General features: G+C 40.9%; 4 protein-coding genes, 10 non-coding genes and 1 pseudogene across 20 annotated transcripts in view; 2 read left to right on the plus strand and 13 right to left on the minus strand.

The window, feature by feature from the left end:
• The window catches only part of sgms2a (sphingomyelin synthase 2a), a 246777-nt gene extending 242174 nt beyond the window's left edge, over positions 1-4603 (minus strand). For all 6 annotated transcript variants that reach the window (XM_061880316.1, XM_061880313.1, XM_061880314.1 and 3 more), the window contains exons 1-3: positions 4044-4603; positions 3660-3755; positions 536-699 (exon numbers count right to left, since the gene is read on the minus strand). The gene's annotated coding sequence lies outside the window, so the exon portion shown is untranslated. The remainder of the gene's footprint in view (positions 1-535; positions 700-3659; positions 3756-4043) is intronic.
• Positions 4480-4551, minus strand: trnae-cuc (transfer RNA glutamic acid (anticodon CUC)). Its single transcript has one exon. It is a non-coding gene; the product is annotated as a tRNA-Glu (tRNA).
• Positions 4604-16043: 11440 nt separating the features above from the next.
• On the minus strand, positions 16044-32232 carry LOC133538643 (aminoacyl tRNA synthase complex-interacting multifunctional protein 1-like). Its single transcript, XM_061880324.1, has 7 exons — positions 32077-32232; positions 27555-27685; positions 24771-24884; positions 24229-24384; positions 23287-23483; positions 18456-18624; positions 16044-16285 (listed from the first exon to the last, which is right to left on the minus strand). Coding segments are annotated over exons 1-7 (936 nt in total). The 5' UTR covers positions 32079-32232; the 3' UTR covers positions 16044-16118.
• A 177-nt stretch (positions 32233-32409) lies between these two features.
• Positions 32410-77485, plus strand: tbck (TBC1 domain containing kinase). Of its 2 annotated transcripts, none has more exons than XM_061880322.1 (26): positions 32410-32575; positions 33896-34089; positions 34184-34256; positions 36280-36394; positions 36461-36534; positions 36773-36914; positions 36994-37054; positions 37164-37225; positions 39832-39893; positions 41175-41323; positions 43097-43235; positions 45395-45494; positions 46047-46096; positions 46195-46324; positions 46496-46594; positions 46662-46724; positions 46789-46915; positions 48540-48590; positions 48675-48758; positions 52879-52964; positions 58140-58176; positions 59400-59561; positions 62531-62691; positions 66610-66770; positions 75688-75847; positions 76937-77485. In XM_061880322.1, the coding sequence occupies exons 2-26, from the start codon at positions 33897-33899 to the stop codon at positions 77045-77047; spliced, it is 2652 nt and encodes an 883-aa protein (XP_061736306.1). In that variant the 5' UTR covers positions 32410-32575; position 33896; the 3' UTR covers positions 77048-77485. The 2 variants fall into 2 exon arrangements, with proteins under 2 accessions (XP_061736306.1, XP_061736307.1); XM_061880323.1 differs by having other exon boundaries at positions 32415-32575; positions 33859-34089.
• Positions 77486-79275: 1790 nt separating this feature from the next.
• Positions 79276-79394, minus strand: LOC133539373 (5S ribosomal RNA). The gene has a single exon (XR_009803328.1). It is a non-coding gene; the product is annotated as a 5S ribosomal RNA (ribosomal RNA).
• Positions 79395-81932: 2538 nt separating this feature from the next.
• On the minus strand, positions 81933-82051 carry LOC133539415 (5S ribosomal RNA). Its single transcript, XR_009803367.1, has one exon. It is a non-coding gene; the product is annotated as a 5S ribosomal RNA (ribosomal RNA).
• A 6764-nt stretch (positions 82052-88815) lies between these two features.
• LOC133539416 (5S ribosomal RNA) lies at positions 88816-88934 on the minus strand. Its single transcript, XR_009803368.1, has one exon. It is a non-coding gene; the product is annotated as a 5S ribosomal RNA (ribosomal RNA).
• A 2488-nt stretch (positions 88935-91422) lies between these two features.
• On the minus strand, positions 91423-91541 carry LOC133539421 (5S ribosomal RNA). Its single transcript, XR_009803373.1, has one exon. It is a non-coding gene; the product is annotated as a 5S ribosomal RNA (ribosomal RNA).
• A 6846-nt stretch (positions 91542-98387) lies between these two features.
• LOC133539260 (5S ribosomal RNA) lies at positions 98388-98506 on the minus strand. The gene has a single exon (XR_009803229.1). It is a non-coding gene; the product is annotated as a 5S ribosomal RNA (ribosomal RNA).
• Positions 98507-101001: 2495 nt separating this feature from the next.
• On the minus strand, positions 101002-101120 carry LOC133539343 (5S ribosomal RNA). Its single transcript, XR_009803301.1, has one exon. It is a non-coding gene; the product is annotated as a 5S ribosomal RNA (ribosomal RNA).
• Positions 101121-108006: 6886 nt separating this feature from the next.
• Positions 108007-108125, minus strand: LOC133539272 (5S ribosomal RNA). Its single transcript, XR_009803240.1, has one exon. It is a non-coding gene; the product is annotated as a 5S ribosomal RNA (ribosomal RNA).
• A 3986-nt stretch (positions 108126-112111) lies between these two features.
• On the minus strand, positions 112112-112230 carry LOC133539285 (5S ribosomal RNA). Its single transcript, XR_009803251.1, has one exon. It is a non-coding gene; the product is annotated as a 5S ribosomal RNA (ribosomal RNA).
• A 2539-nt stretch (positions 112231-114769) lies between these two features.
• Positions 114770-114889, minus strand: LOC133539355 (5S ribosomal RNA). Its single transcript, XR_009803312.1, has one exon. It is a non-coding gene; the product is annotated as a 5S ribosomal RNA (ribosomal RNA).
• Positions 114890-116610: 1721 nt separating this feature from the next.
• LOC133539366 (5S ribosomal RNA) lies at positions 116611-116718 on the minus strand (annotated as a pseudogene).
• An 8555-nt stretch (positions 116719-125273) lies between these two features.
• The window catches only part of LOC133538621 (mucin-2-like), a 9606-nt gene continuing 1114 nt past the window's right edge, over positions 125274-133765 (plus strand). The window contains exons 1-8 of the mRNA XM_061880269.1: positions 125274-125328; positions 127392-127601; positions 128410-128658; positions 128849-129145; positions 130351-132534; positions 132693-132794; positions 133163-133286; positions 133403-133765. The exon at positions 133403-133765 is cut by the window's right edge and continues 1114 nt beyond it. Coding sequence (XP_061736253.1) covers positions 125274-125328; positions 127392-127601; positions 128410-128658; positions 128849-129145; positions 130351-132534; positions 132693-132794; positions 133163-133266 — 3201 coding nt within the window. The 3' untranslated portion in view covers positions 133267-133286; positions 133403-133765. The remainder of the gene's footprint in view (positions 125329-127391; positions 127602-128409; positions 128659-128848; positions 129146-130350; positions 132535-132692; positions 132795-133162; positions 133287-133402) is intronic.

The raw sequence follows: 133765 nt of genomic DNA on the forward strand, positions 1-133765 counted from the left end.
CATTAGACAAAGTCGCAAAGTCGCACAAAATTCACAGGATTTTGTTCAATTTGTGTACATTTTTGTTGGGATTATATTGTGGGAGCCGGTGACCAATATTTGGAGAACGAATGGTGACAGGAAATGTTGTCACAAAGGAAGGCAGGGGTTTGTGGGGCGGCATGGCGTAGTGGGTAGAGCGGCCGTGCTAGAAACCTGAGGGTTGCAGGTTCGCTTCCCACCTATTGACATCAAAGTCGCTGCCGTTGTGTCCTTGGGCAGGACACTTCACCCTTTGCCCCCGGTGCCGCTCACACTGGTGAATGAATGATGAATGAATAATTGGTGGTGGTCGGAGGGGCCGTAGGCACAAACTGGCAGCCACGCTTCCGTCAGTCTACCCCAGGGCAGCTGTGGCTAAAGATGTAGCTTACCACCACCAGGTGTGAATGAATGATGGGTTCCCACTTCTCTGTGAGCGCTTTGAGTATATAACAATAGAAAAGCGCGATATAAATCTAATCCATTATTATTATTATTATTACTATTTTTTTACTTCCTGGGGTGAGGGTAATCCATCCATCCATCTTCTTCCGCTTATCCGAGGTTGGGGAAACCCAGACTTCCCTCTCCCCAGCCACTTCGTCCAGCTCCTACCGGGGGGATCACGAGGCGTTCACATGCCAGCCGGGAGATAGTCGTCAAAAAAAAAAAAATGTCCTGAAACAAAAGTGAGAAAAATCTTGACGAGCCTTTTTTGCATTTTCAGGCAGGGGTATTGTGTGTAGAATTTTGAGGACAAAAATCAATTCATTTAATTTTTGCCTGAAACATAACATGTGAAAAAAGTGAAGCGCTGTGAATACTTTCCGGATGCACTGTGAAATTGTAGTAGGTTTTTTTGGCTGGCTAAAGTTTCTGCTTTGATTGTGTGCACACTGAATGTGGTTATTTAGTGATTCAGCGGACAGGATGTCAAAACGCTTCCTCTCCTGCCCACGAACAGGGGATTTTTACCTCACCAAACTCTCTGAGCAAATAAACCCAATCAGCACGCATTACTACAGGAACCTTATATCTTATATTGTGGCGACAACAACACGGGACAATGCAGAGCGCGCTGGTTTATAGCAGAAACAGCTGCTCCGTATGTTATTCAAGACACGGCAAGATTACATGCTGCCTGATATCACATGTGGTCCTTGACTGCATCTGCTTTGTGCAAACCCTCAGAAAGGTAAACTGATCTCATTATTCTATGAATAATACGAGACAAAAAAAAACAAGCTGGAAATCAGAGCTCCTTACTTAACTCATTTTGCTCATGATTAATTTGTAACTAGCGTTGGCTGTCGTCTGCAGGCAAACCCACTGGTCACATCGTCTTTAGTCTTCAAGAAGGAAGGATGTCTTTTAAAACTATAAAAGGGGGCCAAGATTGTCAAAATAAGGCAATTTTTTTATTTGTCGAAAAATGTTACTTACAGTAGGTTATCTGCAATTGGTACCTCAACTTAAGAGTGTTTTGAGATAAGAGCTGTCTCTCAGCCAATTGTTACTCAAGCAAAACGTTAACTTTCAAGCATCCCCGCCGTTAGTTGGTGCAGCAAATGTCCCAGTGAACCCATGGATGATCCGCCAAAAACATCCTATATTACTTGCTAGCATTGGCTAAAGATTGATGAAACTTTGTTTTCAAGCATGGGAAAGAAGACAGTAAGCGCAAAGGAGACGTTAATTTAACTTACAAGTGTTTTGAGTTAAGAGCCGTGTCACAGAACCAATACTGTATTTGGATGTAGATTATTTTTGGAGGGAAAATACATATTGAAAGTCACAAACATAGAAAAGAGAAATGTGTCCAATTAAAGATTTGACATAAAGTGAGACGTCCAAAGTCAAACGGTCTCGTCATTTACAAAAATCTGATTTTAACCAACATTTTTAAGTGAAACTTTTATCAAGAAAGGTTTGCAAATTTTTGCTTAGGGCAGCATCTAAAGCAGTGGTGTACAAATTATTTCCACTGAGGGCCGCACTCTGAAAAATCTAAGCATTTGGGGGCTCTTTTGTCATTTTAAATGTTCTAAACCAATCCTCACATACATACATATACATGTAGGTATACATATACACACACACATATATATATATATATATATATATATATATATATATACACATATATATATATATATATATATATATATACACATATACATATATATATATATATATACACATATACATATATATATATATATATATATATATATATATATATATATATATATATTATAGTAGAATATTTGATGTAAAGTCCATAATAACATTGCTTTTGATTCATTTTTACTTTCTGAGCAATGACAGTTAAAAAAATAACAACAACAACACTTAAATGCTTGGGGATCCAAAAATTCCCCACTCATAAAAGTGGTATGATGAAGTCATATATTTTTATTTTATTTGTTTGTACTTTCAACCCTTACTCCAATTTATTCATGTTTTTGTTTTATGCTCTTTTTTGTCTTGGAAAACTTTGTTTTATTTATGTCAAACAAACAAAAAATATGCCTTATTTCCCCCAAAATTTTAAAGTGGAAGTGAAGTAATTCGGTCATAAATACATAACATTGATTTTTATTCATTTATAATTTTTGGGCAATGACAGCTGTAACGTAAAAAAAAAACTTGCATGGCAGCTTTGTTTTACTAGAGCCAACAGTGCAAATTTTTCTCATTACGTTTCTCTTTTATTGCAATGTGTTTAGTGAATTTTTTCAATAGTATATTTAGAATGTGCAGTGGGCCGTTAAAAAAATTAGCTGAGGGCCCGAAATAGCCCCCAGGCCACAAGGATACCCTTGATCTACAGGATGAATAATAAAAGTAATAGATTAGTTTTATATAGGGCTTTCTAGGCACTCAAAGCGCTTTACAGAGAGAACTGAGAACCCATCATTCATTCATTTTACTTTCACACACTGATAGTGGTAAACTACGTTTAATAATAAAAAAAAAAATAATAATGATAATAAACACATTGATGTTGGTATTATTTTTTGCTGTTGTGTTTTACTTTGTAGCTGTATGTAGAAATGGTGCTGCTGCAGTGGCAGCTGGTTGTGTCAGCTCTGTTCTCTTCTAAAGTCATTTATTTTTACCTATTTTTGGGGGGGACTTTTTGTATCAGCAATGCAACCACATCATTACCCCATTATGGGGTGAATAAAGTCTGTCCTATCCTATCCTAAGCTACATTTGTAGCCTCAGTTGCTATTCGGGAGACTGATGGAAACATGGCTGGCAATTTGCGACACCTTTATGACCACCCCCATAACATTTATACACCATTGTGAGAGCCACTGGGAGCAAGGTGGGTGAAGTGTCTTGCCCAAGGAAACAAGGGCAGTTATTAGGATGGCGGAAGCTGGATTCTTACCAGAAAAAAATCAAGTTTCTAGATGACTGCTCTACCATGTAAACCACGCCGTCTGCCAAGTTAACTCTTATCTGCGTGTTCTTATTTTATTTGTGATGCTTAATACAACATTGTACAATACTAGTTAAGTTGAAGTACCAATGATTGTCAGGGTTAGAGTGTCCGCCCTGAGATCGGTAGGTCGTGAGTTCAAACCCGGCCGAGTCATACCAAAGACTACAAAAATGGGACCCATTACCTCCCTGCTTGGCACTCAGCATCAAGGGTTGGAATTGGGGGTTAAATCACCAAAAATGATTCCAAGAGGCGGCCACCGCTGCTGCTCACTGCTCCCCTGAGTAATGACAGCAATGAAACTGTAAACACAATTTTAATTTTCACGTACACACAACATGTTTCCAGAACACAATATTCAGGTGGTATTTTTATGTTTAAAAATGGAATCTAACTGCAACACAGGAAATCAGTCTCTGTCCTGGCTGCTCTGTACAATAAGTCTAAAGTCACAATAATAACAGAAAAACTTAATTTTTAAATGTCTGTTATTTGGCTGACAAAATGCATTGTTTTTAGGTTTTGAATACATAAATAAATTAAAGATGACGGTTTGAAAGAAACATACCTGTAATACATCATCATCATCGGCGGTCACTCGAAGCGAGTATGACGATCCTCCTTGTAGGGGTGTATCCCTTCATGCGTGACTTAGTTTAACATGGGGTGACTGGTGCACAGACGGTCACCACACGATCCTTGACGGAATCGGGTCAGGGTCCAGTGGCATGGAGTCCAAGACGACTGCGGACCCTTTTCTGCTGCAGTCTTCTTCCGCCATCGCAGCCGTTGTGGTAGTTCTTAAATCTACTGTCTTCCGCCTGTTCCACCGTTGAAGTCTTCACCGTATCCCTGGCTAGGGGGCAGTCAGGTACTAGGCCTTTGCCAAGGGCCACCTGGGGTAACAGTGGTAAAGGGGTTAACCTCCTAGTGCCCCAAGACCCCTTAGATGAGCCTCCACTGCCGGATGCACTTTAATGTCATGCCCAGGACACAAAAGGCCGTTCCCTGACCGGGAATTGAACCCGGGCCGCGGCGGTGAGAGCGCCGAATCCTAACCACTAGACCACCAGGGACATCTGTAATACATACTGTACAGGCTTGATGGTGCCCCTGTTTGATTCTAATAATGTCCCCATAGAATGTTTTCAAACACTAATCAATCTCTCTCAAGTACCAAGAGATAAACTCTTACTGTCTCCAAGAGAAGATGAGCCACTCATTTATGTACTACACCCGAAGTCTATGTCCAAGGTCAATCCTAAGACCCAAGTCCTGAGTCTGACACATCCTTTGAAGTACCAGTCAGGCTGCATCCTAAAACCCATGCCTCAGCTGCCCTTTTTTTAAACATCCAACAAACCAAATCCCCATTGGACTGATGATTATGATCCACATTTCTAATTCCAGTCCAGTTTTGCATCACTCAGCACGTTGATTAAAAAAAAAAAAAAATGACTGCCCAGTATGCCTCTTTAATGAAAGGGTCAGATAAGCGCAAACAAAGCCAAGGGGTATTTATATAGTCATACAATACTTCCTTCATCCCAGCATCCTCTTACACACACCACAAATGACGAGAACCATTCCCCCAACTGCTTCAGATCAGCTCCAATGTCAGGTGGAGAGAAGACGTAAAAGCAGGGTAAAAAGGTCAACTCAAGTCTGCCACCTTTGCCTTTCTTAATGAGGGGAACAATGCCTTCCTATACAGGAGTTGTAAGGATGGCCACTTCTGCCCCCTGCTGGATGCACTTGACTGTGTCAGGATGTTTTTGGAGGTTCAATGCAATGGACTATTAACCGGACTCTCGCCAGATCCTTGTAGTTTGCAGAGCCCCACACTTGGATCTGGGACTTCTCAATAGGAGATGTATTTACGAAGGCGGGGCCTTGTGAAAAAAATAAAATCATTGTATGTGATTGGATAAACCACTTGTCAGTTATCTTGAATGAGGTGCTACCTCAACCACTCACATCCTAATCAACCTGTGACGCTGATGAGAGCGACGCTGGGAAATCCAAAACAGAACTACCGACATATTGGATAACGACAGAGCGAAAAGTTATATCAAATATATTATATTAAATATTCCATAGATTCGACAAAACAGTTGCAATAGCAGAATCAATGTCAGCACAGGATCAAACAGTCAGTTCAGCGCTACGTCACATCTATGAAATCCCGCCCGGGGATCCTATTTGGTTCATTATTATTTGCTATATTGAAGGAGTTTGCAATGCCCTCGAGCCCAGATCCTTGTGTGGAGCTCAGTGAACCACAAGGACCTGGCAAGAGTCACGTTAATGGACTATGGCCAAAATAACAATCATGATTATTTTCATAAATATTGAAATCACCAATAATCACGATAATTCGTTATGTTAGGTAAACCAGTGTTGACACAGGTCGGCAACCTACTTCTAGTAATGGGCAGTGTGAATGTGAATGCCCATCTTTTGTAATTAAATTGTCGTTCATGAACGAGTCCAAACTCTTGGAAGTGAAAGACAAGAATCGATTCATAGTAATGACTGATTTAAATGGGTTTGATTTATTCAGTGCTTTTCTCGCCTCCCTGCTCAGTGGCCTTATGGTTAGAGTGTCCGCCCTGGGATCGGGAGGTTGTGAGTTTCAACCCCGGCCGAGTCATACCAAAGACTATAAAAATTGGACCCATTACCTCCCTGCTTGGAACTCAGCATCAAGGGTTGGAATTGGGGTTAATTCACCAAAAATGATTGCCGAACATGGCCACCGCTGCTGCTCACTGCTCCCCTCACCTGCCAGGAGGTGAAAAAGGGGATGGGTAAAATGCAGAGGACAAATTTTGCCACACCTAGTGTGTGTGTGACAATCATTGGTACTTTAACTAACTTAAAGCGCTTTACAGAGAAGTGAGAATCCACCATTAATTTACTCCACATTCCCACATTGATGGTGGTAAGCTACATTTGTGGCCACAACTGCCCTGGGGTAGACTGACGTGAGTGTGGCTGTCAATTTGCGCTGACAGCCCCTCTGGCCACCACCAAACATTCATACACATCGGTACACCAGTGTGAGCGGCACTGGGAGAAAGGTGGATGAGGTTTCTGGCCCAAGAACACAACGGCTGTGAATAGGATAGCGGAAGTTGAAATCGAACCTGGAACCCTGAAGTTTCTGGCACGGCCGCTCTGCCATCTGAGCTGCGCTGTCCTACGCCGCCATCGCCCCTGCCATAGTTGCGAACCTTTCGTTTGGAGGACGTTTTTAATTGCATTTACCACGCTGCCTTCATACAGTATGCACAACACATGACTGGTCTGGAGACACAAAGACTGGAAAACATTTTCAAATAAAACATAGCAACATTTGGATGCACTTAGGGGTTAACACTCCAGGTAGGGAGTACAATTTTGCATTCACTTTTACAGATAAATATACAAACCCCGTTTCCATATGAGTTGGGAAATTGTGTTAGATGTAAATATAAACAGAATACAATGATTTGCTAATCCTTTTCAACCCATATTCAGTTGAATATGCTACAAAGACAAGATATTTGATGTTCAAACTCATAAACTTTGTTTTTTTTTGCAAATAAAAAATTCACTTAGAATTTAAAGTAGTTGGGAAAGGGCATGTTTACCACTGTGTTACATCACCTTTTCTTTTAACACTCAATAAACGTTTGGGAACTGAGGAAACTAATTGTTGAAGCTTTGAAAGTGGAATTCTTTCTCATTTTTGTTTTATGTAGAGCTTCAGTCGTTCAACAGTCCGGGGTCTCCGCTGTCGTATTTTACGCTTCATAATGCGCCACACATTACGCTTCATAATGCGCCACACATTTTGGATTTTCGATGGGAGACAGGTCTGGACTGCAGGCGGGCCAGGAAAGTACCCACACTCTTTTACTACGAAACCACGCTGTTCTAACACGTGGCTTGGCATTGTCTTGCTGAAATAAGCAGGGGCGTCCATGATAACATATGTTGCTCCAAAACCTGTATGGACCATTCAGCATTAATGGTGCCTTCACAGATGTGTAAGTTACCCATGCCTTGGGCACTAATACACCCCCATACCGTCACACATGCTGGCCTTTTAACCTCGCGCCTATAACAATCCGAGTGGTTATTTTCCTCTTTGTTCCGGAGGACACCACGTCCAGTTTCCAAATATAATTTGAAATGTGGACTCGTCAGACCACAGAACACTTTTCCACTTTACATCAGTCCATCTTAGATGAGCTCGGGCCCAGCGAAGCCAGCGGTGTTCCTTGGTGTTGTTGATAAATGGGTTTTGCTTTGCATAACAGAGTTTTAACTTGCACTTACAGATGTAGCAACCAACTGTAGTTACTGACAGTGGTTTTATGAAGTGTTCTTGAGCCCATGTGGTGATATGCTTTACACGCTGATGTCGATTTTTGATGCAGTACCGCCTGAGGGGTCAAAGGTCCGTAATACCATCGCTTACGTGCAGTGATTTCTCCAGATTCTCTGAACCTTTTGATGATTTTACAATAGCAATAGCTCGTTGAGAAATGTTGTTCTAAAACTGTTCAACAATTTGCTTACAAAGTGGTGACCCTCGCCCCATCCTTGTTTGTAAATTACTTAGCATTTCATTGAAGCTGCATTTATACCCAATCATGGCACCCACCTGTTCCCAATTAGCCTGCACACTTGGGGGATGTTCCAAATAAGTGTTTGATGAGCATTTCTCAACTTTATCAGTATTTATTGCCACCTTTCCCAACTTCTTTGTTACGTGTTGCTGGCATCAAATTCTAAAGTTAATGATTATTTGCCAAAAAAAAAATGTTTATCAGTTTGAACATCAAATATGTTGTCTTTGTAGCATATTCAACTGAATATGAGTTGAAAATTATTTGCAAATCCTAGTATTCCATTTATATTTACATCTAACATAATTTCCCAACTCATATGGAAACGGGGTTTGTATATTGTGCTTGATTTTATTAAGATCTATTTTGTATAGACTGGGTATAATAGATCAGTGATTCTCAAACTTTTTTCACCAAGTACCACCTCAGAAAACACTTAACTCTCCATGTACCATCATAATGACTAACATTAAAATACAGTAGCGTAGTTGGTGTAAGTATTCATTAAAACAAGGCAGAGGTTTCATTTGACAAGTATATTTCATATTGGGGCCACTATAACAATACACACAGTTTGAACAACAACACTGTCTTTAAATATAGGAAAATAAAACACTGTATTTTAATCAAGAGATTTGGTGTACCACTAAATGAAGTGCACGTACCAGTTTTGAGAATCACTGTTTTAGATTATTTATTTGTAGACTCTAGGGCAGGGGTAGGGAACTTATGGCTCTAGAGCCAGATGTGGCTCTTTTGATGACTGCATCTGGCTCTCAGATAAATCTTGCTGACGTTGCTTAACACGATAAGTGGTAATCACAGTGTTAAAAATAACGTTTAAAATATAAAACGTTCTCATGCATTTGAATCCATCCATCCGTTTCTATCGCACCTGTTCAAGAAGTTGCATAAATAGTCAAAAGTATTTTATCTATTATTGGTTAGCTTCAGAATAGAATAACAATGTTATTAAAAAGAATAATAGATGCACGCATTTGTTTGTTGTAATCAGGGAAAGTCCAAATAAAAGGTGTAGAATTCTCTTGTTTCTCCTCATTGAGCTAAATTGAATCCTGTCTCTGTTTAATTCCTTGCTTCTTGTCTGTTTAATAGATGTCATCAGTGTTTGAACCTGACAGTTGTATTCAGTGTTAAAAACATTAAATGGCTCTCACGGAAATACATTTTAAAATATTTGGCTTTAATGGCTCTCTCAGTCAAAAAGGTTCCCGACCCCTGTATTGTTAAAACGCTCAATTGTGGAACAATTTTATAGGAAAAGTTGATTTGCATCAAGGTTATTGGTAGCGTCTGGAGTTTTTATCGCGGCCCAATGTTTCTTAGGCATGAGAGAAAATTCTAAATAATCTCACTTTCAAAGCATGAGGATAGGGTTATGGAATAAACTACTCAGATGAAATTATAATTACTATATAATATTTCCCACAAAATGAGTATGCATTGGTGAATTATCTTATAACTGCTAGCAGTGATTACCTCAGGGGTGTCAAACGTACAACCCGAAGGTCGGATCAGGCCACCAAACAGGTATTATCCGGCCCGCGGGATGAGTTTGCCAATTATAAAAATTAACCTTTTTTTATGAAAGAAACAGCTGTTCTAAATGTGTCAACTTGATGTCACAATAGCAATTATTTGTATCTTTGTAGATGATGCTAAATATGTGCAAATTAAACCACATGATTTTAGTGCATCAGCCTAAAAAATGATCAATCTACATAAATAACACACTGTAATTTGAATTTGATAGAATTTTTTTTTCTTATCTTGACAGATTGAAAATTAACACCAATGAGTTGACTGATGAACATTATCACATAATTTATTTAGAAAATATAAATAACGCCAAATAAAGAGAGAATACTATTAACCGCAACATCCATCCATCCATTTTCTACCGCTTATTCCCTTTTGGGGGCGCTGGCGCCTATCTCAGCAACAATCGGGCAGAAGGCGGCGTACACCCTGGACAAATCGCAACATGTAAGTGTAAAAAAAAACCCCAATATCATTATCCATCCATCCCTTTTCTACCGCTTATTCCCTTTCGGGGTCGCGGGGGCGCTGGCGCCTATCTCAGCTACAATCGGGCGGAAGGCGGGGTACACCCTGGACAAGTCGCCACCTCATCGCAGGGCCAACACAGACAGACAGACAACATTCACACACCCAACAACATTATAATTTGTACAATTTCAGAATGTGCTTGTTCTATTTTTTAAACAAAGAAAACAATCGGAAGTTGTCTTTATTTTCAAGTTACCCTGCCGAGATTTTACCAGTCTGGCCTACTTGGGAGTAGATTTTTCTCCATGTGGCCCCCGATCTAAAATGTGTTTGACACCCCTGGATTATCTCCTTGATGAAAACGACTAACTTAAAAATATTTTTTTTAAAACAGATGCATAACGAGCCAGTCCGAAAGCAATAAATGTTATCTCTACTTGTCTAATAAAACGGCTACTTTGTTTTTTATCCATATTCGTTAAGGAAAATTTGTTATTATTTTTATTAACATTTCATCCGTTTGTCATTAAAACCCTTATAGCTCTATTTATAGTGTTAATTAGTGTAACGATTCTACTCATGTGAGAGTTCTTCAATTACATTTCCGCAGTCCATGAATTCATACGCTTCCTTACATGCGGACGTTGCATGAATTCTAAAGAGGAGCACTTCTCGCCACGTTTGGCACTCAATTGAAAAGTGTTTTTAGACTATTTAGCACAATGGCTATCTGTTAGTGGGACTCCAGGGAAACGAGAAAATCAGAGTGTTGTGCAGGCGCCCACACGTGTGTTGTGTACTAAAAGGGGTGCGGTCATTACTGCATGCCGTGGACTTTACCGGAGTGAAATGAGGCAACCGGCTGCATGAACTTGGGAAATGTTTGCTGATGCCAGCTGGTCAGGTGGTTAGTGTGGTAATGGAACTTTGTGCCTATACACAATGGCCACCGGTTTGGGCTGGTGCCGCTTAACGGGGCTTCAAGACGAACTGATGATGCTTTTCTGCGCAGTCTCTGTGAAAAGGCTTGATTGGTTAATACGCTTGAGTTGAGTGTGACAGCCAAAATCGTGATTAAAATGCGGTTAATTCAATCAATCAATCAATCAATGTTTACTTATATAGCCCTAAATCACTAGTGTCTCAAAGGGCTGCACAAACCACTACGACATCCTCAGCAGGCCCACATAAGGGCAAGGAAAACTCACACCCAGTGGGACATCGGTGACAATAATGACCCAGTGGGACGTCGGTGACAATGATGACTATGAGAACATGATACTGTGATACTGATGATACTGATGACTATGAGAACATATGAGAACATGATACTGTGAAAGATCAATCCATAATGGATCCAACACAGTCACGAGAGTCCAGTCCAAAGCGGATCCAACACAGCAGCGAGAGTCCCGTTCACAGCGGAGCCAGTAGGAAACCATCCCAAGCGGAGGCTGATCAGCAGCGCAGAGATGTCCCCAGCCGATACACAGGCGAGCAGTACATGGCCACCGGATCGGACCGGACTCCCTCCACAAAGGAGAGTGGGACATAGAAGAAAAAGAAGAGAAACGGCAGATCAACTGGTCTAAAAAGGGAGTCTATTTAAAGGCTAGAGTATACAAATGAGTTTTAAGGTGAGACTTAAATGCTTCTACTGAGGTGGCATCTCGAACTGTTACCGGGAGGGCATTCCAGAGTACTGGAGCCCGAAATGAAAAAGCTCTACAGCCCGCAGACTTTTTTGGGGCTTTGGGAATCACTAATAAGCCGGAGTCCTTTGAACGCAGATTTCTTGCCGGGACATATGGTACAATACAATCGTCAAGATAGGATGGAGCTAGACCGTGTAGTATTTTATACGTAAGTAGTGGCTGCGCCCGGACGGGCTGCGACACTGCGGTGCTCTTGCTAAAGATGGAACATTTGGCGGAAATGCCGGACGGTTCTGCAGACTTCATGGCTGGCTCGCATCGTGGTCACTCCGTGATCACGTACGACCGCCAGACACTTCTGGATGTGGACATATCGGGCCGTTTTGGACTGATAGACGCGTGCGTGCTAAACATGCTAACTAGCATGGGAATACGTCGGCGGCTACATCCAGCGGCCTGTGAAGCAGGGGAGTCTAGTAGCAGCGGGGGCCGTCTACGGAGCAGACGCCAGCGGTGTGATCGGAAACGCGGATGCTGAGCGGGGCTTAAAACAAAGCAGAAGGCTAATCCCCACAGAACACCACTTCCCTCCATCCTGAAGACGGATTTAGATGAAAGATGCGAGACTACTGGTCTGGGTAAGGAGTCTGTTAAATTAGAACAAGTTTTTTCTGCTTTAACAAGGGAGCTGTGTGTGAAGAGCCATGTTTGGTTTCTTGGACACTGCTAAATAGAAGTCTTGTAAGTAGAAATTCCCTGAGACAGACTCCAGTCCGTAAGACTCAAAAGGATAAGTATCGTCAAATTGTCTCTGTCTGTTCAACTGACAATTCAGCAAGGTTTTCAGATGTCCCACAGCGTTCGTCATAGATGTCCAACACTTTAAAGGCCTGGAACGTATTGGTCATTGCAAAGTGCGGCGAAGCAGCACAAAGCCACACACAGAGGAGCTTCTCTTTCAACTGCAGCCAGATAGAGTCCATGGAGGTTTGTCTTTCCGTCAGTACTCTCCCCTCCCAAAATATCTTCTTGCCCATCTTGAGATGTTTTTCCAAACAATGCTGTTGACCATTTGCCTTTTTTTTATTGTTTGTTTTTTGACATTACAAATTCTGACCGGTTGCGTGTAGAAGGGTTTTTCCATGGTGAAATATGTGATAAGGCCCAGGATTTGGAGATTATTATTCATCTTTGACAGGATTTATTAGGGCTGTTCATCAAACCTTGGGGCTTTTAACAAATGCAATCATGTTTGGATACAGTTCAGAATGAGTAGGGTGACAGCTGTAACGAAAATACACTTTGACTATAACCACCTGTCTTTTTACGTCACAACTTCAAAACGTAAACATTGAATATATACTGTACAACGGACAAGTCCTTAAAACAATCACATGCTGATTTAGCCTTAAGGTTCAACTACCTCGGCCATCTTTGGCCAGCTACCATTCAAAATAAGATCGTCTGGCTGAGTTACAAGTTTAAAAAGTTGGAAAGTTTGAACAAGCTGAGTTTGAGTTTCAACACTAAAAAAACAGATTAGTTGGCTTCAGATACTCGTTTCGTGATTGTTTGGAATTTAGAATGCTAATTTTTAGGGGGAAAAGAAATCAATTTGTCTGGTTGTCATAGTTCCAAAAGCACCAAATTCATTAAAATCAGTTCTGAAGAGATGTTTGGGTTTTTTTCCCCCTCCTCTCAAATTATTTCTTCTCATTTCCAGTGTGGTGGCCAGAAGAAAGAAAATATTGATGATAGTTGCAGCTGGATCTAGCGAGGCTAGGTGGATTGGACCTCCAGACCACAGTGGACCACCCTCCAGTCGACGCCTATTTTTGATTATTGTAGCCGTACGTGGAGAATGTAGACATCTATCATCTCAAAAGTACTGCATGTAATTATCGATTAGTTGAGCGTGCTATGTTTTTTTTTAATTGCTGCAAATAATGGTCAAATGTGTTCATTTACTGGTAAGTAGCAGGTTTTCTTTATTACGGTCGTCCCTCACCATATCGCTCTTTGAGGTTTGAAGCTTCAATGTCTCTCGTATTTTCTTTAATCATATACTATGTATTTTTGGTCTAAATCAGGGGTGACCAAAAGTTTTGCCTCCAAGAGCTAAAGTGAAAATGTGCCAATAGTCTGAGGGCCAAACAGAAATGTTTACCATGCAAAAGCACCACGAGTGAGTAAATTATCCTCATACTGGCAATATTGATTATAAGGTGGTAGACTGTCACACAGCCGTGTGCCTAATTTAGTTAGCATGCATCAATTTTGTGTACATTCTTACCTCAAAACAGTCAAAAAGGTAAATTTGGGCAGATTTTTGTTATTTCCAGGTGTTGTTTTTTAAACTGTTTCCTAGATATTTCATCCGATCACTTTCAAACTTTACCCAGACAGATTCGACAAATGGAGGATGCTAAATTTTGAAGCGTTTCCATTATAAGACGTGGGTTTTCATGGCAACAAGATTATCCCTCTTCATAGAGCGTCAAAAAGTCACAACATTACCGTAGGGCACGGGTCTCAAATTAAAACACAACTAATTAGACAGAGAAAAAAAAAAATCAAAATTTTATGGTAATTTTATGTTTTGTTTTTACTATATTAGTGAAAAACTGTATCAGTGTTTCTTTTGTTTTGTTGAAATTATCGTGACCGAGCTGCCATTTTTTTTTTTACTTTAAAATCAGAGGCCATTTTTTCAGAGCGCATTACTTTGAATTGAAATACAATAGCAGTTATTTTACAACTAAATTCTGGTGACTTGAGTTGCTTTTTTTTTTTTTTTTTTAAATCGACAATACTTGTTTTGACAGTGCATTACTGTAAATGGAAAAATGGTACCACTGTTTATTTTACGGTAAATTTATGGCAACCGAGCTGCTACTATTTTATAGTAAAATCAGATTTTTTACAGAGTAGCTTTGCGGACATGCCAACAATAATTGTGCAGCTTGAAAGACTTGGTAGCCACCGGCAGGCAATACAAAATTGCACAGCAGGCCAAATTTGGCCCGCAGGCCCAACTTTGGACATTCCTGGTCTAAATTAATATATAAAACATAAAATAGTGGATTAGCCACTTGAGGAGACCAAACCAAACGGATTGTGCTGTTCAGTATTGTGGCCACTGATTGGCTGAGCCTCAGGCTTACTATATTGGATGAAGTGAGTGTAAAGGTGACCATGTGGGAATTGGTTCATGTCTAGACGGCTCTCATAATGTTATAAACCATATTTAGAAGGTCATAAAAAGTTATTTTAAGATCTATGAAATTTGGATTTATATTTTTTAATTAATTCAACACAATCAGACCCAGAACCACTTCACAGTAATAAACCAAGTTTTACTGTACAGGTAAGGTGTTTCTTTGTAACTATTGCATCCTGTTGTTTTTCCTCCTGAAATTGTAACATGGTAAATAACGAGTAACAATTATCTAATTTAAAAGAGTGCAATATTACTGGATTATAATTAACAATATTCATTCGAATTGTGACTACGAATGGAACAGTAACTACATCGACTTTTAGTCTGATTTGGTACTAAATAGAAGCTCCTTAAAAACCTGCTTGCATTTAATGTTTATAACTGAGTTAATCAATGGTGTGGAGAAATAAAGTGCAAACCACAACTGTCCCTAGTGGACAACTTGACAGTGATGTGTGCTAGACGCGTGCTGGCTTCTGGAAAAGTGCCTATTCGGCAAAAAAAGGCAGTTAATCTGGACATCAGCGTCAGCGTGATAAAGGCTGCTTTGTTAGATTCTATTTTGAGTACACAGTACTCACTTGAGGTTCGCGAGATTTACAAATTCTCTCTCACGCCTTTTAAACTAAACACTCACATGCTGCTGAATGTTACGGCGGAGCGGCTTGTTTTTAAATCATCGGCTGGTTTCGTCATCCATCACGCTAAACGGAGCGTGGACAAATGTGCGGTGTGATGTGGTCTACTTGTGGCAGAGACACAGTTGCTGACCCGTGACAAAATGTTTTTACAGTGTGGAAAGTTAACAGAACGCCTGAAGACTCTGGTTAAAACCCTCAGCGGTTTGGTACCTCTTGACTTGGATCTGTTCTTCCACAGGGGGCGATAAAGCAAAGAGCATGACAGAGGCGGACGTTGACAGTATAGCTGGGGAGTGCCGCAGAAAAGCTTCTGCAAAATAGGTTAGGGGATTTGTTGCACAGCATTGAAAGTTTACCTCTCACCTTCTCATATGGACACAATTTACAGGATTAGGACTCACATTAGGGAGATGAAAACACTTTATTGAAGCCCTTCAAAAAAGGTATCTACTTCAATTTGTCAGCAGCTTGCCTTCTTTATTTGATGCCGCTGTTGCTCATGGTCTGGGCTCGGCATACTCCTTTGCCCGCCACTTCGAACGCAGCCCCTTTGTAGGTTGCCACACACTCGCCATCTGTGCGCAGGTCCGGCTGAATCTGTTCCCACACTTTCTTCTTGGGGTTCAGCTCTTTGTCGGGTTCACCTGCAAACAGTGAAGCGTATTTTAATACTCATGCATGCATACACATGTCAAAAAAGTACATCTTTCCCATTTCAGGAGGCATTTTTTTTATACAGTTCATGTGCTTAAGGCAGTGGTTCTCAAATGGGGGTACGCGTACCCCTGGGGGTACTTGAAGGTATGCCAAGGGGTACGTGAGATTTTTTTAAAACATTCTAAAAATAGCAACAATTCAAAAATCCTTTATAAATATATTTATTGAATAATACTTAAAAAAAATATGAATGTAAGTTCATAAACTGTAAAAAAAAAAATGCAACAATGCAATATTCAGTGTTGACAGCTAGATTTTTTGTGGACATGTTCCATAAATATTGATGTTAAATTGTGCGGACGCTATCCTTCTTTGTGGGGATATCGTTGATTGTCATGTTATTTACGGATGCACTTTGTAGACGCCGACTGCTCCACACGCTGTTAAGTCTTTGCTGTCGTCCAGCATTCTGTTTTTGTTTCATTTGCAGCCAGTTCAGTTTTAGTTTCATTTTGCAATCCATCCCTAAGCTTCAATGCCTTTTCTTGGCGACACTTAATGGCACTCGCCTTTTGTTTATTTTTGGTTTAAGTGTTAGATACCTTCTTACCTACACGCTGCCTCTCACATATTGTGATCATGGCAAACCATTTTCCCGACATCTACAAAGCAATTAGCTACCTGCTGCCACCTACTGATATGGAAGAGTATTACACGGATACTCTGCTGAGCTCTAGACAGCACAGACACCCAACAACTGCACATTTGTGGATTATAATAACTGGTTTGCAAAATTTGTTTTCAACCCAATTAGGTGAAATTACATAATATCCCACGGCACACTAGTGTGTCGCAGCACAGTGGTTGAAAAACATTGGCATAGGATGCTGAAGGTGATGAAGTGTCCAAGTATGTCTGCTCCACAGTTGAACCCAGATGAACACCTGACAAAAGGTGTCAAATAGGGGCGTGAACCTTTGGGTACCCAACGATTCGATCCCATTCTGATTTTTGGAGTCACGATTCAATTAACAATTGATGCTTGACTCAAACAGATTTTTGTAATGTATTTTTAGGCCTAATAATTATAATGCAACTTTCTCAAAACAGGTAACAGATTAAAAAAGCTACTTCTTGGTTGCATGGAGACGGCCTAACAATGTTTTAGGAAAAAAGATTATTTTTAAAAAGAAAACAAAAATATAAGACTTGAATTTTTTTTTCATCGATTTTTGAAAATCACAATCAATTTAGAATCGGGATGAATAAGAATCCCGACTCGAATGTGCATTTTGCGCATCCCTAGTGTCTAACATTCATCAGCCCTGTGATGTCATCATTGAGCAATGGAAGATGGTTCCAGTGACAACCTGTGCAAATGTGTGTAGAGTGGATAGTACATATATTTTTAGTGGTATACTTTCATTCCTATAGTTGTGACCCTTAAGAAGGGATAATAAAATCTTTATGAAAACGTGATGGGTGTACTCACGTTTGCGAGATACTGTACATATACATACATAATGAGCATGACTCCCATTTCTGTTGCTCCGGGAGCAACTACCACATTTGAATGCCAGTGTGTCTGATGATTGACATGCTCACATTTGTAAAACTTGGCTAAACAAACGCAGACATAAGGATTCAATGGAAATGAAAGGACTTACTAAGAGAAACAAAAGCCTTTGCATCAGACTATGTGAGTGCGTGTGTGTGTGTGTGTACACAATACTAAACAAACCCAACACAAACATGGACCACCATGAAAGGGAAGCAGCCTGCTCTTTAGTCCTAATGCTCATAAGAAAATGATGATTCTGGGATGAATGGAAAAAAACAAACATGTTTTATATGATGGAAGCAGCTGGGTATTGAACAACAGCCTCATACTGATCATAACTGAAGAAACTGTAAAGTGGAGCTGTATTGCAATTCATTATGTAAATGAATATTCATTCATAAAGTACAAAGAAAAGCAGGTTTCCTTTGTGGCATTAGCATTGATGGATTTGTCAAAGGCCTTTTATCTGCTAAACAAACAAGAGGATGAAAGCTTTACCCTAATTCAGGATTAAAATGAAAATTTGCAGTGTTGTTTTTGGCCTTTCTTCATTTAGGTCAGGACAACAGACAGACACATTCAGGATGTGGGGGTACCTGGGAAGCCATTGAAGGTGACTCGCTCTCCTGGTACGGCGCCGCCTGGCGGGTCAAGGATTTCCACCTTGTCAGGTGAGCTGGCGCACATGACCATGGCTTGGGAAATCACTCCTCTCATCTTGGCCGGCTTAAGGTTACACATCAGAACTGCCATGCGGTTTTGCATCTGTAGGAAAGCCCCAAAACGGTTCTTACAGTCCAGTTTCTACCATCAATTGGAACTCCGGATTACCTTTGAAGCTATCAATGGACAAAATTTACAGTCTCGACCTCATATTTTTCATAACTCCAATGGAGCAGGATTTTGAATATGAGTGGTCAGCATTCAGGGACTTGCATGTGTCAAAAAGAGCCATGTTTTTGTCTCTTATGCACTCCAAATAACTAAAGAGTAACTCCACTTATTGGGGGAATTGTGGTAATCGTTTACAATCTTTTTGTAAGACAAGAACACATACGTTTTTCTTTGTGGGGCGGCGTGGCTCGGTTGGTAGAGCGACCATGCCAGCAACTTGAGAGTTCCAGATTCGATCCCTGCTTTCATCATAGTCACTGCCGTTGTGTTCTTGGGCAAGATACTTTACCTACCTGCTCCCAGTGCCACCAACACTGATTCAAATGTAACTTAGTCATGGTCAAAAGTTTAAAGAACATAATATCATGGCTGTCTTGAGTTTCCAATAATTTCTACAACTTTTATTTTTTTGTGATAGAGTGATTGGAGCACATACTTGTTGGTCACAAAAAACATTCATGAAGTTTGGTTCTTTTTTGAATGTATTATGGGTCTACTGAAAATGTGACCAAACCTGCCGGGTCAAAAGTATACATACAGCAATGTTAATATTTGGTTACATGTCACTTTGCAAGTTTCGCTGCAATAAGGCACTTTTGGTAGACATTCACAAGCTTCTGGTTGAATTATTGACCACTCGACAAAATTGGTGCAGTTCAGCTAATTTTTTTGGTTTTCTGACATGGACCTGTTTCTTCAGCATTGTCCACACTTTTAAGTCCGGACTTTGGGAAGAACATTTAAAACCTCAACTCGAGCCTGATTTAGTCATTCCTTTAGCACTTTTGACATGTGTTTGGTGTCATTGTCCTGTTGGAAGACCCAACTGCACCCAAGACCCAACATCCGTACTGATGATTTTAGGTTGTCCTTAAGAATTTGGAGGTAATCCTCTGTTTTCATTGTTCCATTTAGTCTCTGTAAAGCACCAGTTCCATTGGCAGCAAAACAGGCCCAGAGCATAATGCTACCCCCACCATGGTTGGCTGTAGGATTGGTGTTCCTGGGATTAAAGGCCTCACCTTTTCTCCTCTAAACATATCGCTGGGTATTGTGGCCAAACAGCTCATTTTTTTCTTTCATCTGACATCTCATGGACAAAGAAAAGACCTTCTGGAAGAAAGGTGTCTGGTCAGATGAAACAAAATTTAGCTGTTTGGCCACAATACCCAACAATATGTTTGGAGGAGAAAAGGTGAGGCCTCTAATCCCAGGAACACCATGCCTAACTTTGAACTCTTTGAAGTATGCATTTTTGGGTCTTGAACACAGTAAGTGCAAGCTCCCTGCCATGAGTGCATCTGCAGCAGACAAAAAAAAGTGAGTTTCATTGTGGATGCACTGAACTGCTTGTAAAATGCCCATAAGAAGTGGTACGTATCTGCTGATTGTTTGATAGCAAAACGCCACAAGTAGGAGCAATAATGTTACTTGTCGGATCTGCACCACCTCCATTGTTTATTTCCGAGTTAAAATGCATTTATAAAAATAGATTAACATGTTCTTGTCCTAAATGATTGTTAAAGAGAGACAAAATTCCCAAAATAAATGCAGTTCCCCTTTAAAGTTAATATGTTCTTATAGCCTCACTAAACAAGGTGGAAACAAAAGCTGAGCTGTGGGAAATTTAACTGGTTGGTTGCAAGGAATCGTGGCTTAAAGGGGACCCATGTGGATTTTTCTTCTTTTCTGACTTGTGATTGTTGTTACATTGTTGACTACTGGTGTGAAATAATATTAAAGCGTCAAGTCATAGGGTTACATGCATTTGGGTGTGAGATTGCAGGCAGTTTAGGATGCCGCTGAATGCTGTGTTTTGCTGTCTTTTTTTAAATAGTAGGCCCCTCGTGAAGTCACAGCGTGCCTGGCCCCTCCTCTCTGCTTTGCATCAAACTGAGCTTTCCATGCCAATTATCCATCATCTCATGCTGTCCCGCCTGCTCTGCTATCTACAGAGATAAATACTTCCATGTTTGTCTACATTGAATTCGGGACTGTTTTGTTAGACGCAAAACTCAGACTAAAAAGACGGCGCCATTGTGACATTACTACATGGCATATTACTATCTAGTGCGAAATGCCGGCTCTGTCTAGTGGTACACCAAACAATCACTTTATTAAAGTACAGTGTTTTATTTTCCTGTATTCAAACAGGGACGGCGTGCCTCTGGTGGTAGAGCGCACATTCCAGCAACCAGAGGGTTCTTGGTTCGATCCCCGGCTTCTGCCATCCTAGTCACGTCCGTTGTGTCCTTGAGCAAAACACTTCAGCCTTTCTCCTGATGAGTCATGGTTAGAGCCTTGCACGGCAGCTCCCGCCATCAATGTGTGAATATGGGTGTGTGAACGGGTGAATATGGATATAGTGTCAAAGCGCTCTGAGTACCTTGAAGGTAGAAAAGCGATATACAAGTATAACCCATTTACTATTTACAGTTTTAGTGTTTAAATTGTCTCCAATTCCAGGGCATTCCAGTACAGTTCGAGATGCTACCTCAGTAGAAGCATTTAAGTCTCATCTTAAAAGTCATTTGTATACTCTAGCCTTTAAATAGACCCCCTTTTTAGACCATTTGATCTGCCGTTTCTTTTCTTTTTCTCCTCTGTACCCCTCTCCCTTGTGGAGGGGCGGCAGGGGGGACACAGGTCCGGTGGCCATGGATGAAGTACTGGCTGTCCAGAGTCGGGTCCCAGGATGGACTGCTCGCTTGTGTATCGGGCTGCTGATCCGCCTCCGCTCGGGATGGTTTCCAGCTGGCTCCACTATGGCCGGGACTCTCGCTACTATATATTTTTTCTTTGTTTGTTTTTCCAAGAAGGCGCTGCTGTAGTGGCTGCTGTAGGCAGGAGCTCTGTGCTCTTGTGTCATCCTTTTGTGTTTCCCTCTTTTTTTCATGTGTTATTATATTTTCTTGCCTTTTGGTCCGGGACCCTTTGGGACTGTGTGACAAGGGGTGGCACTTTCGTGACCTCTGTGGTGCTTTTTTTGTGGACTTCTGGATCTGCCTCCCGGGAGCCTTTTGGCCAGGGAGACCAGCTGCAGGGTCCCTGCCACACCGGAGTCGGTTTGGAGGGACTGGAGGAGATGCGGATGAGGGGACAGGGCTGCGGAGCTAGCACTGAGCGCTGGGACGGAGAGTCTTCGCGGTGTCTTGGCTGGGTGAGCAGGTGTCGGACACCTCAGTCACCTTGGACGTATCCTCGCTCATCCATGCGGACTGGACACTGGCCGAGAGTGGAGTGGGCTGTCTTGGTTGCTTTGTTGGGCCTGCTCCTGTCTCTGGCCATGCTCCCTCCACCCCAGCGGACGATGGCGTGGAACACAGCAGAGGCCACCACAGTGGATATGTTTATTTTACTTTTTATTCATAGCTGTGTGTAGAAGTGTCTGGTTGTATCCGCTGCTTTAATGTCCTCTGTGTTCTTTGATGTTTGCTGTTTCCCTCTTACACACATGTAAGAGGGATGTGTTCTATGGCTATGAGTTGTTTTTTTCCCTTGGCCTCAGTCTGCACCTCCTCTCCAGGGCCCAGGCTAAGACTGATTTTTTAAATTTTATTTTAATCTTCTATTTTTTTTTCTCCCATTCCCCCCTTGTTTACCTGTATCTCATCTTTTTTGTAAGGGGCGCTGGAAGCCGGCAGACCCGTCAGCGATCCTGTTCTGTCTCCCTGTAATGTTTGTCTGATCTTGAATGGGATTGTGCTGAAAATGTCAATTTTCCTGAAGGAACTCTCCTGACGGAATAAATAAAGTACTATCTAATCTAATATTGATCCACTTTGGACTGGACTCTCACCGTTATGTTAGATCCACTGTGGGGGGAGGGTGATGGGGGTGCCCACATATGCGGCCCTCTCCAAGGTTTCTCATAGTCATCATTTTCACTGTCGTCCCACTGGGTGTGAGTTTTTCCTTGCCCTTATTTGGGCTCTGTACCGAGGATGTCGTTGTGGTTTGTGCAGCCCTTTGAGACACTTGTGATTTAGGGCTATATAAATAAAGATTGATTGATTGTGTGTAATGTTACTGTGGCTAAAAATATAAAATATACCAAATAAGGGACGGCGTGGCGCAGTGGGGAGAGTGGCCGTGCGCAACCCGAGCGTCCCTGGTTCAATTCCCACCTAGTACCAACCTCGTCACGTCCGTTGTGTCCTGAGCAAGACACTTCACCCTTGCTCCTGATGGGTGCTGGTTGGCGCCATGCATGGCAGCTCCCTCCATCAGTGTGTGAATGTGTGTGTGAATGGGTAAATGTGGAAGTAGTGTCAAAGCGCTTTGAGTACCTTGAAGGTAGAAAAGCGCTATACAAGTACAACCCATTTATTTATTTATTTCTTTAAATAACACTTATAACTTGTTTTAATGAACACTTAGCCCTACTATGCTACAGAATTTCATATTTGGTCATTGTAAGTGTTTTCTGAAGTGGTACTTAGTGGAAGATGTGATCTAGACCACAAGTAAGTGTATTAAATGTACATTACAATCACCATATGTCCCCTTTCGAGTGTCTAAAAGTGAGTGTACCTGCTCCAGAGGAATGTGCTTGACCAGCCCGCTGACCACGGTCCTGGGTGAGGGCTCGCCAACATCCACCTGCTCCACATAGAGACTGTCTGCATCCGGGTGTTTCTCTGCCGTTAAAATGCGTCCCACGCGCAGGTCCAGGCGAGACACGTCCACCTTGATGTCCTCCAGACCAGCGGCTGGCTGCGGCTTCTTCTCTATGTTAGGCAACAGTCAGTATGAGAGTCTGTTTGTGCAGTCAAATGTGGACTTAAAGTATTTAACATGTTTTGGAACAAAAGCATCTGTGAGTGTTTTCATGCTGGTTTAGCAAATGTGCAATGTGAGGTTCTAGGAAATGTTTGTTTGAGAACCCTGCACCAACTGGCTAAAAATAAAGGAAGGAAGAGATGAAACAAAGACGGGCTTCTGCCTGGAATAAGATTTAATCTCCTCCAATAAAGTGGAGGCAGAGCGCCGCCGATGGCAGCCATCAGGCAAAACAAAACAACCTTTAGAAGTAAACGGCTGACCAAGAGGGCCTCTGAAGATTAACACACTTTATTTAATCGAACACAGATGCAGGTTTTGTTACGTCGACTTATTTAGACTTGACCACTTTAACACGTGAAATCCAATAAATTCACTGCGGTTTTATGATGAGCGGATGTTCCCCGCAGCACGACACAAGGCCTTTCTAGTTGGAGAAACCCATCAACACCTGATATGAGAAATGTTCTGAGATAAAATGAGCTTTTGAACAAAAGATTGCTGCATCTGGTGAACCGTTTTAAAAGAAGGCAAAAGGTCACTTTTAACGGTGTCAGCGTAGCTCAACAGACAATGGAACACATTGTGTTACTCGATGGACAGTAACAGTCAATTTGATGGCTTGTCATGACTTCAAAAGGATTAATAACAGGAAGAACGTTAATGTGCGGCAGATTGCGCTCCATATGTCACCTTTTTTCTCTGGCTTCTTTTTGTTGTCATCTTTAGGAGCAGGGCTCTGGACAGCGGCAGGGGTTGCAGAGGGTGTCGCAGTCGCAGGCGTGGGAGGAGCGGCGTGGGAAAGGCACTGAACGCCGCCTTCCACTGATGGCAAGGCTACATCGAGCACTGTGGCAAAGAAACAGAAAAAATCATCATAGGACTTTTGTCAATCAGAAACTTCACCACTTGAAGATGTAAAACGTGAGGCAAAGTGTACAAATGTATTTATTAGTGGCGGGAGTATGCAAAAGGAAGGCTTAATTAGACAGGGGTGGGTCAAAAGTAGTGTCAAGTCCAAAGGGATGTTTTTTTTTTCTAACATGACCTCCTGGAGCAAAAAAGGGGAGATACGGGAGTTTCCTCACGTTTGGCGCTCAAAAACAGGCTTTAGGGACAATATTTGAAACTCATTAGAATTTTTTTTTGGCACATCACTGCACTTTTAACAAGTGTCAATCAAAATTAAAAACATTGGGCCACATTTCTAAAAACTATTCCAAAGTCTACGTTACCTCCCCTACTCTTTTCTTTCTCCAGCAGCTGCTTTTTCAGTAGATCGATGTCTTGCTTCAGTTTGGCATTTTCCACTAGCAGTTTCTTCTCCTCTTTGACGCTGGCCTGGGCAACTGCAAGGAGGAAAACTTTCATTACTTTCCAGAAAAACTGTACTTTAGGAACTAATTCTCAACTAAAGCAAATATACTAAAGAGTGACCAGGCTTAAAATAAATCAAATAATATAACAATTAATTACAATTGATGAGATTTATTTGGGTGCATGAGGGTTCACTCTGTGCAACGCTCTCAGTACCCGAACAGGTTTATTCAATAGCAGAAATAAATGGACGCAGCAAATTCTCGTGTTAACCATCTATAATCTTTGTCTCTGTGGGCAGGGGACCGCTAGCTAACAAACACACACGATGTACAGACAGAGCTTTATTGGTCATTGCTCACTAGCGAGAGGCACCGCAAAGTAACAGAAATTAGGAGGAAAAAACATTATGTCCCTGTGTGGAAAAGTTCAGCTTCCAACCGAATGAGCCCATCAACACAAACGAACAAGCCAGTATGCCAAATTTGTTGGAAAGTGATATATAAAAAAATGTAAAATGTAAAACATTTAAAAAAAAGGCAAAGCAAACCATTTGACTTAGTTATTCCAATTAGGGAAAAAACTACACTTATTCACTGGTGAAAGGAGTGAACCGAATCCTCTAAGCCAGTGGTTCTCAACCTTTTTTCAGTGATGTACCCCCGGTGAACATTTTTTTAATTCAAGTACCCCCTAATCAGAGCAAAGCATTTTTGGTTGAAAAAAATAGATAAAGAGGGAAAATACAGCACTATGTCATCAGTTTCTGATTTATTAAATTGTATAACAGTGCAAAATATTGCTCATTTGTAGTGGTCTTTCTTGAACTATTTGGGGAAAAAAAGATATGAAAATAACTAAAAACTTGTTGAAAAATAACCAAGTGATTCAGTTATGAATAAAGATTTCTACACATAGAAGTAATCATCAACTTAAAGTGCCCTCTTTGGGGATTGTAATAGAGATCCATCTGGATTCATCAACTTAATTCTAAACATTTCTCCACAAAAAAGAAATCTTTAACATCAATATTTATGGAACATGTCCACAAAAAAATTTAGCTGTCATCACTGAATATTGCATTGTTGTATTTTTTTTACAGTTTATGAACTTACATTCATATTTTGTTAAAGTATTATTCAATGAATATATTTATAAAGGATTTTTGAATTGTTGCTATTTTTAGAATATTTTAAAAAAATATCACGTACCCCTTGGCATACCTTCAAGTACCCCCAGGGGTACGCGTACCCCCATTTGAGAACCACTGCTCTAAGCGGCCTTTTTTGGGTAGCAACTTGGTCATCTACCCTTAGCAAATCTAAAAAATAATCTTGTAGCATTTACTACTTTAATGGCTGGAAGACTCATTGTGTTAAATTGGAAGGCAACAGCGCCTCTGTGCCACACCCTCTGGATGAAACATGTCCTGTAGTTTCTCAAACTGGAGAAGATTACACTGACAATGAATGATTGTTCTGCAAAGTTTCAAACAACAGTGGGGTGCTTTTCTGAAATATGTAAAAGAAACTGATCTCAAAATGAATCCCGATTGAATCATTCCCGGGCTCGGGATCTTTCTGTGTGGAATTTGCATGATCTCTCCGTGACTGCGAGGGTTCCCTCTGGGTACTCCGGCTTCCTCCCACCTCCAAAGACATGCACCTGGGGATAGGTTGATTAGCAACTCTAAAACTGGCCCTAGTGTGTGAATGTGAGTGTGAATGTTGTCTGTCTGTCTGTGTTGGCCCTGCGATGAGATGGCGACTTGTCCAGAGTGTACGCCGCCTTCCGTCCGAATGCAGCCAAGACAGGCTCGCGACACCGAACTGGACAAGCGGTAGTAAATGGATGGATGGATGAATCAAAATTGAAATGTGTGTGATTGATGAGCCTTTCGTGTGCTCGTGGGTTGCTATACCTCTTTAAGGCCATTCAGGAATGTAGCTATCTGTGGTTTTATGTTGACATCTGTCTGCAGTTTCTTACTTTATTTGTTATTATTACTTTATTTGTCGGGGAAAGAACAGCAAATTTGATGTGTGTTTGACTATTTAATTAAATTTGAAAATCATTGGTGTAACTGAAGACGCCGGATCGGTGCGGCATCTTCGGTAATGCAGACGTCGTATCGATCCGTTGTAGTGAAGAAGGAGCTGAGCCGGAAGGCAAAGCTCTCAATTTACCGGTCGATCTACGTTCCCATCCTCACCTATGGTCATGAGCTTTGGGTCATGACCGAAAGGATAAGATCACGGGTACAAGCGGCCGAAATTAGTTTCCTCCGCCGTGTGGCGGGGCTCTCCCTTAGAGATAGGGTGAGAAGCTCTGCCATCCGGGAGGAACTCAAAGTAAAGCCGCTGCTCCTTCACATCGAGAGGAGTCAGATGAGGTGGTTCGGGCATCTGGTCAGGATGCCACCCGAACGCCTCCCTAGGGAGGTGTTTAGGGCACGTCCAACCGGTAGGAGGCCACGGGGAAGACCCAGGACACGTTGGGAAGACTATGTCTCCCGGCTGGCCTGGGAACGCCTCGGGATCCCCCGGGAAGAGCTAGACAAAGTGGCTGGGGAGAGGGAAGTCTGGGTTTCCCTGCTTAGGCTGTTGCCCCCGCGACCCGACCTCGGATAAGCGGAAGAAGATGGATGGATGGATGGATGGTGTAACAAAAGTGACAGCTATAGACTGTATATAAAAACTTACCAGCTTTTTCCTTCAAGAGCTGAACCTGTTGTTTAAGGTACTCGATGAGCCGGTCAGCCTCGTCTGCTCGCTGCTGCAGTCTCACCAAAGGGTTGGGACTCGACATCTTGACCAAGAAGCGAGAAACAAACCTTTGTAGGTGGAGGGGGAAAAAACACCACAAATGGAGATGTATTAATATGACGTGAATGGCTGTAGAAATGACATCGTTATCATTAAAACGGATACATAATGCTTAGTGTTTTACAAAAGCTGGATTTGTTTAGCACATACAGTAGGTCCTACTAAAAATGGCATATCATACTCCATATATTGAGGTTCTGATCATAATTTGTTGCAAAATAGTCATTGTCTTTCATGAAGTCTGCCATTAGTAGTAGCAGCAGTTATTATTGAAGGGAATAGTGAACGCTGTGATGCGTTTGTAAAATGAATGTACCGCCATATGCTTAAAAATGACCCAAACACATTAATATTACATGTTATTATAATTGTGCCTGTTACGACATTACATATACAGTGTATATATAAAGTTTTTTTATAGTTCTTTATTTACGCTTTAGAATGTATAAAAAAAGGTTAAAAAAAACATGTGTTCTTGTATTACATGGGGATTAGGAATGATAAGACACAATTCCAAAACAATTTCATAGTGCCAAAACGCGACCCAACCGTTTGAGGGAGAATATTTGAATGTGACAATTGTGTTTCATTTTGCTAACCTTCCTTACTTAAACTAATGTGAATGCAAAAGTGTAAAGATTTACAACACAGATTTAGTGTTTCAAAATGTGTACTTTACGACCATGCCTTACCGTTTGGATGGACGCCCAACGTGACAAAATAGTGACCTCTGTCCTTTGGAGTAGGAGGTGAAATAAACAAAACTGAAACTGTCCTGATATTTGAATGAAGTTGATTAGATTAGATTAGATTAGATAGTACTTTATTTATTCCTTCAGGAAAGTTCCTTCAGGAAATTAAGAGGTCTTTACAAAAATAAGCACAGATGTTCTACTGTAATTGCAACTTGAAAAAAAAAAATTGTCTTATTATAAATTGCTAGAAAACAACAGCTTGCTCAAGATTAAACAAATGTTGAGAGAGGAGGTGGGAATTAGAAATAGCTGGCGTTGACTTTAAAGAATTAGGATCAAAGTGTTGTTTTCTTCCAGTAAAGTCAAGTGATTAAAAGAGGACCAGCAGTGTACTAACAAGAAAGGATGATCTCATTGGGTCCATTTAGCAGCATATTTATTTTAACCTAATATACACACTGTTTCATTAGGAAATCATATGTAAACACAAAAGGGAATTACTGTATAATTTTTATGTATTTTTTTCCAATACGGCGCCGCTGTAGTGGCTGCTGTCGGCAGGAGCTCTGTGCTCTTGTGTCATCCTTTTGTGTTTCCCTCTTGTTTTCATGTCTTATTATATATACATATATATATGTATATATATATATATATATTTTTTTTTTTTTGGTGCCTTTTGGTCCGGGACCCTTTGGGACTGTGTGACAAGGGGTGGCACTTTTGTGACCTCTGCGGTGCTTTTTGTGGACTTCTGGATCTGCCTCCCGGGAGCCTTTTGGCCATGGAGACCAGCTGCTGGGTCTCTGCCACACCGGAGTCAGTTTGGAGAGACTGGAGGAGATGCGGATGAAGAGACAGGGCAGCGGAGCTGGCACTGAGCACCGGGATGGACAAGCTTCACAATGTCTTGGCTGAATGAGCAGGTATCAGACACCTCAGTCTTCTTGGACATATCCTCGCTCATCCATGCGGACTGGACACCGGCCGAGAGTTGGTTGGTGGCCGAGAGTGGAGTCGGCTCTCTTGATTGCTTTGTTGGGTCTGCTCCTGTCTCTGGCCATACTCTCTCCACCCCAGCCGACGATGGCGTGGAACACCGCAGACGCCACCACAGTGTATATGTTTCTTTTACTTTTTATTCATAGCTGTATGTAGAAGTGGCTGGTTGTATCAGCTCTGCTGCTTTAATGTCTTTCATGTCCTTTGTGTTCTTTGATGTTTCCCTCTTACATGTGTTCTATGGCTATGAGTTGTTGTTTTTTGTTTTTTTCTTCCCTTGGGCCCAGGCTTCGACCGATTTTTAAAATTGTATTTAATTTTAATCTTCTATTTTTTTCTCCCATTCCCCCCTACTTGTTTACCTGTATCTCATATTTTTCGTAAGGGCCGCTGGAAGCCGGCAGACCCGTCAGCAATCCTGTTCTGTCTCCCTGTAATGTTTGTCTGATCTTGAATGGGATTGTGCTGAAAATTTCAATTTTCCTGAAGGAACTCTCCTGAAGGAATAAATAAAGTACTATCTATCTATCTATCTATCTATCTATCTATCTATCATTTTGCCAACCTTCCTTACTTGAACTACCGGTAATATGAATGCAAAAGTGTAAAGGTTTACAATACAGATTTAGTGTTTTAAAATGTGTACTTTACGACCATGCCCTTCCTTTTGGATGGACGCCCAAGGTGACAAAATAGTGACCTCTGTCCCTTGGGGTAAGTGGTGAAATAAACAGTCAAACTGAAACTGTCCTGATATTTGAATGAAGTTGATTCAGAGGTCATCACAAAAATAGGCACAGATGTTCAACTGTAATTGCAACTTTGGGAAAAAACAAAAAAATGTCTCATTATCAATTGCTAGAAAACAACAGCTTGCTCTAGATTAAACAAATATTGAGGGAGAGGGAGAGGTGGGAATTAGAAATAGCTGGCGTTGACTTCAAAGGCCTACTGAAAGCCACTACTACCAATCACGCAGTCTGATAGTTTATATATCAATGATGAAATATTAACATTGCAACACATGCCAATACGGCCTTTTTAGTTTACTAAATTGCAATTTTAAATTTACCGGGAAGTGTCGCGTTGAAAACGTCACGGTATGATGACGTGTATGATGACGCGTGCGTTTGACGTCTCGGGTTATAGCGGACATTATTTTCCAACCCGATCCAAGCTATAAGTAGTCTGCTTTAATCGCATAATTACACAGTATTTTGGACATCTGTGTTGCTGAATCTTTTGCAATTTGTTCAATTGATAATGGAGAAGTCAAAGTAGAAAGATGGAGGTGGGAAGCTTTTAGCCTTTAGCCACACAAACACAGCCGGTGTTTCCTTGTTTAAAATTCCCGAAGGTGAAGCTTTACTATGGTTCAGAGCGGTCAAGCGAACATGGATCCCGACTACATGTCAACCGGCAGTTTTCGGTGAGAAAATTTGGGTAATAGGTCGCCTCTTACTGGAGACATCAGCAGAGCTTGCGTCCTGCTGCAGCTGCCGTGACTTCCCTCAAGAGACTCTGGCGTATATACACCCGTGGCCACAACCCTCCGACTTTCAGGTAATATTTATCTCACTAAAACACTAGTAACACAATAAGCAGATAAGGGATTTTCCAGAATTATCCTAGTAAATGAGTCTAATAACATATAAATCGCTCCCGCTGCAATCGCATTTTTTTTTTTTGTAACTTTTTGTTTTCTAGTCCTTCACTTTAAACTTCCTCATCCACAAATCTTTCATCCTCGCTCAAATTAATGGGGAAATTGTCGCTTTCTTTGTCTGAATAGCTCTAGCTGCTGCAGGCTATGATTGTAAACAATGTGAGGCTGTGAGGAGCCCTACAACCCATGACGTCACGCGCACATCGTCTGCTACTTCTGGTAAAGGCAAGGCTTTTTTGTTAGCAACCAAAAGTTGCGAACTTTATCGCCGATGTTCTCTACTAAATCCTTTCAGCAAAAATATGGCAATATCGCGAAATGATCAAGTATGACACATAGAATGGACCTGCTATCCCCGTTTAAATAAGAAAATCTCATTTCAGTAGGCCTTTAAAGCATTAGGATCAAAGTGTTGTTTTCTTCCAGTAAAGTCAAGTGATTAAAAGAGGACCAGCAGTGTACTAACAAGAAAGGATGATCTCATTGGGTCCATTTAGCAGTGTATTTATTTTAACCTAATATACACTCTGTTTCATTAGTAAATCACATGTAAACACAAAAGCCTCTTGTAAGTCACTATGGTGACTACAAACGTGCCGTAACAGCGCCACCTGTCAGTCTGAAAAGGAACTACACTCTTAAAATAGCAGCAGTCTACATTTCTTCCCCTAAAATGGTTAGTCGGTCTACACTTCAACAAAGTCATTTATTTTTTTTATTTTTTTTAAACGCACGTTTCAAATTGTATTATTTGGCAAAATGGGGAACACATAAAACAAATACTGTAATTTTGAGAAATATTAGTCCGTGTGTAAATTGGGTAAAATTAAAAGAATACAATGTAATATTACAACAGTTGACTACACTCTCATGTCGTGCTTTGTGTACCTTATTCCGATAAATGGTAAGCAAATAAAACTTGCTCGCTGTCACTAAATTCGAATGTGTCACTACAAAAATGACGGAGGAAAGGTTAACTTAATACTACTTTAACAGTCATTTAAAAACATTTTATTATTATAGCAGAGTCGAAACTTACATGGACTGCTGTCGTTCCCCCCAACACGTTCCCCCGCTGTCGGAAGTGGGCTTGGCGTTAGCTCGCCCGGCTAACACGACTTTATCAAACAGGCAAGCGCACGAATACCTAAATTAGGACCCCATATTGTAGATCTGTACACTACATGGATGTAGTAAAACCATGCCGCCACATAGTGTGTATGTCGCTGCTACCACTGAACGCGTCCAAGTCATTTGCATGTGTATAATTTGTCGAGTCTAAATACAAGTCATTGGAACAATAAAAAAGGAGGATTACATTCTTATAATTGTGTGTTTTATTTGAATCTTATAAACGTAATTATAAAAAAAATAGCATTTTGAGCGCATGATTATGACGTCACAGGTCACGTTCACCGCTTTCTCCAGAGTTAGGTGGAATTCAGATAAGAATATATCCAAATATCAACATTTTGTAAATGCTTATCGGATTGAAAGGTGTCTTTCCCGTCAAGTGGGAGTAGGGACACATTTTGCAGGTAATATGCGTATTTTACTCCTTGGTTTTGTACCCGAAAAGCCAACATTTCGGTGTTGTGTTTAAAGCCTACTGAAATGAGATTTTCTTATTTAAAAGAGGATAGCAGGTGCATTCTATGTGTCATACTTGATCATTTCGCGATATTGCCATATTTTTGCTGAAAGGATTTAGTAGAGAACATCGACGATAAAGTTCGCAACTTTTGGTCGCTAATAAAAAAGCCTTGCCTGTACCGGAAGTAGCAGACGATGTGCGCGTGACGTCACGGGTTGTAGGGCTCCTCACATCCTCACATTGTTTATAATCATAGCCACCAGCAGCAAGTGCAATTCAGACCGAGAAAGCGACGAGTTCCCCATTCATTTGAGCGAGGATGAAAGATTTGTGGATGAGGAAAGTTAGAGTGAAGCACAAAAAAAGAAAAGGCGACGGCTCCAGGCGACCGCAGTGTGAGCGATTCAGATGTTATTAGACACATTTACTAGGATAATTCTGGAAAATCCCTTATCTGCTTATTGTGTTAATAGTGTTTTAGTGAGATTATAAAGTCATACCTGAAAGTCGGAGGGCTGCAGTGAACGCCATAAGACAGAGCCAAGAACACAGCTGCCTTTTTGACAGCTATAGGAGGAGGTCGCATAATCCACTCAAGTCTCCAGTAAGAGCCGACTTAATATCACAAATTTCCCATCCAAAAACCGGCTGGTTTACGTAGAGAAACATGTTCGCTTGACCGCTCTGTGTTAAAGCTTCACAACAAACAAACAAACACCGGCTGTGTATTGGTTGCTAAAGGCAGCTGCAATCCACCGATTTCCACCAACAGCATTGTTTTTTATAGTCTCCATTATTAATTGAACAAATTGCAAAAAGATTCAGCAACAAAGATGTCCAAAATATTGTGTAATTGCGCGATGAAAAGAGATGACTTTTAGCCGTAAGTGGTGCTGGGCTAAAATGTCCCCTCCAACCAATAACGTCACAAACACGCTTCATCATTCCGCAACGTTTTCAGCAGGAAACTCCGCGGTAAATTTAAAATTTTAATTTAGTAAACTAAAACGGCCGTATTGGCATGTGTTGCAATGTTAATATTTCATCATTGATATATAAACTATCAGACTGCGTGGTCGGTAGCAGTGGCTTTCAGTAGGCCTTTCAGGGGCTTCGGCGTTGAACACAGCATCCCAGACAGAATGATTTACGTGCACTCCTGTAACATGTAAAACTGCAAATTAATGTATTTGTCACAGTCAGCGTTCGATTTTTTGTCATACCAAGGATCTTTGTATTTGACTTCAACACTGAAATAATCCAGGATGCAGCCCCTGAAGGATGCACAGCTGGGCGCTTTCACATTCTTTGCCTCGGCTCTCCCCCATGATGTCTGTGGGAGCAACGGCCTCCCCCTCACCCCTAACTCCATCAAAATTCTGGGACGGTTCCAAATCTTAAAGACCATCACCCATCCCAGACTGTGCCAGTATGTGGACATCTCCAGAGGAAAGCATGGTAGGATCATTGATAGATCATTGAATCAGTTGCCCACTTGTATGCTGAATACAAAGAGATTTTGCCATTGTGTTTTTAATGTTGACATCTGCAGAACGTCTCATTGTGGTCGCCGAACACTACGAGAGCGGTTTGAGTGATTTCCAAAAACAAGGACACAAAGTCAGGTAAGAATTTCATTAAAATAAGGGCAGGAATGCGGAATCCTTATATAGTGGTAGAGACGTGTACTTCATCAACTGCAGAGAGTACCAGGTATTCATAGGTGTAAGTCAGGGGTGCCCACACCTTTTCTGCAGGCGAGCTACTTTTCAATTGACCAACTCAAGGGGATCTACCTCATTTATATATATAATTTATATTTATTTATTTATGAAAGAGACATTTTTGTCAACAAGTTAAATGTGTTTAATGATAATACAAGCATGTGTAACACATATAGATGTCTTTCTTTCACAAAGACAAGAATATAAGTTGGTGTATTACCTGATTCTGATGACTTGCATTGATTGGAATCACACAGTAGTGATGATAACGTACACATTTTTGAATGGAGGAGAAAAAAAGTCCTCCTTTCCGTACAGTACCACATGAAAGTGGTTGGTTTTTGGCATCTTATTTATCCAGCTTCCATACACTTTACAAGAAAAACATTGGCGGCAAATTCCGTAGCTTGTTTGCTTGTGCACGCCAGCTTTCCGAGACTCTTATTTTGTTAGCGCAGGCGGCATGAAGCAGCGCTTTTATTGTGAAGATAGGAACTGTGCAGTCAGCTTTTAGAGTTTTGAACGGAAGGTATGGCGCGACAGTCGGTTGAAATAAAAAGTGTTTTTCGCCGTCCTGTCGATCATTTTTTCTTACTAATGATCTCGCAGCAGCCAGCGTCATCTCACAAGACCCTCGGGTGCTGTGAATGTCAATCAAGTGACGTCTTGGTGAAGATTGATGATCGCTAATTTTAGGTCTATTTTTTTTAAAGCCTGGCTGGCGATCGACTGACAAACCCTCCGCGATCGACGTAATGCGCACCCCTGGTGTAAGTCATTAAGAAGGGCACATTTATTTGTACAATAATAATATTAAACATTTAAAAAAAAAAAAATTCCACAAAAAGACTTGATAATCTTTAGCCCCTTTTCTTTCAACGCCAAAGTAAACTCCAGCTTTAAAGATGCAGAGATATTCAACTAAATTATTTTGAGGGCCACATTTACAGAAAGCTAAAGACCTGGGAGCCGGACATCTCCCTTCACTATCAGTCAGATTTAGAGTAATCGTTCTCTACAGTAAAATTTTAAAGGTTGTCTCGTTATTTTGTCAGAATTACAGGAGCGTTCTGCTGTTTTCAGGGACTTTCTGCAAAAAAGCTAGTCAAAAGATCTAGGACAACACTTCAGTGTTTTTAAGATCGTGCTGGAAAAAATTTGTTTCTCTCACCAGTTTTTGGAACTGGACATTTGTGGGCCACTAGTTGAAAAGCCCAGATGATGAAAAAGAGAGGACCTAAAATTGGACCTTGAGGAACAATACTAGTATAACTAAAGAAGTAGAACAAATGACTACTGACTGGATCTCAAGTAAACAAGCTACAACAACACCTTAGTTACATAAATCACATTACCAAAAAAAAGTGTAAATGCCAAAAACGAGAGGACTTATAGGGTTGTTCTGAGGAACGTCTCAGTTTGAACAACAATGTTGTAGGTTTACTAGCAGGATTAAAATGTCAGTGCAAGGATGTGCCAATGTCTTTATAGTGGCCCATGTTCCTCTATACATCTGGAGAACTCTACGGTTTTTAGGAATTTCCTGCAAAAATGTCTGAATTCCAAGTTTTAAACTGAACTCGGGGGCCGGTCTGGTGTCATTCTCAGTTAAATAGCCCTGCTGTACTGACGTCTTTTTGCGACAAATATGTACTTGTATCAGTCATAGTAACATTTCATTAAAACCACCTATTTCAGATGTTGTGTTTATTCAGTAGATTAAATAATATTTGAATAAATACCATATACTGATGCTATCTTATGATTCAAAAGTATTTCCCACATAACTGCAATCTATTTGTAGTTGTGGCGCTAAGTTGCATAAAGTAAGTAAAAATAGGAAAAGCAAAACAAATATTTTTTTGAAATAAAAATGTACCTTCTTCTGGTGCTTAATTTTTGTGTGTGTGTTTTTTGTCACAAGCCCAGAGAGGGTTTTGCAGCTTGCCTACGAGGTCCTTGAAGGTCTGGCATACATGAACAAACACGGTATGGTGCACAGAGCCCTAAGTGTCAACAATGTGCTCCTGGACCGCGAGGTAGCATCAACATGAAGCTTAGTTTGAGCTTGAATGGACTGTGTGAGCGGATGTTTTTGTTTGCAGGGGAACGTAAAGCTGGCCAAGTTCGGCCTCTATCACATGACTGATCACGGCGCTGATGTGGACTTTCCAATTGGGTATGATATTTCTTTTATACCAAAAGGTGTATTAAAGCTTTGGGAATTTAGGGATTTTATAAGCACTTTGAGTGTCTGTGTAGTAGTATTTTGCACTTGGAAAAGAGGAAGGATGTCTAAGCGTACATGACTCATGAAAACAATATCACTGTAAGATTTACAAAGTGTCATAAATCAGTTTCAATTGAGTTAACATAACTTATTTAACCAAATTAAAAGTTGTTTCTGGGATCCTCAGATACCCATCATACCTTGCCCCAGAGGTGATCGCTCAGGGTTCCTTCCACCCCAGTGACCCTTCCCACGATAAAGCGCCGCGAACCTCCGGACCCAAAACGGATGTGTGGTCCCTGGGAGTTCTGCTCTTTGAATTGTGTGTTGTAAGAACCAAAACAAAATTAATAAATCTCGCCACGTTTGTCAAGTGCGGACTCTTTCACCTGACTTCTTTTGTTTCAGGGTCGAAAGCTGCTGTACAACATTGACATAAGTGAGAAGCTGAAGTTCATTCTAACTCTGGGTGAGAGTCTTTAACTAGTTAAAAAAAAATATATAGTATTCTTCCAATTATTTTAAATCTTGCGAGCTTTGTGAGACGTCTGCTGTGATGTTGCATCTTCTTATAATAGGCTGTATGGACGACATTGTCACCGTCCTGGGTGAGGAGCACGGTTGCCTGGAAACCATCAAGGTAGTCTTTAAAACATATCATATCATGATTTTTTTTTCTACATTTAAAACACTTCCTTGTGGTCTACATAACATGTAATGGTGGTTCTTTGGTCAATATGTTACATAGATTATGTTTTACAGACCACCTTAATATCGCTTTCTGACTGTCTTGTCAGAATGCGCCGTCTTATTTACGTGCCTCCACTTCGACAGCATCTTCTCCTCCTGTAGTTTTTTTAGCGTTCTTTATGGAGTCAACTGACAGATACCGTATAGGTCCAAACTATACACCACTTTGTTTAAGAAATGGCAACAGCGTAGGATGCATGTAGATGCACGAGCCAGTCTGCCCCATAACAAGAGGATAAAGAAAACAGAGGGGTTTATTGACCGCAACGTCAAACTACAATGGCGTACCTTGCAAGTTGGACTGGCTCCAGCCTTCCCGCGACCACAAAAGGGACAAGCGGTGGAAAACTGATCCATTTTCTACCGCTTATTCCCTTTTAGGGTCGCGGGGGGGCGCTGGCGCCTATCTCAGCTACAATCGGGCGGTAGGCGGGTTACACCCTGGACAAGTCGCCACCCCATCACAGGGCCAACACAGATAGACAGACAACATTCACACTCACATTCACACACTAGGGACCATTTAGTGTTGCCAATCAACCTATCCCCAGGTGCATGTCTTTGGAAGCCGGAGTACCCGGAGGAAACCCACGCAGTCACGGGGAGAACATGCAAACTCCACACAGAAAGATCCCGAGCCTGGATTTGAACCCAGGACTGCAGGACCTTTGTATTGTGAGGCAGACGCACTAACCCCTCTGCCACCGTGAAGCCCTGGATGGATGATATGATTATCATTATGAGCAAAAACAAATGCCAGCCATTCCCTGCTTTTTTTTACACAAGAGACTGTGTTACCTCATGTTCTTTCCTCAAGCATCTTGAGGAAAACGTCCGTAGAAGAAGATGCAAAATAGAACACTAGCAAATTACCTTATTTTTCTCTTGTTTTTGAGCACTAAGCTGTTCTTATTTTTCCATTTTTTTCCTCCAAGTTATTTTTCCCGTCATCTTTCTGTGTGGAGTTTGTATGTCCTCCCCATGACTGCGTGGGTTGCCTCCGGGTACTCCGGCTTCCTCCCACCTCCAAAGACATGCACCTGGGGATAGGCTCCTCCCACCTCAAAGACATGCACCTGGGGATAGGTTGATTGGCAACAGTAAATGGGCCCTAGTGTGTGAATGTGAGTGTGAATGTTGTCTGTCTATCTGTGTTGGCCCTGCGATGAGGTGGGGACTTGTCCAGGGTGTACCCTGCCTTCCGCCCGATTGTAGCTAAGATAGGCACCAGCGACCCCAAAAGGAATAAGTGGTAGAAAATGAATGGATGGATGGATGGATGGATGGATGGGTGCTCATGGTTTCTGAGATTGCATTTGGCTTCAGCCTTTTTAATGTTGTTTTTTTTTTTTATCCAAATTCTAATTAAAACCCTTCTAGTTTGAAGTCTCTATCAATGAAATCAGTGGTTCTCAACCTTTTTTCAGTGATGTACCCCCTGTGAAAATGTTTTTAATTTAAGTACCCCCTAATCAGAGCAAAACATTTTTGGTTGAAAAAAAAGAGATACAGGAGTAAAATACAGCACTATGTCATCAGTTTCTGATTTATTACAGGTGCCCTCTTTGGGGATTGTAATAGAGATCCATCTGGATTCATGAACTTAATCCTAAACATTTCTTCACAAAAAAATAAATCTTTAACATCAATATTTATGGAACATGTCCACAAAAAATTCTAGCTGTCAACACTGAATATTGCATTGTTGCATTTCTTTTCACAGTTTATGAACTTACATTCATATTTTGTTGAAGTATTATTCAATAAATATATTTATAAAGGATTTTTGAATTATTGCTATTTTTAGAATATTTAAAAAAAATCTCATGTACCCCTTGGCATACCTTCAAGTACCCCCATTTATTTCAGTGGTTCTCAAATGGGGGTACACGTACCCTCATTTGAGAACCACTGAATTAAATGATGGCTGCAAATTTCACTCTTCCCGCTTGGTCCGTCACATTTTGCACCAGTCAATTTGACTAGAGTGGTCCATACTTTCCTCACATTGCCATCATTTGGTAATATATGCAGGCTGATCTCTTTTTTGGTTGTATTGCTACAACCTGCAACAATAGTGTTATTGCGGATGAAGATGGTAGCAAAACACATACTGCATACTATGAAATTGCCTCCAGTCTTCTGTAGGTCACATCAGCAGCCTGATGCAGGACCACTCACATTTTAAAGCTAAAAGTGGGCGTTCCAAAATATGCTGAGACTCGATAGAAAAAAAGACTAAAATTATGTGTTTTATCACTTGGGAAATTTTACTTGTCAATATTTTTTATATCTACAACTATGAAATTAAAGTAATGATGTTGTCAGCATTAGAATAGGATATGAGTATAGTGCTTTTCATTCAATAGTAGAGATTGGGCCTTTTGCCTAAAATATGCTCAACTCTTTACATTTTTGCGTTTTGTCCAACTCCAGCTTTTGGTACAACTGAACTATACATTTTAGAATGCTGTCTTTAAAAACATTTTTTTACAGGACCTGCCTGAGAATGTTCTGGAGTTACTACGAAAATGCTTGACCTTCCTTCCTTCCAAACGGTATGAGTAACACATGCTTTTTTTTTTAGTAAGCCGTATGAACATTATTAAGTGACATAATGTAGATCAGGGGTGCCCACACTTTTTCTGCAGGCGAGCTACTTTTCAATTGACCAACTCGAGGGGATCTACCTCATTTATATATATCATTTATATTTATTTATTTATGAAAGAGACATTTTTGTAAACAAGTTAAATGTGTTTAATGATAATACAAGCATGTGTAACACATATAGATGTCTTTCTTTCTCAAAGACAGGAATATAAGTTGGTGTATTACCTGATTCTGATGACTTGCATTGATTGGAATCAGACAGTAATGATGATAACGGCCACATTTTCAAATGGAGGGGTGTACCCCGCCTTCCGCCCGATTGTAGCTGAGATAGGCGCCAGCGCCTCCCGCGACCCCGAAAGGGAATAAGCGGTAGGAAATGAATGGATGGATGGAGAAAAAAAGTTGTCCTTTATGTACAATACCACATGAAAGTGGTTGGTTTTTGGCATCTAATTCATCCAGCTTCCATACACTTGACAAGAAAAACACTGGCGGCAAATTCCGTAGCTTGCTTGATTGACATTCACGGCACCCGAGGGTCTTGTGAGATGACGCTGGCTGCTGCCAGTTCATTATTATGAAAAAATGACCGAGAGGAAGGCGAGAAACACTTTTTATTTCAACAGACTTTCGCGCCGTCCCTTCCGTCAAAACTCTAAAGGCCGACTGCACATTTCCTATCTTCACAATAAAAGCCCTGCTTCATGCTGCCTGCGCTAACAAAATAAGAGTCTCGGAAAGCTGGCGTGCACAAGTGATGTGCACGCCAGCTTTCTGAGGGATCGCTTGTGCACGCCAGTTTTCCAAGACTCTGTATTTAGTTAGCGCAGGCAGCATGAAGCAGGGCTTTTATTGTGAAGGTAGGAAATGTGCAGTCGGCCTTTAGAGTTTTGACGGAAGGTACGGCGCAAGAGTCTGTTGAAATAAAAAGTGTTTCTCGCCTTCCTCTCGGTCATATTTTCATAATAATGATCTTGCAGCAGCCAGCGTCATCTCACAAGACCCTCCGGTACCGTGAATGTCATTTAAGTGACGTCTTGGTGAAGATTGATGATCACCAATTTTTAGGTCTATTTTTTTTAAAAGCCTGGCTGGAGATCGACTGACACACCCCCCGCGGTCGACTGGTAGCTCGCGATCGACGTAATGGGCACCCCTGGTATAGATTTACAGATTACAGGGTTTTTAACGTTTTTATTTAATTATTGTGTGGGACCTCACAGGCCGACCCCTGGCGAGCTCCTCGGAGATCCCGTGTTCGATGGCGTTTCTTGCCTCTACACGACATTCCAGAAGCCTGTGAGCCTCTTCTCATCCTCTCTACGATGTGCACATCTGGAGCTCCCGGAGGACATCGCCGACCTTTGCAAAGGTGTGCAACCAAATACATTAGCACGCTGACATTATTTTTTTATGTTATAATGTCCAATAATCTTGTTCTATTTGAATACTATTTGATTTCTTAGTTTTTTATTTTTAATACATTTGCTAAAATATCTAAAAAACACAAAAACGTTTTCATTGCATCATAATAAGGTATTGTGTGTAGAATTTTGAGGCCAAAAATGAATTTACTCCATTTTGGAATGAGCCTATAACATAAAAATTTTTTTTTTTAAGTGAAGCAGTGTGAATACCTTCGGGACGCCATGTAAATTAGAATGGAACTGTGGCGGATGCATCAAACCTCCACTCAACACTCACCTCATACACACCTGCTTTGTTAGAGAATAAAACGACGAAGAAAGGTATCTGTGGTGCTAGTTTTGCAACTTTGCTGCTATATTTAGCGAGTAGAAGCATGCATTAAATGTGAAAAAGAGGAATGTGTCTTGCATTGGGCATTTATTCGGTCATCAATACAAGCGAACACAAAACGCAAAGTATACCCCTGGCAAGCGGAGATCCACCTCTAAAAAGTCCAGAAAGTATGCAAACTGGGTCTATGTTGGAGACCAGAAAAAAAAAACAGACGCAATCCAACAGTTTATCACTTCCCTAAGTGTTATGAAGACACGTCTTAGATCAGGGGTGCCCATTATGTCGATCGCGAGCTACCAGTCGACCGCGGGGGGTGTGTCAGTCGATCTCGAGCCAGGCTTTTGAAAAAAATAGACCTAAAAATTAGTGATCATCAATCTTCACCAAGACGTCACTTAAATGACATTCACGGTACCGGAGGGTCTTGTGAGATGACGCTGGCTGCTGCAAGATCATTATTATGAAAAATGACGGAGAGGAAGGCGAGAAACACTTTTTATTTCAACAGACTCTCGCGCCGTACCTTCCGTCAAAACTCTAAAGGCCGACTGCACATTTCCTATCTTCACAATAAAAGCCCTGCTTCATGCTGCCTGCGCTAACTAAATACAGAGTCTCGGAAAACTGGCGTGCACAAGCGATCCCTCAGAAAGCTGGCGTGCACATCACTTGTGCACGCCAGCTTTCCGAGACTCTTATTTTGTTAGCGCAGGCAGCATGAAGCAGGGCTTTTATTGTGAAGATAGGAAATGTGCAGTCGGCCTTTAGAGTTTTGACGGAAGGGACGGCGCGAAAGTCTGTTGAAATAAAAAGTGTTTCTCGCCTCCCTCTCTGTCATTTTTTCATAATAATGATCTTGCAGCAGCCAGCGTCATCTCACAAGACCCTCGGGTGCCGTGAATGTCAATCAAGCAAGCTACGGAATTTGCCGGCAATGTTTTTCTTGTAAAGTGTATGGAAACTGGATGAATTAGATGCCAAAAACCAACCACTTTCATGTGGTATTGTACAGAAAGGACAACTTTTTTTCTCCTCCATTTGAAAATGAGGGCGTTATCATCATTACTGTCTGATTCCAATCAATGCAAGTCATCAGAATCAGGTAATACACCAACTTATATTCTTGTCTTCGTGAAAGAAAGACATCTATATGTGTTACACATGCTTGTATTATCATTAAACACATTTAACTTATTTACAAAAATGTATCTTTCATAAATAAATACATGTAAATGATATATATAAATGAGGTAGATCCCCTCGAGTTGGTCAATTGAAAAGTAGCCCGCCTGCAGAAAAAGTGTGGGCACCCCTGTCTTAGATTATTTACAATATTAAATACACAGGAATCTATTGTACTAAACCTTTTGCTTGTGACATTTAGATGACGACGATGACTACCTAGCCGAGCGGGCCATAAATGAGGTGTATCACCTGTGGTGCCTGGCAGGGGGCGACCTAGAGAAGGAGCTGACCAATAAGGAGATCATACAGTCCAAACCTCCCATTTGCACACTACCCAAGTACGTAAACTCCTAATACCGCATTGACCTGAATGTAAGCATATATACTATATACAGAGTTTATAGATATATACATTCTAACAAACAGGGTCTCCAAATGACTTTTCCCCAAGCTAGTCAGAGTTTTTCTTCCCGTGACTCACACATACAGGTGACCTGTAGCCCTGACGGCGACCCACTCTTGTCAAAATAATTATTTTAGCAAAAAAAGAAAACAACAGAAGATGAGTTATGTTAATTTGAAGATAATGCTGGACAATTGAAAACTGTGCAACAGCTATGAAATATGATTAGCATATCAAATTTCATAATCAGCTGTTTTACTGATCTTGAAAACATTAAAAACAAAAACAGTTATTTTGTTCTTAAAAATAATGTTCCAAGAAAAAGAGGGGTCGTCTTGTATTCAGGCCTGTACTGTGTATATATTAGTGCTGTCAGACGATTACATCTTTCTTTATTTTCATGACTGTTTACATTGTAGACTGTCACCGAATGCATCAAAACTATGAATGAACACATGCAGAGTTATGTACTTAACAAAAAAGGTGCAATAACTGAAAACGTGTTTTATATTTTAGTTTCTTCAAAATAGCCACCCTTTGCTGTGATTACTGTTTTGCACATTCTTGGCATTCTCTTGATGAGCTTCAAGAGGTAGTCACCTGAAAGGGTTTTCACTTTACAGGTGTCATAGTTTTGGTGCCTTCAGTGACAATATACAATATAAATAGTTATGAGAATACAGAAAACACATTGAAATGAGAAGGTGTGTCCAAACTTTTGGCTTGCTTGTACTGTACATATACACACTATCCATCCATCCATTTTCTACCGCTTATTCCCTTTCGGGGTCACGGGGGGCGCTGGCGCCTATCTCAGCTACAATCGGGCGGAAGGCAGGTATATATATATATATATATATATATATATATATATATATATATATATATATATATATATATATATATATATGAATGTGAATGTTGCCTGTCTATCTGTGTTGGCCCTGTGATGAGGTGGCGACTTGTCCAGAGTGTACACCGCCTTCCGCCTGATTGTAGCTGAGATAGGCGCCAGCGCCCCCCGTGACCCCAAAAGGGATTAAGCTGTAGAAAATGGATGGATGGATGGATATATATATATATGTTGGGGCTGTGAATCTTCGGGTGTCCCACGATTCGATTCAATATCGATTCTTGGGGTCACGATTCAATAATATATCGATTTTTTTCGATTCGATTCTCGATTCAAAAACGATATTTTTCCGACTCAAAACAATTCTGTATTCATTCAATACATAGATTTCAGCAGGATCTACCCCAGTCTGCTGACATGCTAGCAGAGTAGTTGATTTAAAAAAAAAAAGCTTTTATAATTGTAAAGGACAATGTTTTATCAACTGATTGCAAAAATGTAAACTTTTTTTAACTATTAAATAAACCAAAAATATTACTTATTTTATCTTTGTGAAAACATTGGACACACTGTGTTGTCCAGCTTATGAGATGCGATGCAAGTTTAAGCCACTGTGACACTATTGTTATTTTTTTTATAATTATAAATGTCTAATGATAATGTCAATGAGGGATTTTTAATCACTGCTATGCTGAAATTATAACTAATATTGATACTGTTGATAATATTCATTTTTGTTTCACTACTTTTGGTTTGTTTTGTGTCGTGTTTGTGTCTCCTTAATTGCTCTGTTTATTGCAGTTCAGAGTGTTGCTGGGGGATGTTTGGTTTTGGAATTGGATTAAATTGTTATGGTATTGCTGTGTATTGTTTTGTTGGATTGATGAAAAAATTCGATTCGATTCGTATTCAAATTGATTTTTTCCAACACCCCTAATATATATATATATATATATTTTATATGTGTGTATATATAAATGTTTATATGTATATATATATATATATTTATATGTACACACACACACACACACACACACACACACACACACACACACACAGTACAAGCCAAAAGTTTATTAATAATTAATATAATCATATATATATATATATATATATATATATATATATATATATATATATATATATATATATATATATATATATATACATATTGTATATATGTTATATATTGTATTAATTATGTGCATTCTGCTTCTACTTTCCCCCATATTATCACACAGTTTTGTCCTGGAGGATGGGGAGTCGTTTGGCCAGTGGAGGGATCGGAGTTTCTTACTTGACGACACAACAGTGACACTATCACTGTGCCAGCTGAGGAATGTAAGCGCACTAACTAAATCGTGTATGTAAAACGAAATGCTCATATCTGATGGACTTGGTCAAAGGGGTTAATCATTTCTAAGTAAATGTTTATTATGGGCACTGTACTTTGCATTACCACTCAGTGACTAAGTCAAAACTGAGCAATGATGCACAGTGCATCCGGAAAGTAGTCACAGTGCTTCACTTTTTCCACATTTTATGTTTTAGCTTTATTCCCAAGTGGAATAAGTTGATTTGTGTCCTCAAAATTCTACACACAATGTCCATAATGACAACGTGAACATTTTTTTAAAACATTTTTTTAGAATTTTTTGAAATTAGATTAACATGGAAAAAATAAGAAATTACACGTACATAAGTATTCGCAGCCTTTACTCAATATTTTTATAAATCATGTCACACTTTGAACTGGACATCAAATATGCACCGCGTTGGTGACCCCTGCTGTAACATAACAAAATGTGCAAAAAGTGAAGCTCTGTGAAAACTTTCCGGATGCACCGTATTTAACTCAATGTAATGTTATTAATGAGCTTCTTTCCCTTTCAGAGACTAAAGGACGTGGCAGGCGAAGCTTATTTCCCTCTGCTGGAGGACGAGTGAGCTAAGCTGTCTCAATATTATACCTCCATATTGCATTTGTACTTGAATAATGACACCGCACATACCTTCCTTCTTTTGCATCTCTTCGCCCCAGACGGTCAAGTGTGACGCATTCCAACAGCGCCAACGAGCTGTCGGCCACGGTCACCCTGCCGCTCATCATCCGCGAGAGAGACACAGAGTACCAGCTCCTCCGCATCATCCTCTTTGACAGGCTGCTTGAGGTCTCCTCCTCCTGTATACACACACAACCACACATACTTGAGCTTTGTTTCCACCAAGCGGGTTGGGTTCCGTTTTAAACGGTCATTAAGAGTTTTGGAAGGAGAATCACATCATGTTAAAAGGATTCAAACATACTGACGCTTGTGTATCGTCGTCACTTGTTCTGTCAGGCTTATCCCTACAAGAAGAAGCTGGTGTGCAAAGAGGCCAGGGTGGACATCCCGCCTCTTGTGCGTGGACTGGCGTGGGCTGCGCTGCTGGGCGTTGAGGTGTACAAGTCTACTTTATATTTCCTTGTCAACATGTGTATGACAATGGGTCTTTTCCTCCATACAGGGGGACATTCAGGCCAAATACGAAAGCATAGACAAGGACACGCCCATTCCAACCGACAGACAGGTCGTTGCTAGTTAAATGCTTAATTATTGAGGTGTTTTCTCAAGAGCAACATTTCACTCCACAGATCGAAGTGGACATCCCCAGATGCCACCAATACGACGAGCTGCTGTCGTCTCCGCATGGCCACGTTAAGTTCAGGAGGGTTTTGAAAGCCTGGGTGGTCTCCCATCCGGACCTGGTCTACTGGCAGGGTTAGTCTAAAGCGGATTTTTGCCTTATTGCCATTCAATTGCTCAGCTGTTCCAACCTTTTCACAGTTTGTCCATTATACATGGTTGGCCACAAAAGGGCAATTCTGCACTGCTTTGCACGTAATTAAAAGAAGAGCAAACATTTTAACTAGTGCTGTTAAATAATACAAAAAAATATTTACACTTGTGATTTTTGATTAATCACAGTAAATTACTTGTTTTCATATTTTAAATTAACGTTAAGAATAGACCCCAATCATTTTTACACAAAGCAATTATTGTCAGAATATTATACAGGAAACATTTTTTAATATGTTTACCATGAATGCACGTCTTTTTTATTTCAAAACTTGGTAACCGTTTTATCAAAAGTAGTGTTGGGTGTATTTTAAACTTAAATTTAGAAGCGAGTCAGTCTCCTTTGCAATGACGTATTGATGTAATCACATATGACAACCCACACTGCCTTTCAGTTAAGGTGAAATATAAAATACCTAGCATGATTAATCTGTGTTTATACATGAATAATGTGTTACCTTTTTGTGAGAAATTTCATTAATTAATGCGCTAAATCTGACAGCCCTAATTCTAACTTAATTTTTTACCTTAAGGTAGTTTTCATTGTCGTTGTTTGGCTCCGGTTTAAATACAGTCCAGTGATATGTTAAGTTTAATTTTGATTATTTTGATTGCAATACAGGAAACATATATACACAAAATAAAATATACACAAATATATATTCTATATAATATTAACAACTACAGACAAAATGAAATTCACAAAATGAAACATGTATAATAATATTGTCAGAATATTACACTGGAAACATTTTTTAATATGTTTAACATGAATGCACGTATTTTTTCTTTCAAAACTTGGTAATTGTTTTATCGAAAGTAATGTTTGGTGTATTTTAAAGTTAAATTGACCAACAAGTCAGTCTCCTTTGCACTGACGTATTGATCTGATCACATTTAACAACCTGCACTGCCTTTCAGGTAACCATCCACCGTTAAGGTAAAATATAAAATACATAGCATGATTAATCTGTGTTTATACATGATTAATGTGATACATTTTTGCGAGAAATTGCATTAATTAATGCGCTAAATCTGACAGCCCTAATTGTAACTTAATTTTTTACCTCAAGGTAGTTTTCATTGTCGTTCGTCTCCGGTTTTGACAGTCCAGTGATATGTTAAGTTTAATTGTGATTATTTTGATTGCAATACTGGAAACATGTATACACAAAATAAAATACATACAAATATATATTCTATATATTGTTATAAAATACAGACAAAATTAAATTCACAAAATGAAACACATAGAATAATTCCGAAGACAAGAATTAAGTCAAAATTTAAAAGGTAATTTTGTGAGCAAACTCATGATAATACAATCATTAAAAAGTAAAATGACAAGATATGGGCGTTGTACCATCAATGTTGAATTTGGGTGTAGAGGAATCTTGCCATTCACCTGTTAGTTGTTTTTAAATTAAATCAGAATTGATTCTTATCCAGCATGTGCAATTAGCAGTATTTGACAAATACTATTACATAGATAACTCACCATATTTTACATCGTAAAATGTGTTAATGCTTAGTTTTCTCCCTCCAGGTTTGGATTCACTTTGCGCCCCATTTCTTTACTTGAATTTTAACAATGAGGGTAAGATGAAAACTTGTTGCAAACTCCTGTGCAATATTTGTCTTTGTCTGATGTGTTTTTTTTTCATCACTCTACTCTTCACAGCTTTGGCTTACTCTTGTATGTCGGCCTTCATCCCCAAATACCTCTTCAACTTTTTTCTGAAGGACAACTCACACGTCATCCAAGGTGAGCTGGACAAAATGAACCATCCCTGTTCTTTTTTTTGTTGCTGTGATACTTGTTTTCTTGACTGATCCTTTTCCCTTTTCCGCCACCTCATTGTGTTGTTTAGTTGGCCCGCTCAAGCAAGTTTAGGGAAAACATTCTTTTGGTTCCGTGTTGTTACCGAAGCTGTGAAAATGATGAACATTTCTTAATGGATTCCGCAGCAGAGGCGAAATGAAAAAAAATTTAACCACAAAAAAAAAAAAATCCCAGACAGTTCCTTTAAGTTTGCTAAAAAGCTATGGCAAGCACCCTTTTCATCTTTCTGCACTCTTACATGGCCCGGACAGCCAGCTATTGTTTATTTGTCTTTGTTTTTCAAGCCAACAAGTACAGTACAGATTGGAGATGTCGATAATGGCTTTTTTGCTGATGTCCGATATTTTTCAACTCTTAATTACCAATTCCGATATCAACCGATACCGATATATACAGTCATGGAATTAACACATTATTATGCCTAATTTTGTGGTGAAGCCCCACTGGATACATTACACAATGTAACAAGGTTTTCCAAAATAAATTAACTCAAGTTATGGAAAAAAATGCCAGCATGGCACTGCCATATTTATTATTGAAGTCACAAAGTGCATTTTTTTTTTTTTTAACATGCCTCAAAACAGCAGCTTGGAATTTGGGACAGGCTCTCCCTGAGAGAGCATGAAGAGGTTGAGGTGGGTGGAGTGGGTGGGATAGCGGGGGTGTATATTGTAGCGCCCGGAAGAGTTAGTGCTACAAGGGATTCTGGGTATTTGTTCTGTTGTGTTTATGTTGTGTTACGGTGCGGATGTTCTCCCGAAATGTGTTTGTCATTCTTGTTTGGTGTGGGTTCACAGTGTGGCGCATATTTGTACCAGCGTTAAAGTTGTTTATACGGCCACCCTCAGTGTGACCTGTATGGCTGTTGACCAAGTATGTTTGCATTCACTTGTGTGTGTGAAAAGCCTTAGATATTATGTGATTGGGCCGGCACGCCCCCACTATTGTTGTCTGGGTGGAAATCGGGTGAAATTCGGCAGAATGATTGCCCCCGGTAGACTTTCGGGAGGGGCTCTGAAATTTGGGAGTCTCCTGGGAAAATTGGGATGGTTGGCCAGTATGACTGGGCCACACAACTGCTCTGTACTTCTCCCTACATCCGTGTACAACTCCATACAGCGGCGTTTTAAAAAGTCATACATTTTACTTTTTGAAACCGATACCGATAATTTCCGATATTACATTGTAAATCATTTATCGGCTGATAATATCGGCAGTCCGATATTATCGAACATCTCTAGTATAGATATCCACAAATAAAATGGCTGCTACATTTAAGCTTTTTATTTCCTGCTTGCTCACAGTTGCCACCTGCTTAATTGGAGGTCAACTGTATTGATGAACAGTGTAGAAATTAGTCTTGCTAAATATCTATTTGCACTAAATAAATATAGCATTTGGATACTTGGAACAGTGAGTAAAACATGTTTACTTCTATTCCTCAAGTATTATTGTCCCCATCATACAGTTTTTTTTCATTTATTTATTCAATAATCTTTAGAGGTGACCTGTGATGGTTTTTGTATTTTTTGTCTTGTTAAAATGTTAGCATAGAATTACGGGATGCCTCTGAACACTGTTATTTGTAGTCCGGCTATGTTGTGACGTCACAGTGAGGTGGAAGTCCTTATTTAGACATTAAGTCGAGCTGTAAGACAGAGGGGGGGAACCTCCTCTCCCCTGCTTCTAGCTGTGAGGAAACAGAAAAAAAGTAGGATATGATATTAGTTTCATGTAATCTTGCCCTGTGCATAATAACGACGATGTGGCACATGCAGCGAAAGAAATGTTGCTTAAAGCACTTTTTTTATGAAGCGCTGTATCGATCGGAGAGGGGCCTAGTTTACCTGATTTTGTGACTGGTTTAATTTATTTAATGTTTAGGAAGTTTATTTTTAAGTTTAAGTTTATTTGTCACCGATTCTGTTCATAACTTTTATGGACAGAATTTCTAGGCGCAGTCAAGGCGTTGAGGGGTTCCGGTTTGGTGACCGCAGGATTACGTCTCTGCTTTTTGCAGACGATGTGGTCCTGATGGCTTCATCTGGCCGGGATCTTCAGCTCTCACTGGATCGGTTCGCAGCCGAGTGTGAAGCGACCGGAATGAGAATCAGCGCCTCCAAGTCCGAGTCCATGGTTCTCGCCCGGAAAAGGGTGGAATGCCATCTCCGGGTTGGGGAGGAGACCCTGCCCCAAGTGGAGGAGTTCAAGTACCTAGGAGTCTTGTTCACGAGTGAGGGAAGAGTGGATCGTGAGATCAACAGGCGGATCGGTGCGGCGTCTTCAGTAATGCGGACGTTGTATCGATCCGTTGTGGTGAAGACGGAGCTGAGCCGGAAGGCAAAGCTCTCAATTTACCGGTCGATCTACGTTCCCATCCTCACCTATGGTCATGAGCTTTGGGTCATGACCGAAAGGATAAGATCACAGGTACAAGCGGCCCAAATGAGTTTCCTCCGCCGTGTGGCGGGTCTCTCCCTTAGAGATAGGGTGAGAAGCTCTGCCATCCGGGAGGAACTCAAAGTAAAGCCGCTGCTCCTTCACATCGAGAGGAGCCAGATGAGGTGGTTCGGGCATCTGGTCAGGATGCCACCCGAACGCCTCCCTAGGGAGGTGTTTAGGGCACGTCCAACCGGTAGGAGGCCACGGGGAAGACCCGGGACACGTTGGGAAGACTATGTCTCCCGGCTGGCCTGGGAACGCCTCGGGATCCCCCGGGAAGAGCTAGACGAAGTGTCTGGGGAGAGGGAAGTCTGGGTTTCCCTGCTTAGGCTGTTGCCCCCACGACCCGACCTCGGATAAGCGGAAGATGATGGATGGATGGATGGATGGATGGAAGTTTATTTTTGGCCGTGTCTGTAAAAATTAGTGGTGACGTTTGGTTTTAAAATATAAATTTATGTACATCATATATTTCTGAGGAGGGTGAGATTGGGTTTCATTTGCACTCTGGGAACGCCTCAGAATAAAACGTCTATCAGACAAACATAAAAAATGGGTTGTAAAAGTTAATGTGGAGCAAAATCTACACACAATTCACACAGAAACATATCCAATAGATATTCACTCACTTCAAGTAGATGTTTTAAATGCAGATTAAAATCTTCATCTGGTCACTTTAACCTCCTATCTTGCTTGTTTTATTAATATTTGATTATTATTTTTAATTTGTTTTTAAAACTTTCTTTCATATTAAAATTTTCATTATTTTTTAACGTTTAGATTAAGGCGGTATAGCTCGGTTGGTAGAGCGGCTATGCCAGCAACTTCAGGGTTGCAGGTTCGATCCCCACTTCCGCCATCCTATTCACTGCCGTTGTGTCCTTCGGCAAGACACTTTACCCCACTGGTCCCCAACCTTTTTATAGCTGAGGATCGGTCCACGCTTGATAATTTGTCCCTCCGCCCCCCAGGGGGGAGGGATTTTTTTTTTGTTTTTTTTGTTATGAAAAAGGGAGTTTTTTTGGGTTGGTGCACTAATAGTAAGTGTATCTTGTGTTTTTAATGTTGATTTAATAAAAAAAAAAAGTATTTAAAATAAAAACAATTCATAAAGAATTGTTCTGCGGCCCGGTACCAATTGGGGACCACTGCAAGTTTACCCACCTGCTCCCAGTGCCACCCACACTGGTTTAAAGAAAAAAAAACATATCTTAGATATTGGGTTTCACAATGTAAAGCACTTTGAGTCACTTGAGAAAAGCGCTATATAAATATAATTCACTTCATTTCAATCAATTTTTTATATATTTTTTTCATTTTCGTCAGTGCATAAGATACACTATTTATGGTCTATTCTTTTTTTCTCCCTATTAGGACAGGGTAACAGTTAAACACCGGAAGTGAACACGGCTGGGAATAGGATTAAATCAAATCTGCTTCTTCCTACTTGTTTTTCCAAAATTGCGCCTATGAACTTGTCTAAAAACAAAAACCTACATTATTTTCAAGTCCAAGCTTTCGAGCAGCCAACCAATGAATTGCAATGTATTGCTGCAGCGCAAAGGCAACATTAGATAATGCTCTCTTCTTCTTCCCCTAGAATACTTGACAGTCTTCTCCCAAATGATCGCCTTCCACGACCCAGAGCTGAGCAATCACCTCAACGAGATCGGCTTCATCCCTGATGTAAGTTTGCTTGGAAGCTAAGACTCTAAAGAGAACAGTCTGAAGCAAAATAAGCATTGATTGAGTGGTTGATTGAAACTTTTATTAGTAGATTGCACAGTACAGTACATATTCCGTACAATTGACCACTAAATGGGAACACCCCAATAAGTTTTTCAACTTGTTTAAGTCGGGGTCCTCGTTAATCAATTCATGGTAACAGGCATAACAGTATATTCTCTCACGCTCACAATAGTTCAACTATTCAACTATCACCCCATATTTGTTCCCACTACTGCACCTTAAGTTGGAGTCTTTAATCTCGTTATACTATTCAAATATAATGACGATATAGTCCATTCTATTCTATTCTTCTATTCTATTCTAACTAACAGGACGAAAGATGTCCAATGTCCCTTGTATGAGTTGCTTTGTGTGCCTTATTTCCGCTTATTTCCGTTAGTTTTCTGTGAGTATTTAAAAGCTAGTTTTAACTTAGAGGGGTTCGGGTTTATTTTGTCCTCCTTCACTTTTTGGGGGCATTTTGCCTATTGTTCACAATCCTTATGCGATAGAAGACAAAATGTTTTTGCATTCTAACATGTAAAAATCGGCTCGTTTTTAGGTGGCGAGCAATGCAGGTAATGGGAGAAATCCATTCTGCCTCTAAATCAGTTTAAACAATGCATCTAAAACCGCCAACAATACTTAATTTACGTTCCGTAACCTGTATAACAGGGGTGCCCACACTTTTTCTGCAGGCGAGCTACTTTTCAATTGACCAACTTGAGGGGATCTACCTCATTCATATATATCATTTATATTTATTTATTTATGAAAGAGACATTTTTGTAAACAAGTTAAAATGTGTTTAATGATAATACAAGCATGTGTAACACATATAGATGTCTTTCTTTCACAAAGACAAAAATATAAGTTGGTGTATTACCTGATTCTGATGACTTGCATTGATTGGAATCAGACAGTGGTGCTGATAACGTCCACATTTTTCATTGGAGGAGAAAACAGGTCCTCTTTTCTGTACAATACAGATGAAAGTGGTTGGTTTTTGGCATCTAATTCATCCAGCTTCCATACACTTTACAAGAAAAACATTGGCGGCAAATTCCGTAGCTTGCTCGATTGACATTCACGGCACCCGGAGGGTTTTGTGAGATGACGCTGGCTGCTGCCAGTTCATTATTATGAAAAAATGACCGTAAACTGGGTAACACATGGCATATTGACAAAGCATAACCCCTTGTTACTATATCAATCTACAAGATTAATATAGGTTGCCTCTCTCTCTTCCCTTTCATCTTTCGGTATTCCTTTTTTTTTTATTATTATCTTTCTAACTATCATAATGTATAAGTATTGTTGCATTTGAACAACTGTATTGTTGAAAATAGAGGTAAACTATTGGTATTGTTCGTGATCAATAGTGCTTTTTCTTATCCCCACAATTTCCCCCTCTGTCTTCCTTTTTTTCTCTTTCTATCCCCTCCTGCTCCGGCCCGGCTGCACCAAATGATAATATAAATACATTTAATAAAGTCAAATTCAAATAAGGCAACAAGAGAAGTATCCTACACTTCTCTTTTGCAAAGTAAATCTGAACAGCCGATATGGGCATCTACATCAACATATGATTTGCCTGACAAGCTGGACAGGACAAAAAAAACAAAAAAAAAATGACAGAGAAGAGGGTGAGGAACACTTTTTATTTCAACAGACTCTCGCGCCGTACCTTCCGTCAATACGCTAAAGACCGACTGCACAATAAAAGCGCTGCTTCATGCTGCCTGCGCTAACAAAATAAGAGTCTCGGAAAGATGGCCTGCACAGGGCTTTTATTGTGAAGATAGGAAATGTGCAGTCGGCCTTTAGAGTTTTGACGGAAGGTACGGCGCGAAAGTCTGTTGAAATAAAAAGTGATCCTCGCCTTCCTCTCGGTCATTTTTTCTTAATAATGATCTCGCAGCAGCCAGCGTCATCTCACAAGACCTTCGGGTGCTGTGAATGTCAATCAAGTGACGTCTTGGTGAAGATAGATGATCGCTAATTTTTAGGTCTATTTTTTTAAAAGCCTGGCTGGAGATCGACTGACACACCCCCCGCGGTCGACCGGTAGCTCGCGATCGACGTAATGGGCACCCCTGCTGTATAATAACCAAGCTGTATCGACAATAATATTTTAAGAGTGAACACGAACCCATCCTCATATTACTGCAAATATTACTTTGGGATTGCATTGAATTTATTTGGGCAAAAATAATATTTTTGAGAAATTTTTTGGGCCCATCTCATGTATTGTTACAAAAATAAATGTGAAATATTGTGATCTGTCAAAAAACAAATCCAAACTATTCCACAGAACTCTTGTGGCGTGCTTGGTGTCCTCAGACTAATAGCAGACCTGACAGCACGTCTCGGGGTTTCATTCCATTTGGCCACATTTCCCCTAGCAGTTTACACTCCTCCTAATCCAGGGGTGTCACACTCATTTTAGCTGAGGGGCCGCATGGAGGAAAATCTATTCCCAAGTGGCCCGGAAAAATAACCTAAAAATAAAGACAACTTCTTTGTTTAAAAATAGAACAAGTACATTCTAAAAATGTACAAATCATAATGTGTTTTTTACACTTACATGTTGCGGTTAATAGCATTCTAATGTTATTTGTCATTATTCATACTTTCTGAATAAATGGTGTGATAATGTTCATCAGTCAAATAGTTGGAATTGAGTCTGACAAAGTTTTAACATGCTCCCATTGATGTTAATTTATAGTCCATCAGAAGATGACATAAAAAATTGTTAGGGCTGTGAATCTTTGGCCACCAAATGATTCAATTCAAAATCAGTTATTGATTGAATTGCAATACTTTTTTTAATAACATTGTGTGCCTGTTATATGATCAACTACATTCCTCCATAAAATACATAAACAGCTCTGATCAATGAATATATTACTCAAAAGAAAACTGGTTTTGTTTGATAAAATTATACGCAAATATTTAATAAATACAAATACAAATAAGGAAACACGAGAAGTATCCTGCACTTCTTTTTAGTAAAGTAAATCTGTACAGAAATTATGGGCATCGACATCATCTATATGATTTGAGTGGCTGGATAGGACAGATTGGAAAAGAGTTAAATAATAAAAATAACTGTCCATTATTTTGAATCGATATAAAATTGTTACAAATAAGAATCGCAATTAATCTGAAAATCTAGTAATAATAATGGTATCAAAATCCAATTACAGGATGTTAATGTAATTTACTCATATTCCTCAACTCATGTACTAACATCATGTGGTTTATTCTGTACATACAGTACAGGCCAAAAGTTTGGACACTCCTTCTCATTCAATGAGTTTCCTTTTTTTTCAAGACTATTTACATTGTAGATCAGGGGTCTCCACACTACGTATACGGCCCGCCAGCGTCCATAATCCGGCCCGCGGGAAGTCCCAAGTAAAAAAAAATATATATATATTATTTTATTTTGTTTTTCATTTTTATTTTTTTAAATCTGTCCTTTCTACTCCATTTTACTGTTGTTACCTGTTGTGTCTCCTAGCCACTCAGTCAAATCATATTGTTGTCAAATGCATTTTTACATCAATCCAGTGACATCATCAGCGGCAAGTACGCGCTATTGCAGTCAATTAGTGCGCGAGGGAAAAAAAAAAAATATATATATATATATATATATATATATATATACTATAAAAACAGTACAGCTTTTTATATTTTCCTTTGTTTTTTTTATTGTAGCAACATGGTGTGCATATTCGAATCGATTTTTTTCCCACACCCCAAGTATATATATATATATATATATATATATATATATATATATATATACATATATATATATATATTTATATTTATATATTAACATGCACACCATTCATCCATCCATTTACCACCGCTTATTCGCTTTGGGTTGCGGAAGGCGCTGGAGCCTATCTCAGCTACAATCGGGCGGAAGGCGTTTTACACCCTGGACAAGTCACCACCTCATCACAATATATATATATATATATATATATATATATATATATATATATATATATATATATGTATATATATATATATGTATATATGTATATATGTATACACAGCCCGGCCATATTGTTCTAACCCAATGCGGCTTCCGAGTCAAAATGTTTGGGGACCCCTGTTGTAGATTGTCACTGAAGGCATCAAAACTATGAATGAACACATGTGGAGTTATATACTTAACAAAAAAAAGGTGATATAGGTAGGTAGGTAGGTAGGTCTTTATTGTCATTGCAACAAGTACAACGAAACTTTGTTTTCAGCACAAACCTGTTCAAGATTAGACAAACAGTGTACAGGGTTACAGAACAAGAACGCTGATGGGTCGCCATAAGGCGCCCCATAAAAGATGGGAAAAAGGTAAACGCTGGTGAAGGATGAGTAAAAAAATACAATCCAGACTGGGCTCCTGAGGGGGCCCAGTTCGGAGTGAGAAAAAACCTCCATAGCAAAGCACATATACATATTACAACATACATCTCCAGATATCTAGCAACAGAGGGAAGGTAGTTCAAATACAACTGAAAACATGTTTTATAATCCAATTCTTTCAAAATAGCCACCCTTTGCTCTGATTACTGCTGTGCACACTCTTGGCATTCTCTCGATGAGCTTCAAGCACACCTGTGAAGTGAAAACCATTTCAGGTGACTACCTCTTGAAGCTCATGGAGAGAATGCCAATAGTGCACAATGCACTAATCATAGCAAAGGGTGGCTATTTTGAAGAAACTAGAATATAAAACATGTTTTCAGTCATTTTACCATTTTTTGTTAATTACATAACTCCACATGTGTTCATTCATAGCTTTGATGCCTTCAGTGACAATCCCCCTAAGACAGCGATGGCCGCCCTTGGTACACTTGGCAGGTGTGTGGACTGCGCTTTAGTGTTTGCTCACATTCGCTAATTTAGCTGTTAAAGATGTCCTAAAGGTGATTGGGAGATCACAAATTGGCATGATGACATTATTTTGACACAGTCAACCCATTTGTTGTTGTCTCTGCCTGCAGGGCTCACAGCCAAGTGTTAAATCACTGATGAAGACTATATTTTGTGCTCATTTTGTGAAAATCAAATACTACCTTATCTCTAAAATTCTGTCTCCTTCCTCTCCTACAGCTTTACGCCATTCCCTGGTTCCTGACCATGTTCACACGTGAGTTCAAGCTCTCTCATGTCTCAGTGTGAATTTGATGTGTCAGCAATCACAGCCCATTACCAGCAGTGGACGCTGTCAGTCTGCCTCCATCAGAAGAGCAATACATGCATGAGACTTAAAAGTGGGGATACGTTAAGCTTCTTTATTTAATGATTTATTCATATTTTTCTGACCTTCAAGCTGTCAGAAGCATATTTTCATTAATCTCCTTTCAAATGTTTTGCTGCTCAGCTGGTGGTGTGAAACACATTACAACAGTGGTTCTGATACTGCTGTGTTGTGCGATATACTAAAAAATCCAAAACCCAAAAATTAAATACAGTGGAAGCTCAGTGTACAAAGCCCTCAATATACAAACTTTTTAATTTACAAACCAGACCCGATGCAAATAAGCTTTTGTGCTCTCATTTCTCCTGTCCACTATCATCTATTTCGTCTTGTTTGTGTTGAGGGTAAGGTTGTTGTCATCGCACCAGACTGTAGGCCGTTTCGTCCCCCTCCAATGATACGTCCTATCACTGCCGTGTCATCCGCAAACTTTAGGTTGATGTCTTTGTGGTCGGCAACACAGTCGTGGGTGAGCAGTGTGTAGAGCAGCATGTCAAACTTGTTTTTATTGAGAGGCACATCGCAATTATGGTTACTCAGCCGAGGTCTAGACAGCACCGACACTCAACAACAACACATTATTTGCAGACTATAATTATTGGTTTGCAAAAAATATTTTAACCCAAATAGGTCAAATTAGATAACCTCTCACGGCACACTAGACACCAGACTGTATCTAGTGTGCCGTGGCACAGTGGTTGAAAAACACTGGTGTAGAGGATGGGGCTGAGAAAGTATCCATGTGGGGTACTCGTATTTGTGATGAAGTTACCAATCCTGACAGCTTGAGGCTTGCGGTCAGAAAGTCTCAGAGCCAATGCTACCTTTATTACTAACTTTTTGAGAAACCAGTCATTATAAAAAACACTCGGAGTAGACCGCTCTAACTAAGAGGCCTGTTAAATAATCCCCTTGCTCATGAAACATCCCCGCATGCAACCTTTCCACCGCACATTTTTTTCTGCAAACACATCCATGCTCCAGCCAGTGTTTCAATCACATATTTAATCATGCCTTTTTGTGTACAAAGCGTCTCCATTATGTCCCACACTGTTGTCACTCATGCTGCGTCTGCATCTATTTGAATTGTTCTGCTAAAATACTCCCTGCAGACGTGTTTCCGCTGCACAAGATCTTCCACCTGTGGGACACGCTGCTGCTGGGCAATTCTTCTTTCCCCTTCTGCATCGGTGTAGCCATTCTGAAGCAGCTCAGGGACCGCCTCCTGGCTAATGGCTTCAACGAGTGCATCCTGCTGTTCTCTGACCTGCCAGGTAACTCAAATATATCAGATGTACAAACGCTCCTGTTAAAACAGGGGTGCCCATTACGTCGATCGCGAGCTACCAGTCGACCGCGGGGGGTGTGTCAGTCGATCCCGAGCCAGGCTTTAAAAAAAAATACACCTAAAAATTTGTGATCATCAATCTTCACCAAGACGTCACTTAAATGACATTCACGGTACCGGAGGGTCTTGTGAGATGACGCCGGCTGCTGCAAGATCATTATTATGAAAATATGACCGAGAGGAAGGCGAGAAACACTTTTTATTTCAACAGACTCTCGCGCCGTACCTTCCGTCAAAACTCTAAAGGCCGACTGCACATTTCCTATCTTCACAATAAAAGCCCTTGTGCACGCATCACTTGTGCACGCCAGCTTTCCGAGACTCTGTATTTAGTTAGCGCAGGCAGCATGAAGCAGGGCTTTTATTGTGAAGATAGGAAATGTGCAGTCGGCCTTTAGAGTTTTGACGGAAGGGACGGCGCGAGAGTCTGTTGAAATAAAAAGTGTTTCTCGCCTTCCTCTCTGTCATTTTTTCATAATAATGAACTGGCAGCAGCCAGCGTCATCTCACAAGACCCTCGGGTGCCGTGAATGTCAATCAAGCAAGCTACGGAATTTGCCGCCAATGTTTTTCTTGTAAAGTGTATGGAAGCTGGATGAATTAGATGCCAAAAACCAACCACTTTCATGTGGTATTGTACAGAAAGGACAACTTTTTTTCTCCTCCATTTGAAAATGTGGGCGTTATCATCATTACTGTCTGATTCCAATCAATGCAAGTCATCAGAATCAGGTAATACACCAACTTATATTCTTGTCTTCATGAAAGAAAGACATCTATATGTGTTACACATGCTTGTATTATCATTAAACACATTTAACTTGTTTACAAAAATGTTTCTTTCATAAATAAATAAATATAAATAACATATATAAATGAGGTAGATCCCCTCGAGTTGGTCAATTGAAAAGTAGCTCGCCTGCAGAAAAAGTGTGGGCACCCCTGTGTTAAAAGATGTAAATATTGTAGAATTATTCCCAAGGATGTCAAATAGCCCTAAAACTGCTTATATTTAGCAACCAAGTCCAAGTTATCAAGCAACTGAACACGCATGGTCATCCTGTCTCCCTAAAATCTTGCTTATATGTTACTTCATGGAAATGCAATTCTACCAAGCTGCCCGAAGCACCAAAGCTCTGTACTGAAAGGCAACACTATAGAAACAGAAGTAATTGGACAGTCTATTTTCCACTTCAATATAAAGTTAAATTTAAAGTACCAATGATTGTCACACACACACTCGGTTTGTCGAAATTTGTCCTCTGCATTTGACCCATCCTCTTGTTCACCCCCTGGGAGGTGAGGGGAGCAAATAATGCTACGAACTTGATGGCACATGCAAAGCTGATCTATTCCCGGCATTGTAGGCGTTTTGATAATTAGTATATATTATTTTCAGCATTTTAATGAAGGCAGAGACGCAAAATGGATTGCTCACTGCTCACTTAAACGCAATCCACCTGACACACATTTAGTATTTCCTATCAAGTTTGCACATGTTTTATTACATGCAACTTGTAGTAAATCCGACCCTTATTAGTGATTTTTGTAAAACACCTTAACGGCCTACTGAAATGAGATTTTCTTATTCAAACGGAGATAGCAGGTCCATTCTATGAGTCATACTTGATCATTTTGCGATATTGCCATATTTTTCCTGAAAGGATATAGTAGAGAACATCGACGATAAAGTTCGCAACTTTTGGTTGCTAATAGAAAAGCTCTGCCTTTACCGGAAGCATGTGCGCATGACGTCACGAGTTGCAAGGCTCCACACATATTCACATTGTTTATAATGGGAGCCACCAGCAGTAAGAGCAATACGGACCGAGAAAGCGACAATTTCCCCATTAATTTGAGCAAGAATGAAAGATTTGTGAATTAGGATATTGATAGTGAAGGACTGGGAAAAAAAAAGCGACGGCTCCGGGCGGTGGCAGTGTGAGCGTTTCAGATGTAATTAGACACATTTACTAGGATAATTCTGGAATATCCCTTATCTGCTTATTGTTTTAATAGTGTTTTAGTGAGATTTTAAAGATTGTAAAGACATACCTCGAGGTCGGATGGCTGCGGAGAGAGAAGCCGAGGAGCTAAGCTCACAGCTGCCTTTTTTGACAGCTGCTGCAGGACGACGAATAATCCACTGATGTCTCCAGTAAGATATATATCACAATTTCCCCATCCAAAAACATGCTGGTTGATGTACAGAAAACATGTTCGCTTGACTGCTCTGCTTCACAACCAACAAAGAAACACCGGCTGTTTATCGGTTGCTAAAGACAGCTGCAATCCAGCGCTTTCCACCAACAGTACTATTCTTTATAGTCTCCATTATTAAATGAACAAATTGCAAAAGATTCAGCAACACAAATGTCCAAAATACTGTGTAATTATGCCATTAAAACAGACGACGTTTAGCCACTAGTGGTGCAGCGCTAATATTTCCTTGCAGTCCGTGACGTCACACGTACGCGTCATCATTCCGCGACGTTTTCAACAAGAAACTCGCGGAAAATTTAAAATTGCAATTTAGTAAACTAAAAAGGCCGTATTGGCATGTGTTGCAATGTTAATATTTCATCATTGATATATAAACTATCAGATTGCGTGGTCGGTAGTAGTGGCTTTCAGTAGGCCTTTAAAGCAACAGTGGCTGTGATTAAATTGAGATTTATAGAGTTTGATAACAACGCCAACATGTGGTGTTTTTGTCAGAACAAAAATCGCACAGGCAACACGTTAAAGTGTGCAGTGGTTTGAGACTAGTAGGGTTAACTTTCACAAAAACACATATGATAATAATGTCCAAAACATGGGGTGACCTATTTTTTTTAACTGATGGTTTGTTTAAATTATTTGTTTCCCTCCCCTCTTGCCCTCCCTACCTCCCAGAAATTGACATTGAGCGCTGCGTTCGTGACTCTATCAACCTCTTCTCCTATACACCAAAAAGCGCCACATTCAGACAACACGCGCAGCTTCAGAAGGTGTCTGGTGAGAAAAATGTCACGTACTACTCGTCCGACTACCAGGATTTCCCCAAGACAGACCTTGTGAGTATAACAACATAGTAGTCAGCAGAAAATAATAGATTTGCCAAACATTTTTGATGCAATAATGCATTTGATTGTTTTGTGAGTGGGTAAGAGAAAAGCTAGTTGGTTTTTTTCTCGAACTTCCTGCGAGTAAAAAGTTGTTGTCTTTGTTTAGGGATCCCAGATTTATTGAAAAATGTCTCTGTTTTTTTGGGCGGAGGGGGGGGCAAAATGGTAATTTTTTTTTAACTTTAAAATAATTCAGAAGAAGAAAGATGCTTTCATGTTAGTCTACAAAAGTGTCCGAAAACCAGAGAAGTCAGACATGTAGCTAAAAATAGATTCTGAAAAGTGTCTAAATGCTCGCTAAATCTAACAACAAAGTGGTTAAGTTGGCAAAAAATACTAATATAAAATCACATGGTGCATTAAAGTAGACATACAATGCTAATTACTGTACAAAGTTGGAACTACAACTGTGGATGAGTACCTTTCACATTTGAACTGATACGGTCCCAATTACCGGTACCTGAGAATCACTCATCGGTGTTTAACAGTAGAGCTGTCCGATAATGGCTTTTTTGCCGATATCCGATATTCCAATATTCTCCAACTCTTAATTATCGATTCCGATATCAACCAATACCGATATATACAGTCGTGGAATTAACACATTATTATGCCTAATTTTGTTGTGATGCCCCGCTGGATGCATTAAACAATGTGACAAGATTTTCCAAAATAAATCAACTCAAGTTATGGAAAAAAATGCCAACATGGCACTGCCATATTTATTATTGAAGTCACAAAGTGCATTATTTTTTTTTAACATGCCTCAAAACAGCAGCTTGGAATTTGGGACATGCTCTCCCAGAGAGAGCATGAGGAGGTTGAGGAGGTTCAGGTTGAGTTGGGGGGGGTTGCAGGGGGTGTATATTGTTGCGTCCCGGAAGAGTTAGTGCTACAAGGGGTTCTGGGTATTTGTTCTGTTGTGTTCATGTTGTGTTACGGTGCGGATGTTCTCCCGAAAGGTGTTTGTCATTCTTGTTTGGTGTGGGTCCACAGTGTGGTGCATATTTGTAACAGTGTTAAAGTTGTTTATACGATGTGTGTGAAAAAACTTAGATATTATGTGATTGGGCCAGCACACAAAGGCAGTGCCTTTAAGGCACGCCCCCAATATTGTTGTCTGGGTGGAAATTGAGAGAAGTTCGGTAGAATGATGGCCCCGGGAGATTTTCGGGAGGGGTACTGAAATTCGTGAGTCTCCCGGAAAAATCGGTAGGGTTAGCAAGTATGACTGGGAGAGTCAACTGCTCTGTACTTCTCCCTACGTCCGTGTAACACTCCCTACAGCGGCGTTTTAAAGTCATAAATTTAACTTTTTGAAACAGACACCGATCATTTCCGATATCATATTTTCAAGCATTTATCGTCCGATAATATCTGCTAAGGCTGCGAATCTTTGGGTGTCCCACGATTCGATTCAATATCGACTCTTGAGGTCGCGATTCGATTATATATCGATTTTTCAGATTTTAAAACGATTCTGTATTGATTCAATACATAGATTTCAGCAGGATCTACCCCAGTCTGCTGACATGCTAGCAGAGTAGTAGATTTTTTTTTAAAACTTTTATAATTGTAAAGGACAATGTTTTATCAACTGATTGCAATAATGTAAATTTGTTTTAACTATTAAACGAACCAAAAATATGACTTATTTTATCTTTGTGAAAACATTGGACACAGTGTGTTGTCAAGCTTATGAGATGCCATGCAAGTGTAAGCCACTGTGACACTATTGTTCTTTTTTATTTTTATAAATGTCTAATGATAATGTCAATGAGGGATTTTTAATCACTGCTATGCTGAAATTATAACTAATATTGATACTGTTGTTGATAATATTCATTTTTGGAGCGGCAATGACCAAGAAGTACGCAGAGTTGGAATATAATTACAACACTTTATGTACAGATTTACATACAGATTTGAACAATTTGTTATTCACTGAAATATATTTATTAATTGTGGTTCTTACAAAAAATATATAATCTTATAAAATATAAAAGCTAAAATGTCTCTTAAATCCCACTCCAAAAATGTTGAACTTTGACTGCCATCAGTTTTACTCCCTACACTTAACTATGTGTTTCCTACTGCCTGCAGACTTTGCACCCTTTGTTAGGGAAATAAATATTTCGGGGCTTCCGAAAAAAATAGTGTAAGGCCTTATCGTAAGGAAAGTCCTTGGGGTCAGGTCCGTTGATGGAGATTCTAGGCAGGCAGCCAGCTGTTCTCCTTACAGCTGATTCCTCAGGTCTGTTTTCACCTAAGGATTCATCAAAAAAAAAAAAAAAGTTAATGTCATAATCTGCACCAGTAAAGAAAATATTTGTTTTGCTCCTCAGAGTGATGCTCTTACCCTTTTCAGAGTAGAAAAATCCCATTGACCATTTACAACACTATAATTACATTTAAATGGCATTGCATACATGTAAAATTAAATGCTATATCACATTATTTGACTAGTAGCAGTTACACCCATCTGAACAGGTCAGCCACCTGTTTAAAACCCGATCGCAGTTGAAATCTTGAAATGAAGGGCGTTTAATGGCTAAAACATCAACCTGGACAACATTGTAATAGCTGGTTGGCTCAGATTTTATTCCTTCATTGCATTCACATGCTGCGGTGGAGAGTGCACAATTGAGCTTTCAGTATTAATGCAGTATCTGAAGCACCGTCTTCACGTGTGTTTATTGACAACAGGGTTATAACCTGGACACGGTAGCTCGTCGGTACGGTAACAGGTGACTGTTAATGCGTGCGTCTGCCCCGGTCCCGAAAATAAAAATCAAGAAAATCAGAGTCGGTGCTGCACACTGCACAGGTTCTGACCACTTTTGAAATTGTTTGCCAAGACGTCTTACCCTCGTATTTTGATCTGGTTGGTCCGTTATTCCTTTACTTCGTCGTCGTCGTCGTCGACGTCGCCTTCTTATTTTTCTTCTGACCCACCAGGTGAATTAAGTGCAATTGGCGGAGTTACAATGCATAGTAGGCTACCGCCACGTACTGCACCAGAGTTGTAACTACAAGCTTCATTCACAGACAGAGTCCCATTGCTTTTATGAGCGGTCAAGCGAGTCAAAAGTCGAAAAATCTATTTGTGGCGGCCGTAGTTCTTTCGTGGCGGGCCGCCACAAATAAATGAATGTGTGGGGAACCCTGTCTCTATTCAACGTTTTCGATTTTTGATACTTTTGTTTGCGCTTTTGTGGTCATTTTGAAAAGCGGAGCCTTACTTTTGAGCGCTTTCAATCAGACATGTTCTTTTTGATGGTTTGATTTTACGTAAATCAATACCAACAAAATGTGTTTGGTATCTATAGAATTACAGAATTTGTTAGACATTCCTTGCAAGAAGCTACATTCACACACAGTCCTATTGTGTTTAAATGAGTTTGTGTCGGTCCACATTTATCCGCGGCAGGCCGCCACAAATAAATGAATGTAGTAACGTTCTAATCCATTGCAATTCCTGAAACATTATCATTGGCCACGGAATGAGCGTGGCTTGGAATGTCAACGTGTAAAACCATTTGCAAAGGGTGAGAAAGGCTTCTGCTCGGACTTGCGTTTCAGAAAAGTAAAGAACGTATTTTTTCAAACCTGTAAGCCAACTTCGGCTTTGTTTGCAGACATGAATGAATTTTTAGTCCTTAAGATGAGAGAGTACACAAATTATGAATTCATTTTTTAAAGGGAAGACTCACTGTGCCACACTTTTGAAAACCAAATAATAATGGACAGATGGAGATCCTCTGTCATCAAGTCATGAATAGTCTTTCATTTTTTTTTTTTTAACGTTATTCAGAATCACTTTTTCTGTAGTGAGGAGGTCTTCAGTTAATCTGTTTTCTCGTGCAGTCTCGAGAGCCTCTGTCGCTGTTGGACCTGAAAGCTGAGGTGTCCCCTCGCATCTCGGCAGAGGACTTCATCGACCTGTGCGACATGTCCTTCCCCGGAAGCAACAGGACCAAAGGCAGCAAGCCGAGAATTATTGCTGTTGACATCCGCAGCGCAGAAGAGTATCCTCACTATCGGGCGGTTGTGAAATGTTATCAGTGTACTCCACAGATTCCATCATCAGAAAAGGGTGGGTACAAACTAAAACAGGTGCCAAAAGACTTGTTTGGTTTCTTCTTATGGAAACCACAAATTCATTTTTTTAAATATTTTCTAATCACGTTAATTGTTATATGTCATCAATATTGTGCCTCATATCAAGACTATGTAGTTTCTATATAGTCATCCGCAAACTTTGTGTAAAGTATCCCACAGTGCATTGCCAGAAGCCATATTGTGAGGCTGGCATCATCGTTCTTGGTAGCGTTGCACATAATACATCTGAACTATTCAGTGGAAAATAACATTGCATCGGCTGTGATACGATGAAGAAATACTGTTTCATACCCGGACTTTGTAAACTACTTATTTTGTTCTACACAGCCCATTTTACGCCTTGTCGGACTTTCAAAAGTTATGAACGCTTTTTTATGTCTCTAGCCTAGTGGTGAGAGTGTCCGCCCTGAGATGGGTAGGTTGTGAGTTCAAACCCCGGCCGAGTCATACCAAAGACTATAAAAATGGGACCCATTACCTCCCTGCTTGGCACTCAGCATCAATGAAATTGGGGGTTACATCACTAAATATGATTCCCGGGCGCGGCACCGCTCCTGCCCACTGCTCCCCTCACCTCCCAGGGGGTGAACAAGGGGATGGGTCAAATGCAGAGGACACATTTCACCACACCTAGTGTGTGTGTGACAATCATTAGTACTTTAACTTCATTTTAACTTTTAACTTTAGGATAGATAGATAGATAGATAGATAGATAGATAGATAGAACTTTATTGATTCCTTCAGGAGAGTTCCCTCAGGAAAATTACAATTCCAGCAGCAGTGTACAGAATTGAGATCGAATTTAAAAAGTAAATAATGGATCACGTTAGGGCTGGGCGATATTGCCTTTTTTTAAATATCGCGATATTTTTAAGCCATATCACGATATACGATATATATCAAAATATTTTGCCGTGGCCTTGAATAAACATTTGATACATATAATCACAGCAGTATGATGATTCTATGTGTCTACATTAAAACATTCTTCTTCATACTGCATTAATATATGCTATTTTTAAACTTTCATGCAGACCAAAGGTGTATTTATTAAAGTTATGGCACAAACATTCAAGTCATTTCCAAAACATAAAGTGCAAGATTGTCAGAGACATTTTAAGTGTCAAATAAAAATGAGTTGCATAATAGGAAATCAAATAGTATTTGTCCTTCACTATGTGGTATGTTACTAAAGTTATGAAATTCTCTTCATTCTCTAGCGAGTGACTTTTCATATGATGCTACATATTATCAATCAATCAATCAATCAATGTTTACTTATATAGCCCTAAATCACTAGTGTCTCAAAGGGCTGCACAAACCACTACGACATCCTCGGTAGGCCCACATAAGGGCAAGGAAAACTCACACCCAGTGGGACGTCGGTGACAATGATGACTATGAGAACCTTGGAGAGGAGGAAAGCAATGGATGTCGAGCGGGTCTAACATGATACTGTGAAAGTTCAATCCATAATGGATCCAACACAGTCGCAAGAGTCCAGTCCAAAGCGGATCCAACACAGCAGCGAGAGTCCCGTTCACAGCGGAGCCAGCAGGAAACCATCCCAAGCGGAGGCGGATCAGCAGCGCAGATATGTCCCCAGCCGATACACAGGCAAGCAGTACATGGCCACCGGATCGGACCGGACCCCCTCCACAAGGGAGAGTGGGACATAGGAGAAAAAGAAAAGAAACGGCAGATCAACTGGTCGAAAAAGGGAGTCTATTTAAAGGCTAGAGTATACAAATGAGTTTTAGGGTGAGACTTAAAAGCTTCTACTGAGGTGGCATCTCGAACTTTTACCGGGAGGGCATTCCAGAGTACTGGAGCCCGAAATGAAAACGCTCTATAGCCCGCAGACTTTTTTTGGGCTTTGGGAATCACTAATAAGCCGGAGTCCTTTGAACGCAGATTAGCAGTAATGCTACTTTTTATAGTAACGCTTTTGCACCACACTTGACAAATTACAGTTGTCCGTTCGACATATTCCCGCTTGAAGCCAAACCACCGCCAGACAATGGAAACCCTGCTGTTTTTATTGGGAATTAAGTCTTCCTTCATTTGTTACCAGATCCGCACCTTTTTTCTCTCGTACGGCTACGTTAGCAGCTAACATAGCCCAGTCTCCTACCTCTCTCCCGGGCGAGGGCGTATACGTGTGTGACGTATGACGTGACAGTATGTAAGAATGTGCGCCTGCTTGTCTGCGAAAAGGAAAGACAGGAAAGAATGAAGAGCCTTAAGTGTAATGCCCGCAGCTAAAATCAACTGCGTGAGAACGTATACTCGAATATTACGATATAGTCATTTTCTATATCGCACAGAGACTAACCTGCGATATATTGTATATATCGATATATCGCCCAGCCCTAGATCACGTGCTCGCAGAAATGATCCGACCCAAGTTTGAAACCCTGGATGATCACGGCTAACTATTGGGAGTAACGAGTAACGAGTACTATTTTTCATGAATATATATATATATATTATCAAAGTTCTTCGACCAAGCTCATCAAGTTAATGCTAAGTGAGGCTGTCATTTATTTGGGGTAAATCTTTACTTAAAATTTTTTACCAGTTTACCTGAAATCAAATGATCGGAACAAACACAAAGTCATCAAAGCACGTCACATCTCGGTTGATCACAGCAATCCATACTCGTTGTTCGCCGTTAACTCTTCTTTTCAGCCGCTTTTGTTTGTCCAGAAATACGCTTAGGAATGCAATAAAAGCTAGCAATATGTCTGGCAAGTGCAACTTTCCCACACTTGAAAAGGGAAGGATTTGACCAGACTCAGGATTTCACTCGGTTTGCGGATTTATTGACCAGAAACGGGAAGGTGAAAAACCTTTAAATATACGAAAACAAAGTATAAAATTCAAATCAGTATTTATACAAACACATCAAAGGTGGTCCCTCTCTTTAAGAAGGGGGACCGGAGGGTGTGTTCCAACTATCGTGGGATCACATTCCTCAGCCTTCCCGGTAAGGTTTATTCAGGTGTACTGGAGAGGAGGCTTCGCCAGATAGTCGAACCTCGGATTCAGGAGGAACAGTGTGGTTTTCGTCCTGGTCGTGGAACTGTGGACCAGCTCTATACTCTCGGCAGGGTTCTTCAGGGTGCATGGGAGTTTGCCCAACCAGTCTACATGTGCTTTGTGGACTTGGAGAAGGCATTCAACCGTGTCCCTCGGGAAGTCCTGTGGGGAGTGCTCAGAGAGTATGGGGTATGGGACTGTCTTATTGTGGCGGTCCGTTCCCTGTACGATCAGTGTCAGAGCTTGGTCCGCATTGCTGGCAGTAAGTCGGACACGTTTCCAGTGAGGGTTGGACTCCGCCAAGGCTGTCCTTTGTCACCCATTCTGTTCATAACTTTTATGGACAGAATTTCTAGGCGCAGCCAAGGCGTTGAGGGGATCCGGTTTGGTGGCCACGGGATTAGGTCTCTGTTTTTTGCAGATGATGTAGTCCTGATGGCTTCATCTGACCGGGATCTTCAGCTCTCGCTGGATCGGTTCGCAGCCGAGTGTGAAGCGACCGGAATGAGAATCAGCACTTCCAAGTCCGAGTCCATGGTTCTCGCCCGGAGAAGGGTGGAGTGCCATCTCCGGGTTGGGGAGGAGACCCTGCCCCAAGTGGAGGAGTTCAAGTACCTAGGAGTCTTGTTCACGAGTGAGGGAAGAGTGGATCGTGAGATCGACAGGCGGATCGGTGCTGCGTCTTCAGTAATGCGGACGTTGTATCGATCCGTTGTGGTGAAGAAAGAGCTGAGCAGGAAGGCAAAGCTCTCAATTTACCGGTCGATCTACGTTCCCATCCTCACCTATGGTCATGAGCTTTGGGTCATGACCGAAAGGATAAGATCACGGGTACAAGCGGCCGAAATGAGTTTCCTCCGCCGTGTGGCGGGGCTCTCCCTTAGAGATAGGGTGAGAAGCTCTGCCATCCGGGAGGAACTCAAAGTAAAGCCGCTGCTCCTTCACATCGAGAGGAGCCAGATGAGGTGGTTCGGGCATCTGGTCAGGATGCCACCCAAACGCCTCCGTAGGGAGGTGTTTAGGGCACGTCCAGCTGGTTGGAGGCCACGGGGAAGACCCAGGACACGTTGGGAAGACTATGTCTCCCGGCTGGCCTGGGAACGCCTCGGGATCCCCCGGGAAGAGCTAGACGAAGTGGCTGGAGAGAGGGAAGTCTGGGCTTCCCTGCTTAGGCTGCTGCCCCCGCGACCCGACCTCGGATAAGCGGAAGATGATGGATAGATGGATGGACAACAAAGCACATATACTAGGCACAAAATATTATATTAAACATGGCCTATATTAACCATTGCTCATAGTCAACCAAGGCGGGTGGGCAAAGGCAAATACTGTCAAATGTAAGCATGAGATAAACAGAAGCCCAGTTCTATTTTTAGAACCATCTACCCTTAAATAAACCTGCTTTTTACCTTATACCTTAACCAAGATCATTTTTCATACAGTATTTTATTTTATTTTAAGTACAGCAGACAGATTTGACTATTTGCGTAATTCAACACCTAAAACTTATTCAACAGCCCAATGGAGCAATGATGTGCAAATGACCCCGGTGCTCAAAGTTTTAAGTATCAACTAAACATCGCATTCTATTTAAATAAAAGCAGAATTTGTACTGAGGTCAACTTACTTTGGTTAATCAATGAACTGTTTGAAGGAATGCATTTTTATTCCAAGCAAAATCATCCATCCATCCATCCATCATCTTCCGCTTATCCGAGGTCGGGTCGCGGGGGCAACAGCCTAAGCAGGGAAACCCAGACTTCCCTCTCCCCAGCCACTTCGTCTAGCTCTTCCCGGGGGATCCCGAGGCGTTCCCAGGCCAGCCGGGAGACATAGTCTTCCCAACGTGTCCTGGGTCTTCCCCGTGGCCTCCTACCGGCTGGACGTGCCCTAAACACCTCCCTAGGGAGGCGTTCGGGTGGCATCCTGACCAGATGCCCGAACCACCTCATCTGGCTCCTCTCCACGTGGAGGAGCAGCGGCTTTACTTTGAGTTCCTCCCGGATGGCAGAGCTTCTCACCCTATCTCTAAGGGAGAGACCTGGAAACTCATTTGGGCCGCTTGTACCCGTTATCTTATCCTTTCGGTCATGACCCAAAGCTCATGACCATAGGTGAGGATGGGAACGTAGATCGACCGGTAAATTGAGAGCTTTGCCTTCCGGCTCAGCTCCTTCTTCACCACAACGGATCGGTACAACGTTCGCATTACTGAAGACGCCGCACCGATCCGCCTGTCGATCTCACGATCCACTCTTCCCTCACTCGTGAACAAGACTCCTAGGTACTTGAACTCCTCCACTTGAGGCAGGGTCTCCTCCCCAACCCGGAGATGGCATTCCACCATTTTCCGGGCGAGAACCATGGACTCGGACTTGGAGGTGCTGATTCTCATTCCAGTCGCTTCACACTCGGCTGCGAACCGATCCAGTGAGAGCTGAAGATCCCGGTCAGATGAAGCCATCAGGACCACATCATCTGCAAAAAGCAGAGACCTAATCCTGCGGTCACCAAACCGGAACCCCTCAACGCCTTGACTGCGCCTAGAAATTCTGTCCATAAAAGTTATGAACAGAATCGGTGACAAAGGACAGCCTTGGCGGAGTCCAACCAAATTCATTTACTTCAAAAAGCTTAAACAAAATAATCAAATAACCACACAATTTAACAACTGCAATGCAGTCAATACAACGCCACCTTTGAACTTTCAGCCTCTCAGCAGGCAACACACAGACCGGTCAAGTTGGCATGTTGTATAAATCGTAAATAAAAACAGAATAAAATATCTGCAAATCCTTTTCAACTTATATTCAATTGAATAGACTTCAAAGACAAGATATTTAATGTTTGAACTGAGAATCTAATATTTTTTTGCAAATAATCATTAACTTAGAATTTGATGGCAGCAACACATTGCAAAAACGTTAGCACGGGGACTTTTTTACCACTGTGTTACATGGCCTTTCCTTTTAACAACACTCAGTAAATGTTTGGGAACTGAGGAGACCAATTTTGGAATTATTTCCCATTCTTGCTTGATGCACAGCTTAAGTTGTTCAACAGTCCGGGGTCTCCGTTGTGGTATTTTAGGCTTAATATCGTGCCACACATTTTCAATAGGAGACAGGTCTGGACTACAGGCAGGCCAGTCTAGTATTAACACTCTTTTACGCCGAAGCCCATCCATCCATCCATCCATCATCTTCCGCTTATCCGAGGTCGGGTCGCGGGGGCAACAGCCTAAGCAGGGAAACCCAGACTTCCCTTTCCCCAGCCACTTCGTCTAGCTCTTCCCGGGGGATCCCGAGGCGTTCCCAGGCCAGCCGGGAGACATAGTCTTCCCAACGTGTCCTGGGTCTTCCCCGTGGCCTCCTACCGGTTGGACGTGCCCTAAACACCTCCCTAGGGAGGCGTTCGGGTGGCATCCTGACCAGATGCCCGAACCACCTCATCTGGCTCCTCTCGATGTGAAGGAGCAGCGGCTTTACTTTGAGTTCCTCCCGGATGGCAGAGCTTCTCACCCTATCTCTAAGGGAGAGCCCCGCCACACGGCGGAGGAAACTCATTTCGGCCGCTTGTACCCGTGATCTTATCCTTTCGGTCATGACCCAAAGCTCATGACCATAGGTGAGGATGGGAACGTATATCGACCGGTAAATTGAGAGCTTTGCCTTCCGGCTCAGCTCCTTCTTCACCACAACGGATCGGTACAACGTTCGCATTACTGAAGACGCCGCACCGATCCGCCTGTCGATCTCACGATCCACTCTTCCCTCACTCGTGAACAAGACTCCAAGGTACTTGAACTCCTCCACTTGGGGCAGGGTCTCCTCCCCAACCCGGAGATGGCATTCCACCCTTTTCCGGGCGAGAACCATGGACTCGGACTTGGAGGTGCTGATTCGCCGAAGCCACGCTGTTCTAACACATGGCTTGGCATTGTCTTGCTGAAATAAGCAGGGGCGTCCATCAGTGCATCTGTGTGCTACAGCCTCCAATTGCGTCCAGTTTGTTTCGGCCTAGTAGAAAGATGTGAGCTTACCGCTATCCTCTTTGGTTTTATCCATTCCCCATGTCTTTGAGTCCAATGATTTAGTATGCCATTTCACTGTCCTGCTGCCATTAGCTGCTCTGCAAAACCACTGAACAAAGTTCTTAGCAAAACAAACTGTTCTGGGGGTGCTGGCGTGAGCTGCCAATTAGGTTGATTGTGTCCACCTGTGCGCTCCACTGTGGCGTGGTGAGGCTGGCGTCACCACAGATCGCCGCAACAATCTCCCCCACCTCGATTGTGGCAGATGACAATTGCACACGTCGTTGGCATTTTTGGTATCATCCATTTTCTACTGCTTATTCCCGTTTGGGGTTGCGGGGGGCGCTGGTGCCTATCTCAGCTACAATCGGGCGGAAGGCGGGGTACACACTGGACAAGTCGCCACTTCATCGCAGATTTTTGGTATCACTTGTTGAATAATCAGCAACAATAGGTGGATACAAACTAAGCCTTCTAATATGGCCAATGGCAATGCATTGTGGGAACTGTAGAAAAATCTGAAACCCCTCTTTAAACCCAGAAAATTCTCCAGCAATGCCATTCTGTTGTATGTTAGCAGTGAAAAACATTTGTGCACTGCAGGAAAAAACAAAAAGAGAAAAAGCCTGCGTACTAGAGCGCAGCAAACAAACACGTGGGAGACAAAGTTGTGTAATGTTAAACCAGGGGTGCCCACACTTTTTCTGCAGGCGAGCTACTTTTCAATTGACCAACTCGAGGGGATCTACCTCATTTATATATATCATTTATATTTATTTATTTATGAAAGAGACATTTTTGTAAACAAGTTAATTGTGTTTAATGATAATACAAGCATGTGTAACACATATAGATGTCTTTCTTTCACAAAGACAAGAATATAAGTTGGTGTATTACCTGATTCTGATGACTTGCATTGATTGGAATCAGACAGTAATGATGATAACGCCCACATTTTCAAATGGAGGAGAAAAAAAGTTGTCCTTTCTGTACAATACCACATGAAAGTGGTTGGTTTTTGGCATCTAATTCATCCAGCTTCCATACACTTTACAAGAAAAACATTGGCGGCAAATTCCGTAGCTTGCTTGATTGACATTCACGGCACCCGAGGGTCTTGTGAGATGACGCTGGCTGCTGCCAGTTCATTATTATGAAAAAATGACAGAGAGGAAGGCGAGAAACACTTTTTATTTCAACAGACTTTCGCGCCGTCCCTTCCGTCAAAACTCTAAAGGCCGACTGCACATTTCCTATCTTCACAATAAAAGCCCTGCTTCATGCTGCCTGCGCTAACAAAATAAGAGTCTCGGAAAGCTGGCGTGCACAAGTGATGTGCACGCCAGCTTTCTGAGGGATCGCTTGTGCACGCCAGTTTTCCGAGACTCTGTATTTAGTTAGCGCAGGCAGCATGAAGCAGGGCTTTTATTGTGAAGATAGGAAATGTGCAGACGCAGACATGTTAAAATTGTATTTTCAAAGTTGATAATCGGGAAGCGACTGGGATGAGTCCATGGTTCTCGCCCAGAAAAGGGTGGAGTGCCATCTCCAGTTTGGGGAGGAGACTTTGCCCCAAGTGGAGGAGTTCAAGTATCTAGGAGTCTTGTTCACGAGTGAGGGAAGAGTGGACCCCGCCTTCTGATAAACATCTCCTATTTAGAAGTCCCAGATCTTTGTGTGGAGCTCAGCGAACTACAAGGTTTTGGCGAGAGTCAGGTTACTGCACTCCTTAACCACATGGCCACCAGCTTCGGCAGAGGCCACATGTCCGGCAGCATCAACGTTCCCTTCGGCACAACGTTCGGCGCCAATGATGAGGTGCTACAGTGTCCAGCAGCGGGGATCCTCCAGAACTACGGCGGACGGGTCGTCGTCGTCATCGGTCACGTCGCGAAGAAAGCTGCTGCGGTAAGGAAACATTTGCCTCAGGCGAAGATCTTACAGTTTCACATATTGTGCTTAGTTTATCCTCTGTAAACGTTTGGGAAAGGGGATGTTTGGATCCCACCTGGAGTTTTTTTTTAATTTTGGTACAGATCACAACATCAGCAGGAGGACTTGCACAACAATGGAAGTCCTCAGGCTCATCCTCCACTATTCTTAGCAATTAAAGTACAAACCCCGTTTCTATATGAGTTGGTAAATTGTGCTAGATGTAAATATAAAAGGAATACAATGATTTGCAAATCATTTTCAAGCCATATTCCAGGGGTAGGGAACCTATGGCTCTAGAGCCAGATGTGGCTCTTTTGATGACTGCATCTGGCTCTCAGATCAATCTTAGCTGACATTGCTTAACACGATTAGTGATGAATAATTCCGCTGCTAATCACGATGTTAAAAATAACGTACAAAATATAAAACATTCTCATGCATTTTAATCCAGCCATTTGTTTTCTACCGCACCTGTTCAAGAAATAACAACGTTATTAAAAATAATTAGAGACGTATTATACTCTAAAAATGTTGGTCTTATGTAAAAAACGCACGCATTTAGTTGTATTCAGTCTTAAAAAATATTATATGGCTCTCACGGAAATACATTTTCAAGTGTTTGCCTTTCACGGATAACAAACTTGGCTATGGACAAACAAAACTGGAAGCAGGGAACAAAAAACAGTAAGCTACAAACAGTTACCAAATATAGCTTATCGCAACGCTGCGTAAACACGACCAGTAGAAATGACACGACAGGTAGCAACGACAAGAGCGACAGTACAATCCAATAATCCAGCACTCGACTGGAGGACAAAAAGGGTTCAAAAAGGAGTGGGCTGATTGACACCAGGTGTGGCCAGGTGCCAATCAGCCGCAGCTGAGGGGAAACAGCGCTCAGGGGGAAAAAAAAAACAGGAAACAGACAAAATAAGAGCACTGATAGGAAACAGACAGGAAAAATTAAAACATGGCCACACTGTCACGGACAAGCCTGACAATTGTTGCACAACTTGGTTGTTGCCTTGCTTGAACTTGTTATACTTTCCTGTTTCCTCATAGTTTGCCACACACCTCGTCAAGGTGAACTACCCACTGGTTTGCATTCTGGATGGAGGGATCAACAAGCTGAAGCCCACCGGACTTCTGACCGTTCCTTCCCCTCAGATCTGACCCAAGCTGTTGATGTTATGGGGGGGCAAGGGGGGGGAGACGTGCATCATTAATGATTGGATGCACCCCCAAAACAGTTGAACATCTAAAAAAGTCCAATAGGTAGACTCTGAACTAAATTTGTGTGCACCAATAGTGGGCATGTTGCGGGCAATCTCCTAAGATTGTGTGCACAGTTGATAACAAGTGAAAAAGTTTTCATGTTTAATATACAAAAAACTGTAGTAAATCAGGCTCAAGAGTGTTTCAAGCACCGTCATGGAAGATCTCACAAGACCACTGAAAGTGCAAGTGTCTTTTGCGTCTTCTTTGCCCTTTTTTTGTCTTTGTTCAGTAGAAGAAATGCTATCATGTATCACTGTTTCCCCTGGAATTGCCTCGTATACAATGTATAATGGCTTGCTCTCACCATACAGAATTAAAATTAATTTGATGTTTTTTTTGTTTTTTTTTATAGTTTATAAACACGCTCTTGCCCTAGCCAAAAGTAATTATCAATCCAATCTCTTTCAGCTCAATAAAATGTTCTTAAATATTGGTTTAAGACAGTAGCCTCCCTAACCCCAACATGGGTCTTCTCCCAGTAGCTCCACCCACTTGGTTGATGACTTTATGCAATTCTTTATGAAGAAAATGTATCTCATTAGTAAGGAGATTAAATACACCAAGTCCCAGCTACAGCTGGGTTCTCTAAACCATACTTGCCAACCTTGAGACCTTTGAGTAACCTTTGTTCTGCCATTTGCGTATTGGCGAGCGATCTCCGAATCGGGGATTTCTTGTAGACATCCGCAAATGAGAACGGGATGTTGCTTCCAGCTATCAGCATAGCCATCTTTGCCTCAGCATAAGTTACACCATCGGGTCTCCATTATGCGAGGTGCCACATAATACTGGGTTGCTAACGATGCTGCACTGCGGACGCGTTGTGCTTCGCTGACCGTTCATGGCTGAGAATATCCGTTTGGCCGCCGTGTTAAAATGGAGAAGTCTGTTCTACAAAATTTATAGGCAACCTACCCCAACCCTTCGAACTCTCCGGGATAAACTGAAATTCTTGTTTCCAATTGTTCTGGAACTTGCAAGCGTATTTCTTCATTTTGCTCGTCGACGGTGTAAAATATTGGGTTGGAGTCAATAACCAGGCGACGTGATAAAGTTAAGTCTCTTTACTGTGGGCTTCAGAACAGACTCCCTAATGCATGTTCCTTGACTGCACTTAAATGTAGAATATATTTACATTCTATTCTATGTAAAGTAGATGGCATTATTGTCATGTTTAAGAGGGTCACAACATTGCTGAGTCAGGTTGTCATGGAGTGGGAGGGGGCGTGGCCTCCAGCTCCGCCTGAATTTAGGGAGATTTCCGGGAGAACATTTGTGTAGGGAGGTTTTCGGGAGAGGCGCTGAATTTCGGGAGTTTCCCGGAAAATCCGGGAGGGTTGGCAAGTGTGCTCTAAACGCAGACACGAAAGTATGCACCACAGAAAATTCTCTCCAGAATAATATGAGACAAAACAAACATGTCTACTTGACCTACTTCCTGGGAAACTCATCAAGGAGCTGTCTGTAATAGTTGGATCATCAGTGCTAAATATTATTAACTTATCACTATTCTCCACTACTGTTCTCCTAGCACAGGAATCGGCAACCCAAAATGTTGAAAGAGCCATTTTGGACCAAATTTTTTTTTTTAATTGTCTGGAGCAGCACAAAATTAAAAGCCTTCTATAAGTTATATAATGACATCAACACATGATGTAAGTGTCTATATTAGCCTACTATCAAAATGACTATGTATCGCAGGCTGACACAAATTTTTGTTGACAGAAAAGTTGAAATGTAATATTTATTCCACACATTTTTATAACATTTGAAAACATAAGTACAACTGTCTTAGAATGGCCAAAGGTATGGATGTGTGTGTCCAAGTTAAAGGAAATGGCAGGCCGTTATGTTCTAATGGATTTATTACAATCTTTGCAAGCTGGGTAATGTTTGCTGGGGTCTGGAACAACATGGCACACGAACAACTATGAGAAATGCAGCCAATACAGATAATGTGTCATGAGACATGCAAATATAAATTAAATACACAGAGGACATACGTAAAGGAAATTAAACGAGTTCAGATATACCTTCAAGTGAGGCATAATGAATGAAAAAACAATTGTTATTTTGTGAGAGAAGACAGCGTCCTTTGCTGTGAGTGTGCCTTGAGTGTAAAAAGCTTACAGCACCTGGTATTCCCAGGCGGTCTCCCATCCAAGTACTAACCAGGCCCGACCCTGCTTAGCTTCCGAGATCGGACGAGATCGGGCGTGTTCAGGGTAGTATGGCCGTAAGCCGATGATTGAAGCAAAATGTACTTACTTAAATCAAACAGTGGGTGACATTATTGTTTGCACGCATGCGCACGCTAAATCCTGTTTGTTGTGGCTGTGTGAAAGCACGCTTGGCTCAGCCAATCACAAGTCCAACAACTGACATTAGCCCCGCCCCCTGCCAGCCCAAACATCTGTGTGACCTTCCAAAAATGTCCTGTAGTCAAATATTGGCCAGGTTAGTGGAAATCAAAGGCCTTGTAATTAATGCTCATTATTAAAGTGACAATTGTACACAGTCCGTGATTGGTCATTTTTAAACATGCAGTTTGTAATCTGTCAATATTTTCTCAAATCGGGGAAATGAACCAATCAGTGTCTCTTATTCCAACACAACTTTATCGCCCAACAATTTGGCCAATGGGAGAGCACCCAGCTGCTTCCGGCCTCATTAGCATATTTATAATTTCACCAATCACCGACTTTTTGGAGTTGCTGTGAGTGAACACTTTAAATTGTCATTAAAGAACATAGTCTTTAGTTTCCTCTAACCTTACTAATATATATTTATCCACAGTTTATTTATGGAACGTCACACCGGTGTGTTGGATGACAAGGGGCGGGACTAACGGCAGTTTGAGACTTGTGATTGGCTGATCAAAGCGTGTTTGTTCCTGACATGGCCTCACGTTGAACCGCAGCAAAGGAAGACAACAGTCACATAGCCACAAAAGAACTGAACATGAATGTGTGCACACGCCAGTTGTGAAAAATAGGCTCATTTTTGCTGCTCCTTTGCAGGTTCAGGCCCTGTTAGTACTAGAAAAAGGGACTACCTGGGATAACCAGGTGATGTAAACCTTTTACACTTGCGGCACACTCACAGCAGAGGGCGCTGTTTCTAACTTGTTGAGAAAAAATCAGTTGCGTTTATCCATCCATCCATCCATCCAATTCCTACCGCTTGTCCCGTTCAAGGTTGCTGAAGCCTATCTCACCTGCATTCGGGCGGAAGGCGGGGAACACCCTGGACAAGTCGCCATTTCATCACAGGGTTAACACAGATAGACGGACAACATTTACACTCACATTCACACACTAGGGACCATTTAGTGTTGTTAATCAACCTATCCCCAGGTGCATGTCTTTGGAGGTGGGCAGAAGCCGGAGTACTCGGAGGGAACAATACCGGGGAAACATGGAAACTCCACACAGAAACATTGAGATTGAACCCAGGGCCTTCTTATTGTGAGCCACACACTATAACCTCTGTGTCACTGTGCTGTCCCAGTCTAAATCCATCCATACATCCATTTTCTACCGCTTATTCCCTTTGGGGTCGCTGGTTCCTATCTCAGCTACAATTGGGCGGAAGGTGAGGGACACCCTGGACAAGTGGCCACCTCATCACAGCACTTTAAATCCATTAATAATAAATAATATTGTTCTCAAGAACTTGTTGTAATTCACATTATGAGATGAACAAGGTTATTTAATTTTTCTATAAGGTTTAAAATGTTTCAAAGGATTCTTCTTCTTCGCACTTTGTAAACACTTTGGGTTTGAACAGTTTCTTAAAATGGATCATATTATTACATTGTTTAACTTTCTTGCTTAATCCAGGGATTCTCAAACTGTGATGTGTGCACCATTAGTGGTACGCCGGCTCCATCTAGTGGTACGCCAAAGAATGACTTGATTAAGGTACATTGTTGTATTTTCGTACGTATAAACACAGTGTTACGGGCTAAAAATATTCAATATAATAGTTAAATAAAGCCACTGCCTTGTTTTTTTTAATGAATACTTAAGTATACTGTATTTTAATGTTGGTCATTATGGTGGTGCTTGCAGAGACAAGTTTTTTTCTGAGGTGGTACTTGGTGAAAAAAGTTTGGGAACCACTGGCTTAATATTTTCCACAACTTAAGTCCACACCCTGATATGCTAAAGGTCTTAAATATGTTGTGTGCATACAAATGTTTTGAATTACATTATATAAAAAAAATGGGACAAGTGATAGAAAATGGATGTATGGATTTCTCCTCTTTTGTTGAGAATACATCTTGTAAATGTGAGGGTAGCAGGTTATAGTTTACTTAGTACATCATTTTAGCTGTTAGCAAATGTACCAAATCATTGCATTTCAATATGTCTGATTCAATTAATAAAGGGTTTAAATTGTCTCGATAGCCAACAATATGTGTTAATATGTGTTTTTTTTTACAACACAATTAGTAAATAAAGTTCACTATTGGAGTTACTGTATTTCCCCATATTTCTACACAATAACTCAGAAATGGTGACACAATTAAGCGGGCAGTAGATAATATGGAGTGATTTTAAATATTTAGCTTTACCCATGATTGAAATATTGTAGCTGAGATAGGCGCCGGCGCCCCCCGCGAACCCGAAAGGGAATAAGCGGTAGAAAATGGATGGATGGATGAAATATTTCTCGCCAATTTATGCTGTATATTTGTAAGTGAAAGTGAAAAAATAATTGTTATTTTGTGAGAGAAGACAGCGTCCTTTGCTGTGAGTGTGCCTTGAGTGTAAAAAGCTTACAGCACCTGGTATTCCCAGGCGGTCTCCCATCCAAGTACTAACCAGGCCCGACCCTGCTTAGCTTCCGAGATCGGACGAGATCGGGCGTGTTCAGGGTAGTATGGCCGTAAGCCGACAAAATACGCAAAATTTACCTACTTAAATCGAACAGTGGGTGACATTATTGTTTGTCTTCCAGCCTGGCACGCATGCGCACACTAAGTTCTGTTTGTCGTGGCTGTGTGAAAACACGCTTGGCTCAGCCAATCACAAGTCCAACAACTGACATTAGCCCCGCCCCCTGCCAGCCCAAACATCTGTGTGACCTTCCAAAAACTTCCTGTAGTCAAATATTGGCCAGGTTAGTGGAAATCAAAGGCCTTGTAATTAATGGTCATTTAAAGTGACAATTAAGTCCGTGATTGGTCATTTTTAAAAATGCAATTTCTAATCCGTCAATATTTTCACAATTTGGGGAAATGAGCCAATCAGTGTCTCTTATTCCAACACAACTTTATCAGCCAATCAGCTCCGCATCTGGACAACTTTATTTCCCAACAATTTGGCCAATGGGAGAGCACCCAGCTGCTTCCGGCCTCATTAGCATATTTATAATTTCACCAATCACCGACTCTAACCTCACTAATATATATTTATACACAGTTTATTTATAGAACGTCACACCGCAACAAAGGAAGACAACAGTCAGAATAGCCACAAAAGAAGTGAACATTAATGTGTGCACACGCCATATGTGAGTCATTTTCATAAAAGAGTCGTTTTTGCAGCTACTTTGCAGGTTCAGGCCTGGTTAGTACTAGAAAAAGTGACTACCTGGGATAACCAGGTGATGTAAACATTTACACACTTGCGGCACACTCACAGCAGAGGGCGCTGTTTCCTAATTTGCTGAGAAAAAAATATGTTGGGTTTAATTAATTTTCAGTTAAATTCTTGGGCAGTTTTTTGCCATTTTACTCAACCACACAGACTTGTTGAATGCTGAATATGCTATTGTTGATCTTTTTACTGTCTGCATCTTTTTTTACTCCTCTTCTTCCCCATTTTTGACGGATTATTGTTTCCCAAAAAATGAGTTTGACACAAAGATAGACAACATTCACACTCACATTCACACACTCGTGACCATTTAGTGTTGTTAATCAACACGGTGCATGTCTTTGGAGGTGGGAGAAAGTCATTGCCGGAGGGAACAATACCGGGGGAACATGGATATGGAGATTGAACCCAGGGCCTTCTTATTGTGAGGCACACACACTAACCCCTGGTCCGCTGTACTGTCCCAGTCTAAAACCGTTAATAAAAAATAATTTTTTTCTCAATAAACAGTTAAACATGTTGTAATTCACATTATTTGATGAACAAGATTATCTCATTTTTCTATGAGGTTTAAAATGTTTCAAAGGATTCTTCTTCTTTGCACTTTGTAAATACTTTGGGTTTGAAAAGTTTCTCAAAATGGATCATATTATCGTAGAGGCAGGGATTTGTTTCTCACTTCAGACCGGCAAAGCATAAAAAATAGTACGGTCCTGATCTGTGGTCTTAGTGACCACTATATAACCTTCTACACGCGCAAAATAACTAAACCCAAAGCCAATGGCCACACAACAGCTCAGTCCAGATCCCTTAAAAACATACTCCAGTGATAATGTCAACCTTAAATTAGGTGAGTGGGACTGGTCCCCTGTACTCACGAGGAACCTGGTCGAAGATGCTTGGGATCGCTTCAAAACAATGTTCCTAGCGATACTAAATGATATGGCTCCCGTGAGAACAGTCAGGATCAAAGCCCGCTCTGAACCATGGATTAATATTAGACATATTAGCTGCCATAAAAGACAGACAGAAAATACTTCAAATATCAAAAGTGTAAAACCAAAGTAGATAAACAACCCAATAATAATATTAATAATAACATCAAATAACTCCTTTCAACACTCAAAAAGCAATGCAATAAAATAAGAAATAAGACAAACAACTTGACAAAATAGAGGAAAACACAAATAAGCCATGTGAGCTCTGGGAAATTCTCAACAGCCAGCTTCCTGGATGCAGCCAGAAACTTAAAACCAGACTCACCAACATCAACATGAAGGAGGGTGACTCCCTCATTACAGACAAAATGGAGGTAGCAAGCAGACTTAACACCTTTTTCACCAGCATAGCCACAACTCTAGTTAACAAGCTGTCCCATCACTCTGGAGCTCTGGTGTAGAACACATTAAAGCCTTCTACAGAAAGCTAGGAGTAATCAACAACTACTTCAAATTAGAAATGGTCTCAGCTGACGAGGTGCTTAATAAATTGAGCGTGCTCCACCCAAACAAGGCCATTGACCTTGACAATATTTCGATAAAACGTCATCGAACTGGATGCAATCTGGATGCAATCTTACTCGGAGGGGAGGAAACAGGTGGTAGAGGTGAACGGCACCGTGTCCCCTCCCCTCTCAGTAAGCTGTGGAGTCCCCCAAGGCAGTATACTAGGACCTTTACTGTTCCTAATATACGTAAATGACACACCATCAGCATGAAACTGTGAATTGTTCCTCAACTCGTCACTGCTGGTATCCGGCAAGGACAAGTCACAGGTGGAACAAATCCTCAGTGCTGAACTCCTTAGTATTTACACCTGGCTCGCTGACAACAAACTATCCATACACTTCGGTAAAACAGAATCCATCCTATTTGGGTCCCACATCAACCTTACGAAAGTCAGTGACTTCACTATAAAAGTGGGTGACATTGTTATCACCAGGAAAGATGAAATCACCTACCTAGGTTCCATTATAGAGGCCAATCTTTCCTGTGATAAAATGGCAACCAAGGTAATCAAAAAGGTCAACCAAAGACCGAAATTCCTCTACAGAATGTCCTCTCTGGTCAACAAAAGCACCTTGAAGATTCTAGCGGGAACTCTCATTCAACCCTTTTTCAATTACACTTGCACCTGCTGCTACCCCAGCACCTCCAAAACCATCAAATCTAGACTCCAAACATCCCAGAACAAGCTAGTCAGGTTACTTTTAGACCTCCACCCCAGATCCCACCTCACTCCAACCCACTTCTCCAAAGTGGGCTGGCTCAGGGTGGAGGACAGAGTCAAACAACTTGCACTGAGCCTAGTCTATAAAATCCGCTACACCTCCCTGATACCGAAGTACATGTCAAACTACGCGCCATAACCACAACACCAGGGGGAGCTCCACAAACCACGTTTAACCCAGATTCCGATCTAACAAAGGTCTTAACTCATTCTCTTTCTATGCCACATCAATGTGGAATGCACTCCCAACAGGTGTAAAAGTAAGTGCATCTCTATCCTCCTTCAAAACCACTCTAAAACAACACCTCCCGGCAACTTCACCTCTTTTATAATACCCTCCTCCATTCACATCCCATCTCCCTGGATTGTAAATAACCAAATGTAAATAATCAAATGTATTTCTAATGTATATACTTGTTCTTATGCTATGTGAACTCACTATGTTCTCTGCTGGCTGTACATATCCTACTAAGTCAGACCTACCATGTTTCAATGTCCACATTTCTCTGTTGATGCAATTGTTGACGACTGAAGTACTGATATCCACCAAAGCTCCTCATTCCACCCCCCGGAGTCTAAATTATGTAAATAATTCAATGTATATACTCTGATGATTAACTTGTGTGATGACTATTATTCTGATAGTATATATTTGTACCATGAATTGATTAACGTGTTCCCCAAATTAAACAAGTTGAAAAACTTATTCGGGAGTTACCATTTAGTGGTCAATTGTACGGAATATGTACTGAACTGTGCAATCTACTAATAAAAGTTTCAATCAATCAATCAAAACTTGTCACCTGGGATAGTGGGTGTGGCTACATCATACTTGCCAACGTTGAGACCTCCGATTTCGGAGGGCGTGGTTAAGAGCGGAGGAGTAATACTTGACTTCCAGTGAAATATATATATATATCCATCCATCTATCCATCCATCATCTTCCGCTTATCCGAGGTCGGGTCGCGGGGGCAGCAGCCTAAGCAGGGAAGCCCAGACTTCCCTATCTCCAGCCACTTCGTCTAGCTCTTCCCGGGGGATCCCGAGGCGTTCCCAGGCCAGCCGGGAGACATAGTCTTTCCAACGTGTCCTGGGTCTTCCCCGTGGCCTCCTACCAGCTGGACGTGCCCTAAACACATCCCTAGGGAGGCGTTCGGGTGGCATCCTGACCAGATGCCCGAACCACCTCATCTGGCTCCTCTCGATGTGGAGGAGCAGCGGCTTTACGTTGAGCTCCTCCCGGATGGCAGAGCTTCTCACCCTATCTCTAAGGGAGAGCCCCGCCACCCGGCGGAGGAAACTCATTTCGGCCGCTTGTACCCATGATCTTATCCTATATATATATATATACATATATATATAAATAAATCAAATACTTGAATTTTACACATACACACACACATAACACTCATCTACACATTGTTGAGTTAAGGGTTGAATTGTCCATCCTTGTTCTATTTTCTGTCAATATTTTTGTAACCATGCTGAACACCCTCTCTGATGATGCATTGCTGTGTGGCACACACAAAAGTGCTTTCATCAAATCTGGAATCTTCCATCTTCGACTCCTTGTTGTGTTTGCAGTTGTGCACTGCGCTCTCTAAAAACCGTATATGTTATTGTCACATATACATGTACAGTAGATGGCAGTATTGTCCTGTTTAAGAGTGTCACAACATGGCTGTTTACGGCAGGCGAACTGCTTTACGGTAGACGAAAACGTGACTGCTGTTGTTGTGTGTTGTTACCGCTCTGGGAGGACGTTAATGAAACTGCCTAACAATAAACCCACATAAGAAACCAAGAACTTGCCCTCGATCATTCTACAGTTATAACATCATTGGGCAGACACGCTGTTTATATTGTGGGAAAACGGACGTGAAAACAGGCTGTCTTCACTCAGGTCCGCATGGAGCTGGAGGGGACGTGGCCTCCAGCTCCGCCTGAATTTCGGGAGAAAATTTGTCCCGGGAGATTTTCGGGAGAGGCGCTGATTTTCGGGAGTCTCCCGGAAAATCCGGGAGGGTTGGCAAGTATGGGCTACATGTGTGTGGGTGGAGTGTTTGTGGGGGTGAATGATTGCTGAATGAATATTACCTGCACCTGTCTGGGAATTGTTTGGCTTGTATGGAGAGATAGTCACACAACTTTGTCAACAGAAATAACGGCACCCAGGTTCACTCTTGCTTGGCGTTCTTTTTGAAGATTCTCCATTTTGCACACCAAGGCCTTTTCAGTGAGAATTATTTTTCTTTTAACTGTTTCAGTTTCAATTTCATTTGTATATGAACCAGCTTTTCATCCACTCATCTTGACATCCAGCAATATGTGCACCACAACAGTTCAGAGAGCATATGTCACAATCCACATTTGCATCATGAATCCACATCCAACTTTGCTGCTTTGTTTGGGCACAAATATGAATCCATACATGAATCTACTGTTGCTTCCAAATCCACACTTTATTTCAGGTTTGACCATCAGCAATAAATGCATCAAACTTCCACATCCAACATCACTCCTTTTATGTGCACAAATAAGCGATCCACTTTTCCACAGGTTAATTCAATCCCAAGCAATAATGACATCAAAATGACAGCCACAGCTATCCAATATGCAGCAGTAACCAGCATCAGCTGTGTCCAGACAAGTATACTTCACAGCAGGAATGAACTGAATTTCACATACCATGGGTTGTGCTGCGCTCCTTTGTTTCATTCTGTTACTTGAGTGGTTGAGCGGTCCAAAGTGTACAATTCCAGTGAATTATCAGAAGGTCGGTGTCGGATCTGTAGCCTTTTCTGTTGACAAAGTTGTGTGACTATCTCTCCATACAAGCCAAACAATTCCCAGACAGGTGCAGGTGATATTCATTCAGCAATCATTCAGCCCCACACACACTCCGCCCACACACTTGTAGCCACACCCACTATCCCGGGTGACAAGTGAGACACAAATCCCTGCCTCTACAATTATTACATTGTTGAATTTTCTTGCTTAATCCAGGGATTCTCAAATTGTGATGTGTGTACCATTAGTGGTACGCCGGCTCCATCTAGTGGTACACCAAAGAATCACTTGATTAAGGTACAGTGTTGTTTTTTCCTACGTATAAACACACTGTTACTGGGCAAAAATATTCAATATAATTGTTAAATAAAAGCTCTGCCTTGTTTTTTGAATGAATATTTAGGCCTACTATGCTACTGTATTTTAATGTTGGTCATTATGGTGGTGCTTGCAGAGACAAGTTTTTTTCTGAGGTGGTACTTGGTGAAAAAAGTTTGGGAACCACAGGCGTAATATTTTCCACAACTTAAGTCCACACACTCATATGCTAAAGGTCTTAAATATGTCACGTGCCAACCAATTTTTTTGAATTACATTTTATATTTCTCCTCTTTTGTTGAGAATAAATGTTGAAAATTTGAGGATAACAAGTTATAGTTGATTTAGTACATAATTTTAGCTGTTTGCAAATGTACCAAATCATTGAATTTCAATATTTGATTACATTAATAAAGGGTTGGAATGGTCTTGATAGCCAACATTATGTGTTAATATTTGTTTTTTTTACAACACAATTAGTAAATAAAGTTCACTATTGTAGTTACTGTATTTCCCCATATTTCTACACAATAACTCAGATATGGTAATACAAGCGGGCAGTAGATAATATGGAGTGATTTTGAACCGCTTTACCCATGATTGAAATATTTCTTGTCAATTTATGCTGTATATTTGTAAGTGAAAGTGAATGAAAAAATAATTGTTATTTTGTGAGAGAAGATAACGTCCTTTGCTGTGAGTGTGCCTTGAGTGTAAAAAGCTTACAGCACCTGGTATTCCCAGGCGGTCTCCCATCCAAGTACTAACCAGGCCCGACCCTGCTTAGCTTCCGAGATCGGACGAGATCGGGCGTGTTCAGGGTAGTATGGCCGTAAGCCGAGGAGATTTGCAAAATGTACCTACTTAAATCGACCAGTGGGTGAAATTAACGTTTGGTCTCCAGCCTAGCACGCATGCGCAAATTAATGTTCTGTTTGTTGTGGCTGTGTGAAAACACGCTTGGCTCAGCCAATCACAAGTCCAACAACTGACATTAGCCCCGCCCCCTGCCAGCCCAAACATCTGTGTGACCTTCCAAAAATTTCCTGTAGTCAAATATTGGCCAGGTTAGTGGAAATCAAAGGCCTTGTAATTAATGGTCATTTAAAGTGACAATTGTACACAGTCCGTGATTGGTCATTTTTAAACATGCGGTTTGTAATCCGTCAATATTTTCACAATTTGGGGAAATGAACCAAGCAGTGTCTCTTATTCCAACACAACTTTATCGCCCAACAATTTGGCCAATGGGAGAGCACCCAGCTGCTTCCGGCATCATTAGCATATTTATTAATTCACCAATCACCGACTTTTTGGAGTTGCTGTGAGTGAACACTTTAAATTGTCATTAAAGGACATAGTCTTTAATTTCCTCTAAACTCACTAATATATATTTATCCACAGTTTATTTATGGAACGTCACACCGGTGTGTTGGATGCCAAGGGGCGGGACTAACGGCAGTTTGAGACTTGTGATTGGCTGATCAAAGCGTGTTTGTTCCTGACATGGCCTCACGTTGAACCGCAGCAAAGGAAGACAACAGTCACATAGCCACAAAAGAACTGAACATGAATGTGTGCACACGCCTTTTGTGAAAAATAGGCTCATTTTTGCTGCTCCTTTGCAGGTTCAGGCCCTGTTAGTACTAGAAAAAGGGACTACCTGGGATAACCAGGTGATGTAAACCTTTTACACTTGCGGCACACTCACAGCAGAGGGCGCTGTTTATAACTTGTTGAGAAAAAAATCAGTTGCGTTTATCCATCCATCCATCCAATTCCTACCACTTGTCCCGTTCAAGGTTGCTGAAGCCTCTCTCACCTGCATTCGGGCGGAATGCGGGGAAAACCCTGGACAAGTCGCCACCTCATCGCAGGGTTAACACAGACAGACAGACAACATTTACACTCACATTCACACACTAGGGACCATTTAGTGTTGTTAATCAACCTATCCCCAGGTGCATGTCTTTGGAGGTGGGCAGAAGCCGGAGTACCCGGAGGGAACAATACTGGGGGAACATGGAAACTCCACACAGAAACATTGAGATTGAACCCAGGGCCTTCTTATTGTGAGCCACACACTATAACCTCTGTGTCACTGTGCTGTCCCAGTCTAAATCCATCCATACATCCATTTCTACCGCTTATTCCCTTTGATGTCACTGGTTCCTATCTCAGCTACAATCGGGCGGAAGGCGGGGGACACCCTGGACAAGTCGCCACTTCATCACAGCAGTCTAAATCCATTAATAATAAATAATATCGTTCTCATGAACATTTAAACTTGTTGTATTTCACATTATGAGATGAACAAGGTTATCTCATTTTTCTACAAGGTTTAAAATGTTTCAAAGGATTCTTCTTCTTCGCACTTTGTAAAACTTTGGGTTTGAACAGTTTCTTAAAATGGATCACATTATTACATTGTTTAACTTTCTTGCTTCTTAATCCAGGGATTCCCAAACTGTGATGTGTGTACCATTAGTGGTACGCCGGCTCTATCTAGTGGTACGCCAAAGAATGACTTGATTAAGGTACATTGTTGTATTTTCCTACGTATAAACACAGTGATACTGGCCAAAAATATTCAATATAATTGTTAAATAAAACCACTGCCTTGTTTTTTTCAATGAATGCTTACGCCTACTATGCTACTGTATTTTAATGTTGGTCATTATGGTGGTGCTAGCAGAGACAAGTTTTTTTCTGAGGTGGTACTTGGTGAAAATAGTTTGGGAACCACTGGCTTAATATTTTCCACAACTTAAGTCCACATCCTGATATGCTAAAGGTCTTAAATATGTTGTGTGCATACAAATGTTTTGGATTACATTTTATAAAAAAAAAAAAAAAAGGGACAAGCGTCAGAAAATGGATGGATGGATTCCTCCTCTTTTGTTGAGAATACATTTTGTAAATGTGAGGGTAGCAAGTTATAGTTTACTTAGTACATCATTTTAGCTGTTTGCAAATGTACCAAATCATTGCATTTCAATATGTCTGATTCAATTAATAAAGGGTTTAAATTGTCTCGATAGCCAACAATATGTGTTAATATGTGTTTTTTTTTACAACACAATTAGTAAATAAAGTTCACTATTGGAGTTACTGTATTTCCCCATATTTCTACACAACTCAGATATGGTAACACTAGCGAGCAGTAGATAATATGGAGTGATTTTAAATATTTGGCTTTACCCATGATTGAAATATTTCTCGTCAATTTATGCTGTATATTTGTAAGTGAAAGTGAATGAAAAATCAATTGGTATTTTGTGAGAGAAGACAGCGTCCTTTGCTGTGAGTGTGCCTTGAGTGTAAAAAGCTTACAGCACCTGGTATTCCCAGGCGGTCTCCCATCCAAGTACTAACCAGGCCCGACCCTGCTTAGCTTCCGAGATCGGACGAGATCGGGCGTGTTCAGGGTAGTATGGCCGTAAGCCGACATAACATGCAAAATGTACCTAGTTAAATCAAACAGTGGGTGACATTATTGTTTGTCTTCCAGCCTGGCACGCATGCGCACACTAAGTTCTGTTTGTTGTGGCTGTGTGAAAACACGCTTGGCTCAGCCAATCACAAGTCCAACAACTGACATTAGCCCCGCCCCCTGCCAGCCCAAACATCTGTGTGACCTTCCAAAAATGTTCTGTAGTCAAATATTGGCCAGGTTAGTGGAAATCAAAGGTGTTGTAATTAATGCTCATTTAAAGTGACAATTGTACACAGTCCGTGATTGGTCATTTTTAAACATGCAGTTTCTAATCCGTCAATATTTTCACAATTTGGGGAAATGAACCAATCAGTGTCTCTTATTCCAACACAACTTTATCAGCCAATCAGCTCCGCTTCTGGACAACTTTATCGCCCAACAATTTGGCCAATGGGAGAGCACCCAGCTGCTTCCGGCCTCATTAGCATATTTATTAATTCACCAATCACCGACTTTTCGGAGTTGCTGTGAGTGAACACTTTAAATTGTCATTAAAGAACATAGTCTTTAATTTCCTCTAACCTCACTAATATATATTTATCCACAGTTTATTTATAGAACGTCACACCGCAACAAAGGAAGACAACAGTCAAAATAGCCACAAAAGAAGTGAACATTAATGTGTGCACACGCCATTTGTGAGTCATTTTCATAAACGGGTCAATTCTGCGGCTCATTTGCAGGTTCAAGTCTGGTTAGTACTAGAAAAAGTGACTACCTGGGATAACCAGGTGATGTAAACCTTTAAACACTTGCGGCACACTCACAGCAGAGGGCGCTGTTTCTAACTTGCTGAGAAAAAAATCTGTTGGTTTTAATTAACTTTCAGTTCAATTCTTGGGCAGTTTTTTGCCATTTTACTCAGCCACACTGACTTGCTGAATGCTGAATATGCTATTGTTGATCATTTTTCTCTCTGCATCTTTTTTCACTCCTCTTCTTCCCCATTTTTGACGGATTGTTGTTCCCCAAAAAATGAGTTTGACGCAAAGATTGACAACATTCACACTCACATTCACACACTCGTGACCATTTAGTGTTGTTAATCAACACGGTGCATGTCTTTGGAGGTGGGAGAAAGTCATTGCCGGAGGGAACAATACCGGGGGAACATGGATATGGAGATTGAACCCAGGGCCTTCTTATTGTGAGGCACACACACTAACCCCTGGTCCGCTGTACTGTCCCAGTCTAAAACCGTTAATAAAAAATAATTTTTTTCTCAATAAACAGTTAAACATGTTGTAATTCACATTATTTGATGAACAAGATTATCTCATTTTTTCTATGAGGTTTAAAATGTTTCAAAGGATTCTTCTTCTTTGCACTTTGTAAACACTTTGGGTTTGAAAAGTTTCTCAAAATGGATCATATTATCGTAGAGGCAGGGATTTGTTTCTCACTTCAGACCGGCAAAGCATAAAAAATAGTACGGTCCTGATCTGTGGTCTTAGTGACCACTATATAACCTTCTACACGCGCAAAATAACTAAACCCAAAGCCAATGGCCACACAACAGCTCAGTCCAGATCCCTTAAAAACATACTCCAGTGATAATGTCAACCTTAAATTAGGTGAGTGGGACTGGTCCCCTGTACTCACGAGGAACCTGGTCGAAGATGCTTGGGATCGCTTCAAAACAATGTTCCTAGCGATACTAAATGATATGGCTCCCGTGAGAACAGTCAGGATCAAAGCCCGCTCTGAACCATGGATTAATATTAGACATATTAGCTGCCATAAAAGACAGACAGAAAATACTTCAAATATCAAAAGTGTAAAACCAAAGTAGATAAACAACCCAATAATAATATTAATAATAACATCAAATAACTCCTTTCAACACTCAAAAAGCAATGCAATAAAATAAGAAATAAGACAAACAACTTGACAAAATAGAGGAAAACACAAATAAGCCATGTGAGCTCTGGGAAATTCTCAACAGCCAGCTTCCTGGATGCAGCCAGAAACTTAAAACCAGACTCACCAACATCAACATGAAGGAGGGTGACTCCCTCATTACAGACAAAATGGAGGTAGCAAGCAGACTTAACACCTTTTTCACCAGCATAGCCACAACTCTAGTTAACAAGCTGTCCCATCACTCTGGTGGCTCTGGTGTAGAACACATTAAAGCCTTCTACAGAAAGCTAGGAGTAATCAACAACTACTTCAAATTAGAAATGGTCTCAGCTGACGAGGTGCTTAATAAATTGAGCGTGCTCCACCCAAACAAGGCCATTGACCTTGACAATATTTCGATAAAACGTCATCGAACTGGATGCAATCTGGATGCAATCTTACTTGGAGGGGAGGAAACAGGTGGTAGAGGTGAACGGCACCGTGTCCCCTCCCCTCTCAGTAAGCTGTGGAGTCCCCCAAGGCAGTATACTAGGACCTTTACTGTTCCTAATATACGTAAATGACACACCATCAGCATGCCACTGTGAATTGTTCCTGTTTGCGGATGACTCGTCACTGCTGGTATCCGGAAAGGACAAGTCACAGGTGGAACAAATCCTCAGTGCTGAACTCCTTAGTATTTACACCTGGCTCGCTGACAACAAACTATCCATACACTTCGGTAAAACAGAATCCATCCTATTTGGGTCCCACATCAACCTTACGAAAGTCAGTGACTTCACTATAAAAGTGGGTGACATTGTTATCACCAGGAAAGATGAAATCACCTACCTAGGTTCCATTATAGAGGCCAATCTTTCCTGTGATAAAATGGCAACCAAGGTAATCAAAAAGGTCAACCAAAGACCGAAATTCCTCTACAGAATGTCCTCTCTGGTCAACAAAAGCACCTTGAAGATTCTAGCGGGAACTCTCATTCAACCCTTTTTCAATTACACTTGCACCTGCTGCTACCCCAGCACCTCCAAAACCATCAAATCTAGACTCCAAACATCCCAGAACAAGCTAGTCAGGTTACTTTTAGACCTCCACCCCAGATCCCACCTCACTCCAACCCACTTCTCCAAAGTGGCCTGGCTCAGGGTGGAGGACAGAGTCAAACAACTTGCACTGAGCCTAGTCTATAAAATCCGCTACACCTCCCTGATACCGAAGTACATGTCAAACTACGCGCCATAACCACAACACCAGGGGGAGCTCCACAAACCACGTTTAACCCAGATTCGGATCTAACAAAAGTCTGAACTCATTCTCTTTCTATGCCACATCAATGTGGAATGCACTCCCAACAGGTATAAAAGTAAGTGCATCTCTATCCTCCTTCAAAACCACTCTAAAACAACACCTCCCGGCAACTTCACCTCTTTTATAATACCCTCCTCCATTCACATCCCATCTCCCTGGATTGTAAATAACCAAATGTAAATAATCAAATGTATTTCTAATGTATATACTTGTTCTTATGCTATGTGAACTCACTATGTTCTCTGCTGGCTGTACATATCCTACTAAGTCAGACCTACACTGTTTCAATGTCCACATTTCTCTGTTGATGCAATTGTTGACGACTGAAGTACTGATATCCACCAAAGCTCCTCATTCCACCCCCCGGAGTCTAAATTATGTAAATAATTCAATGTATATACTCTGATGATTAACTTGTGTGATGACTGTATTATTCTGATAGTATATATTTGTACCATGAATTGATTAACGTGTTCCCCAAATTAAACAAGTTGAAAAACTTATTCGGGAGTTACCATTTAGTGGTCAATTGTACGGAATATGTACTGAACTGTGCAATCTACTAATAAAAGTTTCAATCAATCAATCAAAACTTGTCACCTGGGATAGTGGGTGTGGCTACATCATACTTGCCAACGTTGAGACCTCCGATTTCGGAGGGCGTGGTTAAGAGCGGAGGAGTAATACTTGACTTCCAGTGAAATATATATATATATCCATCCATCTATCCATCCATCATCTTCCGCTTATCCGAGGTCGGGTCGCGGGGGCAGCAGCCTAAGCAGGGAAGCCCAGACTTCCCTATCTCCAGCCACTTCGTCTAGCTCTTCCCGGGGGATCCCGAGGCGTTCCCAGGCCAGCCGGGAGACATAGTCTTTCCAACGTGTCCTGGGTCTTCCCCGTGGCCTCCTACCAGCTGGACGTGCCCTAAACACATCCCTAGGGAGGCGTTCGGGTGGCATCCTGACCAGATGCCCGAACCACCTCATCTGGCTCCTCTCGATGTGGAGGAGCAGCGGCTTTACGTTGAGCTCCTCCCGGATGGCAGAGCTTCTCACCCTATCTCTAAGGGAGAGCCCCGCCACCCGGCGGAGGAAACTCATTTCGGCCGCTTGTACCCGTGATCTTATCCTATATATATATATATATACATATATATATAAATAAATCAAATACTTGAATTTTACACATACACACACACATAACACTCATCTACACATTGTTGAGTTAAGGGTTGAATTGTCCATCCTTGTTCTATTTTCTGTCAATATTTTTGTAACCATGCTGAACACCCTCTCTGATGATGCATTGCTGTGTGGCACACACAAAAGTGCTTTCATCAAATCTGGAATCTTCCATCTTCGACTCCTTGTTGTGTTTGCAGTTGTGCACTGCGCTCTCTAAAAACCGTATATGTTATTGTCACATATACATGTACAGTAGATGGCAGTATTGTCCTGTTTAAGAGTGTCACAACATGGCTGTTTACGGCAGGCGAACTGCTTTACGGTAGACGAAAACGTGACTGCTGTTGTTGTGTGTTGTTACCGCTCTGGGAGGACGTTAATGAAACTGCCTAACAATAAACCCACATAAGAAACCAAGAACTTGCCCTCGATCATTCTACAGTTATAACATCATTGGGCAGACACGCTGTTTATATTGTGGGAAAACGGACGTGAAAACAGGCTGTCCTCACTCAGGTCCGCATGGAACTGGAGGGGACGTGGCCTTCAGCTCCGCCTGAATTTCGGGAGAAAATTTGTCCCGGGAGATTTTCGGGATAGGCGCTGAATTTCGGGAGTCTCCCGGAAAATCCGGGAGGGTTGGCAAGTATGGGCTACTTGTGTGTGGGTGGAGTGTTTGTGGGGGTGAATGATTGCTGAATGAATATCACCTGCACCTGTCTGGGAATTGTTTGGCTTGTATGGAGAGATAGTCACACAACTTTGTCAACAGAAATAACGGCACCCAGGTTCACTCTTGCTTGGCGTTCTTTTTGAAGATTCTCCATTTTGCACACCAAGGCCTTTTCAGTGAGAATTATTTTTCTTTTAACTGTTTCAGTTTCAATTTCATTTGTATATGAACCAGCTTTTCATCCACTCATCTTGACATCCAGCAATATGTCCACCACAACAGTTCAGAGAGCATATGTCACAATCCACATTTGCATCATGAATCCACATCCAACTTTGCTGCTTTGTTTGGGCACAAATATGAATCCATACATGAATCTACTGTTGCTTCCAAATCCACACTTTATTTCAGGTTTGACCATCAGCAATAAATGCATCAAACTTCCACATCCAACATCACTCCTTTTATGTGCACAAATAAGCGATCCACTTTTCCACAGGTTAATTCAATCCCAAGCAATAATGACATCAAAATGACAGCCACAGCTATCCAATATGCAGCAGTAACCAGCATCAGCTGTGTCCAGACAAGTATACTTCACAGCAGGAATGAACTGAATTTCACATACCATGGGTTGTGCTGCGCTCCTTTGTTTCATTCTGTTACTTGAGTGGTTGAGCGGTCCAAAGTGTACAATTCCAGTGAATTATCAGAAGGTCGGTGTCGGATCTGTAGCCTTTTCTGTTGACAAAGTTGTGTGACTATCTCTCCATACAAGCCAAACAATTCCCAGACAGGTGCAGGTGATATTCATTCAGCAATCATTCAGCCCCACACACACTCCGCCCACACACTTGTAGCCACACCCACTATCCCGGGTGACAAGTGAGACACAAATCCCTGCCTCTACAATTATTACATTGTTGAATTTTCTTGCTTAATCCAGGGATTCTCAAATTGTGATGTGTGTACCATTAGTGGTACGCCGGCTCCATCTAGTGGTACACCAAAGAATCACTTGATTAAGGTACAGTGTTGTTTTTTCCTACGTATAAACACACTGTTACTGGGCAAAAATATTCAATATAATTGTTAAATAAAAGCTCTGCCTTGTTTTTTGAATGAATATTTAGGCCTACTATGCTACTGTATTTTAATGTTGGTCATTATGGTGGTGCTTGCAGAGACAAGTTTTTTTCTGAGGTGGTACTTGGTGAAAAAAGTTTGGGAACCACAGGCGTAATATTTTCCACAACTTAAGTCCACACACTCATATGCTAAAGGTCTTAAATATGTCACGTGCCAACCAATTTTTTTGAATTACATTTTATATTTCTCCTCTTTTGTTGAGAATAAATGTTGAAAATTTGAGGATAACAAGTTATAGTTGATTTAGTACATAATTTTAGCTGTTTGCAAATGTACCAAATCATTGAATTTCAATATTTGATTACATTAATAAAGGGTTGGAATGGTCTTGATAGCCAACATTATGTGTTAATATTTGTTTTTTTTACAACACAATTAGTAAATAAAGTTCACTATTGTAGTTACTGTATTTCCCCATATTTCTACACAATAACTCAGATATGGTAATACAAGCGGGCAGTAGATAATATGGAGTGATTTTGAACCGCTTTACCCATGATTGAAATATTTCTTGTCAATTTATGCTGTATATTTGTAAGTGAAAGTGAATGAAAAAATAATTGTTATTTTGTGAGAGAAGATAACGTCCTTTGCTGTGAGTGTGCCTTGAGTGTAAAAAGCTTACAGCACCTGGTATTCCCAGGCGGTCTCCCATCCAAGTACTAACCAGGCCCGACCCTGCTTAGCTTCCGAGATCGGACGAGATCGGGCGTGTTCAGGGTAGTATGGCCGTAAGCCGAGGAGATTTGCAAAATGTACCTACTTAAATCGACCAGTGGGTGAAATTAACGTTTGGTCTCCAGCCTAGCACGCATGCGCAAATTAATGTTCTGTTTGTTGTGGCTGTGTGAAAACACGCTTGGCTCAGCCAATCACAAGTCCAACAACTGACATTAGCCCCGCCCCCTGCCAGCCCAAACATCTGTGTGACCTTCCAAAAATTTCCTGTAGTCAAATATTGGCCAGGTTAGTGGAAATCAAAGGCCTTGTAATTAATGGTCATTTAAAGTGACAATTGTACACAGTCCGTGATTGGTCATTTTTAAACATGCGGTTTGTAATCCGTCAATATTTTCACAATTTGGGGAAATGAACCAAGCAGTGTCTCTTATTCCAACACAACTTTATCGCCCAACAATTTGGCCAATGGGAGAGCACCCAGCTGCTTCCGGCATCATTAGCATATTTATTAATTCACCAATCACCGACTTTTTGGAGTTGCTGTGAGTGAACACTTTAAATTGTCATTAAAGGACATAGTCTTTAATTTCCTCTAAACTCACTAATATATATTTATCCACAGTTTATTTATGGAACGTCACACCGGTGTGTTGGATGCCAAGGGGCGGGACTAACGGCAGTTTGAGACTTGTGATTGGCTGATCAAAGCGTGTTTGTTCCTGACATGGCCTCACGTTGAACCGCAGCAAAGGAAGACAACAGTCACATAGCCACAAAAGAACTGAACATGAATGTGTGCACACGCCTTTTGTGAAAAATAGGCTCATTTTTGCTGCTCCTTTGCAGGTTCAGGCCCTGTTAGTACTAGAAAAAGGGACTACCTGGGATAACCAGGTGATGTAAACCTTTTACACTTGCGGCACACTCACAGCAGAGGGCGCTGTTTATAACTTGTTGAGAAAAAAATCAGTTGCGTTTATCCATCCATCCATCCAATTCCTACCACTTGTCCCGTTCAAGGTTGCTGAAGCCTCTCTCACCTGCATTCGGGCGGAATGCGGGGAAAACCCTGGACAAGTCGCCACCTCATCGCAGGGTTAACACAGACAGACAGACAACATTTACACTCACATTCACACACTAGGGACCATTTAGTGTTGTTAATCAACCTATCCCCAGGTGCATGTCTTTGGAGGTGGGCAGAAGCCGGAGTACCCGGAGGGAACAATACTGGGGGAACATGGAAACTCCACACAGAAACATTGAGATTGAACCCAGGGCCTTCTTATTGTGAGCCACACACTATAACCTCTGTGTCACTGTGCTGTCCCAGTCTAAATCCATCCATACATCCATTTCTACCGCTTATTCCCTTTGATGTCACTGGTTCCTATCTCAGCTACAATCGGGCGGAAGGCGGGGGACACCCTGGACAAGTCGCCACTTCATCACAGCAGTCTAAATCCATTAATAATAAATAATATCGTTCTCATGAACATTTAAACTTGTTGTATTTCACATTATGAGATGAACAAGGTTATCTCATTTTTCTACAAGGTTTAAAATGTTTCAAAGGATTCTTCTTCTTCGCACTTTGTAAAACTTTGGGTTTGAACAGTTTCTTAAAATGGATCACATTATTACATTGTTTAACTTTCTTGCTTCTTAATCCAGGGATTCCCAAACTGTGATGTGTGTACCATTAGTGGTACGCCGGCTCTATCTAGTGGTACGCCAAAGAATGACTTGATTAAGGTACATTGTTGTATTTTCCTACGTATAAACACAGTGATACTGGCCAAAAATATTCAATATAATTGTTAAATAAAACCACTGCCTTGTTTTTTTCAATGAATGCTTACGCCTACTATGCTACTGTATTTTAATGTTGGTCATTATGGTGGTGCTAGCAGAGACAAGTTTTTTTCTGAGGTGGTACTTGGTGAAAATAGTTTGGGAACCACTGGCTTAATATTTTCCACAACTTAAGTCCACACCCTGATATGCTAAAGGTCTTAAATATGTTGTGTGCATACAAATGTTTTGGATTACATTTTATAAAAAAAAAAAAAAAAGGGACAAGCGTCAGAAAATGGATGGATGGATTCCTCCTCTTTTGTTGAGAATACATTTTGTAAATGTGAGGGTAGCAAGTTATAGTTTACTTAGTACATCATTTTAGCTGTTTGCAAATGTACCAAATCATTGCATTTCAATATGTCTGATTCAATTAATAAAGGGTTTAAATTGTCTCGATAGCCAACAATATGTGTTAATATGTGTTTTTTTTTACAACACAATTAGTAAATAAAGTTCACTATTGGAGTTACTGTATTTCCCCATATTTCTACACAATAACTCAGAAATGGTGACACAATTAAGCGGGCAGTAGATAATATGGAGTGATTTTAAATATTTGGCTTTACCCATGATTGAAATATTTCTCGTCAATTTATGCTGTATATTTGTAAGTGAAAGTGAATGAAAAATCAATTGGTATTTTGTGAGAGAAGACAGCGTCCTTTGCTGTGAGTGTGCCTTGAGTGTAAAAAGCTTACAGCACCTGGTATTCCCAGGCGGTCTCCCATCCAAGTATTAACCAGGCCCGACCCTGCTTAGCTTCCGAGATCGGACGAGATCGGGCGTGTTCAGGGTAGTATGGCCGTAAGCCGAAGAGATTTGCAAAATGTACCTACTTAAATCAAACAGTGGGTGACATTATTGTTTGTCTTCCAGCCTGGCACGCATGCGCACACTAAGTTCTGTTTGTTGTGGCTGTGTGAAAACACGCTTGGCTCAGCCAATCACAAGTCCAACAACTGACATTAGCCCCGCCCCCTGCCAGCCCAAACATCTGTGTGACCTTCCAAAAATGTTCTGTAGTCAAATATTGGCCAGGTTAGTGGAAATCAAAGGTGTTGTAATTAATGCTCATTTAAAGTGACAATTGTACACAGTCCGTGATTGGTCATTTTTAAACATGCAGTTTCTAATCCGTCAATATTTTCACAATTTGGGGAAATGAACCAATCAGTGTCTCTTATTCCAACACAACTTTATCAGCCAATCAGCTCCGCTTCTGGACAACTTTATCGCCCAACAATTTGGCCAATGGGAGAGCACCCAGCTGCTTCCGGCCTCATTAGCATATTTATTAATTCACCAATCACCGACTTTTCGGAGTTGCTGTGAGTGAACACTTTAAATTGTCATTAAAGAACATAGTCTTTAATTTCCTCTAACCTCACTAATATATATTTATCCACAGTTTATTTATAGAACGTCACACCGCAACAAAGGAAGACAACAGTCAAAATAGCCACAAAAGAAGTGAACATTAATGTGTGCACACGCCATTTGTGAGTCATTTTCATAAACGGGTCAATTCTGCGGCTCATTTGCAGGTTCAAGTCTGGTTAGTACTAGAAAAAGTGACTACCTGGGATAACCAGGTGATGTAAACCTTTAAACACTTGCGGCACACTCACAGCAGAGGGCGCTGTTTCTAACTTGCTGAGAAAAAAATCTGTTGGTTTTAATTAACTTTCAGTTCAATTCTTGGGCAGTTTTTTGCCATTTTACTCAGCCACACTGACTTGCTGAATGCTGAATATGCTATTGTTGATCATTTTTCTCTCTGCATCTTTTTTCACTCCTCTTCTTCCCCATTTTTGACGGATTGTTGTTCCCCAAAAAATGAGTTTGACGCAAAGATTGACAACATTCACACTCACATTCACACACTCGTGACCATTTAGTGTTGTTAATCAACACGGTGCATGTCTTTGGAGGTGGGAGAAAGTCATTGCCGGAGGGAACAATACCGGGGGAACATGGATATGGAGATTGAACCCAGGGCCTTCTTATTGTGAGGCACACACACTAACCCCTGGTCCGCTGTACTGTCCCAGTCTAAAACCGTTAATAAAAAATAATTTTTTTCTCAATAAACAGTTAAACATGTTGTAATTCACATTATTTGATGAACAAGATTATCTCATTTTTTCTATGAGGTTTAAAATGTTTCAAAGGATTCTTCTTCTTTGCACTTTGTAAACACTTTGGGTTTGAAAAGTTTCTCAAAATGGATCATATTATCGTAGAGGCAGGGATTTGTTTCTCACTTCAGACCGGCAAAGCATAAAAAATAGTACGGTCCTGATCTGTGGTCTTAGTGACCACTATATAACCTTCTACACGCGCAAAATAACTAAACCCAAAGCCAATGGCCACACAACAGCTCAGTCCAGATCCCTTAAAAACATACTCCAGTGATAATGTCAACCTTAAATTAGGTGAGTGGGACTGGTCCCCTGTACTCACGAGCAACCTGGTCGAAGATGCTTGGGATCGCTTCAAAACAATGTTCCTAGCGATACTAAATGATATGGCTCCCGTGAGAACAGTCAGGATCAAAGCCCGCTCTGAACCATGGATTAATATTAGACATATTAGCTGCCATAAAAGACAGACAGAAAATACTTCGAATATCAAAAGTGTAAAACCAAAGTAGATAAACAACACAATAATAATATTAATAATAACCTCAAATCACTCCTTTCAACACTCGAAAAGCAATGCAATAAATTAAGAAATAAGACAAACAACTTGACTTAATAGAGGAAAACAGAAATAAGCCACGTGACCTCTGGGAAATTCTCAACAGCCAGCTTCCTGGATGCAGCCAGAAACTTAAAACCAGACTCACCAACATCAACATGAAGGAGGGTGACTCCCTCATTACAGACAAAATGGAGGTAGCAAGCAGACTTAACACCTTTTTCACCAGCATAGCCACAACTCTAGTTAACAAGCTGTCCCATCACTCTGGTGGCTCTGGTGTAGAACACATTAAAGCCTTCTACAGAAAGCTAGGAGTAATCAACAACTACTTCAAATTAGAAATGGTCTCAGCTGACGAGGTGCTTAATAAATTGAGCGTGCTCCACCCAAACAAGGCCATTGACCTTGACAATATTTCGATAAAACGTCATCGAACTGGATGCAATCTGGATGCAATCTTACTCGGAGGGGAGGAAACAGGTGGTAGAGGTGAACGGCACCGTGTCCCCTCCCCTCTCAGTAAGCTGTGGAGTCCCCCAAGGCAGTATACTAGGACCTTTACTGTTCCTAATATACGTAAATGACACACCATCAGCATGCCACTGTGAATTGTTCCTGTTTGCGGATGACTCGTCACTGCTGGTATCCGGAAAGGACAAGTCACAGGTGGAACAAATCCTCAGTGCTGAACTGCTTAGTATTTACACCTGGCTCGCTGACAACAAACTATCCATACACTTCGGTAAAACAGAATCCATCCTATTTGGGTCCCACATCAACCTTAGGAAAGTCAGTGACTTCACTATAAAAGTGGGTGACATTGTTATCACCAGGAAAGATGAGATCACCTACCTAGGTTCCATTCTAGAGGCCAATCTTTCCTGTGATAAAATGGCAACCAAGGTAATCAAAAAGGTCAACCAAAGACCGAAATTCCTCTACAGAATGTCCTCTCTGGTCAACAAAAGCACCTTGAAGATTCTAGCGGGAACTCTCATTCAACCCTTTTTCAATTACACTTGCACCTGCTGCTACCCCAGCACCTCCAAAACCATCAAATCTAGACTCCAAACATCCCAGAACAAGCTAGTCAGGTTACTTTTAGACCTCCACCCCAGATCCCACCTCACTCCAACCCACTTCTCCAAAGTGGCCTGGCTCAGGGTGGAGGACAGAGTCAAACAACTTGCACTGAGCCTAGTCTATAAAATCCGCTACACCTCCCTGATACCGAAGTACATGTCAAACTACGCGCCATAACCACAACACCAGGGGGAGCTCCACAAACCACGTTTAACCCAGATTCGGATCTAACAAAAGTCTGAACTCATTCTCTTTCTATGCCACATCAATGTGGAATGCACTCCCAACAGGTATAAAAGTAAGTGCATCTCTATCCTCCTTCAAAACCACTCTAAAACAACACCTCCCGGCAACTTCACCTCTTTTATAATACCCTCCTCCATTCACATCCCATCTCCCTGGATTGTAAATAACCAAATGTAAATAATCAAATGTATTTCTAATGTATATAGTTGTTCTTATGCTATCTGAACTCACTATGTTCTCTGCTGGCTGTACATATCCTACTAAATAAGACCTACACTGTTTCAATGTCCACATTTCTCTGTTGATGCAATTGTTGACGACTGAAGTACTGATATCCACCAAAGCTCCTCATTCCACCCCCCGGAGTCTAAATTATGTAAATAATTCAATGTATATACTCTGATGATTAACTTGTGTGATGACTATTATTCTGATAGTATATATTTGTACCATGAATTGATTAACGTGTTCCCCAAATTAAACAAGTTGAAAAACTTATTCGGGAGTTACCATTTAGTGGTCAATTGTACGGAATATGTACTGAACTGTGCAATCTACTAATAAAAGTTTCAATCAATCAATCAAAACTTGTCACCTGGGATAGTGGGTGTGGCTACATCATACTTGCCAACGTTGAGACCTCCGATTTCGGAGGGCGTGGTTAAGAGCGGAGGAGTAATACTTGACTTCCAGTGAAATATATATATATATCCATCCATCTATCCATCCATCATCTTCCGCTTATCCGAGGTCGGGTCGCGGGGGCAGCAGCCTAAGCAGGGAAGCCCAGACTTCCCTATCTCCAGCCACTTCGTCTAGCTCTTCCCGGGGGATCCCGAGGCGTTCCCAGGCCAGCCGGGAGACATAGTCTTTCCAACGTGTCCTGGGTCTTCCCCGTGGCCTCCTACCAGCTGGACGTGCCCTAAACACATCCCTAGGGAGGCGTTCGGGTGGCATCCTGACCAGATGCCCGAACCACCTCATCTGGCTCCTCTCGATGTGGAGGAGCAGCGGCTTTACGTTGAGCTCCTCCTGGATGGCAGAGCTTCTCACCCTATCTCTAAGGGAGAGCCCCGCCACCCGGCGGAGGAAACTCATTTCGGCCGCTTGTACCCGTGATCTTATCCTATATATATATATATATATACATTTATATATAAATAAATCAAATACTTGAATTTTACACATACACACACACATAACACTCATCTACACATTGTTGAGTTAAGGGTTGAATTGTCCATCCTTGTTCTATTTTCTGTCAATATTTTTGTAACCATGCTGAACACCCTCTCTGATGATGCATTGCTGTGTGGCACACACAAAAGTGCTTTCATCAAATCTGGAATCTTCCATCTTCGACTCCTTGTTGTGTTTGCAGTTGTGCACTGCGCTCTCTAAAAACCGTATATGTTATTGTCACATATACATGTACAGTAGATGGCAGTATTGTCCTGTTTAAGAGTGTCACAACATGGCTGTTTACGGCAGGCGAACTGCTTTACGGTAGACGAAAACGTGACTGCTGTTGTTGTGTGTTGTTACCGCTCTGGGAGGACGTTAATGAAACTGCCTAACAATAAACCCACATAAGAAACCAAGAACTTGCCCTCGATCATTCTACAGTTATAACATCATTGGGCAGACACGCTGTTTATATTGTGGGAAAGCGGACGTGAAAACAGGCTGTCTTCACTCAGGTCCGCATGGAGCTGGAGGGGACGTGGCCTCCAGCTCCGCCTAAATTTCGGGAGAAAATTTGTCCCTGGAGATTTTCGGGATAGGCGCTGAATTTCGGGAGTCCCCTGGAAAATCCGGGAGGGTTGGCAAGTATGGGCTACTTGTGTGTGGGTGGAGTGTTTGTGGGGGTGAATGATTGCTGAATGAATATCACCTGCACCTGTCTGGGAATTGTTTGGCTTGTATGGAGAGATAGTCACACAACTTTGTCAACAGAAGTAACGGCACCCAGGTTCACTCTTGCTTGGCGTTCTTTTTGAAGCTTCTCCATTTTGCACACCAAGGCCTTTATCATGAGAATGCTTTTTCTTTTAACAGTTTCATTGAAATAAATTTAATTTGTATTTGAACCAGCTTTTCATCCACTCATCTCGACATCCAGCAATATGTGCACCACAACAGTTCAGAGAGCATATGTCACAATCCACATTTGCATCAAGAATCCACATCCAACTTTGCTGCTTTGTTTGGGCACAAATATGAATCCATACATGAATCTATCCATCCATCCATTTCCTACCGCTTATTCCCTTTCGGGGTCACGGGGACATGAATCTACTGTTGCTTCCAAATCCACACTTTATTTCAGGTTTGACCATCAGCAATAAATGCATCAAACTTCCACATCCAACATCACTCCTTTTATGTGCACAAATAAGCGATCCACTTTTCCACAGGTTAATTCAATCCCAAGCAATAATGACATCAAAATGACAGCCACAGCTATCCAATATGCAGCAGTAACCAGCATCAGCTGTGTCCAGACAAGTATACTTCACAGCAGGAATGAACTGAATTTCACATACCATGGGTTGTGCTGCGCTCCTTCGTTTCATTCTGTTACTTGAGTGGTTGAGCGGTCCAAAGTGTACAATTCCAGGAAAGTTTTAGAAGGTCGGTGTCGGATCTGTAGCCTTTTCTGTTGACAAAGTTGTGTGACTATCTCTCCATACAAGCCAAACAATTCCCAGACAGGTGCAGGTGATATTCATTCAGCAATCATTCAGCCCCACACACACTCCGCCCACACACTTGTAGCCACACCCACTATCCCGGGTGACAAGTGAGACACAAATCCCTGCCTCTACAATTATTACATTGTTGAATTTTCTTGCTTAATCCAGGGATTCTCAAACTGTGATGTGTGTACAATTAGTGGTACGCCGGCTCCATCTAGTGGTACACCAAAGAATCACTTGATTAAGGTACAGTGTTGTTTTTTCCTACGTATAAACACAGTGTAACTGGGCAAAAATATTCAATATAATTGTTAAATAAAACCTCTGCCTTGTTTTTTGAAGGAATATTTAGGCCTACTATGCTACTGTATTTTAATGTTGGTCATTATGGTGGTGCTTGCAGAGACAAGTTGTTTCTGAGGTGGTACTTGGTGAAAAAAGTTTGGGAACCACTGACTTAATATTTTCCACAACTTAAGTCCACACACTCATATGCTAAAGGTCTTAAATGTGTTGTGTGCAAACACATTTTTTGAATTACATTTTATATTTTTCCTCTTTTGTTGAGAATAAATGTTGAAAATTTGAGGATAACAAGTTATAGTTGATTTAGTACATAATTTTAGCTGTTTGCAAATGTACCAAATCATTGAATTTCAATATTTGATTACATTAATAAAGGGTTTGAATAGCCAACATTATGTGTTAAATCTAACTGACCCTTTTTTATTACATGGTTAGTAAATAAAGTTCACTATTGTAGTTACTGTATTTCCTTAGATATGGTGACACTAGCGAGCAGTAGATAATATGGAGTGATTTTAAATATTTAGCTTTACCCATGATTGAATTATTACTTGGCAATTTATGCTGTATAATTTTAAGTGAAAGTGAATGAAAAAAATAATTGTTATTTTGTGAGAGAAGACAGCGTCCTTTGCTGTGAGTGTGCCTTGAGTGTAAAAAGCTTACAGCACCTGGTATTCCCAGGCGGTCTCCCATCCAAGTACTAACCAGGCCCGACCCTGCTTAGCTTCCGAGATCGGACGAGATCGGGCGTGTTCAGGGTAGTATGGCCGTAAGCCGACGGCAACGGCAAAATGTACCTACTTAAATCAAACAGTGGGTGACATTATTGTTTGTCTACCAGCCTAGCACGCATGCGCAAACTAATGTTCTGTTTGTTGTGGCTGTGTGAAAACACGCTTGGCTCAGCCAATCACAAGTCCAACAACTGACATTAGCCCCGCCCCCTGCCAGCCCAAACATCTGTGTGACCTTCCAAAAATGTCCTGTAGTCAAATATTGGCCAGGTTAGTGGAAATTAAAGGCCTTGTAATTAATGGTCATTTAAAGTGACAATTGTACACAGTCCGTGATTGGTCATTTTTAAACATGCAGTTTTAATCCGTCAATATTTTCACAATTTGGGAAAATGAACCAATCAGTGTCTCTTATTCCAACACAACTTTATCAGCCAATCAGCTCCGCTTCTGGTCAACTTTATCGCCCAACAATTTGGCCAATGGGAGAGCACCCAGCTGCTTCCGGCCTCATTAGCATATTTATCAATTCACCAATCACCGACATTACGGAGTGGCTGTGAGTGAACACTTTAAATTGTCATTAAAGAACATAGTCTTTAATTTCCTCTAACCTCACTAATATATATTTATCCACAGTTTATTTATAGAACGTCACACCACAACAAAGGAAGACAACAGTCAGAATAGCGAGAAAACAAGTGAACATTAAAGTGTGCACACGCCATATGTGAGTCATTTTCATAAAAGAGTCAGTTTTGCAGCTACTTTGCAGGTTCAGGCCTGGTTAGTACCACAAAAAGTGACTACCTTAACGTGGACCCCGACTTAAACAAGTTATTCGGGTGTTACCATTTAGTGGTCAATTGTACGGAATATGTACTGAACTGTACAATCTACTAATAAAAGTATCAATCAATCAATCAAACCTGGGATAACCAGGTGATGTAAACATTTAAACACTTGCGGCAAACTCACAGCAGAGGGCGCTGTTTCTAACTTGCTGAGAAAAAAATCTGTTGGGTTTGATTAACTTTCAGTTCAATTCTTGGGCAGTTTTTTTGCCATCTGAATGCTGAATATGCTATTGTTGACCTCTTTTCTCTCTGCTTCTTCCCTCCCTCTTCTTTCCTATTTTTAACGGATAGTTGTTCCCCAAAAACTGAGTTTGACACACAGACAGACAGACAACATTTACACTCACATTCACACACTAGGGACCATTTAGTGTTGTTAATCAACCTATCCCCAGGTGCATGTCTTTGGAGGTGGGCAGAAGCCGGAGTACCCGGAGGGAACAATACCGGGGAAACTTCTTATTGTGAGGCACACACACTATCCCCTGTACCGCCGTGCTGTCCCAGTCTAAATCCATTAATAATAAATAATAACGTTCTCAATAAACAGTTAAACATGTTGTAATTCACATTAAGAGATTAACAAGATTATCTCATTTTTTTATAAGGTTTAAAATGTTTCAAGGTTCAAGGTTCAAGTTTATTTGTCACATGCAGACTACACCGCAGTGAAATGCTTTTTTTCCTTGCTCTTCAGATATTGTGTACAGTGGGATCCAAACACTAGTTGCAGAATCTAATACACTAAATACAAAAAATTTAATTTAATTGAATTGAATAGAATATAATTCAAAGGATTCTTCTTCACACTTTTTAAACACTTTGGGTTTGAACAGTGTCTTAAAATGGATCACATTATTATATTATTTAACTTTCTTGCTTAATCCAGGGATTCTCAAACTGTGACGTGTGTACCATTAGTGGTACGCCGGCTCCATCTAGTGGTATAATAAAGAATCACTTGATTAAATGGTAAAATGGTATATGTGTTGGACTAGGATGTTAGAAGGTGGGGATTGAACCAGTAACCCTCAGATTAATGGCACAGCCACTCTACCAACTTCACAAAGTCCCCATTACGGTACAGTCTTGTATTTTCTTACATATAAACACAGTGTTACTGGCCCAAAAAATTCAATATAATTAATAAAGGGTCTAAGTCAGGGGTCACCAACCTTTTTGAAACCAAGAGCTACTTCTTGGGTACTGATTAATGCGAAGGGCTACCAGTTTGATACAAACTTAAATAAATTGCCAGAAATAGGCAATTCGCTAAATTTACCTTTGACAAATAAATCTCTATATATATATATATATAAATATATATATATATATATATACATATATATATATATATATATATATATATATATATATATATATATATATATATATATATATATATATATATATATAAAAATGGGTATTTCTGTCCATCATTCCGTCGTACATTTTTTTTCCTTTTACGGAAGGTTTTTTGTAGAGAATAAATGATGAAAAAAACACTTAATTGAACAGTTTAAAAGAGGAGAAAACAGCAAAAAAAATAAGAAAATAAAATTCTGAAACATAGTTTATCTTCAATTTCGACTCTTTAAAATTCAAAATTACACCGAAAAAAAGAAGAGAAAAACTAGCTAATTCGAATCTTTTTGAAAAAAATTTAAAAACGAATTTATGGAACATCATTAGTCATTTTTCCTGATTAAGATTAATTTCAGAATTTTGATGACATGTTTCAAATAGGTTAAAATCTAATTTGCACTTTGTTAGAATATATAACAAATTGGACCAAGCTATATTTCCAACAAAGACAACTCGTAATTTCTTCTACATTTTCCAGAACAAAAATTTTAAAAGAAATTCAAAAGACTTTGAAAAAAGATTTGAATTTGATTGTAAAGATTTTCTAGATTTGCCAGAATATTTTTTTTGTATTTTAATCATAAGAAGTTTGAAGAAATATTTCACAAATATTCTTCGTCAAAAAAACAGAAGCTAAAATGAAGAATTAAATCAAAATGTATTTATTATTCTTTACAATAAAAAAAATACTTGAACATTGATTTTAAATTGTCAGGAAAGAAGAGGAAGGAATTTAAAAGATATATGTTTTTAAAAATCCCAACATCTTTTTTAAGGTTGTATTTTTTCTCTAAAATTGTCTTTCTGAAAGTTATAAGAAGCAAAGTAAAAAAATAAATGAATTTATTTAAACAGGTAAAGACCAAGTCTTTAAAATATTTTCTTGGATTTTTAAATTCTATTTGAGTTTTGTCTCTCTTAGAATTAAAAATGTCGAGCAAAGCGAGACCATCCATCCATTTCCTACCGCTTATTCCCTTCTGGGGTTGCGGGGGGCACTGGCCTATCTCAGCTGCAGTCGGGCGGAAGGCGGGTTAAACCCTGGACAAGTCGCCACCTCATCGCAGGGCCAACACAGATAGACAGACAACATTCACACTCACATTCACACACTAGGGACCATTTAGTGTTGTTAATCAACCTATCCCCAGGTGCATGTCTTTGGAGGTGGGAGGAAGCCGGAGTACCCGGAGGGAACCCACACATTCACGGGGAGAACATGCAAACTCCACACAGAAAGATCCCGAGCCTGGATTTGAACCCAGGACTGCAGGACTTTCGTATTGTGAGGCAGACGCACTAACCCCTCTTCCACCGTGAAGCCCAAAGCGAGACCAGCTTGCTAGTAAATAAATACAATTTAAAAAATATAGGCAGCTCACTGGTAAGTGCTGCTATTTGAGGTATTTTTAGAACAGGTCAGCGGGCGACTCATCTGGTCCTTACGGGCGACCTGGTGCCCCTGGGCACCACGTTGGTGACCCCTGGATTAAATTAATAAAGGGTTTGAATAGCCAACATTATGTGTTAAATCTAACTGACCTTTTTTATTACATGGTTAGTAAATAAAGTTCACTATTGGAGTTACTGTATTTCCCCATATTTCTACACAATAACTCAGATATGGTGACACTAGTGAGCAGTCGATAATATGGAATGATTTTAAATATTTAGCTTTACCCATGATTGAATTATTACTTGGCAATTTATGCTGTATAATTTTAAGTGAAAGTGAATGAAAAACCAATTGTTATTTTGTGAGAGAAGACAGCGTCCTTTGCTGTGAGTGTGCCTTGAGTGTAAAAAGCTTACAGCACCTGGTATTCCCAGGCGGTCTCCCATCCAAGTACTAACCAGGCCCGACCCTGCTTAGCTTCCGAGATCGGACGAGATCGGGCGTGTTCAGGGTAGTATGGCCGTAAGCCGACAAAAGTCGCAAAATGTACCTACTTAAATCAAACAGTGGGTGAAATTATTGTTTGGCTTCCAGCCTAGCACGCATGCGCACACTAAGTCCTGTTTGTTGTGGCTGTGTGAAAACACGCTTGGCTCAGCCAATCACAAGTCCAACAACTGACATTAGCCCCGCCCCCTGCCAGCCCAAACATCTGTGTGACCTTCCAAAAATGTCCTGTAGTCAAATATTGGCCAGGTTAGTGGAAATCAAAGGTGTTGTAATTAATGGTCATTTAAAGTGACAATTGTACACAGTCCGTGATTGGTCATTTTTAAACATGCAACTTCTAATCCGTCAATATTTTCACAATTTGGGGAAATGAACCAATCAGTGTCTCTTATTCCAACACAACTTTATCCCAACAATTTGGCCAATGGGAGAGCACCCAGCTGCTTCCGGCCTCATTAGCATATTTATTAATTCACCAATCACCGACTTTTTACCAATCACCGACTTTTTGGAGTTGCTGTGAGTGAACACTTTAAATTGTCATTAAAGAACATAGTCTTTAATTTCCTCTAACCTGACTAATATATATTTATCCACAGTTTATTTATGGAACGTCACACCGGTGTGTTGGATGCCAAGGGGCGGGACTAACGGCAGTTTGAGACTTGTGATTGGCTGATCAAAGCGTGTTTGTTCCTGACATGGCCTCACGTTGAACCGCAGCAAAGGAAGACAACAGTCACATAGCCACAAAAGAACTGAACATAAATGTGTGCACACGCCATTTGTGAAAAATAGGCTCATTTTTGCTGCTCCTTTGCAGGTTCAGGCCCTGTTAGTACTAGAAAAAGGGACTAGCTGGAATAACCAGGTGATGTAAACCTTTTACACTTGCGGCACACTCACAGCAGAGGGCGCTGTTTATAACTTGCTGAGAAAAGATCAGTTGCGTTTACTGCGATGGGGCGACTTGTCCAGGCTGTACCCCGCCTTCCGCCCGATTGTAGCTGAGATAGGTGCCAGCGCCCCCCGCGACCCCAAAAGAGAATAAGCGGTAGAAAATGGATGGATGGGCAGTTGCGTTTATCCATCCATCCATTTTCCCGTTCAGGGTCGCTGGAGCCTATCTCAGCTGCATTCAAGCAGAAGGCAAGGTACACCCTGGACAAGTCGCCACCTCATCGCAGGGCCAATATAGACAGACAGACAACATTTACACTCACATTCACACACTAGGGACCATTTAGTGTTGTTAATCAACCTATCCCCAGGTGCATGTCTTTGGAGGTGGGCAGAAGCCGGAGTACCCGGAGGGAACAATACCGGGGAAACTTCTTATTGTGAGGCACACACACTATCCCCTGGTCCGCCGTGCTGTCCCAGTCTAAATCCATTAATAATAAATAATAACGTTCTCAATAAACAGTTAAACATGTTGTAATTCACATTAAGAGATGAACAAAATTATCTAATTTTTCTGTAAGGTTTGAAATGTTTCAAGGTTCAAGGTTCAAGTTTATTTGTCACATGCAGACTACACCGCAGTGAAATGCTTTTTTTCCTTGCTCTTCAGATATTGTGTACAGTGGGATCCAAACACTAGTTGCAGAATCTAATACACTAAATACAAAAAAGACAAAAAATGTAATAGAATATAATTCAAAGGATTCTTCTTCGCACTTTGTAAAAACTTTGGGTTTGAACAGTTTCTTAAAATGGATCACATTATTATATTATTTAACTTTCTTGCTTAATCCAGGGATTCTCAAACTGTGATGTGTGTACCATTAGTGGTACGCCGGCTCCATCTAGTGGTATAATAAAGAATCACTTGATTAAATGGTAAAATGGTATATGTGTTGGACTAGGATGGTAGAACGTGGGGATTGAACCAGTAACCCTCAGATTAATGGCACAGCCACTCTACCAACTTCTCCACGCCGTCCCTGTTACAGTACAGTCTTGTGTTTTCTTACGTATAAACACAGTGTTACTGGCCAAAAATATTCAATATAATTAATAAAGGGTCTAAATTGTCTCATTAGCCAACATTATGTGTTAAATCTAACTGACCCTTTATTTTTTACATGGTTAGTAAATAAAGTTCACTATTGTATTTACTGTTTTCCCCATATTTATACACAATAACTCAGATATGGTGACACTAGTGAGCAGTAGATCATTTGGAGTGATTTTAGTCCAGTTTATATTTAGCATTTACTCTCAGGAGGTGTTTACGGCACATCCAACGGGTAGGAGGCCACGGGCAAGACCCAGGACACGCTGGGAAGACTATATCTCCAAGGTTTGCCTTGGAACACCTCGGGATCCCCCGGGAAGAGCTGGACGAAGTGGCTGGGGAGAGAAAAGTCAGTGCTTCCCTGCTTAAGCTGCTGCCCCCGCGACCTGACCTCGGATAAGCAGCTGAAGATGAATGAATGGATGATTTCTCGGCAATTTATGCTGTATATTTGTAAGTGAAAGTGAATGAAAAAACAATTGTTATTTTGTGAGAGAAGACAGCGTCCTTTGCTGTGAGTGTGCCTTGAGTGTAAAAAGCTTACAGCACCTGGTATTCCCAGGCGGTCTCCCATCCAAGTACTAACCAGGCCCGACCCTGCTTAGACTTCCGAGATCGGACGAGATCGGGCGTGTTCAGGGTAGTATGGCCGTAAGCCGACAAAAGTCGCAAAATGTACCTACTTAAATCAAACAGTGGGTGAAATTAATGTTTGGTCTCCAGCCTAGCACGCATGCGCACACTAAGTTCTGTTTGTTGTGGCTGTGTAAAAAAACAAGTTTGGCTCAGCCAATCACAAGTCCAACAACTGACATTAGCCCCGCCCCCTGCCAGCCCAAACATCTGTGTGACCTTCCAAAAATGTCCTGTAGTCAAATATTGGCCAGGTTAGTGGAAATCAAAGGTGTTGTAATTAATGCTCATTTAAAGTGACAATTGTACACAGTCCGTGATTGGTCATTTTTAAACATGCAGTTTGTAATCTGTCAATATTTTCACAATTTGGGGAAATGAACCAATCAGTGTCTCTTATTCCAACACAACTTTATCTCCCAACAATTTGGCCAATGGGAGAGCACCCAGCTGCTTCCGGCCTCATTAGCATATTTATTAATTCACCTATCACCGACTTTTTGGAGTTGCTGTGAGTGAACACTTTAAATTGTCAGTAAAGAACATAGTCTTTAATTTCCTCTAACCTCACTAATATATATTTATCCACAGTTTATTTATGGAACGTCACACCGGTGTGTTGGATGCCAAGGGGCGGGACTAACGGCAGTTTGAGACTTGTGATTGGCTGATCAAAGCGTGTTTGTTCCTGACATGGCCTCACGTTGAACCGCAGCAAAGGAAGACAACAGTCACATAGCCACAAAAGAACTGAACATGAATGTGTGCACACGCCATTTGTGAAAAATAGGCTCATTTTTGCTGCTCCTTTGCAGGTTCAGGCCCTGTTAGTACTAGAAAAAGGGACTACCTGGGATAACCAGGTGATGTAAACCATTTACACTTCCGGCACACTCACAGCAGAGGGCGCTGTTCCTAACGTGTTGAGAAAAAAATCAGTTGCGTTTACTGCGTTGTGGTGGCGACTTGTCCAGGGTGTACACCGCCTTCCGCCTGATTGTAGCTGAGATAGGTGCCAGCATCCCCCGCGACTCCAAAAGGGAATACGCATTAATAAATGGATGTATTCAATATAATTGTTAAAACCTCTGCATTGTTTATTTGAATGAATACTTAAGTATACTGTATTTTAATGTTGGTCATTATGGTGGTGCTTGCAGAGACAAGGTTTTTTCTGAGGTGGTACTTGGTGAAAAAAGCTGGTAACCACTGGCTTAATCTTTTCCACAACTTAAGTCCACAAACTGATATGCTAAAGGTTTTAAATTTGTTATGTGCATACAAATATTTTGAATTGCATTTTATATTTTTCCTCTTTTGTTGAGAATAAATGTTGTAAATATTAGGATAGCAAGTTATAGTTGATGTAGTACATAATTTTTTCTTTTTGCAAAAAAGTGTACCAAATCGTTGAATTTCAATATATTTGATTACATTAATAAAGGGTTTGAATGGTCTTGATAGCCAACATTATGTGTTAAATCTAACTGACCCTTTTTTATTACACGGTTAGTAAATAAAGTTCACTATTGTAGTTACGGTATTTCCCCATATTTCTACACAATAACTCAGATATGGTGACACAAGAGAGCAGTAGATCATATGGAGTCATTTTAAACCGCTTTACCTATGATTGAAATATTTCTATGCTGTATATTTGTAAGTGAAAGTGAATGCAAAAAAACAATTGGTATTTTGTGAGAGAAGACAGCGTCCTTTGCTGTGAGTGTGCCTTGAGTGTAAAAAGCTTACAGCACCTGGTATCTCCCATCCAAGTACTAACCAGGCCCGACCCTGCTTAGCTTCCGAGATCGGACGAGATCGGGCGTGTTCAGGGTAGTATGGCCGTAAGCCGACTGACACAGAAAAATCTACCTACTTAAATTAAACAGCGGGTGACATTTTCAAACGTTTTTATTTTTTCATTATTAATTTTTTTTGTCATGAAAAAGGGAGGTTTTTTTGGGTTGGTGCACTAATTGTAAGTGTATATTGTATTTTTCTATTTATTTAATAAAATAAAAAATAAAAACAAAAAAATAATACATAATTCTTCTGCGGGGCTACCAATCGAGCCGCGGCCCGGTGGTTGGGTACCACTGTATTAAAGGACATAGTCTTTGATTTCCTTTCACCTTACAAATATATATTTATCCACAGTTTATTTATGGAACGTCACACCGGTCTGCTGGATGCCAAGGGGGCGGGACTAACGGCAGTTTGAGACTTGTGATTGGCTGATCAAAGCGTGTTTGTTCCTGACATGGCCTCACGTTGAACCGCAGCAAAGGAAGACAACAGTCACATAGCCACAAAAGAACTGAACATGAATGTGTGCACACGCCAGTTGTGAAAAATAGGCTCATTTTTGCTGCTCCTTTGCAGGTTCAGGCCCTGTTAGTACTAGAAAAAGGGACTACCTGGGATAACCAGGTGATGTAAAACTTTTACACTTGCGCCACACTCACAGCAGAGGGCGCTGTTTATAACTTGTGAAGAAAAAACTGTTTTAATTAACTTTCAATTCAGTTCTATGGGCAGTTTTTTTTGCCATTTTACTCAGACACACAGACTTGCTGTATGCTGAATATGCTATGTTTGACCTATTTTCTCTCTGCATATTATTTATCCCCTTCTTATTCCCTCTTCATCCCCACCTTTGACAGATTGTTGTTCCCCCAAAATGAGTTTGTATACAGTAAACCCACTCCCAGTCCCAATAAAGTGTGCCATGAGTCAAATATTATTTTTGTGTATTCAGGTCCACTTTCTCCACCAACATGTCCAACTAACCAGCACATTATTTAGCAACAAAGTATCCACACATCCTGCAAGACATCGCCCTCATCACCTTTCAATCAAATCATGCACGTGGTCTGGTACTTCTTTCCATGTTTACGACAAGTCATGGTCATTGTTTGCATGTCAGGGGTCACAACTTTAAGAACCACTGCATAATCTAACACAAATAAAGATGTGAACATTTCATATCACCATTATTGTGACCAAGATGATTACGGTCATCATTATTACAGTGGTATTGCTGAATGTGCATAAAATGTACAGATACACACTGAAATATTGTAACCGAGTTTTATTTAGAATAATAACTAAAAATAAATAGACACACTATATACTTTGAAGGAAGAAGAAACCATAACCATTGCCATATTATTTTATAATGTGTATATAATATATCAATAATGTGTATAAAAGTTGGGATTGGTGTATGTCATTTTCGAGGAAAGAAGTTATTGCCTCTGGTTTTTGTATTAGCATTTAAGCTACCAAGCAGGTTAGCGATAATCGCTTTGGGAGTTTATCAATCACGGTTTTACGATAACTTCAATTTAAAACGGTAATACTAACCATCTGGATTTTTACTGCGGTTATTGCTAATACGTTGTATCGCTACATCCCGAGTTAACTACTTGGTGTGTAGTCCCTTAAAAAAAAAAATTGTCTAATTTTTGGGGAAAAAAAGACACGTTCCATATTGAGTTATCAGGGGACGCACTTTGTGTCAGAGTCGGTTTGTGACGAACCCCAAGATGCAGACAGGGAGGCAGGCATGGAGTGAGAAAACATGATTTAATTTAAAACACTAAGACAAAAAAAAAACAAAGGGTACAAACAAAAAACGCTCACGTGGGCGGATAACAAACAAAAAGGCCTAGAGTGGAAGCTCGCAGGTATCAAGCAAGAAACAGAAGTTGTACTTATAATATGAAAGCAAACTTGGAAGCAGGGAACAAAAGACAAAAAGCTACAAAGCATTATCAAATATAACTTACCGCAACGCTGCATTGACACGATATGATACGACACGACACGACAGGTAGCAACGACAAGAGCGACAATAATCCAGCCCTGAATGGAGGACAAAAGCAGGTAGAAATAGGAGTGGGCTGATTGACACCAGGTGTGGCCAGGTGTCAATCAGCCGCAGCTGAGGGGAAACAGCGCACAGGGAAAAAAAACAGGAGACAGACAAAATAAGAGCACTGACAGGAACTAAAGACAGGGAATACTAAACACACACAAAGGAAAAACTAAAACACAAACAAACTTTCAGGGGCAAGCCTGACACTTTGTCCTGTATCTTTATTACCGTGGGAATAAATAATAGTTGTTAAAATATCAGTAGATTTCAAAGAATGACACCAGCTTTGACAAGATAGTTTCCCGCCGACTAAGGCTAAACTAACGGCGTGTATGATCGCTCACCATCAAACTCTGTCTTGTGTTTATTTATTTTTTTGCCTTGGCTGTTAGTCGCTTTACCTCATCTTGGCAGCAGCTGGCTAGAATTATCTGACTAGTTTCACATGTGACTTTTTACTACGGTGTTATTTTTCTGTAAAAAACAATCACAAATGTGATCGTTTGTCGATTGTTTTTGTCTGAGCTGCATGTGGCTATCACCTCAACAAGGTTTGTGCTAACTTAGCTCACTTTTTTAGTGTAAATTTAGCAACTCTGCTCTCTTGTTGTCATTATGATAAGGATGTCTTGTCTGCAATACACTAGTTGTGTACCTAACAGGGTTGTCAAAGTCATCTTTGATTCGGGGCCACATTGAGGAAAATCTATTCCCAAGCAGTCATTACGTGCTAAAATCATGGTGTGATAACTTAAAAATAATGACAACTTCAGATTGTTTTCTTTGTTTAAAAATAGATGAATTATAGTCTGTAAAAGTACAAATAATAATGTATTTTTTTACACTCACATGTGGCAGTTAATGGCATTCCTTCTTTATTTGTCGCTATTTATACTTTCTGAATAAATTATTTAATAATGTTTATCAGTCAATTAGGTGGGATTGAGTCTGGCAGAGTTTCAAAATGCTCCCATTGGTTTTAATATTTCATCCATCAGATCATTAATTGACATGATGTTAGAATGTAATTTACTCATTTTCCTCAACTGACGTACTAACATCACGTGGTTTATTCTGCACATATGTAGCATCATCTACTACACAACTTGTGAATTTAGGGCTATATAAATAAGCATTGATTGATTGATGTCTGTTGGAGGTTATTTAGGTCATTTATTTTCATTTTATTTGGGAATTTGCCTGTTTAAAGTGATAGATTGTTGATGTATGTCAAAGGTTCTGGAATGTCTTCAATAACTTAAAAAAAAAAATTCATATTAATTCTGTCTGTTGGGGTCTTGAATTTACATGTATTCCCTATTTTGACTAATTCCTCTTCTGTCACTTGTGAATATGAACTTCTGTCAATGGTGTCATTCAAATCCTCAACCGACCCGGGATCTGGAATCCTTTGCACCAGATGATTTGGTCCGATATTTTACTTCTCCGTTCGCATTGTCATATTTTTTTCAAGAATTGAGGGTAATCTTTCTTAACACCATTTTTTAAATAATGCTGTAATTTATTAATCACAATTAACCCAATAAATATACACCCCTTATGTTTTTGGACTGTAAAAATGGAAACCAAGTATGGCATGGCAACCTTGACATTATTGGTCAAAGGGTCTTGGGTGACATCATCCCCAGCGTGACCCCAACCCACCCCCCTTACCAGATGACTCCTTATACTATTTATGAGGAATGAGACATTTTCACAAAAGTGGGGAAAAGGTGAACTTTATCCCGTCTCACACTTAAGAGCATGGTTCCAAGCAAACACTTTGCTCGGTTGATAAGACTTTCCTGAAATTCTTGACCACATTTTTTCACTCCTCAACTTTCATCACAATCAGTGCTACTTTCACAAAAAGAAACAAAGAATAAAGTGATAAATTGTATCTCATTCGCGAAGCAGATGTCCACTCAAACAGTGCGGTCGATGTCTTTGATGTTTTCTGCTAACTTGTCATAGAAGCACACTGTCTGATTGTTGATTTTCTACTTAAAATGAGGTGATGATGGCAGCTAACAAACTAAATGTTAGAGAGCCCTGCTATATATTCAAATGCACAGAAAGCATGAGCATTGTCTGAGAAAGTGGAACAAAGGGACAAGAGGGCAACTTTCACAGTCAAGTGTGTTCATTGACCTTCTGGAAAGAGAAGATAGATGACTGTGTGCTGACAGAACATAACGCTACTTGGACCAGATGATTTTCACAGAAAACACTGTAACAGTTTAATGTCTTTTACTGGCCGAATAGTTTGTGTGACCTTAACTTGAAAATATTAATAGCTACATATTTGCTACATCTATTATATACATGGGGGCGGCGTGGCGAAGTTGGGAGAGTGGCAGTGCCAGCAATTTCAGGGTTACTGGTTCAATCCCCACCTTCTACCATCCTAGTCACGCCCGTTGTGTCCTTGAGCAAGACACTTCACCCTTGCTCCTGATGGGTCCTGGTTAGCGCCTTGCATGGCAGCTCCCGCCATCAGTGTGTGAATGGGTGAATGTGGAAATACATGTCAAAGAGCTTTGGGTTCCTTAAAAAGGGTAGAAAAGCGCTATACAAGTACAACCATTTCCATATTTACATGTCCTTTTCCAAAGCACCTTTCAGGCAACAATACTGTTTGTGTATTTTAATCCACCAGGACACAATTAGGAAGAATCAAACTGTATTTATCACATTTACAACATACTGTGAAATGAATCCCTGCATTCAACCCATGTACATTTAACTGCTTTTTGTTTTTTTGTAGACTGGTATGTATTTTTAGTGTCAATGTGCTTGCGTTCTATTTTCTTCCTTTTTTTTTTGTTTATTTCGAACATATAAATAAGAATACACAGCATTACGTATTGAAAGTTTCACACTTCAGCATGTCCAAAAATGAGTAGGAATAAACAGTATTTGGATTTAATATATAATCACTTCATGATATAATTACACAATTGCCGAAATAAGATTTTTTTTTCATTTCAACAAAATATGTTTGGAATATATGTTAATATGAGTTTTTTTTTTACCTGGTTGGACAACACATTTGATTTATTTTTTTCATAATTAAAAACATGCACTTGTATGCAGTACATGTAATTTATTAAAATAACAAATAAATGTAGTAAGACAAACATAGTGTTTTATTGAAAGACATTATTTCCAGGTCAGTTTCACACAAGCGTGGAAGACGTTTAAAAGGTCTATACCTGATTTATTATTTAGATTCGAGATTCTTCTTTGCACATTGAAAACACTTGAAATTTCAACTGCTTCTTAAAACATCTCACATTAGTACATCTTTCAAGTTCTTTGTTTAATCCCATCTATGATTTATTCCCACATACTGATATACTATATAGTATTTTACACATGCATGCCATATATAAGTATTATTATAAACTGAGTGAAACAGAGTGATGGATCTGTGTGGTCTTTACAAGAAGATGACGTCACTGCATCTCACCTTGCACTGCACACATAGTTGACTTCATGTTGAAGGTTTTCAACCTCTTGAGTTTTTTTATATGGCAAACACAAAATATGCAACATTTTCCCCCCAAAATATCTCACAGAGGAATATTTAATGTGACGTAATTGGAGCCCTGAAGAGGTCAATAATTCATAATGACATTGATTTTGATTCATTATTATCTTTTAAAGAAAGAATCAGCCTGCATTACAACTTTGTGTTATTAGAGTCAACATTGAAACATTTTCTTGTTACATTTCACCTGTTTGCTCTTTTAAATCACTTTTTATGGTTTTTTTAGTTTTCTATCGTATTTTTAGAATTTGTCGTGGGGCCCTTAAAGAATTACCTGCAGGCCGCACTTTGGACACCCCTGCACTAGAGCCTCCTTGGCCTTTGCAAATGCTCATCTGGACAAAGAAGAACATTTCTGGTCTTCTGTTTAATGGTCAGATGGAACATAATTTGAATTGTTTGGCCACAAAGATGTAGCCTTCATTTGGTGTAAAAAAAAATAGAAACCTCAACTCTAAGAACATCATCCCTACTGTCAAACACGGTGGTGGGAACCTAATGTTTTAAGGGTGTTTTTAAACTAATGGACCAGGGAACCTAATCACAGTAAACGGCACCATTAAACAAAAACAATACATTAAGATTCTAAACAACAACAACATAAGCTAGTCTGCAGAGAACCTTGGCCCTGGACCCCAGTTGACATTTCAACACAACGACCCAAAACACTACAAAAGTGGTGAAGAAATGGTGAATCCAATTAAGAATCTGTGAAAGAAGCTAAAGATCAGGTTGATGGCAGAGAAAACCCTCCAACCTGAAAGAGTTGGGGCTCATAGCTAAAGATAAATGTGTAAAAATACTAGTGGAGACATGCAAAAAGCTGGTCAGCATTTATAGGAAGTCTTTAACATTAACATTAACCGTCTTTAACGGTAACATTAGTCATAGAACACAGAAGTCTATCTAAACCGGGGGTAGGCAACCCGCGGCTCTTAAACTCTTTAGCGCCGCCCTGGTGGCTCTCTGGAGCTTTTTCAAAAATGTATGAAAAATGGAAAAAGATGAGGGGAAAAAATATGATTAATATGGTTTCTGTCAGACAAACATGACACAAACCTCCCTAATTGTTATAAAGCACACTGTTTTATTAAATTCGAGTATTTGGCGAGCACCGTTTTCTCCTACTAATTCTGGCGGTCCTTAAACTCACCGTAGTTTGTTTACGTCTGTAACCTTCTCCGACTTTCTAAGACGTGTTTTATGCCGCTTCTTTTCCGTCTCATTTTGTCCACCAAACTTTTAATGTTGTGCGTGAATGCACAAAGGTGAGTTTTGTTGATGTTATTGACTTATGTTGAGTGCTAATCAGACATATTTGGTCACTGCATGACTGCAAGCTAATCGATGCTAACATGCTATTTAGGCTAACTATAGTGCATCAATATACCTCATTTGTAGCTATATTTGAGCTCATTTAGTTTCTTTTAAGTCCTCTTAATTCAATTTATATCTCATGACACACTATCTGTATGTAATATGGCTTATCATTTTTTGCAGCTCCAGACATATTTGTTTTTGTATATTTGGTCCAATATGGCTCTTTCAACATTTTAGGTTGCCGACCCCTGTTTTAAACGATCTGCTTCTTTAAAAAAAAAAAAAAAAAAAAAAAAAAAAAAAAATACTGGCCGTGCCAGCAACTTGAGGGTTGCAGGTTCAATTCCCGCTTCCGCCACCCTAGTCACTGCCGTTGTGTCCTTGGGCAAGACACTTTACCCACCTGCTCCCAGTGCCACCCACACTGCTTTAAATGTAACTTAGATATTGGGTTTCACTATGTAAAGCGCTTTGAGTCACTAGAGAAAAGCGCTATATAAATATAATTCACTTTACTTCACTTCACTTTTCTCTCTTTAATAGCCCAAATATGGCTTTTTTCAATTGATTATTGAGAAGGGTATTAATGATCTTGGACATGCCACTTTTTGTTAAAATGTAAATAAAAGCTGACAAACTATATTTTCCACAATCAGGCCTCATATATGTCGTTTTATTATCTTCTGGAAGACACCTGAGTCAATTCCAATAAAGAAAAAAACTTGCTGGTTGAATACCATTTACTTTATTTGCCAGGGGTATGAATACTTTTGAGCTTTACTGTGTATGTAATATGTATGTTATGATATCTAATATTGCATTAATTATGATTATAGCGAAATAATGGTCATTGTCAGTACTGTGTTATAACTGTTTACATTACTTTTTTAATTAATTCTGGTAGATAGATAGATAGTACTTTATTTCTTCCGTCAGGAGAGTTCCTTCAGGAAAATTACAATTTTCAGCACAATCCCATTCAAGATCATGGTATCATGTTTGTAAATAATGTATCTGTCCTTTTGTTGTTGTGTCCTCTCAGTATTGTCCCCCACAAGTCTTCTTTTCGTCTTCTTTCTATCTCCTCCTGTTGCACCAAACATTTAATAAAGTAAATGCAAATAATGTAACAAGATAAGTATCTCACACTTATCTTTTATAAAGTGAATCTGATCAGTACAATTTCATTTAAAAAAGAAAAATAGTAAAAGTGTTACTACCCAGCTTTTCCCTTCTGCTAGCTGGTGCTGGAGGTTCCAGTTGCCACCAGGTGCCGACTGGTCATGAACTGGACCTGCACAGTGATGGACCTGAATGGCCTCCAAACCTTCCCCTATCCTGCACCTCATCTCTGGGGTCACTTTGGTAACCTTCACTCCAGGTTGAGACTGTGCAGGATTATATTGAAAATATTTTTTATTTATTTTAAAAAACAACATTTTCTTCATGTCACATGTTGTATGTTCACAGTCCTGGGCGGCAGATATCTGACGTCAGGGCAAGGGTGACAACACCAGGATGGGAAGGCACCAGGCTGCGGGAGGAGGAGCTTTCACAGGTGTAACCTTCATCAACCGAGTGCTTTGCGAGTCTTTCAGACATCCTTCCAGAGGACAACAACTTCAACCGACTTTCAAACCTGAACAGACATCATGAATATGATTGTACTCTTTCTTCTGGCCGTGCAAATGCACAGTGTGGTGTCAGGTAAGCCATTTTTCTTTACAACTTTGTCAACTTTTTTGTAAGATCAAAACTGATATTGGCTATTCTTATCTTACTTTATGTCATTAAACACAGTTGTCATGTATATTGTCATAAATCTGCTATTCATTGTCTTTTGACATCAATTTTACTGAATTGAATACGAAAGACCTGAGTAGTCCTGAGTTCAATCTCGGCTTCGGGATCTTTCTGTGTGGAGTTTGCATGTTCTCCCCGTGATTGTGTGGGTTCCCTCCGGGTACTCCGGCTTCCTCCCACTTCCAAAGACATGCACCTGGGGATAGGTTGATTGGCAACACTAAATGGTCCCTAGTGTGTGAATGTGAGTGTGAATGTTGTCTATCTGTGTTGGCCCTGTGATGAAGTGGCGACTTGTCCAGGGTGTACCCGCCTTCCGCCCGGATGCTTTGCTGCTGAGATAGGCTCCAGCAACCTCTGCTACCCCAAAAAGGGACAAGCTGTAGAAATTGAATGAAATTGTTTCATAAAACATATTTAAGCTTCAGCTTGACTATAGGAAGATGCTCCTTATTGCATTGTTGTCACCAGACAACTTTAATTGGGGCACGTACCCCAGTGTTGACGACTGAGTGAAAAAAACTACTTTCTAAACCGAATGCCGTTCCGAAAGTCCGGGGACGTCAAACCCTCCCCTCACCCCTGCCCCGCCAAAACAGAGCTAGATAGGGTGTGACCAAGAAGAGATAAGAAAGTGGGAGGTAAATTCTTAAGCTAAGTAAAACTGTAACAAGTTATTAGCAACTTTGTATGAAAAAAGTCCTTTGAGATTGTTGCTGCTGAGGATGCTAATCAGGGTGATGGAGCAGGACAGCGAGGAGGAGGAGTGAGTGGATGAGGGAAAGTGGGAGTCGTGGGGTTGAAACAAGTCTGAAGGGACGACAGCGACATGATGAGGCAGCAGTTTGAAGTTGAAGCATCCACAGAGGAGGAGGGGACATTAGTGACTTAAGGAAAGCATGATTGTCCCAAGCAAGTTAAAGGAGGTGTTTGCAACGTCATCACAGTGCATGCCCAACAACGCCCCCTAGTGACAGGACAGTAGACACAGGCCTTTCTGATCACTGTATTTATGGTAGAATTCTTTATTGAAGAATGACCTGCAAGCAGTTTTAATTTGAAAAATAATTAAACACAAAAAGCCTTGCAATTTTTATGTTTTGTATTTGGTTTAATTTTGTTTAACAGGTGGCAATATTAATTTAGTGGGGCTTATTTTCAGTCCTCTAGACATGTTTGATGGTATTACCAGTATTATCGTCATCATTATTATAACTATTATTATTATTATTATATTATTATTGTACCATTTTCATTTTTAATATAAGAAACACGAAAACAAAATATTAACAAATACATAATCTACAGTATCTTAATTTCAAATATATGAAAACACATTTTAAAAAATATGTATTCAGTATATTCAATTGTTTTCTTCACCAATGGAAATGTGTCATAAATGTAACATATTTATTGACAAATGAAAATAGTAAAAATAAATTATTCAACCCCCATTTAAAAAAAAATATTTGAAATGAAAAATGAGTTTCCTCCACCGGGTGGCAGGGCCTCTCCCTTAGAGATCAGGTGAGAAGCTCTGTCATTCATGAGGAGCTCACAGTAAAGCTGCTGATCCTCCAAACCGAGAGATGATGTGGCTCAGGCATCTGATCAGAGTGGTCCCCAAACGCCTCCCTAGGGGGGTGTTGAGGGCGTGTCCGACCACGGAGAAGACCCAGGCCACGGTGGAGAGACCATGACTCCCAGCTGGCCTGGGAATGCCTCGAGATCCCCCGGGAAGAGATGGAAGAAAGTAGCGGGGGAGAGGGAAGTATATGCTTCTCCTCTTAGGCTGCTGCCCCCGCGACCCTACTTGAGATGAGCAGAAGAAGATGGATTAATGGATGGATGGATGGATGGATGGATGGATCTAGCACTGCACATCAGGACATGACTGAAGACTAAACTGCTTAAATGATTGATGAACATGAAATAAAATGTAAATAAATATCTTTTTTTTCTTTTAGAGAAATACGATCTGTGGCATATGCGAGTGGTGGACTATCAAGATTCAAAGCTCTACATGTACTATGAGGACGGTGGTATGGCTGACGACTACATCTACTCCTACAGCACCAACAACAGCAGAGTAGTAGTACCCGTACAGGACTGGTTGAGAAAACTCACAGCAGAAGATCCTCAGTACTGGCAGAGAGCGACCGAGAAGGCTGTTGCTCGTGAGCAGTTCGCAACAAACAGATTAGAAACTCATTTGAAGAATTTGAATCGAACTGAAGGTTTGTTTATGTTGAACTTCTAACTGTTAAGTTATGTTTGATTTCTATTTTAATAATCTGTAGTATGCACACATTACTTTGTAAAACACACACATTACTGCACTTATATGTTGTCTCTGCCCATCCTAGAATGATTTGTGTGTGTGTGCATGTACTTGTGTGTGTGTGTGTGTGTATCTCTGTGTCATGGTGTTAAGGTTTTCCTTTGCTTTACAACACTTTTTGTTAGGAATATGCAGGTTATGAATGAGTCCTTGATAATAAATTATCTCAAGTCACCTATTCCCTTACTTATACCTGCTACTGTGAGCTAGATTAAAAAAGGTAACGTGTCATTAATTGTGCAAAGCTACAAATCTGGTCCATGTCTCGAAACGGCTCCTTTTTCTCCTTCCTGCCCAGGCGGAATCATAAGCACAATAAAACAATAAATTCACTTGCTCATTTGGCAAGTTTCCCCAACTCACTGACTCGGTGAAGGCTCAAGTTTTACTGACTTAAGGTTACTTGGCAAACACTAAAATGTACTGATTTTACTGAGTTTCACTGACTAGTGAAACTCAGTTGATCAAGACTTGAATCCAAGGAGGGAACTTGTTGCATATGTTTAAGTTTCAGCACATGCCTTTGTGATGAGTAACTTAAGTGAAAGAAGTACCCCGATAGACACTTTAGTCAGTGACTCTTAGGAACTTGAGTCAGTAAAAGGAATCAAGTTTCACATAACTATGTCTTCTTACTCTCTCAGGTTTTCACTTAGGTGTGTGGAGTTCTGGATGTGAATTGAATGATGAGACTGATGAGATCAGAGGTTGGTATGCGGAAGACTTAGGATTTGATGACGGGCCATTGCGGCATTGGACCTTAGCAAAGGATCAAGGGGATCACGTCAAGCTGATCTGGGAAGATAACAAGCCTCCCCCAGTCACCTTGAAGTTCTACACTGAGGAGTGTCCTTCTGTCTTGAGGATGTTTGTGAGCATCTTAACAAGAACAGGTAGAAACTCACATTTACTTTCACTTTTGTAACCATGTTAGCATGTTCTCTATATAGCATCATTATTAGCATTACAAACCACACTCTCGTTATACTCTTCCTATTGTCTCCCTTTCCGCCCATATTTACTCCTTCCACACCTTCTCTCCATATTGTCCACTGTTCATACATGACCTCACTTCCTGTGCAGAGCTTCCAAAGGTGTCCCTACTCCAGGAGACACCATCTTCTCCGGTCAGCTGCAACGCAACAGGTTTCTACCCCGACAAAGCCGTCCTGTTTTGGAGGAAAGACGGCGAGAAGCTGCACGAGGGCGTGAAGCACGGAGAAATGCTCCAAGACGGAACCTTCCAGATGTCTGTGGACCTGAACGTGATGGCCGACATGGATGGCAAGTACGAATGTGTGTTTCAGCTGACTGGTGTCAAGGAGGACATCGTCACCGAGCTGGAGAGCAGAAGCATCCTGAGCAACGCGAGCGGTGAAGGTGAGAAAGACGTGGTTGAATTGTACATTGATGTAAATTAGGGGTGAAACCATTCATCCATTGAATGATCTATCAATGTATATTCCTAAAATTCAACTCCATTGATCCGTGCTCGGCAGGTTGACCTTCCGGAAAATATGTATTGCTCTAACATAATTTTAAAAGCCAGTCAATCGATTTAATTATAACTAGGAAAAGAAAACATTGGATGTAAGAATGTCCGACTCTATATGAAGTTCAGCACTTTGACAATGAGGACGTTAAATGTTACTCAAGTGTGTTTGCCCGTCTGTGGCGTCTTCGCCATCAGTCATTAAAACAAAAAAAGGCAAAGACCGAGGTGTCCGACTCGCTCATTCAGCCAAGAGACTGTGAAGCTTGTCTGTTCCGGCGCTCTCTGTAGCTCCGCAGCCCTGTCTCTTCATCCGCATCTCCTCCAGTCTCTCCAAACGGACTGAGGTGTGGCAGAGACACAGCAGCTGGTCCCCACGGCCAAAAGGCTCCCAGGAGGCAGATCCAGAAGTTCAAAAAAAGCGCCGCAGAAGTCACAAAATTGCCCCTTTTCACACAGTGCCAAAGGGTTCCGGATCTAAAGGCCAAAAAACCCACATGAAAACAAAAGGGAAACATCAGGAAGAGCAGAGAGCTCCTGCCACCAGCAGCCACTATAGCAGCGCCATCTTGTAATAAAAGATTAAAATAGATGTATTTAAATAATATGTAAATGCATTGGCCATTAATTATTGTTTACTTGCTTGTTTGTATGTATCATTCATTTATGCATGATTTCTTTACAAGAACTAACAGGAATATTAGAAACTTCATCTGCAGTGTCCAGTATTTATTTGACAGTCATACTGCTTGACTTCTTTTTTGCTAAAAATTTCTACTTACTTCAATCGTTTTGTATCGTATCATCCCAAAAAAAAATATCGTCCTTGAATCGTATTACCAGCCACAAATTATGATTTGCATCACATTGTTATTAAAACTAATAGTCACACCCCAAATGTTTCTCATCATAAGTCTAATTGTCCCTTATCTTGATCCATACTATGTAATTAGCACATTGCTGTATCAGCTGCTATGTGGCGATCTACAACAGAATCTAGGTCAACCCGCACACGTACCAACGAACCCATTTACCAATTTATTTGTGTGAATCAATTTTAACTTTGCGCTTGTTCAATTTACTTTCTATCCAGACCTCAATACAACCACCTCTGGTAAAACCAGCCAAGCGACCTCATGGCCTACCACCATCACTGTCAGACCAACTACCAGCGGTACTTCCAATGGCAACCAAATTGGTACCTGGCCAGACACAACCATTGAAGCAACCACCCGACCCAGTCTCAGCAACTCGGACGCGCCAACAACCAGCGGTACTTCCAATGGCAACCAGATTACTACCTGGCCAGACACAACCATTGAAGCAACCACCCGACCCAGTCTCAGCAACTTGGACGCGCCAACAACCAGCGGTACTTCCAATGGCAACCAGATTACTACCTGGCCAGACACAACCATTGAAGCAACCACCCGACCCAGTCTCAGCAACTTGGACGCGCCAACAACCAGCGGTACTTCCAATGGCAACCAGATTACTACCTGGCCAGACACAACCATTGAAGCAACCACCCGACCCAGTCTCAGCAACTTGGACGCGCCAACAACCAGCGGTACTTCCAATGGCAACCAGATTACTACCTGGCCAGACACAACCATTGAAGCAACCACCCGACCCAGTCTCAGCAACTTGGACGCGCCAACAACCAGCGGTACTTCCAATGGCAACCAAATTGGTACCTGGCCAGACACAACCATTGAAGCAACCACCCGACCCAGTCTCAACAACTTGGACGCGCCAACAACCAGCGGTACTTCCAATGGCAACCAAATTGGTACCTGGCCAGACACAACCATTGAAGCAACCACCCGACCCAGTCTCAGCAACTTGGACGCGCCAACAACCAGCGGCACTTCCAATGGCAACCAAATTGGTACCTGGCCAGACACAACCATTGAAGCAACCACCCGACCCAGTCTCAGCAACTTGGACGCGCCAACAACCAGCGGCACTTCCAATGGCAACCAAATTGGTACCTGGCCAGACACAACCATTGAAGCAACCACCCGACCCAGTCTCAGCAACTTGGACGCGCCAACAACCAGCGGTACTTCCAATGGCAACCAAATTGGTACCTGGCCAGACACAACCATTGAAGCAACCACCCGACCCAGTCTCAGCAACTCGGACGCGCCAACAACCAGCGGTACTTCCAATGGCAACCAGATTACTACCTGGCCAGACACAACCATTGAAGCAACCACCCGACCCAGTCTCAGCAACTCGGACGCGCCAACAACCAGCGGTACTTCCAATGGCAACCAGATTACTACCTGGCCAGACACAACCATTGAAGCAACCACCCGACCCAGTCTCAGCAACTTGGACGCGCCAACAACCAGCGGTACTTCCAATGGCAACCAGATTACTACCTGGCCAGACACAACCATTGAAGCAACCACCCGACCCAGTCTCAGCAACTTGGACGCGCCAACAACCAGCGGTACTTCCAATGGCAACCAGATTACTACCTGGCCAGACACAACCATTGAAGCAACCACCCGACCCAGTCTCAGCAACTTGGACGCGCCAACAACCAGCGGTACTTCCAATGGCAACCAGATTACTACCTGGCCAGACACAACCATTGAAGCAACCACCCGACCCAGTCTCAGCAACTTGGACGCGCCAACAACCAGCGGTACTTCCAATGGCAACCAAATTGGTACCTGGCCAGACACAACCATTGAAGCAACCACCCGACCCAGTCTCAACAACTTGGACGCGCCAACAACCAGCGGTACTTCCAATGGCAACCAAATTGGTACCTGGCCAGACACAACCATTGAAGCAACCACCCGACCCAGTCTCAGCAACTTGGACGCGCCAACAACCAGCGGCACTTCCAATGGCAACCAAATTGGTACCTGGCCAGACACAACCATTGAAGCAACCACCCGACCCAGTCTCAGCAACTTGGACGCGCCAACAACCAGCGGCACTTCCAATGGCAACCAAATTGGTACCTGGCCAGACACAACCATTGAAGCAACCACCCGACCCAGTCTCAGCAACTTGGACGCGCCAACAACCAGCGGTACTTCCAATGGCAACCAAATTGGTACCTGGCCAGACACAACCATTGAAGCAACCACCCGACCCAGTCTCAGCAACTCGGACGCGCCAACAACCAGCGGTACTTCCAATGGCAACCAGATTACTACCTGGCCAGACACAACCATTGAAGCAACCACCCGACCCAGTCTCAGCAACTCGGACGCCCCCCGTCCAATTCCTGGTCACAGCAAAGTCCAGGAAGGTAAAGAGACCAAGGGACAATTTTAGACTGTAAATATATATAACTTTGTAACATTCTATGTCATGATGACAATGGTTAATGTTTACATGCAAAGTTAAAGTTAAGAAGATTTCCTTGCCATGTTTTGTCAACCCAGTTATGCTTTTCGCTCTCAACAGAAAACTTGAGCGTCACGGTCGCTGTTGTCACGGTGGGGGTCGTTGCTGGGGCTGTCCTTCTGTCGGCCATCATCTTTGGGATTGTCAAGCGTTACAGACACAGTGAGTTACATATCTTCTGTCTTTTCCTCAGCCCAGCATCACCCTACCTGTCAAACTGACCAGAAAAAAAGCCTTATTGTGTCTTCCTTTTCCTCTTTTAATAGTGTCCTGTAATATTATTTTAATTTAATCCTCTCCGACAGCAAAATTACCAGAATGTCCCCTTTTTTTCAGTGGACATCACGTGTGCACACTTATCTTGCTGACTCATTAAGAGGAAGTAAGAGAGAAACATCAAGTTTCTAAGTCTCACCTCAAAGATCTCATGCGAGTGATGAGGAACCTTCTGGATGCACTTTCTTCACCATTAGTGAGGTGTTTGGTTAGCATGAGTAACCAGCTAACAGTGCATTTGTGTTTTTCAACAGCTCACCGTACCTACTGGGTCAACAGGCCGACTGAAAACTGGGTCGAAGTGGCCATGCGGCATCTGAGGCTTACTCGGTCTGACTCGGAGTCTGGGTCTGAGTGAGACACAGCAGCTGGCACACAGTGAGTTAACTCACAAGCACTGTTTGCACTTCCAAATCTTTTTGGACTCGGTGTGAAGATGATCTTGAGCTTGGATTAACTTTTGTGGGTAATATGCTGTCATCTTCTTCCTCCAGGAACACAAAGATGTCTCCATCGCTGAGGGGACATCATCTCACTTGGAGATGAAGTGGAGATGTTCTTTGTTCTTCATGATACATATACCTTATACTCATATTTTACTGTTACATCATGCAATGTCTTTGCTGGGTACTTAAAAACCCTGTTATGATCATATCATGTTTTGTTGTTTCAGATTGATTTAGGTCCTAGTGTGCGTGTTGCTTTAAATGCTAACTAATAGTAGTGGAATCGCTGCTATTTATTGATGATAATCACATAGTGTCACATTTATTTTAATAAATCAATTTGTTCATTCCGGCTCCAGAAGGAGGAACAGTCAGAAAGTGATGTTGAGAGAAAAATACAAGAGAACAAGA

The sequence above is a fragment of the Nerophis ophidion genome, linkage group LG20 (genome assembly GCF_033978795.1).
Source record: "Nerophis ophidion isolate RoL-2023_Sa linkage group LG20, RoL_Noph_v1.0, whole genome shotgun sequence".
Lineage (NCBI taxonomy): Eukaryota > Metazoa > Chordata > Actinopteri > Syngnathiformes > Syngnathidae > Nerophis > Nerophis ophidion.

What these genes read in the sequence shown, in the direction of transcription:
- LOC133538643 (XM_061880324.1), bottom strand. An exon ending in GCTCTTGAAGGAAAAAGCTG is followed by an intron (nt 24,885 to 27,554) that starts GTAAGTTTTTAT and finishes TCCTCCTTGCAG; the next exon opens with TTGCCCAGGCCAGCGTCAAA. An exon ending in AGCACATTCCTCTGGAGCAG is followed by an intron (nt 18,625 to 23,286) that starts GTACACTCACTT and finishes GCTTTCCTACAG; the next exon opens with ATGCAAAACCGCATGGCAGT.
- tbck (XM_061880322.1), top strand. Translation starts at nt 33,897, where the DNA reads ATGCAGCCCCTGAAGGATGCACAGCTGGGCGCTTTCACATTCTTTGCC. An exon ending in GGACCTGGTCTACTGGCAGG is followed by an intron (nt 46,916 to 48,539) that starts GTTAGTCTAAAG and finishes TTCTCCCTCCAG; the next exon opens with GTTTGGATTCACTTTGCGCC. An exon ending in TCGCGAAGAAAGCTGCTGCG is followed by an intron (nt 75,848 to 76,936) that starts GTAAGGAAACAT and finishes GTTTCCTCATAG; the next exon opens with TTTGCCACACACCTCGTCAA.